General features: G+C 42.9%; 1 protein-coding gene across 8 annotated transcripts; it reads right to left on the bottom strand.

Annotated features, from left to right (window-relative positions):
- Positions 1-32,968: 32,968 nt before the first annotated feature.
- On the bottom strand, positions 32,969-109,900 carry IKZF2 (IKAROS family zinc finger 2). 8 transcript variants are annotated; one of them, XM_044303287.1, is made up of 8 exons: positions 109,522-109,900; positions 102,737-102,785; positions 96,712-96,816; positions 58,321-58,587; positions 48,293-48,460; positions 42,643-42,780; positions 41,092-41,235; positions 32,969-37,752 (listed from the first exon to the last, which is right to left on the bottom strand). In XM_044303287.1, exons 2-8 carry the CDS (start codon positions 102,768-102,770, stop codon positions 37,028-37,030), a joined length of 1,581 nt encoding a protein of 526 aa, XP_044159222.1. In that variant the 5' UTR covers positions 102,771-102,785; positions 109,522-109,900; the 3' UTR covers positions 32,969-37,027. The 8 variants fall into 8 exon arrangements, with proteins under 8 accessions (XP_044159222.1, XP_044159224.1, XP_044159221.1 ...); XM_044303289.1 differs by lacking the exon at positions 109,522-109,900 and adding an exon at positions 106,395-106,563; XM_044303286.1 differs by lacking the exon at positions 109,522-109,900 and adding an exon at positions 105,315-105,412.
- Between the last annotated feature and the right edge of the window lie 34,279 nt (positions 109,901-144,179).

Below are 144,179 nucleotides of genomic sequence, written 5' to 3'. Positions count from 1 at the left end.
GCTTCTAGCCACAGGACACGGATCCCTCCTGGTTTCAGCTGCAGGATCCTGCACAATCCTCCACAGGCCTCAGCACACAGCCCAGCTCACCTCCACTTCTCACTCTCACAGCCAGAGAACACAGAAGCTTCACATTGCACACCACACCCTTGTTGCTGGTCAGGTTTTAACCCTTCCCTGCAAAACCTGGCCTGGACCGTGGGGAGACAGGCACCCGCCCGCATATCTGCCTGCTCCCAATAAGAGCCGGCCCGGATCCGCTGTGTTAACAGCATAACCTCTGCAATATGCACTTTTCTGGCTCTTACTCCACCGGTGCCAGGACCCCCGGTGGCACGTACCTGCCGTCTATTACCACCCCAGGTACTCTCCTACAACGGTCAATGGATATCAATTTTACTGAAGGCCAGTTCAAATACAGGTCAAATACATATGTTTAACCCCTTAAGAACTCAGCCCTATTTCACCTTAAAGACCCGGCTCTTTTTTGCAAATCTGACCAGTGTCACTTTAAGTGGTGATAACTTTAAAATGCTTTGATTTATCCAGGCCATTCTGAGATAGTTTTTTCGTCACATATTGTACTTCATGACACTGGTAAAATGAAGTAAAAATAATAATTTTTATTTATAAAAAAAATACCAAATTTACCAAAAATTTGTAAAAAATTACAAATTTCCAAGTTTCAATTTCTCTACTTCTATAATACATAGTAATACCTCAAAAAATTGTTATTACTTTACATTCCTTATATGTTTACTTCATGTTTGGATCATTTTGGGAATGATATTTTATTTTTTGGGGATGTTACAAGGCTTAGAAGTTTAGAAGCAAATCTTTAAATTTTTCAGAAAATTTTCAAAAACCCAATTTTTAGGGACCAGTTCAGGTCTGAAGTCTCTTTGCGAGGCTTACATAATAGAAACCACCCAAAAATGACCCCATTATATAAACTACACCCCTCAAGGTATTCAAAACTGATTTTACAAACTTTTTTAACAATTTTTTAACCAAATTTCACATTTTTGGCAGATTTTCCATTTTAATAATTTTTTCCAGTTACAAAGAAAGGGTTAACAGCCAAACCAAACTCAATATTTATGGCCTAGATTCTGTAGTTTACAGAAACACCCCATATGTGGTCGTAAACTGCTGTACGGGCACACCGCAGGGCACAGAAGGAAAGGAATGCCATACGGTTTTTGGAAGGCAGGTTTTGCTGGACAGTTTTTTTGTCCCATTTGAAGCCCCCCTCATGCACCCCTAGAGTAGAAACTCCATAAAAGTGACCCCATCTAAGAAACTACACCCCTCAAGGTATTAAAAACAGATTTTACAAACTTTGTTAACCCTTTAGGTGTACCACAAGAATTAATGGAAAATAGAGATACAATTAGAAAATTTCACTTTTTTGGCAGATTTTCCGTTTTACTAATTTTTTTCCAGTTACAAAGCAGGGGTTAACAGCCAAACCAAACTCAATATTTATGGCCCAGATTCTGTAGTTTACAGAAACACCCCATATGTTGTCGTAAACCGCTGTACGGGCACGCGGCAGAGCACATAAGGAAAGGAATGCCATACGGTTTTTGGAAAGCAGATTTTGCTTGACTGTTTTTTTTTACACCATGTTACATTTGAAGCCCCCCTGATGAACTCCTAGAGTACAAACTCCAAAAAAGTGGCCCCATTTTAGAAACTACGGGATAGGGTGGCAGTATTGTTGGTACTAGTTTAGGGTGCATATGATTTTTGGTTGCTCTATATTACACTTTTTTTGAGGCAAGATAACAAGTAATAGCTGTTTTGGCACCGTTTTTATTTTTTGTTATTTACAACATTCACCTGACAGGTTAGATCATGTGATATTTTTATAGACCAGGTTGTCATTTATGTAAAAAATGGTTTATTTAGCACAGTTTTTATTTTAATTTTTTTACGGTGTTCACCAGGGGTTAGGTCATGTGATATTTTTATAGAGCCGGTGAATACGAACGCGGCAATACCAAATATGTATACTTTTTAAATGTAAGTTTTACACAATAACAGCTTTTTTAAAACAAAAACAATGATGTTTTAGTGTCTCCATATTCTGAGCCATAGTTTTTTAATTTTTTTGGCGATTGTCTCAAGTGGGGGCTCAATTTTTGTTGTATGAGGTGACGGTTAGATTGGTACTATTTTGGTGGGCAAACACCTTTTTGATCGCTTTCTGTTGTACTTTTTGTGATGTAAGGTGACAAAAAAATTGTTTATTTAGCAGTTTTATTTTTTTATTTTTTATGGTGTTCATCTGAGGGGTTAGGTCATGTGATATGTTTATAGAGCCGGTTGATACGGACGTGGCGATACCTAATATGTATACTTTTTTTTCCCCTATTCTTTACCAATTTTTTTTTAACTTTATTTGGGGAAAATTACATTTTTGTTTATTTTTACTTGAAACTTTTTATTTTTGGGGGGAAAACTTTATTTTTCAACTTTTTTCACTTTATTTTTTTGTCCCATTTTGGGACTTGAACTTTTGGGGGTCTAATCCTTTACAATGCATTGTAATCCTTCTGTATTGGAATGCATTGGCTGTATGAGTAATACAGTGTGTATTACTCACACAGCTTCCAGCCTGTGAGATCCAGGGGGCTGTATCTCACAGGCTCGTCACCAGAAGGCACCGCAATGCCTTCCTTAGGCATCGCACTGCCTTCCATGCCATCGGGTTCCCCCTACAGCCGCTGGGGACCCGATGGCACGCCCGATCACCGTCACAAGCACAGGTAAAAGCCGCAAACCGCAGGTCTGAATTGACCTGCGGTTTGCGGCGATCACCGACACAGGGGGGTCAAGGGACCCCCCGTGCATTTAGCCAAGGTGCCTGCTCAATGATTTGAGCAGGCACCGGGTTCCAATCACAGCCCGCCGGGCGGCAGTGATCGGAACAACACATGACGTACCAGAACGTCATGGGTCCTTAAGGACTCGGGAAACATGGCGTACCAGTACGTCCTAAGTCCTTAAGGGATTAAAAGAACTAAAAATATAAAATTTGATTAAAAACATGGCTAATGAAACCCCCCTTTTGAAAAAAACTCTAATGATAATAGTTAAAACAAGTGGTCTTCACAGGTGTTGAAATCCTCCAAAGCCCAAAACATTAGGCATTCAACGGACAGAAAAGGCCTTTTTTGCCTTATTATTTACATAAGACAGGGACCATTCTTTGTTCTTGGTGTTGTAGGATATGTGTGGGCTGGCATGAGTAAATCACAGATGTTGAATTCCTCTGAGATCCATGCCTCATTCATTTTTAGAAATGTGAGGTAGTCCACACTGTCATTAGCTAAGCGATTGTGCTGATCGGTCACGATGCCCCCTGCTGCGCTGAACGTCCTTTCAGAGAGGACACTGGACGAGGGGTAAGCCAATAGTTCCATGCAAATTGTACCAGCTCTGGCCACAGGTCAAGCCTGCACACCTAGTAGTCCAGGGGTTCCTCGCTTCTCAGAGCGTCCACATCGTCCGTTAACTCGATGTAGTCAGACACCTGTCGGTCTAGGCGTTCCCTGAGGGTGGCTGTTGATGGGCTGGCTGCAAGAATGATCTCATATCCAAAGTGACCAACACATCTTCAAACCACCCTCTTCTTGCATGAGCTGTTGGATTGGTACCCGCATCTGTTTCTCTGTGAGTGGGAATTCCTCTGCCATCACCCGAAAAATCTGAATGCAGCATTTCTCGAAGCAAGGCCTTCAAGTGCTGCATACTGACAGCCCTCTGTGATGCTAGTAACATGTCTGCCATTTTGTGTTTGTACCGGGGGTCTAAGTACGTTGCCACCCAGAACTCGTCCTTGCCCTCTATGCTTTTTATACGGGGGTCCCTCTTCAAACACTGGAGCATGAAGGCCCCCATTTTCACTAAACTGGAAGCAGTGGAGTGGCCTGGCTCCTGCTCATCGTCCAGGATAATGTTGTCCTCGGTCTCCTCCCCCCAGCCACGGACAACACCAGTGAACCCAGAAAAGTTTAAAGCATGCTCTTCTTGCTCCTCCTCCTACTCCGCCCCGGCACCATCCTCCTCTGACTCCTCTTCAGACTCCTGTTGAATTTTCTCAGATGCAGTAGTCCCCTGGTAATTCATCCAGCTTTGCAACTTCCTCCTCTTCCTGCTCCTGCTCCCCGACAGCTCGATCAATGACGTGACGCAATGCACGCTCCAGAAAGAAGGCATAAAGTACGATGTCACTGATGGCGCCTTGGCTGCGACTGACGAGTTTAGTGATCTCATCAAATGGCTGCAGAAGTCTGCATGCGTTGTGCATGAGCAGCCAATAGCGTGGTGAAAAAAAAAAAAAAGCTCCCAGAACCTGTCCTGCCGCAGCAGAAACGTGCAGTTATCAAGCATATACAAGGTGGAGTTCCAGCGCGTCGGGCAGTCACAAATCAGACGTCTGAAGGCCAGGTGGTGAGGCCGCTGAACGTCAGCAAGGCGAGCCATGGCCGTGTAAGATCTTCTAAATTGGCCAGAGATTTTCCTGGACTGCCACAAGTCGTCCTGTAGACCAGGAGTTGCCTTCTCATCGGGAGTATGATTGCCCCGTCAACCTTATTCCCGGAGCTAGAATGCCAAAGTCTCAAATGTATAATCTTTCTGAACACGAAAGAGTAGCCATGCGAGTATATATCACCGAGAGTTTGGCTAAAGGTCATATTAGACCAGTGTTTCCCAACCAGTGTGCCTCCAGCTGTTGCAAAACTACAACTCCCAGCATTCCTGGACAGCGTTTGGCTGTGCGGGCATGCTGGGAGTTGTAGTTTTGCAACAGCTGGAGGCACACTGGTTGGGAAACACAGTATTAGACCATCCAAATCACCAGCGGCTGCAGGGTTCTTCTTTGTTAAAAAAAAAGGATGGGACTCTTAGGCAATGTTTGGACTTACGTGAGCTTAATCGCATCACTATCTGTGATCCCTATCCCCTTCCTTTTATCCCAGATTTATTCAATCAGATTGTCGGCGCCAAGGTGTTCTCTAATTTGGATTTGAAGGGGGCATAAAATATCATTTTGAGAATCTAATCATGCCTTTTGGTCTGACCAATGCTCCTGCTGTTTTTCAACACTTCATCAATGGCATCTTTCATCATCTGGTGGGCAGGTTTGTGGTGGTTTATCTGGATGATATTTTAATTTATTCCCCTGATATGGAGACGCATGAGGATCACGTGAGACAGGTCTTACAGCTCTTAAGAGAGAATAAATTGTATGCTAAAATGGAGAAGTGTGTATTTGCGGTCCCAGAACTGCAATTCCTGAAGTACCTACTCTCATCTTCGGGTTTTCGCATGGATCCGGAAAAAGTCTGTGCTGTGCTGGACTGGGATCGACCCGAAGATCTGAAGCCACTCATGCGATTTTTGGGGTTCGCCAACTACTACCGTAAATTTTTCTTGAATTACTCAACTGTTGTTAAACCTTTAACTGATATGACTAAGAAAGGCGCGGATTTGGTTTGAAGAAGCATTACATGCTTTTTCAGCGATAAAGGAATGTTTTGCTTCTGCTCCTATTCTGGTGCATCCTGATGTGTCACAACCATTTATTGTGGAAGTTGACACATCAGAGGTTGGAGCAGTCTTGTTGCAGGGTACTTCTCCTAGCAAATGGCGCCATTGTGCTTTTTTCTCTTCTGCTGATTATGATGTAGGTAATAGAGAGTTGCTGGCCATTAAATTGGCTTTTGAGGAATGGCGTCATTGGTTGGAAGGAGCGATTCATACCATTACGGTAATTACTGATCACAGAAATCTGGCTTACCTGGAGTCAGCTAAACATCTGAACCCAAGGCAGGCCAGATGGTCGTTGTTTTTTACTAGATTTAATTTCAGTCACTTAATCCACTCGGATTAAAAACGTCAAAGCGGATGCCTTGTCATGTACCTTTCCCAAGCAAGGTGATTCGGAGGATCCTGCTCCGCTATTGGCTAATAGGGTGGTTGTATCCGCCCTTTATCCTGAACTTGAGGCAGAGGTGTTGGAGGCCCAGGGAGAGGCATCTGATTCCTGTCCTCCAGGGAAGTTGTTTGTCCCTTCGGAACTACGACACAAGGTGTTTAAGGAACATCACAATACTGTTCTTACGAGACACCCTGGGAGCAGATCCACTGTGGATCTCAGTTTCCAGAGATCAGGGTTACGTAAATGTGTTGAGGGCTATGTAGCAGCTTGTGAGACTTGTGCGCATGTTAAGGTGACTCAAACTCGGCCTTCAGGATCTCTACTTCCCTCGTCTATCCCATTCCGAACCTGGACTCATTTGTCCATGGACTTTATCTCAGAATTGCCTAATTCCTCTGGGAAAAACTGTGATTCTGGTGGTTGTTGACCGCTTCAGCAAGATGGTGCACTTTATACCATTATCAGGGTTACCTAATGTCAAAACTCTCGCTCAAGTGTTTGTCGATAACATCGTGAAACTACACTGCATTCCCTCTGATGTGGTGTCTGATAGAGGGACTCAATTTGTTTCCAGATTCTGGACGGCATTCTGTACTCGTCTGGGGGTCCAATTGTCCTTCTTTTCTGCCTTTCATCCTCAGTCGAACGGACAGACTGAGCGCACTAACCAGAATCTGGAGACTTATTTCAGATGTTTTTTCTCTGAGAATCAAGAAGAGTGGTCTTCATTTTTGCCTAGTTTGCCGTAAATTACTGTAGACAGGAGTCCACTGACAAGTCGCCATTTTTTGGTGCATATGGCTTCCATAAGCAGTTTGGCACATTTTCTGGTACTGAGACTTCTGGTATACCAAAGAGGAAAGATTTTCCTCTCCGTTGTCATGTATTTGGCGGAAGATGCAAAACAATCTAAATAAAATGGACAAAAAGTATAAACTTATGGCTGACAAGAGACGTATGAGTGGTCCGGACCTGAGAGTGGGCGATTCTGTGTGGATGTCCACAAAAAACATTAAGTTGAAGGTACCCTCTTGGAAGTTGGGGTCAAGGTTTATTGGGCTATACAAGATCTCTGCAATTATTATTCCGGTGGCTTTTTGTCTTGAACTTCCGCAGGCTTTCAAAATTCATAATGTGTTTCACAAGTCATTGCTTAAAAGATATGTCGAACCTGCTTAACCGTCCTCCCTGCCACCCCCTCCCATAATGGTGGATAGTAATCTTGAGTTTTAGATTGCCAGAATAGTGAACTCACATATTCTTCGTGGATCTCTTCAATATCTCGTACACTGGAAGTGTTACGGTCCAGAGGAAAGAATGTGGGTTCTGGTGACCAACGTGAATGCCAGTCGCCTTGTGAAGGCCTTTCACAGGGTGCATCCTGATAAGATCGGTCCTGGGTGTCCGGAGGTCACCCGTAGAAGGGTGGGTACTGTCACAGTCCCTCCCGTGACAGAGGTGAGAAGATCGGATAGACTTGGTGCATGTGAGGCTATCTGACAGGTCTCTCTGTTTTCCTCTTCGTATGTTGTTGTTTGGCAGGATCTCACCTCTCCTCAGGTTCTGCTTGTTATCAGTGATGAGGCTCTATTTAGGTCCGCCTCATACTGCTGACCATGCGGTTGATATTTCCTCTTGGAGTTGCTAGAGCTTGTTTGTCTTGGTTATCCTGCTTCTCCATTCATCTCAAAGCTAAGTACAAGTCGTCTGTTCTGTTTCTTGTTCTCTGGTGGGTTTTGGTTCTAGGCCTCAGAGAGACGCGGATTTCTTCATCTGGGAAGGAACCAGCTGTCTCGTCTCCTACCTAGCCTAGGGCTCGTCAGTTTTAGCAGGGCATAGGTAATCGGTGTATGAGCATTTCCACCATCAGGATCTGCTGGTACTGGCAGGAGTTAGCAAAATGCCTAGGGATTACTAGGAGGTCACCATCCCTCTTGCTTAGCTTTTGAGGCCTAGACTGTTGTCTATTTATTTTGTGTGCATTTGGTGTTTTCCCCTTCCCCATTACCCGTGACAGCTGGTGTATCGCAAGCCTCAATCAATATTTGGTGGAAGCTGGTATATCAATACTCTCTATCAGTATTTTGTGGAAACAGTTATATAGAACCCTATAATCAGTATTTGCTGTAAGCTGGTAAATCAAACCCCTTAATCAATATTTGGTGCAGGTTGGTGTATCGCAGGCTTCAATCAATATTTGGTGGAAGCCGGTGTATCAATACCCTGTATCAGTATTTTCTGGAAACAGGTATATAGAACCCAATAATAAGTATTTGCTGGAAGCTGGTAAATCAATCCCCTTAATCAATATTTGTGGGAAGCTGGTATATCGCAGGCCTCAATCAATTTTTGGTGGAAGCCGGTATACCAATCCCCTCTATCAGTATTTTGTGGAAACAAGTATATAGAACCCTACAATGAATATTTGCTGGAAGCCAGTAAATCAAACTCCTTAATCAATATTTGGCGGAAGCCCGTATATCAATACTCTCTCAGTATTTTGTGAAACAGGTATATAGAACCCAATACTGAGTATTTGTTCAAACCTGGTAAATCAATCCGCTTAATCAATATTTGGTGGAAGCCAGTATATCAATACCCTATATCAGTATTTTGTGGAAACAGGTATATAGAACCCAATAATAAGTACAAACCGGATTCTAAAAAAGTTGGGACATTTAATCCGAGTAAATGTATCATTTTAAAGGAAAAATACGTTGATTCAAATTTTCACGGGGTCAACAAATCCCCCAAAAATTGGGACAAGTAGCAATAAGAGGCTGGAAAAGTAAATTTGAGCATAACGAAGAGCTGGAAGACCAATTAACACTAATTAGGTCAATTGGCAACACGATTGGGTATAAAAAGAGCTTCTCAGAGTGGCAGTGTCTCTCAGAAGCCAAGATGGGTAGAGGATCACCAATTCCCACAATGTTGCGCAGAAAGATAGTGGAGCAATATCAGAAAGGTGTTACCCAGCGAAAAATTGCAAAGACTTTGCATCTATCATCATCAACTGTGCATAACATCATCCGAAGATTCAGAACAATCTCTGTGCGTAAGGGTCAAGGCCGTAAAACCATACTGGATGCCCGTGATCTCCGGGCCCTTAAACGACACTGCACCACAAGCAGGAATGCTACTGTAAAGGAAATCACAGAATGGGCTCAGGAATACTTCCAGAAACCATTGTCAGTGAACACAATCCACCGTGCCATCCGCCATTGCCAGAAACTCTACAGTGCAAAGAAGAAGCCATTTCTAAGCAAGATCCACAAGCTCAGGCGTTTTCACTGGGCCAGGGATCATTTAAAATGGAGTGTGGCAAAATGGAAGACTGTTCTGTGGTCACACGAGTCACGATTCGAAGTTCTTTTTGGAAATCTGGGACGCCATGTCATCCGGACCAAAGAGGACAAGGACAACCCAAGTTGTTATCAACGCTCAGTTCAGAATCCTGCATCTCTGATGGTATGGGGTTGCATGAGTGCGTGTGGCATGGGCAGCTTGCATGTCTGGAAAGGCACCATCAATGCAGAAAAAGGTTCTAGAACAACATATGCTCCCATCCAGACGTCATCTCTTTCAGGGAAGACCCTGCATTTTTCAACAAGATAATGCCAGACCACATTCTGCATCAATCACAACATCATGGCTGCGTAGGAGAAGGATCCGGGTACTGAAGTGGCCAGTCTGCAGTCCAGATCTTTCACCTATAGAGAACATTTGGCGCATCATAAAGAGGAAGGTGCAACAAAGAAGGCCCAAGACGATTGAACAGTTAGAGGCCTGTATTAGACAAGAATGGGAGAGCATTCCTATTTCTAAACTTGAGAAACTGGTCTCCTCGGTCCCCAGACGTCTGTTGAGTGTTGTAAGAAGAAGGGGAGATGCCACACAGTGGTGAAAATGGCCTTGTCCCAACTTTTTGGGGATTTGTTGACACCATGAAATTCTGATTCAACATATTTTTCCCTTAAAATGGTACATTTTCTCAGTTTAAACTTTTGTTCTGTGATTTATGTTCTATTCTGAATAAAATATTAGAAGTTGGCACCTCCACATCATTGCATTCAGTTTTTATTCACGATTTGTATGGTGTATCGCAGGCCTCAATCTATATTTGTTGGAAGTCGGTGTATCACCCCTCAATAAGTTTTTTTTTTTGGGGGGGGGGGGCAACAGGTATATCACCCCTGTTGCAATTAGTTATTCCAATAGTGTTTGTCCCTCTGTATAGCTGCGGTATCGCAGCAGAACCGCACACAACTGCTGCACAATACAAATGCACTATAATATACTTTCTATGTTATAAAGTATATTATAAGTATATTACACCCCTCTGTATGTCACACCTATCGATAGCACACATATAAAAGTCCTTAAAAGGATTTTTGTGGCCTTATTAGGCTACTTTCAAACTTGCGCTTGATCGGATCCGTTCTGAACGGATCCGATCATATTAATGCAGACGGAGGCTCCGTTCAGTACGGATCCGTCTGCATTAATAACTTAGAAAAAATTCTAAGTGTGAAAGCAGCCTGAGCGGATCCGTTCAGACTTTCAATGTAAAGTCAATGGGGGACGGATCCGCTTGAAGATTGAGCCATATGGTGTCATCTTCAAGCGGATCCGTTCCCATTGACTTACATTGTGAGTCTGAACGGATCCGCTCGCCTCCGCACGGCCAGACGGACAGCTGAACGCTGCAAGCAGCGTTCAGCTGTCCGCCTGTCCGTGCGGAGGCGAGCGGAGCGGAGGCTGAACGCCGCCAGACTGATGCAGTCTGAGCGGATCCGCTCCATTCAGACTGCATCAGGGCTGGACGGAGGCGTTTGGGTCCGCTCGTGAGCTCCTTCAAACGGAGCTCACGAACGGACCCATGAACGCTAGTGTGAAAGTAGCCTTAGCTAGCGTTTGGTGTCCCTAACAGCCTGTCCCTGCTCCACACAGCAACCTCTCCCTACATTGGCAAAAACAGAATGTAAAATGGCTGCCAGATCAGGTTTATTTATAGGGCAGGGGGTATGTCCATGTGCTGAAACGTCTCAATTGGCTGTCTTGTCCCACCTGATAGATGTCATGGGTCAAAGTTCTGCACAGTGCAAAGAATATGGCGCCGGCGGACCGCAAGGCCTTCTCTACTGGGAAAAATAAAATGTTTATTTTTTCCCTAGTTTTCTTTGTAGACTGAGCACCATATATTACACATTATGGTATGCACATATTTCATTTAAATCCTTGAAACACTGTACTGGACACTTAGCTGTGGTTTGTTCCACTGTAAGAAGTTATCCCAAACCCTTATGATAGGGGATAAGTATAGTATCTGATCGATAGGACTCTGACTGACAGACCCCCAACAAACACAAGAATGAGGTGCCTCAGTCCCTGGAGTGAACACAGGGACAGTGGAGTCCCGTATGCGCACTGCTGCTCCATTCAACTCTAGGGGAACAAAGTCCTTGGTTTCTCTTCGGGCAGTCACATATAGTTGAATATAGAGGCAGCATTCATGCATGACCACTGCTTCTTTAACTCCAGGAATTCTGGCACCTCATTATTCTTATTGGTGGGGGTCCCTGCAGTTGATGCCCCAGCAATAACATATTTATCCTTTATCGCATTGATACAGAACAACTTCGTCAGACGGGACAAATCAAATCTTCACATTTGGACAACAATATTTGAAAGACACATTTGTTAGAACTAAAACACAGGTTCTTTTCACAGTTGATTTATCCATTTGCTAGGTGGAAGTAGGTTTTAAAATAAAGTAGAAGTAAAGCAGCTTATGCTATCGCAGGTCAATAATAAGTATATCCTCAGCTTCTTGGCTGATACTTCCAAGCATAGGTGATAAGAAACTGCAGCGTCTTTCCTTAGATAAGTGCTTGCCCTATTTCTGCCTATAATGTCAACTGAGAAAAGAACTGAAACCACAACTGTTCCATCAGTCAACTGAAAGAGGAACAGACTCCTGATCTTATCTCTGAGTGAGGTTACAATATCAGTCCTTGCCCTACTCACCTCGTAGGCTACTGTCCCAATCGCTTCACATCTGAACCTCCTCTTACATGCACAAAACCTGATTTAGGGTAAGAAAACAAAATTAAGAAAGCTCTGAGTTCCCAGCTTATCGGGAACGTATATCAGTTCAGTTCTGAGGAGACAATATCTGGAGCATCAGATGCAGAAGAATGTGTGTCATGAGTAAGCACATCTTGTGGAGATATCATGGAGACTCAAAAGTCTGCTAAGACAACAGAAAGAGTTGTTCATGTTTAATATTGGCGCTGCAAAGATACAGGACATCTGACATAATGTTTTAACAGAATTTGAGAACAGTTACAAATTTTTTTTTTAGAGTAGAGGAATGTTCTGGTGACAATAGATATCCAGGACAGTCAGAATACATTAGAGATTAGCAAAGAATAAGTCTCCCTGCACTCTCTCTCTCCAGTATTTTTCTATTCATCGTTTTCAGCAACACTGTCCCTAGCCATGAGCGCTTGCCACTTGAGTCTCTCCCTATGCCCAGCTCACAGGACAATGGTGAAGACTGCTCGGAATGAGGGTTTTACAGGACTGTGACATCACATAGGATGGCTCTCTGTGGATTGTCTGGCTGCACAGCCTTGTGGGTGATCACGTGTTCCCAGGCTTATTACTTTCACTTTCTAACACGTGCAGCCGCCATTTTAGGAAAAACTGATTTGTTACCATGAAGTTTTCCTAAACTTCGGACCGAATTCCACTTCGAATGCTTCACTGAACACTACATTTCATCTTAGGAGGATAGAATTGGCACAGATTGAAAAACACTTATTTAATGTGTATATAATCAATTTGACAGACCCAGCACAGAGGGATTGTTATGTCTTATGAGCTGCTGGTTTTTAGTGGTCACATTGGAGGTTTATTAGCCAAGGGTGTGGTGTGCACAAGGGGATGGTTTGTTCGCACTATCATTAATAGTCATGGACGAGCAGAACGCTTTTCCATATTTATTTTGCTTTGAAGACCTCTCTACAAACCATTCAGTGTAAAAACATGTTTAGGGCTACCAGCAGCATGGAATAATTGCATTTATAGCTGTGGCAACGACATCAATCTTTGGATGTACTTAGGCTAATTCCACACAAGTGAGTTTCCCATCCAGATGTGATGTGTGTTTTAAACGGACATCATCGGGACTAAATCCTGACCCATTCATTTCAATGGGTTTTTGCACATGAGCACATTTTGTCTCAGACAAAACTGATTCAACTTGCATGTCAAACAATCAGTTTTTTCATGAAGATTTATCTTGAAAGGAATTTTTCAAGTCTGTTTGCAGTAGTCTGCAAATTGCAGAAATATTGCATGATTATCGACACAGTTGGACAATCTTTACGACTACCACTTCTGTTGCTCTGTCTTCATACATGTTCACACAGGAATGGATTATGCTGAATGTCAGACCACTCTGTCTTCCAAATAAGAGGACTGTTCTTTGCAGTCTAACTTGTTTATTGGCAAAACAGGAGTTTTTGATCTATTGATCGATTGATTGGTAAAACTATAAGAATACAAATAACATGAATAAGTGTATAGCATAGCATGTACTGTAACATTTGCATAACACTAAAGCACATGGTAAAATGGCTGCCTAACACAGGACTATATGTTTAACACCTAACAGTTATAACAACTTCCCTGAGTAACATTGATAACTAGCTTAACAGCTATGCATAACATAATGTCCCTGAAACAAAGATAGATCTCTCACCAGATATGCTTATACAAGGATGATGGGGTTTAAGAAGGAGATATGCAGAAGGATGGCTCTGCTGATGTGCCCTGTGACTGCTGGCTTCTCTTTCCTAGGGTGCTTTTCACTCCCACAATGTTTTGCACCACCCACAATGCAGCAGTCTTTGTAACAAGAAAAACAAAGTGCAATACAATTTAACACCTCTAGATGGTGCTATAATCACATTAATCACAACAGAAATAACAAAACCCTGGCAGGGTGAAATGGAATCATATTCTAACCCTGCTGGGAAGAACATCTGTCCTGAGCTGTTATTCCACTTTCCACACCACACCCTTACTAGTGTAAAGCCTCATTCACACGTCACTGTTTTGCTCAGTAAGTTCAATCAGTGATTGTGAACCAAAACGAGGATTGGAGCCGCCACAGATATAAGGTATAAGAGAAAGATCTGCATTTGTTCTATGTTTAGAGCAACACCTGGTTTTGGCTTAAAATCACCGATGGACCCCCGATCCAAACACTGACATGTGAATTAGGCACAAGATTGTGACAATTCTTGCAACTTTTAAACTTGCAGTTGATGAATGTCTAAAAGAGAACCAGTCACCTCTCAAGACAACCGTTGGTTTATCCGTTCAGCTCATGGATTTTTAAAGAATGTAATAAAAGGAACTGGATTTTATCCATAGCCCGTTTGCTGGCATTTCCTTACTTCTACTCTAGAACTGTTATTACATGGGGAATGCAAGTAGTTACTAAGACAGACATGTTTGGATTGCTCCCTGGCCCGGGGTTTACATGAACGGCTGTGGAATATAGTTGGTGAGCTGAAACCAATTGACATTTTTTATAACAATTCTAGAGCATCTATTCCTTTGAATCTGTTTTGTGCCATTTCTCTGTTATTTCTACTAGGAGGTTATAAATAAATTGTTAGCAGCTTGCAGTAAAGGTACAGAGGGGTGTTACCAGTTGGCAGCATGGCCCTGATACCAGCAGCACTTACTGGACAGAGTCAGACAAGGCCGCTAACGGTAACACCCAGCAGTACCTTTTCTGCAGACAGCTGCCGATTTATTTTTAAAGGGCTTCTGTCACCCCACTAAACTGTTTTTTTTTTTTGTGTACTTATAATTAGAGTTGAGCGAACACCTGGATGTTCGGGTTCGAGAAGTTCGGCCGAACTTCCCGAAAATGTTCGGGTTCGGGATCCGAACCCGATCCGAACTTCGTCCCGAACCCGAACCCCATTGAAGTCAATGGGGACCCGAACTTTTCGGCACTAAAAAGGCTGTAAAACAGCCCAGGAAAGGGCTAGAGGGCTGCAAAAGGCAGCAACATGTAGGTAAATCCCCTGCAAACAAATGTGGATAGGGAAATGAATTAAAATAAAAATTAAATAAATAAAAATTAACCAAAATCAATTGGAGAGAGGTCCCATAGCAGAGAATCTGGCTTCCCGTCACCCACCACTGGAACAGTCCATTCTCAGATATTTAGGCCCCGGAACCCAGGCAAAGGAGAGAGGTCCCGTAACAGAGAATCTGGCTTCATGTCAGCAGAGAATTAGTCTGCATGTCATAGCAGAGAATGAGGCTTCACGTCAGCCACCACTGCAACAGTCCATTGGCATATATTTAGGCCCAGCACCCAGGCAGAGGAGAGAGGTCCCGTAACAGACAATGTGGCTTCATGTCAGCAGAGAATCAGTCTTCATGTCATAGCAGAGAATCAGGCTTCACGTCACCCACCACTGTAAGAGTCCATTTTCATAAATTTAGGCCCAGCACCCAGGCAGAGGAGAGAGGTCCCGTAACAGAGGATCTGGCTTCATGTCAGCAGAGAATTAGTCTGCATGTCATAGCAGAGAATGAGGCTTCACGTCAGCCACCACTGCAACAGTCCATTGGCATATATTTAGGCCCCGGCACCCAGACAGAGGAGAGGTTCATTCAACTTTGGGTAGCCTCGCAATATAATGGTAAAATGAAAATAAAAATAGGATTGAATGAGGAAGTGCCCTGGAGTCCAATAATATATGGTTAAGGGGAGGTAGTTAATGTCTAATCTGGACAAGGGACGGACAGATCCTGTGGGATCCATGCCTGGTTCATTTTTATGAATGTCAGCTTGTCCACATTGGGTGTAGACAGGCGGCTGTGTTTGTCTGTAATGACGCCCCCTGCCGTGCTGAATACACGTTCAGACAAAACGCTGGCCGCCGGGCAGGCCAGCACCTCCAAGGCATAAAAGGCTAGCTCTGGCCACGTGGACAATTTAGAGACCCAGAAGTTGAATGGGGCCGAACCATCAGTCAGTACGTGGAGGGGTGTGCACATGTACTGTTCCACCATGTTAGTGAAATGTTGCCTCCTGCTAACACGTTGCGTATCAGGTGGTGGTGCAGTTAGCTGTGGCGTGTTGACAAAAGTTTTCCACATCTCTGCCATGCTAACCCTGCCCTCAGAGGAGCTGGCATTGACACAGCTGCCTTGGCGACCTCTTGCTCCTCCTCTGCCTTGGCCTTGGGCTTCCACTTGTTCCCCTGTGACATTTGGGAATGCTCTCAGTAGCGCGTCTACCAACGTGCACTTGTACTCGCGCATCTTCCTATCACGCTCCAGTGCAGGAAGTAAGGTGGGCACATTGTCTTTGTAGCGTGGATCCAGCAGGGTGGCAACCCAGTAGTCCGCACAGGTTAAAATGTGGGCAACTCTGCTGTCGTTGCGCAGGCACTGCAGCATGTAGTCGCTCATGTGTGCCAGGCTGCCCAGGGGTAAGGACAAGCTGTCCTCTGTGGGAGGCGTATCATCATCGTCCTGCCTTTCCCCCCAGCCACGCACCAGTGATGGACCCGAGCTGCGTTGGGTGCCACCCCGCTGTGACCATGCTTCGTTCTCATCCTCCTCCACCTCCTCCTCATCCTCATCCTCCTCGTCCTCCAGTAGTGGGCCCTGGCTGGCCACATTTGTACCTGGCCTCTGCTGTTGCCAAAAACCTCCCTCTGAGTCACTTCGAAGAGACTGGCCTGAAAGTGCTAAAAATGACCCCTCTTCCTCCTCCTCCTCCTCCTCCTGGGCCACCTCCTCTTCCATCATCGCCCTAAGTGTTTTCTCAAGGAGACATAGAAGTGGTATTGTAACGCTGATAACGGCGTCATCGCCACTGGCCATGTTGGTGGAGTACTCGAAACAGCGCAACAGGGCACACAGGTCTCGCATGGAGGCCCAGTCATTGGTGGTGAAGTGGTGCTGTTCTGTAGTGCGACTGACCCGTGCGTGCTGCAGCTGAAACTCCACTATGGCCTGCTGCTGCTCACACAGTCTGTCCAGCATGTGCAAGGTGGAGTTCCACCTGGTGGGCACGTCGCATATGAGGCGGTGAGCGGGAAGGCCGAAGTTACGCTGTAGCGCAGACAGGCGAGCAGCAGCAGGATGTGAACGCCGGAAGCGCGAACAGACGGCCCGCACTTTATGCAGCAGCTCTGACATGTCGGGGTAGTTGTGTATGAACTTCTGCACCAACAAATTCAGCACATGCGCCAAGCAAGGGATGTGCGTCAAATTGGCTAGTCCCAGAGCTGCAACGAGATTTCGCCCATTATCACACACCACCAGGCCGGGCTTGAGGCTCACCGGCAGCAACCACTCGTCGGTCTGTTGTTCTATACCCCGCCACAACTCCTGTGCGGTTTGGGGCCTGTCCCCCAAACATATGAGTTTCAGAATGGCCTGCTGACGTTTACCCCGGGCTGTGCTGAAGTTGGTGGTGAAGGTGTGTGGCTGACTGGATGAGCAGGTGGAAGAAGAGGAGGAGGAAGCCGAGAAGGAGGAGGTGGCAACAGGAGGCAAAGAATGTTGCCCTGCGATCCTTGGCGGCGGAAGGACGTGCGCCAAACAGCTCTCCAACTGGGGCCCAGCTGCCACTACATTTACCCAGTGTGCAGTTAGGGAGATATAGCGTCCCTGGCCGTGCTTACTGGTCCACGTATCTGTGGTTAGGTGGACCTTGCTACAGATGGCGTTGCGCAGTGCACACTTGATTTTATCGGATACTTGGTTGTGCAGGGAAGGCACGGCTCTCTTGGAGAAGTAGTGGCGGCTGGGAACAACATACTGTGGGATAGCAAGCGACATGAGCTGTTTGAAGCTGTCTGTGTCCACCAGCCTAAATGACAGCATTTCATAGGCCAGTAGTTTAGAAATGCTGGCATTCAGGGCCAGGGATCGAGGGTGGCTAGGTGGGAATTTACGCTTTCTCTCAAATGTTTGTGAGATGGAGAGCTGAACGCTGCCGTGTGACATGGTTGAGACGCTTGGTGACGGAGGTGGTGGTGGTGGTGTTGGTGGTACATCCCCTGTTTGCTGGGCGGCAGGTGCCAACGTTCCTCCAGAGGCGGAGGAAGAGGCCGAGGCGGCAGCAGCAGAAGAGGCCGATGCGGCAGCAGCAGAAGAGGTAGCAGGGGGAGCCTGAGTGACTTCCTTGGTTTTAAGGTGTTTACTCCACTGCAGTTCATGCTTTGCATGCAGGTGCCTGGTCATGCAGGTTGTGCTCAGGTTCAGAACGTTAATGCCTCGCTTCAGGCTCTGATGGCACAGCGTGCAAACCACTCGGGTCTTGTCGTCAGCACATTGTTTGAAGAAGTGCCATGCCAGGGAACTCCTTGAAGCTGCCTTTGGGGTGCTCGGTCCCAGATGGCGGCGGTCAGTAGCAGGCGGAGTCTCTTGGCGGCGGGTGTTCTGCTTTTGCCCACTGCTCCCTCTTTTGCTACGCTGTTGGCTCGGTCTCACCACTGCCTCTTCCTCCGAACTGTGAAAGTCAGTGGCACGACCTTCATTCCATGTGGGGTCTAGGACCTCATCGTCCCCTGCATCGTCTTCCACCCAGTCTTGATCCCTGACCTCCTGTTCAGTCTGCACACTGCAGAAAGACGCAGCAGTTGGCACCTGTGTTTCGTCATCATCAGAGACATGCTGAGGTGGTATTCCCATGTCCTCATCATCAGGAAACATAAGTGGTTGTGCGTGAGTGCATTCTATGTCTTTCACCGCTGGGGAAGGGCTAGGTGGATGCCCTTGGGAAACCCTGCCAGCGGAGTCTTCAAACAGCATAAGAGACTGCTGCATAACTTGAGGCTGAGACAGTTTCCCTGGTATGCATGGGGGTGATGTGACAGACTGATGGGGTTGGTTTTCAGGCGCCATCTGTGCGCTTTCTGCAGAAGACTGGGTGGGAGATAATGTGAACGTGCTGGATCCACTGTCGGCCACCCAATTGACTAATGCCTGTACCTGCTCAGGCCTTACCATCCTTAGAACGGCATTGGGCCCCACCATATATCGCTGTAAATTCTGGCGGCTACTGGGACCTGAGGTAGTTGGTACACTAGGACGTGTGGATGTGGCAGAACGGCCACGTCCTCTCCCAGCACCAGAGGGTCCACTAACACCACCACGACCATGTCCACGTCCGCGTCCCTTACTAGATGTTTTCCTCATTGTTATGGTTCACCACAACAACAAAAATATTATTTGGCCCAATGTATTGTATTCAAATTCAGCGGGATATAAATTTGAGGCCTAGTATTTAGGCGCTGGGTGACAGGTATAGGTTTACTAACAGAATTGGACTTGGAAATGCACAGTAGCGTGTGTGTGAAGTTATTCTGAATGACCCTATGTGCACCTTGAATATTATATACCCTTTTAGGGATAGATTTCAAATAGCTCTGATATAGCAGAAACCACTAAATTATGAAATTGCTAAATTGGGAATTGTATTTCAACCCAGAACAAAAAATGTGCTTTGACGGACACTAAATAACTTGCCCAGCCACAACAGGACAGCGGTAACGAGAGATTTAGCGGGATATAAATTTGAGGCCTAGTATTTAGGCGCTGGGTGACCGGTATGGATTTAGTGACAGAATTAGACTGGGATATGGCCAAAAAATAACCACACTATTGCTGGTTAAATGCACTTGGTGACGGGCGCAGCTTGCCCCTGATGTAGTATATGGCCAAAAAATGAACAGACTATTGCTGGTTAAATGCACTTGGTGTCACAGCTTGACGAACCACACTACTGAGGGTTAAATGCACTTGGTGACGGGCACAGCTTGCCCCTGATGTAGTATATGGCCAAAAAATGAACGGACTATTGCTGGTTAAATGCACTTGGTGTCACAGCTTGACCAACCACACTACTGAGGGTTAAATGCACTTGGTGACGGGCGCAGCTTGCCCCTGATGTAGTATATGGCCAAAAAATGAACAGACTATTGCTGGTTAAATGCACTTGGTGTCACAGCTTGACCAACCACACTACTGAGGGTAAAATGCACTTGGTGACGGGCGCAGCTTGCCCCTGATGTAGTATATGGCCAAAAAATGAACAGACTATTGCTGGTTAAATGCACTTGGTGACGGGCGCAGCTTTCCCCTGATTTAGTATATGGCCAAAAAATGAACAGACTATTGCTGGTTAAATGCACTTGGTGTGATAGCTTGTCCAACCACACTACTGAGGGTTAAATGCACTTGGTGACGGGCGCAGCTTGCCCCTGATGTAGTATATGGCCAAAAAATGAACAGACTATTGCTGGTTAAATGCACTTGGTGTGACAGCTTCACCCTGATGTAGGCTTTAGCCAAAAAACAACCACACCATTGAGGGTTAAATGCACTTGGTGACAGGCGCAGCTTGCCCCTGATGTAGTATATGGCCAAAAAATAAACAGACTATTGCTGGTAAAATGCACTTGGTGTGACAGCTTCACCCTGATGTAGGCTTTAGCCAAAAAACAACCACACCATTGAGGGTTAAATGCACTTGGTCGCAGCTTGTGCTGGCGCACCACAAGACACGAAATGGCCGCCGATCACCCCAGAAAAATGTGACTGACAAACGGTCTGGGCAGCCTAAAAACAGTGAGCAATTGAGTATCAGCAGCTCAATGACCCACAGCTGCAGATCGATCAATAATCAAGTCCTTTGGAGGAGTTAATCAGCCTAATCTCGCCCTACTGTCGCAGCCGCAACCTCTCCCTACGCTAATCAGAGCAGAGTGACGGGCGGCGCTATGTGACTCCAGCTTAAATAGAGGCTGGGTCACATGGTGCTCTGGCCAATCACAGCCATGCCAATAGTAGGCATGGCTGTGACGGCCTCTTGGGGCAAGTAGTATGACGCTTGTTGATTGGCTGCTTTGCAGCCTTTCAAAAAGCGCCAAGAAAGCGTCACAAAAGCGCCAAGAAAGCGACGAACACCGAACCCGGACTTTTACGAAAATGTCCGGGTTCGGGTCCGTGTCACGGACACCCCAAAATTCGGTACGAACCCGAACTATACAGTTCGAGTTCGCTCATCCCTACTTATAATCCCTATCCTGCGATATTGCTATACCTTATGTTATTAATATTTTTCGTTCAGTAGATTTTGCAAAAAACATACTTTTATGATATGCTAATTACCTTTCTACCAGCAAGTAGGGCGTCTACTTGCTGGTAGCAGCCGCAGAAAACCGCCCCCTCCTCTTGTTGATTGACAGGGCCAGCCGCGATCCCCTCCTCCGACGTCTTCTCTTTCGGTGACGTCATTGGCGCAGGCGCACTGAGGGAGTGCTGAGGAGGCGAGCCTCCTTATCTCAGAGCGCCTGCGCCAAATCAACACAGGCACGCGATTTTTGAAATGCTGAGAGGGCCAGCCGGAGGAGGAGATCGCGGCTGGCCCTGTCAATCAACAAGAGGAGGGGGCGGTTTTCTGCGAAATTATTAATAATTTTCGTTCAGTAGATTTTGCAAAAAACGTACTTTTATGATATGCTGATTACCTTTCTACCAGCAAGTAGGGCGTCTACTTGCTGGTAGAAAGGTAATTAGCATATCATAAAAGTACGTTTTTTGCAAAATCTACTGAACGAAAATTATTAGTAACATAATGTATGGCAATATCGCAGGATAGGGATTATAAGTACACAAAAAAAAAAAATCTGTTTAGTGGGGTGACAGAAGCCCTTTAAACTTCAAGCAGGAATAATACAGGAATGGCACAGCACAGAGTCATAAGAATAGATGCTTCAGAATTGTTACTACATGGGGAATGCAAGTAGTTACTAAATCAGACATATCAGGAGAGGTGACAGGTCCTCTTTAAATCAGCTGAATAGGCAAACCATATTCACTTTGCCATCCACTTTTCAAAACTGAAGTAAATGATGTTAAAATACAAAATGTCCCAAAATATTTGTGCAAATAAGCCTAAAAATTTATAAAGCCCCTTTTTTGCGACTTTTTGTAGCTGCAGTTCCGGAGTGCAGGGCTAAATTTCCCCCTTGGTCTTCTCTGATTTCAAGACAGAATTGAAGAATTGATTCTCTATAGTGTCTAAGTAAAGTATTTCCATCAGTACTTCTAGCAACAGCCATGTTGAATTTCTGGTTACTGATTAGATAAAACTCTAAAGTAATAAAATATAAAACATAACTAACATAACAAAACATTTACTTAAAGGGGTTGTCCAAGTTATATTTATTAATGACCTATCCTCAGGATAAATCTGCAAAAAAAGGGGGTTAGTCAGCACCTCCCAGTGCGCAGGTGCACGCTGCCGTGGCAAAGACCTAGAGGAAAAAAGACAATGCAGCAGCACCCTGCAAATCAGATAAAGTACAACAATGCCATAGTCACAAAAATTATAGTGCTAATGCTACGCTTATTTATAAAGTGAGATGCTTGGCAATGCATTTTGTACAAAACCATCTGAGCCCGTCTGCCGTATGTCAAGGCGATCTCTGTTAGATGGGTCCTAGCACTAAATACTACCTGTTATGCGCCAAAATGACCGCCATAAAATTCAGGGAGTGTTAAATCCATATGCATGCTGGATCCACTCTGTCTTTTTACCGTTGGTAAAGGGTAAAAGGCAGAGTGGATCCAGCATGCATGTGGAGCCAACACTCCCTGAATTTTATGGCGGCCATTTTGGCGCATAACAGGTAGTATTTAGTGTTAGGACCCGTCTAACAGAGATCGCCTTGACATACGGCAGACTGGCTCAGATGGTTTTGTACAAAATGCATTGCCAAGCATCTCACTTTATAAATAAGCGTAGCATTAGCACTATAATTTTTGTGACTATGGCATTGTTGTACTTTATCTGATTTGCAGGGTGCTGCTGCATTGTCTTTTTTCCTCTATCCTCAGGATAGGTCATCAATATCAGATCGGCCCCCGACCCCCGGCACCCTCACCGATCAGCTATTTGAAGAGAAGGCTCGCGCCGTGCCAGCGCCGCCTCCTCTTCACTGTTTACCTTCTCGCCGTTGCATCTGCAGCGGTGAGCAGGTGTAATTACACTCAAGCCGTCCCATTAATTTCAATGGGACGGGTCACTCCTATACAAGTGTATGGGAACGATCCATCCCATTGAAATGAATGGTACGGCTTGGGTGCGCCTTCTCTTTAAACAGCTGGTCGGCGGGTGTGACGGGTGTCGGACCCCAGCTGATCTGATATTGATGACCTATCCTGAGGATAGGTCATCAATAAATATAACTTGGAGAACCCCTTTAACATTCCAAAAAGTGCAATCATAGGTACGTTTCATATGGATTGCAGTATATTTTTCCCTTGGTATTGAAGCTTTATGAGTCCACAATGCTCAGGTCCTTGTGTTCTTGCTATAGTATTTACAGACACAGCCCATTTTATTCTTTGTACAGTTGCCAAGTAAGAATGTTATCTATATTGTAAATCACAGGACCCCGAATCTCACCGGTGTACGTGAGTATACATTTACTTTACCATTTTGTGGTTCCGGTACATGTACTGTAGTTATTTTAGATTGTTCATAGAAGGACAGAATTTACCATAAAAGCTTTTTCACTGTGTCTCATGATTTCTTGCCATCAATTCTTCTTAGTACTTAATGATGGCTAATTAGGCAAATAGCTGAAAACTCTAATTTCTAATAATCTGTTGAGTGTTGGATGTAGATTATAAATTAGTCAGTTACGTTGCTCACTAGAAGCATAATCATTTGCTTCTCAAGGTGCTCAAAAGTAAAAGATAAAAAAAAAGTAATAATTCACTCTACATTTCTAACTAGAATTTCATAAATGGTTGGCCTGGGATGGACTTTACTTGTGTTATGGCTTATCTTAACGATTTATTGAATATGGATAAGGACTACCTGGTGTATGCGCGAAACCTTATGCAACCCTTCTCTGGTGACACCAAGAAGGAGCTCTGGCCATCAAGTTATAAAGCAAATATAATGACTTGTCTTAAGGCAACCAGTCGTATTTTTGAAAACCTGTGGAGCTTTTTTATATTTATGATGATGTATTAAAGGATTGTAATGATTAACAACATTATGTATATGTTAGCATCTGTGGCCTGTGTATCCCATTTCCTACATGTCAACCAACATACAAAGCTGAATTTACATACATACCAATTGACCTCTACAGCACTCCTCACTCTTAATAGTGACTTCCACAGTGCCTCACTCTGTTAACTGTGGCCTTCACAGGACCCTGCCCCCTTAACATTTACTTCCACATCAGCCCACCCCTTTAACAGTGACTCCCCGCACACACAGTGGCCCGCTCCATTAACAGTGACCTCCACAGCATTCCTTCCCCTTAACAGTGTCTATCATTATAGCAATACATAGAGATTAGGTTGACACTGGGTATGAAAATTTAGGAAGCTGTAATGTTATGGGACTCAAATAGACAGTGTTAGCATTATCACTAGAGATGAGCGAATCAAAGTTGACGAAGTGGAATTCAATCCAAATTTCAGGAAAAATGGGATTTGCACCGAAGCCAAATTTCCTCACTCTTCGTGGTAACTAATCAAATTTTTTCCTAAAATGGCTGCTGCATGTGTGAGGACATGAAGAAAGGAACTCTGGGAAGGCGGGATCACCCATAATGCCATGCATGCAGCCAGCCAACCCTGTGATGTCCCTATAAATAGCCTCACCCATCTTGGATTCAGCCATTTTCCAGTGTACTTAGTGCAGGGAGAGACGTTAGCAGGCGCTAGGGACAGTGCTAGGAAAACTTAATTGTGCTAAAAAAACGATTTAGGCTACTTTCACACTAGCGTTCAGAGCGGATCCGTTCTGAACGGATCCGCTAATATAATGCAGACGGTGGCTCCGTTCAGAACGGATCCGTCTGCATTATATTGTCAAAAAATGTCTAAGTGTGAAAGTAGCCTGAGCGGATCCGTCCAGACTTTTACATTGAAAGTCAATGGGCGACGGATCCGTTTGAAGATTGAGCCATAGTGTGTCATCTTCAAACGGATCCGTCCCCATTGACTTACATTGTAAATCTGGACGGATCCGCTTGCCTCCGCACGGCCAGGCGGACACCCGAACGCTGCAAGCAGCGTTCAGGTGTCCGCCTGCTGAGCGGAGCGGAGGCTGAACGCCGCCAGACTGATGCATTCTGAGCGGATCCGCGTCCACTCAGAATGCATTAGGGCTGGACGGAAGCGTTCGGGGCCGCTTGTGAGAGCCTTCAAACGAAGCTCACAAGCGGACAGCCGAACGCTAGTGTGAAAGTAGCCTTACTAGTACAGGGAAATATTATTCAAGGTGTAGAGAAGGGATAGGGAGGAAATTCCACAGCATTTATGTAGAACAGGGTTCAGTAGGGGAGGTTACAGCCTGGGTAATAGGAAAAATCTGATTACACCTTGCTGCACTGACTGGGGATCCAAATTGCCATTATACCGCTCTGTAATTATAGCAAACTGTTCTTGTTATTGGGGTGCAAGTGCTGTTTGATACAGGCATTAACAGGGTTTATTTCAAGGAAATATTTGTATGTCTTATTTGCCCTTGTGCAGTGCAGTTATATGTTCTAAAGCATTTTTAGCTTGTATTAGTGGGAAAAAAGGGCTTATTAGTCGTTGTGCGGTGAAGTGCGAAAATTAAAGCCCTTTTTGTCGTGTATTAGTGGCAAAAGTAAAATATATTTGCTGTTCAGCGGTGCAGTTATATGTTCTAAAGCCCTTTGTGGCATGTATTAGTGACATCAACACAGACTTACTGCTGACACCCTCTCAACTCTATCCGGTGGGCTCTACTTTTATATATACATATCCGTATGCGATCCCTTTTTTGAAGATCAGAAGCGGAAACAGTAACTTCTTAAATCACCAAACACATGAGCAATATAGGCTGGGCATAGCATTTCTACAGTATGGATCCGCAAAATACGGATGAAATACAGATGACATACGCATGTGTTCCGTCTGCGTTCCGTATTTTTTGCGGACCCTTTGACTTGAATAGGACCTCGGACCGTGATTTGCGGACAATAATAGGACATGCACTACTTTTTTGCGGAACGGAAATAAGGAAATAGAATGCACACGGAGTACCTTCCGTTGTTTTTGCGGACCCATTGAAGTGAAAAAAAAAAAACCTGAACTGAAGCGGAAAGAAAATACGTTCGTGTGCATGAGCCCTGAGGCTGAGTTCATACTTGAGTTATTTGGACAATTTTGGCCCCGTGACTTCCCATATAAGTGAAGTGTACAGTGATTCTAAGAGTGACGCCTGTCATCTGCATGTCATACGGACTCACAGTATTATTTCACTACCACACTCTCTGCAGGAAATAGCAGCTTTTTAACGAAATTGGCTGCGAATAAATTTCGTATTGAACCAAATTTTTTCCAAAAATTCAGCAAACTGGCCGAATCGAATTTTTTTTAAATTTGCTCATCTCTAATTATCCCAATGATTTATAAATCGATATGATCAGTACATTTATTTTTCACTTTCTTATAGTATGTCTTATTTCCAGAGAGAAATTAGCATATTGGTCACATGAAGGTGCACAGTAAAAATGAGAAGTGTGCAAACCCTGGGAGACGAGTGTAACATCTCAGATAAGCAACCAGACAGTTAGAAAATGTATTATCTCAAAAGAGAAATTCCGTTTTTGTTTCCATCTTGATAAAATCAGAATGGACAGTGCATGATGAAAAGGCATTACACTGGACAATGTGGTGTGTTCTAGGGTTCTCAAACTGCACAACATATTGGAAAATGGATGCGTTTAGAACAGGCATGCTCAACCTGCGGCCCTCCAGCTGTTGCAAAACTATAACTCCCAGCATGCCGGAACAGCCTACAGCTAACAGCCTACAACAGGGCATTGTGGGAGTTGGAGTTTTACAACAGCTGGAGGGCCGCAGGTTGAGCACGCCTGGTTTAGAAGTATGACAGGTTGCCTGTTGCGTTCCTCATAAATGCACAGTCTCATCCATAATATTGTCTCGCTTTCATTGGTGAAGTAACCTAATGCTGCCCTTCTCTCTACAAACATCACTGTAAATGCATCCATCACTTTTGAGTTTAACTCCAAGCAATATTCTTGTTATCAATGTACTTTAATGCTCTGCAAAACTGCAGGGGCAACGTGGAATAGGTTATCACTCACATTTGTTTGCTGCTGCAGTCTGCTATGAAAAGTTTATGTAATAGTTGTTCTACAGCTCAAGGCTTAGCACAAAGACAAACTGCTTGAACTTTTAAATTACCAGTTTGAGAGAGTGCATTTCTTTGAACAATGAGGGGTTTATCGCCAGTATCATTGTGAAACCTATGGTAGATACTGCAACAGTTTAAGTATTCAATGGCATGTACACCTCTGCATAATCTGACATGATAAAGAAAAGTCTACAATAATAGCATAAGAAACAGTATTAAATGTGTTGTCTTATCTAAACAATCCGTTTTTAAATGTTGGTAGGGCATATGGACTTCAAAGAAGAAGTCCCCTTCTTAGACCTCCCCCTCTAAAAAGCACTGACTCTAGTTTTAGTTTATACGCTCTGTCTCATGCGCGCATGTATTTTATGGACAACTACATAGTTCTACACTTCTCTATAGTGGTTGCTACTGGTAAAACTAGCAGCTGACCACAACTTTTTGGGAGCCAGACAAGTGGCAATCATCTCAGACAACCCCTTTACTACCCTCTGTCATTGCTTAAATGACTGGTCCTGTATAGTTTCAAAAATTTCATGTAAAAAAGAGGAGGGGGCTGCAGAAAAAAACAAGATCTCGATCTTTCCTGTATTTCCCCTAGCACAGGTCCATACAAATGAACCAATAGTAAAAAGTTATATAAAAAAAAAAATACTGTATAAAATACAAGTTATCTTTGCAATTTGAAGCCCAAATGTACAATTTAGAAGCTCAAATGTACAATAAGTGGTACAGGTCACATAGAAGAATGGATAAATGTTAAAATGTAGTCATCTTTAAGAACGTTGTCAGTGATCATGCCTCCAAAATGGTCATCTTTACAGATGTCAAAATTGGGAAAATTAGCCCAAGCCACTCTGTGCACCCAAGCCTCTGCCTTTCTATCTTAACAGGGCCAGGTGAGATGACTCAGCAAGAACCAGGTCTGGTCAATCAAGAAGATAAAGGAGGGGCATGTAAAGAAAAAGCCTGGCCTGGGCCCGTCCTCTATGCCCTTAACGGGTCATGTATATGCATCAAAATTACTTCCTGTTTCTCTTGAATGAAGCAACAGATCCCTAAGTGAAAGCTATAATTATATTCATCAGAGCTAACCCAACTGACACTGTGCCTGTTAGAGAATTTCCTGGTGACAGACTCCCTTTAAAAGGCTCAATGGTAGTAATAGGTTTGCTTAGCACATTTTATCTAAGGTGGTACATAAGCTGTCAATTCAGTAGGATCAATACCGAAATGAGGTGGCAAGAGTTGTCTAATAGTTTGTAAGCAGATAGGGCAGATAAAGTGATATGGTCAAAATCAAAAAGCAAGTGCTAATTTGCCTTTAAACCCCACAACTGGGAAAATGAAGTATTGAATAGTGCCTCCTGAAATGAATGGTGGGTCTACCTAATGCATGGACAAACCTGGGTCCTCCAGAGCAAGAGGTGCTTTCTTTAAACTAAGGCTAATACAAGAGGTTCATATACACAAGTCTCCCTTTATCAATTCCTTAATGGGTATATATATTTTGTAAAATCAGATGAACTATAAAAAAGGAGTTGTCAGCTTATTAGGCTAGCGTTATATATACAGTATCAGTTTTGTCTGGCCAGCTACTTCAGACTGGGAACCGGACACAACTGATATAGGTGTAGTGCACTTCAGCGCACAGATCCAGTGATAGTGCCGGACAGAAAAACTGAACATGCAGCGTTTTTCTGTCCAGTGCTATTTGACATCCGCCATCACAACTGATGCACCAGATGTATTAGAATGATCCCACAGAAAACTATGGGATCAATTCTGGCTTTAGTTCGCCTCTGGTGTTTTTATCTTCACGCCAGAGGGGAACGGAACCGGATTGCTGGATATATGTGAAGGGCTTAATATGCTACCCTATGTAAGGGCCGCAAACTGCAGCTACAGGTACTCCTAGTAGCCAAATGGCCCCTGACATTCATGAGAAAAGTGCTTCGCCTCTCCTCAGGGCACCATATTTAGTTGGCATATGCTTTAAAAATATAATAATGAACAGACAAGACAATAACATTTGTTCCTGAGATTCCCTAGAAAAGTTTATTCCAGTAGTTGTGCAATCAAATTATTACAACTCTCAATTTGTTACAAAGATTCCATAACTTCAAATATTAAAACCAAGGACTCATAATCACCCCTCCCCCCATGCATACACAAGCACATTCACTCAGAAGGGCAGCAACATTTCCAAAATAACTGGGCATAATAAAAATATGAACATAGTCACCTGAGGATGGGCACCAGCCCTTCCTAAAGTGGTTAACATGCACATAGAAAATCACATTACAGTATCAGTACTTCCAGTTCAGTACTTCAAAAGTGCATGGACTAAGGGCAAGTGGGTCTGGGAACCTCAATATTTGCCTGGCAAGCTGGGAACAAAAAATAAAACCTGCGAAAAGTGATTATCTTGAGAACGTGAGGCGCACATTTTGAGAGTAGAACATCTGACATGCAAGGTTAGTAATTTACTTTGTAGCCCCAAAAATAAGGGTACTTTTTATGATATACAATAAATTGTTCTAGAAAAAAGTCAATCGGACAAGCCAAAGTCACATCTGTTGAGGCACCATTTCAGTTCATAGCAATGGAAATTAATCAGATAAGTGTGATTAGCTCCCCACTCAAAGATGGGGGAAGAAGTGGCTCATTTTCAGGTGTTCAACCTCACAAATATAACTGTTAAGACATGTTTGAGTTAGAAGTTTTGTTGGGACAACCTTTCTACCCCTCTTTAAAATCTCAGCTGGCTTTGCTAGTGCAGAAACAGCTATTCATTTCCATGAAGAGGATATGTATCGTTTGCACAGTGATTAAGAGCTATAATAAAGTTACGGTAAGCGCTGTCAATAAATTAAAAGGTGGTGAATCTTCAAAGTAGTAAAAAGAATCTATTCTAAAATCAGAAAATCAATTAACTTCATAATGATTTTATTTGTTGTTCCCGCGTTCAAAGGCAAATATTTGATTAAAAAACAGTAAACTAAAAACATATATTGAGAGCTTTCCCCATCAACTGCTGGAATGTGACCATTTATATTTGTATTTATTTAAAGCATATTTCCCAAGAAAAAATACCATATAACAACTTTAGCAACTTTACAATTGTCCCTAAACATAAGAACTGAAAACTTCCAGGTTTCATACAAAGATAAACATTTTAGAACAAAAACGGAAAAAAAAAATTAAAAAAATTTACAACTGGAATTCAAAACCAAAAAGAACAGAAAGGCAATTATCGAGTTATACAATAAGATCATTAACAGATACTCTAATTAATGCATTACAAAGATTGTATCATAAGTTTACTTCTCAGAACATCTACACAACTTTTTTTTTCCTTTTCCAGTCCTTTTCTTTGTTTTAAATACAAAAGTACATTTCATTACAAAAATATGTAAACGACTGTACAAGCAATGACCCATAGAGAAAATGACCTATACACACATTGCCTTCCACTCATCAGCTCTCAGAGAGCTGACTTTTTGGATTTAAGGAGTATATGTTGAGTATGTCCAAAAATGTCTAGCAAGCAAGCTCTCTCTATCCTTGTGGCCAGTTTTGATTTTTGCGCTTTGTTTTTTCTAAAGGTAGATAAAATGTAGCTGAAACTTGCCGACTGCAATAAATGTGTTGATACAGTTTTTTTTTACTGCAAAACATTTGATACATTTTTAAAAGGATGTTCAGAATACACGTGAATTCACCTCCTAATTTACGTTAACACAGAGATGGTGCCATTAGAAGCATTAAAAAAAAGTTTATAAATAAATCAAAAACAGCCCAGCTGAAAACTATTCACAAATTGTGGAGGCAAACAAAACCACGACCATATGCAGATCTGCGTCATTTTATATATATTTTTTTACTTACAGAGGAGTCCTTCCTTACCTCTCCTCTTGGCTAGGCATGTCCTGATATGTGTCACAAGATGACCAGTTATTCAAAACAACATGCTTTTGTGATACTCTGTCACAAGATGTCTATGCCATAGGTGTCTATGGGAGGCCACCACTGCTTGTGTGGTGAACTGCAGCCTTGTCAAGGGTTTTGCTACAATGTTGCCATATTGTATTGAATTGTTTTTTATGAGAAATTAGTTCTAGCTTGGTTAAAAACTCTAAAGTAAGGGTGGACACAACTGTAATTGTAGCCAAAAACAATTTGTTTGTTAAATCTGTACAGCCATTAATTAAAAAAAATATATATTAGCTGCAAGAAATAAAAAAAGAGCTTTCAGCCCCATAGCAGCTGCAACAAGTCAGCCCTACAATACAAAAGCTAAAATATTGATCAATGCACTCGAGGGAGGCCAGGTGAAGGATATGAGGTCATATGACAAGGATAAACCATATCAGCAGCTCAGAAAATACAAGCAATAAAAAAAAAAGCTGTCATGTTCTGGTACACACCTAATAATACACAGATCTGGAAATCTTTTGTGCATGAACCTGCAGCTCACAAATGTTGTCGTAGTCCCAGCAGTGATGACCCGGAATTCTATTGTAGATCACAGTATAGGACAAGATACACAAAGTCCATGCTTCGTTGAATTGTGCAGGGTATGATGCCAGTGCTACTGGACACCAGTTAAGTGCATAGCAAAAGGGACAAAGTGAAGCATCCTCTTCAGACACACTGGAGTGTCACTTTGAGGTATATATGGGTTTTAAAGACCCAAGTCCAGACGAAGTGCATTGCTATAATCCAAAAGGTTTGTCCCCACAGCTAATCACAGCTCATGTAATGCAAGGGATGACAAATGGGTGGCTTACAAGTGGCAGAGCGTTTTCACCTAAATAAACGTGGGAACCCTGTATCAGAGGTGTGACGCACCAATGAAATACATAATTCCATGTGTCCATCAAGTCAACCACAGCATAAAAGGTAAAGGGTCCATTTCAATTCAACATATGAAAGCGTCTGGTATAAAATATATATAAAGTACCGCAAGAGGTTTGTAAAGGAGAAAACTTAAATTTCAGTTTCCTTATGACTTCTCACAGTGTCTGCAGTAGAAATGCACAGAGTACCCAGCAGCATCACACTTTTCAAAAAAACAAAAAACAAAAGGCTTATTACTTACAAAGAGGGGCTTGTTGTAAAACTTCACTACTAACAAGGACTGACTTTGGTGGACAGGGAAAGCTTTATCCACCTGTAAAAAATTTGTCTTAAGTAAACCACACAAGGGGACACCAGAAGGGGAATGATCACCAAAATTGCAAAGATACTGGACAACATCTATGTGCAATATCAAGTGTTTTTGATCATGATAAGTACTTAAAAGTTGAGGATAGAAAGTCCAATTTGTCTCAATCTGTTGCCAAATGGATATGGCACGGGTCATAAAAAAAAACAACAACTTATGACTCCAGTGTTAATATGGCCTTACATGGTTAATCCCTTTCTCTGAAGGACCCGCCTTGCTGGAAAGTTATAGAAACAGTGGCATAACTAGAATCTTACTTTTATGTTGAAAACCAAAGCAACGGGACTTAAAGAGGACCTTTCATGCGTCCAAACATTATCAAATAAACAAGCAGGTTATTTAGGGCACTGTGCGTGGATGTAATATTGCTTACTAGTTTGTCTGTCTGGTGCTCCGTTCACCCGCTGTGCCCCCCTGCAGTTTTCCCGTCTGGTATGCTAATGAATAGGCAGGGAGGAAGAGACTGCCTTGTTTCTCAATGGGCGTCTCCTTCTCCCTGGCTGTATCGCGGTCCAATCGCAGCAGAGAGCGTCACAGCAATATTACATCCCTGCACTATGCCCTACATATCCTGCTAGTTATTTCATAATGTCTGGACCCATGAAAGGTCCTCTTTAATTACAGCTTGGTATCTAAGCAAGATCGCGAGTGCCATTTGGTGCTTCATTAAAACAAATTCTCAACAACGCAGCAAATGTGGGGAGATTGTAAAGGACTAACAGATATCAATACTATATCTTAGTCCATGATGTTTTAAATTAAATAGGACTAGTAGCTACGATTTGTCAAAATTTGTTTCTAATAGGCTACCTATTTAAAGTGCATCCACTGCCGACCACTCGTGTTTTTAATGTTCCCTAGAGGCTCAAGGATAAATCCACCATAGTGATCTTGAGAATGGCTACAATACCTGGTGGCATAGTGAGATTACTCTAAGAGAAGATGCAACGCTAGTAACATTCCTCCTCATATATGCAAACAATTATTACTCCACTCAGATTCCACATAGCTCTGCTGATTTAGTCTGGCTGTAACACATCGCATAACATTACAGATAGTTTCTATTTCAAAAACTTTACACCTAGAAATGTCAAAAAGATTAAAAAATAAATAAAAAATGCTGTGCAATTGGGTAAATGGGAACGTTAAACCACATTCCACAAAACTGCACATAAAATGCTAAACCACAAGGGAACCCGACCTTTCTAAGAATGTTAATGTGTCCCCTTAATGTCTGATAAATCTCAGAAATAAAAAAAAAATGTCAACAAGGCCAAGTACACTACAGATAAATACCTGATAGGACCAGCAGTGATACAGGACCTGAGACATTTTTAAAGTGCAACTGTGCTCCTTTATTTCTGATTGTCTCTCAGAGGGCAGAACGAGCATTCTTTATACTTTCTTGGCATTCCCACACAACTTGCTCCACTCTCGTGGGAGAGCCAATAAGAAACAAAGAGCCTCAGCTGAGCTCCTTCATTTCAGTGATCAGTTTTGATCAGACCTCTACCAATTAAACCTTTTGACATTTTCCATGACATATCAGAGGTTTGATGAAACATTAGGTACCTTTTAAGGGTACGTATATCCGGTACAGTATTGTTTTTCAATTTGTCGACAGGCTTCTGGCCTAAAGGGGAAAGGAAATGGATTTCGGACAGACACTTTAAATGGCTTTCAAAGATTATGGCCCTTTTTAACTAGCCCATAGTGTGTGGTACCTAGTGGGAAAAAAATTAAACCTGCTGCCCGACTCGCGGCACCCTAGTTCAGCCTGGGGATCTTCTGGTCTCCTGTTTCTTTAATTCCGGTTGAGGTACGAACAGGATCACATTGCTGCCGGCCTCAGCAGTGACAAGTCCCCAGGAGGCACATCAATGATGGGGAGTGAAAAGGCCGTGGAAGGAAAAACTGCTGAAAGAGGCCAAGGTTCGAGAATGCAAGCGAGTAGAATTATTATTATTATTTTTATAAGCACCACACACTCTTCAGGCTAGTTAAAAAGGGCTATAATCGTTATTAGACTCATCAACAAATATTTTCGATAGTAAAGTTAATAAGAGTCCAGTGAAGGTTTTATTTTGAATTCTTTTAACCCTAAATGTAAAGTGACCAAGATAAACTTCAGACATGATCACCAACACTCCTGGGATTTAAAGGGACTTTACATCTTTCACTTATATTGTCATTAAAGGGGTTCTCCAGGAAGGAATTAAAAGGGCCACTAGCAACCAGTCCTGGAATGTGATCAGGACTGGTTGCCTCCACTTGCAAAGCTGCCTAGAGGGGTAAGGGGAGGGGGCCTTACTACATACTATACTCTTGCACTCACATGTACTAGATATTGGTAAGTTTTGCTGTCAGGGTTTTGACCCATGATGGTATATCCTAGGAAAGATTGCATAATTAACATCTATTGTAAACCAGTGTGGTGTGTATTAAGGCTCTTTCCCCCCCTCCCCCCCCCCAGGCAGCTCTGCAAGTGGTGGCAATCAGTCCTGCTCACATTCTAGGACAGATTGCTTGCGCCATTTTAAATAATTCCCGGAGAACCCCTTTAAGGCCACAGAGTATTTATTCTTAGCAATTTACACTGTCAGCAGTCCAACACCTGAAGGCTTAAATGCAACACACTAGTACATTTATACTTTGAAGTAAAAACGGCTGTAAAATTTGCAAAACTGAGTCTTATACTTTAATATTAAAGTCAACCAGATCAATTTATTACCAAATGTGAATTCATACCAAAATTTAAAGAGGTATTCCAATAGGTGAGCAAGCATGCTAGACTGGTTCTAAATTTCACATACAGTAGGGGTAAATGGAGGCAGCTGTTCAACCTCCAATCCTCTGGAGGCTCCCTTTCTCCCCACAGAACTATGACCCGCTTCTATTAAACATTTATTGTATATCCTGCGGATATGCCATAACATGTCTAAGCTGGGAATACTCCTTTAAAAAAGAACTAAGAATTTACATCATGAAGTGGCCAGATGAAGTGGAAGGTAGCACGAAACGGCCATTGCTCTAATCTTTTCCACATCTTGTTGTATCTGATGCCGCAATAAAGTGAAGATTTTATCGTGCTGTAAGTGTCATGATTCATATTATTTTGGAAGATACATGTTTACACTTGCACATAACATTAAGTCCCATGAAGTATTACTGTACCTTGTAGCCACGGAAATTGTGGACTATCATAGTAGTGCCAGCTCCTACCTTTGGACAATTTAATATACAGTATAGATGTTGGCTTTCAGTAATAGTTGTAGACCAATATGACCATAAGACCAAGCTTACAAGTGGAAATCTCAGAGAGTAAATGGTACTGTAGATGTTTTATATTGTTTTATAGGTGAGCTAAAATAGCTTAAACCAAGATGACAGTCTAATATAGAGGAAAAACATCTGTGCATATTATTTGTAGGCCTTCAGATGCCTATTCATTAATGCATTCAATCTCATTAAAAAACTTAACGGGGAACTAACTTCTCAAAAATATTTTGATATGTCATAGAGACATATCAAAAGGTTAGATTAGTGGGGGGCTGAGCACCGAGACCCCCACTGATCCGTAGAACGAAGGGACAGAAACAAGTGCTTACTGTGCGCTCTCTGCTGTTGAGGGTGGAATCAAGACATGCCCACAGACTTCTATGGAGCCCATCTCGTGCAGCGAGTAGAGAGAGCATGTTATGTCTATAATTCTCTACCCTCGTTCTAGGGATTATTGGAGTCCTCAGCGCTCAGAACCTCACCAATCAAAAGTTTGTGACTGTCTATTGTTGTGACTTAGATGAAGATCAGATCACATTCATTTTATGACCAATTTGTGCAGAAATCCATATAATTTAAAAAGGGTTAACATACTTTTTCTTGCAACTGTGTATATATATATATATATATATATATACACACACATTATGTATTGCAGGTTAGAAATGTGTACAAAGGCATTAACGTATAGGACTATAATGTAGACATTTAAATTTAAAGTTTACAGACATATCTGTAGACCATGATCTGCTGCCATCATCACACAATACTAAAAAAAGTAAATGTTAAAAACTGGTCCAAAGGTGACCTAACCGCTTAACTCAGATTAAGCTAAATGTCAAAAACACCACTTGTTGGTTATCAGTATAGAATTAACTTAGGAAACAAAAAAGGCTTTCTAACTTTTGAACCACCCTCCCTCAATGTAAGCAAATGGTAGCTTTTTAAGCTACATCTTCTCTATGGATATGTTTTATGATGTTTGACCTCAACCAGGAGATCAGTTTTGAGCATTCAGTAGTACATGTCTATTTCATGGCTCATTTACAACAACAAACCTCAGTAACGCAGAAGTCCCATAGGTAATACCAGAATTTGGTAGTTACTCCTTAAATGGTTTCACAAGAATTGTGGACTGTGACGTCTCACGGAAAAAGGATATTACATATGCTTAAAAATACATCTAACTTAAAATTGTCTAAAGTCTGGAGGAAAGAGGATGAGCTTAAGTGCAGTATTCTTCATGTGCAGTTCTACTTCATAGAAGCACCTCTCCAGTTCTGAGCTATTGGAACGGGTGCTCTCCACGTACTATGTGTGAGGAGAATTCATAGCGGTCCTGACTCCTGTGACCACAAATGTTACATTCAAGTGGGTCCCGATAACCATGACAGCCCATGTGGATTGTATACATGACGTGATCAAGAAAAAGCACACGGCAGTGCTCACATTTGAAGGCTTTAATTTGCTCTCCTTCACCATTATATACTTTATAGACATCTTTGGAAGTGCCCAATCCAGCCTTGGTGGCATCTAGAGCTTTGCCATCTTCCTTGGAATATACCGGACTCTGCTTTCTCTTAGGGTTTAAGGCGTGATTTCCTTGGTAGGACTGTCGATCATCATGGCTGCTTTCAGAATCAGTGGTGTCCAGGCAACTGTTGTTGGGGGATACCTCCCTCTCTTGAAGGTGACTCTTTGGTCTAATAAGGGAGATCGGGCCGTCCATATTGTTATCAGTGCTGTCTGTTCTTTCCCTGCTGGTAGGCCTCTCCATCCTGCTTGGATGGTAGACCTGAGAGTAAACTGAACTGATAACAGGAGCTACTTCAGACATGGTGCCAGTGGAGTGATGAATCAGGGGCCGCAGTGCATCTGCGCCCAAGTAAGTAATGGCATTGTTAATGGCCTGGTCCATCATCTGGGACTGCATTAATTCTGCTTCCTTCTCATAGGCCAAATTCATGTCAAACGGCAAGTCTGGATAACCAAACCTCATAAGCTTTTCACCTGCAAACAAAAAAGAAAAAAAAGAAAAAAAGTACAGTTAGTATCAAATTTGATATAGGATGTCAGGCCTACATGAAGGATGCTAATACTACTATTGTGTTAAGCTGTCCAATTAATTGCAAGGGTCAAAAAATACACTGCCCATATCCATTCATGCTAAACCCAATGTGGCGAAGACGACTGTTGATATTAAGGTTTTATTGTCCAAAAGCATGAAAAGATCATTGAGGTCTGAAATATGTTGGTCAAGACGAACATATAAACTCCCACACGCAGATTTCTAGTATCCTGTCCTGATCTAAAATGGACAATCTTCAGTATTGTGTAGTTAAAGATGGAATAATAAGAAATGTTAAACCAGCCATACACATGAGATAGGTATTGGCTTGTTTGGGCAAGAGCCATTTCTCCTGACACCACATATACATGATGGAGAGGGGAAAATCTCCCTCAGAAACAAAAAAGGGTATCCTGGGAACTTAAACTGGCCCTAGAAAAAACTAAAAAACTAAAAGTGGCCCCATGTTGTAGGCATCTCCACACTGACAGAAGGTAGGGCCAACAGAAGTAGTCAGGTCCAGCAGTACCAAAGTGCAGCACAAAATACCACAGCGCAGAACAAAATACTGCCGGCTCCACCACAGTATTCAAATGTATCACATTCCTGAGGATGGTGATACATTTGAATGCAGGAGAACACCTGAAGCCACCAGCCAGGTGCATGAGTACCTAATGCTCTTAGCTTTAATTAATGCTGAGAGCATCAGATCATTAAGTAGCCGACAGGTGGCTGTGAGGAGGGATTGGTCGACCATTGTCTTCAACAGATACCTGAATATTCCAAAAACCTACACTAGAAAATTGGTCCAGAGTGAGATACGTGTCTATGAGCTGAGCCCATTAGGTATTAGAGAAACCCTTTTAAAATAGTCCACAAGTTGTGTGTGGTATTACAACAGTCACTCGGGGCTGAGCTGCATTACTACACAACCCAGGGCCAGATGCGCCATTCTTTTTAGAAAAAAAGCAGCCATGTTTTTCTAATCCTGGAAAACCCCTTTAAGGGTCCATTAACACGTCTGTAGAATGTGTCCGCACCCGTTCCGCAATTATCCGGAACGGGTGCGAACCCATTCATTCTCTATGGGGCAGGAATGGATGCGGACAGCACACAGTGTGCTGTCCGCATCCGCATTTCCAGAGCGCAGCCCGGAACTTCCGGTCCGCGGCCCTGGAAAAAAATAGAACATGTCCTATTCTTGTCCGCAATTGCAGGCGAGAATAGGCAGTTCTATGGGGGTGCCGGCCGGGTGTATTACGGACCCGCAATACACTACGGACGTGTGAATGGACCCTAACTTAGATACATTTTACTGTAATATGTGATTATTGATAGAAGATTTTGATAATACAATTACTAAATATAACAGAAGTGCAATGCTGGCTTGTTGAACATTATATCTACCCTGTTATTTCTGCACACAGGGACTTTCCCATCACGTGCAGTGAAACGTTCTAGTCTTCATGTTTTGGACGTGTTTAAAATGGATGTCATTTCCTTTCATAGGAAACAGTGGTTTACTAACCCCAAATATTCTCATTCTAGAATTTGTAGGGGGGAGCAATACTGACACTAATTCTCTAAGTGAAGAACCGTCTCATGCACTAAAATAATTATGGCTAAATGTTGATGTAAACTGGACTTTTCTGTTTTGAAAAAAAAAAAATGAAAGTTTAAAAAATAAATAGTAACTAGCCTAGAAGATAGAACATATCCTATTCTTGATGGTTTTCTGGATAAGAATGGGCTTTTTAGCATGTGGGGGGGGGGGGGGACATTCGGAAATGGGAAAAAGAGGGACGTACAAGTTTGGGATTTGTGTTTTGTGCGTCTGCAATTTGCGGACTGCAAAACAGATGCGGTCGTGGACATGAGGCATTACTGGAATACACCTGCAAGTCCACCTGTCTTATGTTCCTAAAATATTGACACTGCATAAATATAAACTCTACACAAAGGGGCAGATTTACTAATAGGGTCTAAGACTTAGACAGTGTAAATGTAGACTAGACAGTCTAAAGATGCGTCGGATTTATCCCAGTGGCTAATCCTGGATGATAAATCTGATGCATCTTAATACTTAGTCTATAAGTTTATACCACCTATTAGTTGACTTCCTTTGCGCCAAAGTTCTGGGGTATAGTGTACAATGTAAGCCATTCCCCTTTTCTCAAACCACACCCCTTTCTCAGTAAGCCACACCTACTTGCAGAGTGAGGCACAAAAAGTGTAGAAGACACTAACAGTAGTCAATGTGGTGAATAGCATGAACGCCAAAACTCTGACCCATTTTCATTAGTAAATCTGCCCCATTGGAATATCTAGCAGGGAACTTCAGATTCCCTTCACTTTGTATGCTGGTACAGGCAGCCATTTAAAGCAGTCTGCCTTCATTACATTCCATGCAGATATAGGAGAACAGGATTGGTCGGAAATGCGTTAAAGAGAATTTAAACTGGTCATATATTAGTAAATCAGAATTTAGACCCGACATATTGGTTGGAGCTTTTGAAGGAACTTGAAAAAACAAAACGGACCACCAACCTTCATTTTTTCAGTACATTCAACAAATAGCTAAGTGACAATTTTATGATTAATAGCTTAAAAAAGGGACAACCAACATGGCACTGCTTGTTGTCAATCTTGCAAATATAGCTGCGGCATTTAAAAGAAAAAATGCCATAATTTGTGTAGGTAAAAAAAAACAACATAATTATCTAATACAGAAACTTCTGATGTACAAATATATGAAATGTTTGGCCTTTGGGTGGAAATAAAGGGGTTGCCTAGGAACACATATAAAGGGGTGATAGTGATGACCTATTCTTAGGATAGGTTATCAGTATCTAATCAGTGGGGTCCAATTCTCATCAACCCCGTCAATCAGCTGTTGGAAGGAGCCACATGCACTTGGGCGCACGCTATGGCCTCTTCCTCTGCCTGTAAGGTCATGTCAATTGGTCCTATGGCCTTTCTGCAGCTCAGACCCAAACCAAGCACAGCAGCTATGGGGAGGTTGGGAGTCAGACGACCCCTAATGATCTGTTACTGATGACCTGGCATAAGGATTGTACATCATTATGGACAGCTCTTCTAAGATGATGTCACTATGTGATGTCATAAGCAGCAACTGTGATCTGAAAGCTGCATACAGTAGGAAATAACTAAAAAGAAATGCTGTCAACTATACTGGTCACGTATTGCCTGGGACATTACAGCTGCATATAGAATGCCATCAAATGTACATTACAGACTAAGTAAAGAAAGCAGATGCTTACCCACAAACTTCTGTGGGGTGGAGCTCTTACGCTTCCCCATGGTGCTGGCAAGTCTCTCTATAACAGCTGGTCTTTCAAAGGGCATCAGAGACATGCTGTTTTCCATCAGGATCTCTGGATTCTTACACTCCTCCAAAGGAGATGCTACATGGAACCAAAATGTCACATCAGAATCACTAGCCAGCACGCCACATCCAAGCAAGACACCACTATCGATCAATGAAGCTACTATCTGTTAAAAGAGACCTTTGACAACCATTAGTAAGATGGACAACAGTGTCCAAACCTTCTGGCTACTAGAACTCTGCGTGTAGGAGATTATGGGGTGTGCAGGTCAGGACCCTCAAGACCCTTTTAGACGAGCTTTCACATTTTTACCACCTAAATTGAAACTACACAAAAGAAAAGTAAGCAGATAAACATTTCTATTTGAGGTCCTTCGTAGAAGAATACTTGGCATTGTTTTGCCTGTCTTGCAATCCAAGACTGACTACTATTATGGGACTGACTACCTCATTTACCACCCGGAGCATTTAGAAGGTAAACGAGGGAATATTTTCCGGTGGTTTCCATGCAGCCCATGCTGTAGTACGTGACCCATAGTCAACAGGCAAAAAGAGCAAATGCAGGGAATTCGATATCCGAGGCATTCCTTATGTAGGTTATGCCCCAGTCACTACACAACCTCAAATCGAAATTTATAGTTCAAGGTGTTAAGATTGTGGTTGACCTATGAGCTGCAATGATTTTTTTAATTATTGTGTTGCATCTTTTAAAGGTGTCCTCATTGGAAACAAAATTAATAATCAAGTGTATAGCTTGCCAACTTTCACTGAAAGGTGTCACGTGCCCTTCTAATGTAACCCGGTCACTACAAGAAGAACAGGATTATGGGGTGGCCATCTTGCCTGAGCTGCTGTTAACAGCACTTAGAGAATTGCTATACAGCAGCCACCATGGGCCATAAACACAATGGACAGGAGCAGACCTCACTGACTTCTATGAGAGAGTTTTCTAGGCATGCTCTGCGACCTGTGCAGAGGTGAGGAGGGAGTAGACAAGCTGTGATATCGCCTATTGTGAAAGGTGGATCCTGTGCAATCTATATGTGTGATATCTGCCATTCTATTCCTGCCTGTAATGATAAGGAGATGACTACTGAAAAATCATCTATACAGACAATGAAGTGGCGCCTATTATCAGGCTTAGTGTCCAGTGTGAAAACTGCAGGATTTTATTTTTTTTATTTTATTTTATATACGGTATATAGTGACATGGAAAATTAAAAATAACCAACAAAAATGTTTAACATAAAAACTTGATTTAAACAATAGGTCATTGTCTGATGACACATTCCCTTTAAAGGGCCCGTGCTGCAATAATACTAGCCTATGGACATGCATGGCGTCATTTCCAGAAAAATGTGCAGATCTTTTTCCCAATCTCAGCAAAACTCCTTTAAACCCCATTGTGTGTCCTGTAGTTTAAGGTTGCTGTTATTAGAGCAGATACCCGGCACAAATAACTAGATATGGATATTTGCCTACTTACCACCATGAGACCCCGTTCCCTGGCCTCTCTCCATCCCCACATTTTGCAGGTAATTATGACAGCGTTCTTTATGTTCTTCCAGGGAGCTGCGCTGCTTGTAGCTCCGGCCACAGTAGTTGCATTTGTGAGGTTTGCCTACTGCAAAGTGATGGGACATCAGGTTAATACATTTCTGGTTTGGGGACAGGCGGCACAGTATTTTGCAGAACACTTCAGCAGCACAAGTAATAGCCCAGTATCAATCACTTCTCATGATATGATTTTTCTGTGCATTTTCAGATACTGTCATTTTATATGTAATACCATATATACAGTATTTGCAGCCTTTTTGACAGCTGAGGTTTTTATTTCACGATTCAGGTTGTAATGAATGTCTCACATTTTCATCCACATCGTTCTGCGGAGAGTGAAATGCTGTTCATATGTTAATCTAGTCTCCGCAGTCTTTGAAGAACATTAAGAACATTTTTGCGGCCATTCACACAGTGGGTTTTTAACGCTGAATTTTTACTGTACCAAAATTTTGCCAAGAACCCACCTGCAGCCGAGTCCTTTCTGCCTCAGTGGGAGGCAGCGCTGAGGATTGCGGACGCGCCAAAATTTTGCTGTAAAACCCACTATGTGAATGGCCCCTTAAAGTTGGTTTTTCACACTTTAAAAAAATTATTGCGGCAATCACGAGACAATCAGTGGCTGCAGCGGTCACACGTCATTACTGCAGCATTGTAAAGAAAGATGGTGGTGGTGGGGGGCTATAAAATAGTAGGTGTAAGAGCAGTGGGGGATTTTAAAGATAAGCAAATTTTTATTTCTTATTTAAACAATATTCGGGTTATTACAGCCTGGAAAACTCCTTTATGAGATATCGGTATGTGTAGGTTCCAGAACGAGGGAAATGTTTAAAAAATATATATATATATTCTGTAAAGAGGTTCATAAAAGATCAATAAAAAATACCAAAGCCCGCAGACAGTTAAAAAAAAAAAAATCACTTTCTGACTGCCCAGCCATTCCATGGCCGCTGCTACCGCCTCTACAGCTTCTGATTGGAAGTAATGATGTTAAGTACACACACTCATGACTGCTGCCAGCGGTGATGTATACACCAATGGCACATCACAGTTGAGACTCCATAGTCACGTGCAGTTCGTGTATACATGTCACTGCTGAGGCCACTGACTGACCAGCAGTGGTTATAGAAATGTATGCAGAACATCATCACTTCCAGGCCTGCAGGGTCAGGAGGCATGGTGCTAGAACAGCAGGACTGTTAAAGGGAGTCGTTTTTGTTTTCTTGTGGTTTTAAAAACTGTCCGGGCACTCTATAATCCTATCAGAATGACTCCAGCTATGGGACTGATCTAATCTCGTAAGGAACCTGGGAGATTAAAATTCTCTTCTGTCATACAATTACAGGCAATTTTATGATATTCTATATAGTCTGTGTACTAGGACAAAATAAAGTCCCTAAGGTTGTATTCCCTTGCTGCAGCTCTCTGGAAGTTTGATGTAAACTACCCAGGAGCCAAATGTTACACTGTGTAGGAAACTGGATTTTGAAAAAAAGGCCCTTGTAAAAACTCCTTATACCTACAATTATATTTTATTTTAAAGGGGTATTGTCATCTCAGACAATGGGGGCATATTGCTTGCACGGCCACTGCTTCTATTCACTTCAATGGGGCCAACGGAAATAGCAGAGCCAGCTCGCCTATTTTCGGTGGCCTCACAGAAATGAACAGAGGTGGCCGTGCATGTGCGCTGCGCCCTCCTTCACTTTGTCGGCTCAGTTTACGAGTTGGGTCCGTGTCTCAGAGGTGGACCCGCACCTATTGACAATGGGGGCATATACTGGCGATATTCCCCCATTGTCGGAGATGGGTATACCCCTTTATTTACACTTTAATGGACTATAAAGAAAGGCAAGGGCTCCATTTCAAAAGTTTTGATAAAGAATAGGATTTAGGCTAAGCTTGTTTCATAGACCAGCTTTCCACAAGTTGATGAACTACAACTCCCAGCTGTCAGGTGGAGCCTATAGCAGCTCAAGTCATGTTTTGCCCAACTGTTTAAGCCTTTCTGCCTTAATTGTAGTGAGGCATCATATATTTATACTTGGTCTGAGACAATGGATACCCTTGAGTGTCAGGTTTTTGGGGTGCTCCGGGTCCCTTGCTGTTTTCTTTACAGATCTGAATCAGGAGGGCAGGTTACAAGAGAACCGTGGTGAAACCTGTAGTCAGATTGCAGGGTGTGGAATCCCCAGCTCACTCCAGGAATGCTGCTGGACAAACACTCCCTCTCAGACAGGATTTTTTTTCCTCTCTGTTGGGTTTTAATCCCTCAGGGATGTTGCTCAAATACAGCTTTTTCTGCCTTTGCACTGGGTGAAAGGGCTGCTAGGTATGACATCAGTATGAAATGTGCACATTTTATAAGGTTTCTCTCCTAAAAGGTTCATTTATTTTTTAATACAAGACGGTCGCTGGGTCATTTCTAGGTATAAGAATAAATCAGCAGCAGAACCTCCTCCCTGATCAAGCAGGACCAGCTGGATCCACAGAAGACCGAGCAACAATGTCCCTGCCATGTGGATTTACATGACTTTTGAAAATCACAGCAAACCTGCAGCAGGTGGATACTGCCTTAAGGGGGCATTCTACGATTACGGCCCTTTTTAACTAGCCCCTGGAGCGCGTTTGACTTTATGAAAAAATATCATACTTATCTGCTCCCCACTGCTCTCTTCTAGAGCCCTGGTTCCTGACTTAGCAGTCTTCCGGTGAGGGTACAGACAGGTTCACGTGACCCCTGCTGGAAGTAAACAGGCCAGGAACCAAATGATCACCAAATAGATCCAGGGTGCCTGAACTCAGCGTTAGGGATCAGGAGAGTATGATTTTGTTTTCATTAGGTACCACATGCTTGGGCTAAAAATCCTCAGGATAGGTCATTATCACATTGGCGGGGGTCCAAGTCCCAGTAACTCTGATGATCAGCTGTTCCAGGGAGTCCCTGCGCTCACTGGAACTCTGGTGAGGGCGGAGGGCTCCAAGCAGATCACCCAGCACAGCAGCTGTGTTTGGTATTGCAGCTCAGCCCCATTCACTGCAATGGGGCTGAGCTGCAAATAGGCCAAGTGACCAATGTGCAGTGACATCACACGGCCTAGGAAGAGGCCATGACACTCATGGAGCGCCCAAACTCTCCTAACAGCTGATCAGCAGAGATCCCAGGTGTCAGACCCCCACCCATCTGATATCGATGACCTATTCTGAGGCCTCTCAATTAGTACTGGATCTCTTGTTCCAGTTGGGCCTCTCTCTGAGCTGGGTCTACAACATAAGAAGACCCAGGTTAGTATGATTAGTAGATCACCTAGAGACTAACAAATACAATACCCATAACTGCTTCATGTATAATCTGTGAACATTACTAAACAATCCCTATGATATCATAGGACTAATGTCTATAATCATTTTTTATATATTTTTCCACACTTTGGGAGCATGTTGATGTGGTAATCACTGTATTTGTTAGAGCAAGCAATTTAATCTAGTAATCATACTTCACTGGGTCTTGTGTTACGAACTGACTGTTAAGAAAGGTCCAATGGGACCAGAACACTAGTATTGACTAACTGGCTGTACTAACATTATGCATTTTTGTATCTGCTGCCTGGATCTATGCTGTATCAAGAAAACATGGATGAATGTTGCAATTCTTTTTGAGTGCCATGGAATTTTCTTTGGAGTTTATCAGTGTAGGACACGTTTGTATAAGGAGCAGAGACTTCACTGGTTGCTAGAATGAAGAGCTGTGGCACTACATTCCAGTGATCATATCATCCAACACGTCTTCACGTCAGAAGATGGATAAAACAATAATCTAACATTATCTAATAATCTTTGTTATGTGCACAACGATCACTGCACTGAAACATCTCTAAGTATTATCAGCCATATAGTGCTGAATACTAAACAAATTAAAGGGATTGTCTCATCCGAGGCATTGGTGGTGCATCGCTAGGATTTGCAATCAAGGTCAGATAGATGTCCCAGAGGTGAAACCCAAACCTATTTCCAGAACTGGACCCCAGAAGTGAGCAGAGAGCTGCTGATCTTGTACGGCCACTGTCCATTTATTTCTATGGGATTTCCGAAAAAAGCTATTTTCGAAAATCCCAGAGGAATGAATGGAGAGCACACAGCACATGCACAGTGCACTCTTCATTACTTTCAGGGGTCTGTCCTGGGGATAGGTGCGGGTCCCCGCACCTATCTGACATTGGTGCCATATCCTTGCAAACCCATTTCTATACATGGCCAAACTCACAAATTTCCCAGGGATCAGCAAACAATTCAATGTGGTGACTTTGGTGACCTTAGCAATCAGACCACCCTGCCTCCCCGGCTGGGATGTCTACTGATCACCATAACAGGGATTCTGAGTCCCCCCTTCCTCCTCATTGCACAGCCGCAGTGAGATGAAGTATGAATGGAGTAGTGGTCACAAATATGTACTACCTTTCCATTCAATGTCTTGTTCTAGCAATTGGTGGTGTCTCCACGGTGGGACCCCCGTGATCATATATTTACCACCTATTCTGTGAATCGGTAAAAAGTGTTTTTTTTTTGTGGGAAAACCCCCTTAAAGATGTGCCTCTGATATCACGATACACCGCCTGTAATAGTTGTGGCTATATTACTTCCACCTCCAAATTTACATGACTAATACTCAAGGTTACCCCGCAAGCCTTACACAATATTTGACTTTGACACAAAACCCTGGGTATAGTCTGAGGAACACTGAGGAGTTTTTGCTCTGGAGCTTCCTTGATGAGTAATGGGCATGGAAGGCAGTTAAACCGCAATGCACTGGAAAATCCAGTCAAAATAATTTGCTTGCAGTCAGCACCACACCCCCACCTTCCAGCAAAGTCTAAACTTACAGAAAAATAAATGGGGGCGGCAACTGTGCAGCTCGTGACAAAGCGAAAGGTTCATGAAGTGGAAGAGGTATCAGCTCTGAGCGCTACTAAGGGTAGAACAGTTAAAACAAGCAATGGGTTTTAACTGAACTATGGGTAAAGGTCTCACCTTTGGTGGTTGTGAACAGTTACAACCACTATGAAAGCATAAAGGGATTACTCGGATAGACTGAAGGCTGCACGTGTGAGGTTCTCATCAGATTCCTTCTGGATGCCAGGCAAATCTAAATAATGCTGGAGTATATAAAAACCCCAAAATGGACTTCTACACGGGTGCCAGGCATCGATGATCCTTAAAATACTTGAAAGCTTTATTCCATTAGATAACGCGTTTCGGGGAAAAAAAACCTTCTATAGACAATGTCCACTGTTAGTCTGAAAAAGGGGTTTATCCCCGAAGCACGTTACCTAATGGAACAAAGCTTTGAAATATTTTAAGGATCATCGATGTCTGGCGCTTGTGTATAATTACTTTTTTTTTTTTTTTTAATACTTCGGCATTATTTACAAGCAAAAGATTTGTAAACCATTTAGAGTTTTACCATTTTAAACATATTCATATACCAAAAGATATCAAAAATGTAATATTTTTATATATTCCAATGGAAGAAAAATAGCTTGTACGCTAATATCTCAAATAGGTGACTTGCACAGACTTACCCGAGTGTGTTCTAAGGTGGCCTGTGAGTGCATCTCTCCGCCGGCAGGCATAGCTACAAAATGGACACTTAAAAGGTTTTTCCCCGGAGTGCAGCTTAATGTGGCGCAGTAGGTTGCCCTTTTGAGTAAACGATGCTCCACATTGGTTGCAATGAAACGGACGTTCCCCTAGACAGAGACAAAATCAATGCCATTGTAATACACCCATGAGGTCCAGGATGGATGGTCGTATACAGATACTGACAGTCTGGTGATATTTCTACTCTTAAATAACGTAATTGGCCAATATTATGTTCTGCAAGGGAGGACAATGATGTCATGTAACTGCCCACTCCATCCAGCTCTTCATTATGGGCATCACCAACTGTAGGAGCAAATTGGTGCCACCTTTCTGATAGCCAAGGTCTTTTACATACTCCAACCACAGACTGGGACAGGTGAATGCATTCAAACACATACATATTCCAGGTACTGTAACATCATGAAGAGCACAAAAATAAAAAAAAAGTGTTGACATTGAAGAGATTGGCATTGGAGACCCCATGTACAAGACCCATTCCTCCGCAAAGTGACTAACATCAGCTAAAATTTTTAAAGATGCAGTTCTGGGATAGTATGGTGCTACCATGTTCATAAAAAAACACAAAGCTGCAAACTGGAAGTCCAATCGAGAAGCTGCTGAAACCATAGTAAAAAAAATACAAAAGTACCGCATAAGATATGTTTGCTGACCATCCATTGCAAGCTATGGGACTTGTGTAATACTTCTTTTCGCCTCTGGTGCAGTGTAGGGAAACTCAACACTTGCTCTTATGTTCCCCCAGTTTACAGCTGATCATTGGGTTCTCAGCAATGTATTACTCTCATCAGCTTATAGTCATAGCAGAGTTTTAAAGGGATTAGGCTACTTTCACATTATCGTTTTTTGTGGATCCGTCACGGATCTGCAAAAACGCTTCCATTACAATAATACAACCGTATGCATCTTTCATGAGCGGATCCGGTTGTATTAGGTCTTCTATAGCAATGACGGATCTGTTTTGAATCAATGGGGGAAGGATCCGTTTTCTATTTTGCCAGATTGTGTCAGAGAAAACGGATCCGTCCCCATTGACTTACATTATGTGTCAGGACGGATCTGTCTTGCTCAGCACCACATCGCGGACAGAAAAACGCTGCTTGGGGAGGCAACCAAAAGGAACAGAATACATTTTGGTGCACTCCGTTTCGCTCAGTTCTGTCCCCATTAACAATGAGTGGGGACAAAACTGAAGCGTTTTCTTCCACTATTGAGATCCTATGACGGATCTCAATAGCGGAATTTAAACGCTAATGTGAAAGTAGCCTTAACAAATCTGTACTATGCGTAATAAAACCGTAATAAGAGATCTAAGCCAAGCAATTACACTACTTGTACTAGGGGCCTCTAGTAATCGGGCATCTGCATCATTTACCCTAAATATTCACTTACAAGTAATGGGTTACAAAATGTGATGGTACATGTTAAAGGGGTTCTCCGGGAATGATTTAAAATGGCCGCAAGCGACCTGTCCTATAATGTGAGTAGGACTGGTTGCAGAGCTGCTTAGGGGGTGAGAGCGCAGGACCCCACTACACATTGCGCTCTGGCCATTGCATACACTACACAACGGTGTGCGTTCGTGTCAGGCTGCTCAGCCAGGATGGCATATCATCTATTGTAGAGCAGTCTAGGGAGGACCAGCCCCCTCACACCCCAAGTGGTAGCAACCAGTCCTGCTAGGACAGGTTGCTTGTGGTCATTTTAAATCATCACTGGAGAACCCCTTTAATAAGCCGAACGTGATGAAAAAGATATAAATTGCAACTGTATTTACCGTTTTGTGCCACCGTGCATGGTTGTATGGACTGTCCTTTTCTAGGAGTATAAAGTGTTAAAACAACCAGTGACGGTTGTGTTATTTTCTTTGTCCACCCTTTCAGAAATTAGTTGCAGGAAAGGGTCTTATATTCTTATGAACAACATTATAAATCTACAAAACCAAAAACTACACTGTGTGACGTCTAGCGCAAAGCCAGATTTCGGCGGTGCATCATGCAGGGACCTCTTAATCCCTATGTTATGCCATTTTAGCCCTTGAACTATCTGTACGGAGTGTTCCCATAGGTGACACTACAGCTCCTGATATACACTAAATGGGAATTATGCTATAAGCGATTATCTACCGCTGGGAGCAATTCAGATTAATTTACTTAGCAGGCACCATCCTCAGAAAGTTTATTTTCTCAGAGGTTTCAGCACTAATGACTTTTATGGCTTTTCTCCCCTTCTGTGTAGGAATCTGGAAACAGGCACCTACATTCCCTGGACTAGTGGGGGTTCCAGAAGTAGTACTTTTAAGGAATATCCACTGAATATGTGAAAAAAGTCATTAGTCTGAAAAACCTTTCTGACAACCTGTCACACGGTGAGCTGTTCATTTATAGAATACAGGCCGCCATGAACAGCTGTATTCTGATGCTATGCTTGCTGGATAAAGAGGGAATTAAAGGGGTTGGTCAGTTTCCTATATTGATGACTTATCCTCGGGATAGGTCATCAATATCAGATTGTCGGGGTCCATCTCCTGGTACAACTGACAATCAGCTGTTTAAAGGGCTTACAGAAGCACTGCGTTCTCTTCATTGTCTACCTGCTCACCATCAACATCACCGCAACGAGCAGGTGTAATTACAGCTCCTCCATCCCATTCACTTCAGTGGGAAGGAGCAGTTTCAGTTACACTCCGTCCTATTCCAGTGAATGAGATGGAGGAACTGTAATTACACCAGTTCGCCGCTGTGATGTCGATGGTGAGCAGGCAAACCGTGAAGTGTTCTCTTCAACGAGCTGATCGTCGGGGGTGCCGGGAGTCGGATCCCCAACAATCTGATATTGATGACCTATCCTAAGGATAGGTCATCAATATAGGAAACCAGACAACCCCGTTAATGGATTTGCTTCTGCTTTAGAATGATTAGAACATTATACTGTATTTGGGAAATGCTCATCATAATACAATTCCTTAAAGAGGACCTGCCGCCTCTCCTGAAAGGTCTGTTGCATTTACCAAGAAATAACAATTTTGGAGAACAATGCGGGTGGCATAGGTCTTGGGGTACCATTTAACACGCAGTATACAAAGTGAATGTAGGTTTTAAAGGGGTTTCCCAGGGGTGTATATTTAGAAAAATAAGTGGTGGTATGGATAAAGAATAAAAAAATAATCACTATTAACCTCGCAGATTAACTGTTACTGCGGTTCCAGCTCTTTTGCGGTCCAGGCAGCTCTCCACTTCCTGGTCCTGGGCTTGACGTACAGGAAACGGCCTGGACTGCCCAGTCAGCCAATTACTGGTTGAGGTTGGTCACTGCTAACGGGCAATCCAAGCCATTGTTTCGAGACAGGAAACAGGAAGTGGGAAGCAATAGGAACTGAAGTAGTGCTGGAACGGCAAAGGCAGGAGAACAATGAGCTAAGGATTGATTTTTTATTTTATTTTTTATCCATTCCGACCCTATGGAAAAAATTCCCTGAAAAAACCCTGAAATGTAACATAATAGTTCCAGACTGCAGTGTCACTTTAACTTGCAGTGAAAGAGGCACTCTACTTTCCATACAGACTGAGGTCCATTGTGCCAGGAACACCAAAGCTGTTATACTGAGGTTCGTGCTTGACAATGCATCATCATCATTTACCACAAACTTTTTTTTACCCTTAAAGTATCTGTAAGAAAATAAAAAGTTGTTGATTTAGCTGGTGTTAGTTACTCTGATGGAGGTTTTTTAAATTTATTTTTTAATAAGAATGGCTTTTGGGTTGGCTGCTCCAATGAAGAATGCCTGAAGGATCAGATTGTAATATTACCTGAGCTATTGCAAGCACACATACAAGATTTGCATAACAATTTGAACCAGATTTGATGCTCAATGACAGGTAATACCAAACTCTCACTGCCGCTCTCTCAACTACGTCTTCCATGATGCTCAGCCGGTTGCAGCGATGTGCCTATTCCGTTCTTGGTTCATATCAGTGTATAAAACTGATTGTCAGAGCATCTCTCAAGGGCTCTGTCATTGTAAAGTAATTTCTCTCACCTGACAAGTAAGCTGATTAGCTAATAAATAACCACAATGTTACCTGCCATTACCGACATGTCATACGGCAGCCCTGACGGAGCCAAATTGCTTTTAGTAATGAGAATGGTGAATGTAATGAGTTTCACCCCAACTTTCTAAGCAGAGGAGGACATTAGGCAACAAGTCTAGCATTAATTCTGAATTTGCTAACTTTGCTCTCACTACTGACTTCCTCAATTAACTACCTCTTCTGTCTCATGTTCAGAGGCTCAGTTCTTTGAAAACAAAGTGGACATCTTCCCATTACCAAGTGGACACTGAAAACGGACAATGTCATGCCAACCAGTATTAAAGCCACTGGCTGAGGTCACTTACACGCACTTAGGCCTAATGCACACGACCGGTGTGTTTTGCGGCCTGCAAACCGCGGATCTGCAAAACACGGATGGCGTCCGTGTGCGTTCCGCAGTTTGCAGAACGGCACGGATAGCCTTTAATATAACTGCCTATTCTTGTCCGCAAAGCGCGGACAAGAATAGGACATGTTATATTTTTTTTGCGGAGCACGGATCGGAGCAATGGATGCGGACAGCACACGGAGTGCTGTCCGCATCTTTTGCGGCCCCACTGAAGTAAATGGGTCCGCACCCAAGCTGCCAAAACCGGACCAAAACAACGGCCGTGTGCATGGTACCTTACTATGTGACTGAAAGAGACAATTAGCTTCCAAATATTTGCAATTTAAAAGGCAGACTTACATCCATATCTATACATAGTGCATTAATGTACAGCTCCGAGCAAGAATACAGAGTTGCCAAAATAAGGGCCGATGCTACTACAACCTCATCTGGAATCTTGTGATGCTAAAATCCCAGGAGTTTTCCCTCCTGCTTCCTACGGTCCTCAACAAATGGCATAGTCTCTTGATCTACATGGTCACCTTGTATAGGAATGCACATTGTGTTGTATCCAATGATTACAGATGACTAAGTGCATCACATGAACACCACCTCCAAAAGTAGAGGACCCCAAGAATCTCGACATCTCTGTAACTGAATGTTTAGTTTTGTCTGGTTACACTTTGACCGCACCGTGTGAAAAAAATCTTAGAACATGTTCACATGGTGGAAAAAACTGTTTAAAACAAAAATAAAAATCTGGCGTGTATCTTTGAATTGGAACTTGCGAAAGAAATGCATCGCTGACCCGTAGATTTCTGAAGCAGTTTGCACTGGTACACAATCCGCATACAGCTACCATTCTTTTTCCATTCTTTTTCCAAGTGTCAAATCCGCTTGCGGAAAAGTACACATCAGATGAACGGCGGTGTGGATTTTACATAAAAAACAATGGCAGGCTCATCTTAAGCAGTTTTTATGGAAATGTGCTGAAACATGTGGGGAAATAGTGTGGTCCTTCAAGAGAATCTGTGCTACCGTTCATACATCAATCCTATCTTGGAGCAGTTTCAGTGTGGAAACTGTGGCGGATATCCTCACCCGGATTAGGTACATTACCAATCCACAGCCGGACACGGGCATTCAAACTACAAAACCATGGCATATATCTGAAGGTTGGATTTTTCCACTTTTTATGATCCACACCCGATTTAGGTTTCAAAAATGGCATCCATATGAACGTCAACAATGCACCACGTGAATGAGCTCCTACATACACACTGGCCACTCTGTTAGGTAGACCTGCTTAATACTAACGCATCAAATTAGCCAATCATCTGGCAGCAATTCAATGCACAAAAACAAGCAGACATGGTCAAGAGGTTCAGTCATTGTTCAGACCAACAGTCTGCACAAGTGACACAGAAAGGCGTGCAAAACAAAGCAACCGGTGAGCAGCAGTTTAGTGAGCAAAGACGCCCTGATAATGGGAGATCAGAAGAAAATGGCCAGATTAGTAGAACATGACAGGTGACAGCAGCTGAAATATCGATGTGTTACAACAGTGGTATGCAGGAGCGCATCTCAGAGAGCACAGTTTAGACCAGAGATCTAAATTCAAAAAGGGGCACCTTTGGTATATGGTGGAAAAGAAGAGATGCAGCTCAAAATGCCAAAACGGGATGTTTCTAAGAGCATTTTGGATTAACACCTCAAAATAATTCAGGCATCGCTCAGAAAAAAAAAAAAAAAAGGAGTACCGTAAATAGAGTTCCTGCCCACTAAAAGAAAGGTGGACCTAATTAAGTGGCCACTGAGTTTATATTCGGTGTATACCAGGTGTGACGACTGTGGTCCAAATCGGGCATTGGAGGACGGCAGTATCTCCTCCAAAACATTCAACTACTGTCAAGGCACATTTCACATTAGCCATTGTCAAACACTAAGTTAACAGGACCCAAGAACAGTAAATATATATATTTTTTTTGTTTGTTCCAGGGTCCGAATTAATTTTAGGTGTCTGGTCTGGGGTCCGGCTAATTTTCAGGGGATGGTATGGGATCTGAATTAATTTAAGCAATCTGGGGTCTGATTAATTTTAAGGGTTTAAGTTTAGGGGCTAGTCTAAAGAGTTTCCCCGGCTCCTGATATTGATGACCTATCCTCAGAATAGGTCATCAATAGCTGATTAGTGAGGGTCTGACACCCTGCACCCAGCTATTCCCTGTAGCCTCCAGAACTGGAACCAGCACTATGAATGGAACAGGAAGCTCTGCTTTCTTCAAGTGTAGTGGCCGTTGCGGGTTACTGCAGGTCCCCTCCCATTCACTTAATGGGAAATGAGTTGTAGTAACTCAGCACGGCCACTACACTATGAACGGAGCTGTGCTTCCTGTTCCATTTATGAGCTAGTCCCGATGGAAGCTGCAGGGAGCAGCTGATGTCTGGGGGTGCAGGTTGTCAGACCCCCACTCATCAGATATTGATGACCTATACAGAGGATAGATCATCAATATCAGGAGCCTAGAAAACCCCTGTAAGCATGCTTTCAGTGAGGGTATTTTTCCCTTCTGTACTGTGCATGCCTGTTATATATTGTGATACTGCTTGCCACCTTCACAGTATTATAAGTGATGCAAAAATTCATGATATTCTATTGAAAAGGGGGTTTGTGTTCTCGCACACTGTTTTTACATGGTTTTCAATTGAAAGATTATATTTTGACTAGCAGACGGACGCGGCTTCGCACGGGTATATTTCATCTATTTCATTTAATGTTTCTGTGTGTCGTTAAAAGATATCGACAATATCTCCTATAACAGTGACCTCTGCAGCACCCCGCCGCACTGTCTGCTGAGCTGTGTATCTAATCCTATCCTGTGTGATACTATCCGCTGAGCTGTGTATCTAATCCTATCCTGTGTGATACTATCCGCTGAGCTGTGTATCTAATGATATCCTGTGTGATACTGTCTGCTTGGCTGTGTATCTAATCCTATCATGTGTGATACTGTCTGCTGTGCTGTGTATCTAATCCTATCCTGTGTGATGCGGTCTGCTTAGCTGTGTATCTAATCCGATCATGTGTAATACTGTCTGCTGTGTATCTAAGTCTATTGTGTGATACTGTCTGTTGAGCTGTGTATCTAATCCGATCATGTGTAATACTGTCTGCTGAGTATCTAAGTCTATTGTGTGATACTGTCTGCTGAGCTGTGTATCTAATCCTATCATGTGTGATACTGTCTGCTGAGCTGTGTATCTAATTCTATCATGTGTGATACTGTCTGCTGTGCTGTGTATCTAATCCTATCCTGTGTGATGCGGTCTGCTTAGCTGTGTATCTAATCCGATCATGTGTAATACTGTCTGCTGTGTATCTAAGTCTATTGTGTGATACTGTCTGTTGAGCTGTGTATCTAATCCGATCATGTGTAATACTGTCTGCTGAGTATCTAAGTCTATTGTGTGATACTGTCTGCTGAGCTGTGTATCTAATCCTATTATGTGTGAACTGTCTGCTGAGCTGTGTATCTAATCCGATCATATGCGATACTGTCTGCTGTGTATCTAAGTCTATTGTGTGATACTGTCTGCTGAGCTGTGTATCTAATCCTATCCTGTGTGATACTGTCTGCTTAGCTGTGTATCTAATCCGATCATGTGTGATACTGTCTGCTGTGTATCTAAGTCTATTGTGTGATACTGTCTGTTGAGCTGTGTATCTAATCCGATCATGTGTAATACTGTCTGCTGAGTATCTAAGTCTATTGTGTGATACTGTCTGCTGAGCTGTGTATCTAATCCTATTATGTGTGAACTGTCTGCTGAGCTGTGTATCTAATCCGATCATATGCGATACTGTCTGCTGTGTATCTAAGTCTATTGTGTGATACTGTCTGCTGAGCTGTGTATCTAATCCTATCCTGTGTGATACTGTCTGCTGAGCTGTGTATCTAATCCGATCATGTGTGATACTGTCTGCTGTGCTGTGTATCTAATCCTATCCTGTGTGATACTGTCTGCTGAGCTGTGTATCTAATCCGATCATGTGTGATACTGTCTGCTGTGTATCTAAGTCTATTGTGTGATACTGTCTGCTGAGCTATGCATGTCGTCGTGTAGCCCTAGCCTAAAGCTGACTTACAGCAGTGAAGAAAAATGGCTGGGTTGTTATGGAAACCTGGAGTAAAACTGTGTGTATGTGGAGACTAAGAGCCTGTGAGCTTATGTACCTGTGTGCCAAATTTGGTGAAGATATATATATATATGAGATATCATCATGGGCATTTCGTCCTTCTTGTGGGGTCTGCTGCTGGTTTTGTATAACTAGTGAACAGCTCTACCTCTGTGAGGATTATATGGGTCAAATACTAATTGTTTGGTCTGGTTTTCCCACTAACAAATGATAATTAATCAGTTCTATAAAGACTGTTAAATGTTAACGAAACAACAACACTACTTTTGGTTTTTAGATCTTTACCTGACCAAAGACCCAGAAATATAAAGTACATGGCTCACAACCAAGTATTGAAAGGATCCCAGCTAACTTCTCTAGCATAGCAAGATGGAACTGGCTGCCAAGCATAGATCTAGGGGAAGGAACCCTATAACATAAACCCATATAAAAGGGGAAAGTGCTATAGATTTGCTGTAAAATGTGAATTCAACAATTGTTGAACATGGTAGTTTGTGGGATATCACTCCATAGGTTCAAGGGTCATTTATGTCACTAGATCCCAATATTGCAAACCTCAAATAAAATTATAAAGAGCCCAGTCCACATATTAAATGCTGACAGTAGTGCCCATTCTATCTCAATACTGAAAATATAATATAATGGATATACTTAAAACCTTCAAAAAGAAGCTACTGAACCTGTCCCACATTCTTAATCCGGGCTGTACGTGAACACCATATTCATATAATTCATATTAGTCTTTAGACACGCAATTATAATAAAAAGACCCTGGCTGAGCTTGCAGCTGAATAGTGTTATATGGTGGGAAGGGCAAATTCACGTGTAGCGCAAATGTGGATTTTCTGGGCGGATTTGTGCAGGTGAACAATCTGCGTTGGATGACAGTCCAAACCATGTGGATGAGAACTGAACGTCGGATTGGATTATCATAGAAATTTCTTATATTTCATAGCATAAAAGGAAAGAAAAAAAAATTTTGCAAAACCAGTGACAACACTTGTGGGAGTTCAAAGGCACGTAGGTTGTCACCCAGCTTTCTTAGAAACCAATATTCTGTTCAGTTATTTCTTAGTTATATCTAATCTTTTTTTAAGGTCATCTCTCTATTTTAGGAAACAATGTGACTAATTGGGAGAACTATGTCCTCGTGTAAGCAAGCAGAAAATTTGGAAAAACTAGTATTTTCCCCAATCACCGGCACTTGGTAACATTACAGAGTCTTGCATAGGATACAACAGGTCTTTCATGTATGGGTAAGCAATGACAGGCAATAGTATCAGGTAATATTAACATCAGATTCTACAGGCAGTTTGGCTTCTGGCTGCTTACCCGTATGACTCCTCTTATGGACCATTAGCACATTGGGGCCAATGCAAATCATGCCACAGACGTCACATTTCAGTTTACCATTCGGAAGCCGGATTCCGCCGTCCTGAGACATATCATGGTTCATGCGGCTGTCAGAGATGCCATTGGTCTCAGCCCCTGACTCTTCAAGTCCACTCTCATCATCCGGTGACTGCAGTGGGGCGTCTCGACGAAGCGTCTTTCGGTCTACTTCTTCATCGCTTTGCATTTCCAACTTCACAGAGTTTGCTAAAAAATGGAAGGCAACATTTATACTTACAATGCAATCACTGTACAGTTTTATAAAACGACAACTTCCATTATGCCCGGACAGTCTATGGCTATCAGGGCATGCCGGCAGCTAGTTCTGCAACAGCTGGAGGGCCACGAGTTTGACATCCTTGATATACAGTGTGCCCTGTAACCATATAACTGCCTATAAGTCATGAGGACAGCAGGGCAAGACCTCATGAGGAAGCTATAAGACCAGTCATATTCCTCACCCAGCTTTCTTAAAGAACGACTGAATGATCCAAAGAAGTAAAATCAAGGGCTTGATATATTTTAAGTGATTTTTAGGAGAGTTTAATCAAAATTTATTAAGACATATGTCTGAATATCACATTGGTGAGGTTCTATGACCCGTGAAGTTACTAGCACACTGAGGTTCTGGCATCGATTAAAGATTTCTATATTTCATGTCAGAGCACCAGAAGCACAACAATATTTAAACTGTATAAAAAGGTATAGACAAAAGTGTTTTACAATGTAAATAAATAAATAAATAGCAAGAGATCAGTGAGGGTCCGCTTAGGCTGAGTTCACGTTAGTGTTCAGCCTTTCCGCTCCGTTATAGGAGCAGAAGAACAGAAAAGGACAGATTCGGCACATAGCTGAGCCGAAAGGAACCTACAGACCTCAGACTATAATGGGGTCCATTAGGTTTGCGCTCAGAGGAAGATTTTTGAAAAGGAGACAAATGTCTGTAGGCTCCATTTGTCTCAGCCATGTGCCGAATCCGTCCTTTCCGTTCTTCTGCTCCTATAATGGTGGTGTGAACTCAGCCTTAGCTGAGCGCTGTGCCCCGCCAGTAAATAAAGCGGAATCAAGGGCATAACTTATAGCGGGTGCACCAGGAGCCTGAAGCCTGTAGTAATCCCATAGGTCTCACTGCACTAATGGAGGGCAACAGTACCATTCATGAAAAGTGATAGACATCGGGCATGGTTACAGGTTTTGCATTGTGGATGAGGAGCATCAAGTTAAGCTTTTGAGCAAAACTCTAATCATATAGGTGTAGAAACAGCATATGGAGGATGTGAACTATTGCCTTTAGTTGGAAATGAGAGTTGTCGCCCCTGCTTCACTCTGTTTTTCACGCTCAGGCAGAGGACAACTGGACAAGAAAAACTCCTATCAAGAGGATCATAACCTCTACAGGGAGTAGATTTCGGCATTGATGCCTGACTACCATGGTTTGTTACTTCTCGTGGTGGTAGCACAGTAGGCTGTGTTATGCACGTCCTGCATACCGTGACATATCTGCTCCCCGTGATGGACAGTGATCTACTTAAAAGGGGCACTTCTTACCAATGGTTTCCTCTTCATGCCCAGAAATTTGAATAGAGCAGAGGTGGCAACCCTAACATCAGATTTAGGCCTCATGCACACGACCGTTGTGTGCATCCGTGGCCGTTGTGCCGTTTTCCGTTTTTTTTCGCGGACCCATTGACTTTCCATGGGTCCGTGGAAAAATCGGAAAATGCACCGTTTTGCAGCCGAGGCCGTGATCCGTGTATCCTGTCCGTCAAAAAAATATGACCTGTCCTATTTTTTTGACGGACAACGGTTCACGGACCCATTCAAGTCAATGGGTCCGTGAAAGAACACGGATGCACACAAGATTGGCATCCGTGTCCGTGATCCGTGGCCGTAGGTTGCTTTCATACAGACGGATCCGAAGATCCGTCTGCATAAAAGCTTTTTCTGATCTAAGTTTTCACTTCGTGAAAACTCATTTCCGACAGTATATTCTAACACAGAAGCGTTCCCATGGTGATGGGGACGCTTCTAGTTAGAATACACTGCAAACTTTGTACAAGACTGCCCCCTGCTGCCTGGCAGCACCCGATCTCTTACAGGGGGATATGATAGCACAATTAACCCCTTCAGGTGCTGGCACCTAAAGGGGTTAATTGTACTATCATATTCCCCTGTAAGAGATCAGGGCTGCCAGGCAGCAGGGGGCAGACCCCCCCCCCCCTCCCCAGTTTGAATATCGTTGGTGGCACAGTGTGCCAACCACCATCGGCCCCCCTCCCTCCCTCTATTGTATTAAATCGTTGGTGGCACAGTGTGCCAACCATCGGCCCCCCTCCCTCACTCTATTGTATTAAATCGTTGGTGGCACAGTGTGCCAACCACCATCGCCCCCCCTCCCTCTATAGCAGTAACATTGGTGGCAGTGTGCGGTCTCAACAGTAGAAGATTCATACTTACCTGCTTGCTGCTGCGATGTCTGTGAACGGCCGGGAGCTCCTCCTACTGGTAAGTGACAGTTCTTTAGCAATGCGCCGCACAGACCTTTCACTTACCAGTAGGAGGAGCTCCCGGCCGGACACAGACATCGCAGCAGCCAGCAGGTAACTATGAATCTTCTACTGTTGAGACCGCACACTGCCACCAATGTTACTGCTATAGAGGGAGGGGGGGGGGGGCGATGGTGGTTGGCACACTGTGCCACCAACGATTTAATACAATAGAGGGAGGGAGGGGGGGCGATGGTGGGGGCACACTGTGCCACCAACGATATTCAAACTAGGGAGGGGGGGGGTCTGCCCCCTGCTGCCTGGCAGCCCTGATCTCTTACAGGGGAATATGATAGTACAATTAACCCCTTTAGGTGCCGCACCTAAAGGGGTTAATTGTGCTATCATATCCCCCAGTAAGAGATCGGGTGCTGCCAGGCAGCAGGGGGCAGTCTTGTACAAAGTTTGTAGTGTATTCTAACCTGAAGCGTCCCCATCACCATGGGAACGCCTCTGTGTTAGAATATACTGTCGGATCTGAGGTTCACGAAGTAGCTCATATCCGACAGTATATTCTAACATAGAGGCGTTCCCATGGTGATGGGGACGCTTCAAGTTAAAATATACCATCGGATTGGAGAAAACTCCAATCCGATGGTATAAAAGAACTCCAGACTTTACATTGAAAGTCAATGGGGACGGATCCGTTTGAAATGGCACCATATTGTGTCAACATCAAACGGATCCGTCCCCATTGACTTGCATTGTAATTCAGGACGGATCCGTTTGGCTCCGCACGGCCAGGCGGACACCAAAACGACTTTTTTTTCATGTCCGTGGATCCTCCAAAAATCAAGGAAGACCCACGGACGAAAAAAAACGGTCACGGATCACGGACCCACGGACCCCGTTTTTGCGGACCGTGAAAAAAAACTGTCGTGTGCATGAGGCCTTAAAGACAGTTCACAGCAGCAGGAACATGAACATCTTAATACAAGTTTAATACGTAAGAAGCAAATGAAAACATTAAAAATTCAGTGCAACAAACTAAGATGATATTTTTCAGAACAGTTAACCACTACATGTATAAAATGCAATGATCTTGCAACATGAAACCAGAAAAAAAAGCAAAAAAAAAAAAGCCTTGAGATTACTGTAGCAGAGTTTACCGTTTCTACCTCCCAACTTCTCACCATACGCTCGCATGTTGCTGCTTTTTGGCTTTTCTCCAGTAGGGCAGAACATCTGCCAGGTGTCTGCTGCAAGCTGTTGGCCCCTCTCCTTGTGGTGTGCCTGAATGAGCCCACATGTAAGGGTATGGGGGCCCTGGCAGAGCAGTGAGGAACGGAGCCTGACCTCACGCAGCCCCGATCTCCTGCTTAGCACATCTCCATCCTTCCACTTATAGATCCTGCCGTCAGTGCTTGTTATGTGCCTGTATCCTCTCCCACTGGGATGGAGCGGCGAACAGCAGGTCTCCATAGAGGATAAATGTTGCAAGAGGGATCTCCTCACTGCTATACTGAATCCACAGTACCTGCATAATATGCAATTCTCTGCCTTTCCTTAAAAGAAGACCACGGTGGATCCACAGCTTCCACAAAAAGGCTAAATGCACATCACTCAATCCCATATTTCTACATTGTGATGCAGCTACTGCTACTCCTATTACCCTTGAATACACAGCTCTGTCAGTGTCACTGCTCACTGTCATACTGGCATTCTATTCACGGAGACATGATGAAGCATTTGAGGTGGTGCTGCAGTGCAAACAGAATTTAAACAAATGAGAGTAATACATTATCAAAAAGTAAATGTGAGAAGATCACACTTAAACCAGTACTGCATCAAATGCCTCTTGGTACGGGCTCTTTAACAGTGAGCTCCGAGGCCGTGTAGCCTAGCAAACGTTGTAAGACGTACGTAGTAAGAAAACTGTGATGTAATAGAACGTAGAAAGTGAAAAAGAAGACGCATCGCATGGCAGATAAATCCGTAGCGTAAAAGCAATTTCCGGACAAGCTGATAATAAATAGTACTACAGTAGATGAGCGGCGGCAGGCCGTGTCAGACACCAGAAGATTACAGTACCTGATGTTGATCCCTGCTTACAGATTACACTGATATCTTACAAGTACAGGAAATATTTATTCGTAACTTTCAAGCCTTCCAGTCGGTTCTGTCCCTAGGTACATTACTATGAGCCATACAAAGTGCATTAAAGGGAACATATCACTACAAAATGCAACGCAATCTGAAAGCACCATGTTATAGAGCCGGAGGAGCTGAGCAGATTTATGTATAGTTTTGTAGGAAAAGATTTGCTAAAAGCGGTAATTTATACATTTATATTGTTGCTTTTTTAACCTCCTGTGAACAGCTATTGGTACAGAAAAGAGGCGTCATCAGTGACTGATAGCATGGTGTGTATATTGTGTGCATAAGTAAGCATATAGAAATAGACATCAGTCACTGATAACACCCCCTCCCTGTACCACAAGTTGGGCATCCCTGATGTAGACAGAGTTAATACAAGGCACATACTAATGTATTGTGAGTTTCCATATTGTCTCCTTTGCTGGCTTGATTCAGTTTTCCATTGCTTTATATGCTGCTCGTTTCCATGGATTACAGCACAGATATGAGGTGGCGGGATGGGAGCTGCTGTGCATGTGTGCCTATGCACGCTCCCACAGTCCTGGCCGGAACTTTTTCCTTCAGTGTGCAAGCACGACCACTGCTGCTGGATTGTAGGGTGGTCATAACCCCTGGGAAACGAGCAGTGTATAATGTGATTAAATCAAGCCAGCAAAGGAGGCAATACGGACAATCACAATACATTAGTAAGTGCCTTGTATTAACTTTCTCTACATGATAAATGCCATTTGATGAAGTGAGACAACCCCATTCAAGCTGACATTAGGTTCTGATTGGTGTACAGAATAGCACATGTAGGTAACCTCTAAAATCTATAATTTATTATCTTTATCAAGAGAAACCTTACCTCTTCCTGCCTTTATGCCTATGTAAGAGTGAGCCTTTACTGCTTGCATTTTATTCATACACCCCGCTAGCACTGGATTTGGGTAGTACTGCACATTGTATTAAGTGCTTACAGACCTGCACCTACGCTGACTCTTATCGCCGGAACCTGCAGACATCTTTAAGTCAGTACCATTTCTAGTTTCACAACCTGTTGTTCTGAGCCTCTGATAAGGGAATGTGACAACCATCTCATCATTATGAAAGCCTCCACTATCTTTCTTTCCTTGTGCTGTTTGAGCAACATTCTCAGCAACTGCCTCTTCCTGCATTCACATGACATTTTAAAAAGTTGCCTCATGTAGCGGATGATCTCCAATTATCAAAAGAAAACATCTTAGAAATAATAAGATGTAGAAAAAAAATTGCAAGTTCTTGTTTTGCTTCAGCAATGTTTTTCATGCTAAGACGATGATATGATGTGGTCCCGGGGAAGGGGACCATGTATCACCTATTAAGGTATCACCAGGAATATTCTTGCCCATTTTTTTTCTTTTAATCAAACGTTTAATAAACAGTAAAAAAAAAAAAAAAAAAAAAAAAAGAAGAAGACACAAAAATTGCGAACTGTAGAAACACTATGAAAACCACTACAAAGGCAAAATGGGACAAGCCACACAAAGCTTACTGGAGAGAACCTACCGTTTGGGTGGCATTACACGTACGCGCATTGGGGATCACATGCAGTTTTTCCCTCGCAGAATTTTGTACAGAAAGACCACAGTGTAATACAGTACCAGCAGAGTGAATGAGAATTTAGACAAATCTCACATGCACTTAGCTTTTTTTCTTAGGTTTAGAAATTGATCTGATTGATTTTGAAATCAGCAGCATGTCAATTTTTTATCCTTTTAGATGAAAGGGCGAGATCTGTGGAAAATCCGCAACAAAACTGCTAAGAATAGTGTGGATTTATGTGCTTTTTTTGTGCAATTTCGGTGCGGATTTCATGCCAATTTTCTGTACATAAATCTGCACCTTGTGCAGCCACCCTTTATTGCCATTGACTAAGAGCAGATCATGGTCTGTAGTTATATTCCAGTGGAGGAGGATGCCCTGCATACAGATGTGTCAAAGTTTCACTTGACACATGGGGCAAAATTTTCGGGGCCTTCATACAAAGCAGATTTTGTTGCAGAAAATTTCTGTAAAAATAAATAAATAATAAAAATCAGTTCCATTTGCCTGAATGAGGTTGTTTTGGTAGCAAGCACATGGATTTCTGCAAGCAACAGATTTCCATTAGCAGAAAATCGGGCACATGTGAAGGCACCCTTTTTATGAGAGGTGTTTTAAAAGCTTGTCTTAATCTATCCCTCCCCCACTGGCACCAGATGCCCTACAATTATTAAAAGGCGCACATCTTTAGCCCATGGGCCTCCATTTCAGGTATAATAGGTGTGCTGGGCCGGCTATGCTCAGCCCATTCTTTTTGGAGAAGTGGTGAGCAGAGCGCAAAATGCCCAGTTTCTGGTTATTAAATCTCCCCTTTAACATGTTAAATACATTGTTGCAGCAAACATTAGGTTGACACGTGCTGTCTGAAAAAATGCTGCTATACAAACCAATGTTGCCGATCTGTTCCTTCACCCTGTTTACTTCTATACAGTATACAGTGTATACCACACAACACCACTACAGTCTATTACTGGCTTCAGCGGTATACAGCATGTGTTTTCAGGAATGAAGTGGCAGTGATGGAAACAGTAGTGGATTAAATGAGGAGTATAGGATCCCTTTTTATTTTAGCACATTTATCCCTTTAACAAAAGCCTTTGAAAAGGTCAAGTTAAAGTTTACTGCGACTGTGTACTAGTGCGTTACGTGCCAAATTAAACTTTGCTACATCCGTGCACATTTGCTATGGATACACGTTGCATCATATAATACAGTGGCACCTATAGATGTACTCAAAAAAAGGAAGCTCGGAGATCAAAATGCTACAAATCAAGATACAGTAAGAATTGAATCCGTATAAGGCTACATATTCTAGACAGGACATGAACCTTCTTTGACCAATGCAAGGACTCCATGCAAAAAAAAATTAAATAAAAAAAATAGGTCATTAAATCCAGCCTTCCACACCGTAGGGTGGCAACCATCTTGCTTTCTTTGTGGCACGGAAATAGGAGTGCATATAATACCTATAACAATTATGAATGACTTCCTAATAAATACAATAGAATAAATAACTTTCTACCAGAGCCTACCATTTGAAAAAATAAAAAATAAAATATGCCACGCCATAGTCCACCTAACTTTATAATATAAACGTAATACAAACAAATATCACATACCTATAAAAGGAGGGACAATGAGCACCAAAATGTGCAAAAATACTAAGGGGGTCATTTATTCTATTGAAATACGCCTAAATTAGATGTATTTCAGGCAGAGATGATGGAGCAACGGTTAGTTGCACCACTATCTGCGACTTCGCCCTGCGCACATTAGGTCTAAAGTTGTGAGCAGGGACGGCCCAGCAGGCCCGTCTCCTTTACCATTTTCTACACCTGTTTTAGGAGTAGAAAAAAGGTTTAAATGTAAGACAGCTAAGAAGCAGTCTTACATTTGAAACTAGCGCTAGAGGCGCCGAAGTTATGGTATATTTGTTTTACATTTTTAATGCATAAAATCCACATAACCGATAACCATATCACAAAACCATGACGAATCAAGGTAAAAAATACGACATTGCGGTTATCAACAACTGTGTGAAGATATGTTTAAAGAGTTTGGCAAATTGGCAATATAATTGATCAAAATGCCATATACAGTCACATACTCCAGTGGGGGTGGGGGGCTTAAAAATAAGTAAAATCTGTAGAAAAAAAATTGGTTTAAAGATGAGCCAGACTGATCAAACGTGACTCAAGTAAAACTGGGGCAAACATTTTCCACAAAGAGCATTTTGAAACTTAAAAATGTTGGAAAACACCTTTGCATCTCCTATCCACACAATATGAGATCAATGTAGGACCACTGGGACCACCACTCATCACTAGAACTGCCCTGATGTATATGGAGGCAATAGAAACAAAGATGACTCAGTCAGCCCCTTAGGCACTGTATGGAGCAGAAGGGCTCATACATGACCACTGCTCCATGCAATCTCCTCCCCATTGTGACTTAGTGATCTGTGGGAATCCCAGCCTTGGAGCTCCCAGCAAGCATATTTTATCACTATCCTTTAGATCGATTATACAAGTTTTTTTCCCATAAGATAACCTCTTCCAATATAGTAGAATAAAAGTTCTGGAAAACTATTTGAATCATGACTAACAAACAGAAAAACCCCCCACAAAATTGTTATACAATATATATATAAAGAACAGGAAGAAGTCTCACAAGATAAATACATACCATTTGGCCGGCATTTAGGGAACGAGCAGGTCATACCATCGCGGTTTGTTAATACCAGTTGCTATATTACAAAAGGACTAGAACATACAGAAGCCATGAACGTTCCCAGTATCAGCGGCCTGTTGTTTTGCAAATTGCAAGTTTTGTTGAAGTCTGCACTAAAGACTAGAACACAGTCGCCCAACTCATCCCAACAGTCACATCAGGAAAGTCCCTAAGGTCTCATTACTCATTTGATACACAGAAGACAAGAAATCCCGGCCCTACAGAGTTTCACAGCAAGAACTCCACAGCAGTACAAGAGCCAAGAGGATCTTGCAGAATACAAGCAGCACACAAGATAAAGAACTGGAGGCACGCTACCATGTCATTAAAGGGGTTCTGCACTTTCATTTAATTGATGATCTATCCTCTGGATAGATCATCAGCTTCTGATTGGCCGGGGTCCGACACCCAGGACCCCCGCCGATCAGCTGTTTGAGAAGGCAGCGGCGCTCCAGCAGCGCTGCGGCCTTCTCACTGTTTACCGCCGGCCCACTGACGTCACGACTAGTATCAACTAGCGTGGGCGCGGCTAAGCTCCATTAAAGTGAACAGAGCTTAGCCGCGCCCACGCTAGTTGATAATAGTCGTGACGTCAGTGGGCCGGCGGTAAACAGTGAGAAGGCCGCAGCGCTGCTGGAGCGCCGCTGCCTTCTCAAACAGCTGATCGGCAGGGGTCCCGGGTGTCGGACCCCCGCCGATCAAGAACCCCTTTAACTAAACAAAAGCAAGTCTGTGGTGGCGGTGTGAGTCGAATACACACAGGTCAGAGTGTTTCCTATGGTAAGAAGGTCAGAAAAGAGATTCCTAAAAACACCCAACAATTTTAGAATGTATATTGAAAGTACAGGGGCATAACCCACAGTAAACTTTACAAATGAAGGATGCTTTGACTGCCAAAGGCCTTTTTCAACTGGTGTCTAAAGTGGCTAGGTTAAACCACTTTTTGCCCAGTTAAAGGGATTCTCTGGGATTACTATGGTTCTTAACAGAAATGCTCATGTAGTTGCTTACCTCATGTACATCTTCCTCATGCTTTTTCTTTTTCAATGTGGACTCACATGACCAGTTTTCACCATAGAACGCACTCTGGTTGGCTTACGTCCTGCATGTAGCACTTCCTGTAGCTATATCCAACCAAACCCAGGATGCTCTTCTCCCTTCTCTGCTCAGCTCCAACACCTCCCCCTAATAATGTCCAGCTAGTTTATAACTCCTCCTACCCAACTAGGCATTCCGTTATGCATTTCGTCATAGAATTCCGTTATGGCCCGTGGTAATGGAATTGTAATAAAATCCGAACTTGTAAAACAGGGTTTGCTCATCCCTAGCCGTAAGGTTATGCAAATCATGGAAGTAGCAGATGTCTCTAAGATCTGCAGATGATCAAATTTTCAAGCACCTAGCTCCAATCTGTGGCATGTGGGAGGAGCATAAAAGCAAGATTGACAGCAAAGTTTTTTAGCCACATGACACCTCAAATATTAGATCAAGTCATGTAGGATGATTGTGCGATGCCTCCTGTTCAAATCAACACTTGTTGCAAACTGAGAGGGACAGAATCTTTGAACTGAGAGACCTGTTTTTGACTCCAGCAAATCACTACACACCTAAGCAGTGATGTAAGCAGTGTTCTATGTTTTGCGTTTTGGTGGTTGGGAGAACAACAACGAACTGGAATAACAGCAAGAGTTCCACAGAAGCAAATGTCTGCACAGACGGATCATCTGATTGGAGGAGTGGCGAGTAGTGATATTCTGTATTGCAAGTTAAATTGAACGTCACATTCCAACCCTAGGGGAGCAAACATTGTCTACACAAACAATCAGAAGGCTTTTGCACAACATTGGGCTATGAGCCAGACGTTCAGCTACGGCTGTTCCATTGACTTCACACCACTGCTCTCAAAGTCTATCATGGTGCACAGCAAGACAGCAATGGAGGCTGGAATGGAGGTCTATCCTCTTCAGCGATAAGTCTCACTTTTGTCTTGGATGCAATAATAGTCGGAGACTGGTCTGGAGACCACACAGGCAATGCCATGAAGTGGCCTTCACAAGGATACATCACACTGGTCCTACTCTTGGAATTATAGTGTCTTTAAAGTGGTATAATGTACGGTAGGGTAGCCAGACCCCTCTCTAGTCTTCATATTAGGTACACTGACAGCTCAGAGTTACATTGGAGAAATGGCCTACCACTGGTTCCAGGACCAAATCAAGAGCCCAAGAGCCTTTTTTTGACAGGACAACAATGCCAGTCCGTATGTTGCTTGTGCTACTGCGAGCAGCCTGTGTGGTCATAACATGCTACCATGGCCTGCAGCGTCTCTGGATTTGTCTCCCATTGAGTACATTGGCCGGCAACTGTAAAATGATATGACTTTCCAGTGTTCATTATCCCTGGATTGTAACATCACAGTGTTCAGTGTAGAATCAACCTTGATCAAAGAGCAGGAAAAACAAAAGTGCACTGCACTAGGGAACTATGTCCAAAATAATTATTGAATAAGACAATAAATAATAAAACAAGGAGGGCAAAGCTACGCATGACGGTGACGGACTGTCACCTTCATCAGACCTGATTCTCCATCGTTATTCTGGCGTCCTGAGAGGCCTGTCCAGCACACGAGAGCAGCAGCCTGGAATCCCTTCCCGTATGGGAGTAATTTTGTCAACATCTAGTGGTAAACCTAGGACAACACTATCCGGTAAAGTGTTATTACCCTTATCCTCAATTTTGCATATTAAGATATTACACCACGATCCCTGTGTTCACGATCCCTGGACTGTGACATCACTGCGTTAATTATCAGTGCATTGTGATATCACATGACATCCATCTTTGTTTAGTAGTGTGGCTAGCCAGGAATTTCAGATGAATGAGTGGCCATGTAGTACAAGGAACGCTTAACTCCTCAGAACTGGAGCCACTCTCATAGAAAGGCTCTCCTCTCTGACTCACAGAGTGGGGCAAGGGATCCCAACTATTATGTCCAGTTGCCACAATAGGGCGTATGGACAGGATACCCTCCAGTCTGGACCTACCAAGAGACATACCTTCTGGATTGTCCATAAAATATTAAAATTAAATAATGTATTTAAATGTAACAGTTGAGATGGACTGGAATATGTACTTATATTGGCCAGATGTAAATTGACCTACCTAAGCTGTTCCAAAGCTACTTTACAGAGGAAAAAAAAAAAAAAACTTGGTCAATAGGGAAACTCATTTTCCACAGCACAAGTGGCCACTGGACCCATATCTAATGAGCAAGTGAGTAAACTTCTATGAAACAAACCCATCTCTTTCTGAGTAACTGCATACCGTATATGTTCAATGATGTGATACACATGAATATTCAGCACACTGCTGCTTTGCTTTACATTCACAAAAATGTAGTTGCCAACTGTTGGCAGCTGAACCTTATTGAAAATAGGGTTGTGTGGACAGACTGGGACACTGTCCAGAACCTTGTGCAGGGACACCACAGGAAGCCTGCCGTCAGCTAACATAAAGCTACTTAATATTCAAGAGCCAAAATTGGAGAAGTTTGGGGAATTAGAATCAGATAGTTGCCACTGTGTCCTGTAAGTAGACAGATCTTGAAATTTGCGCTATAAAAATACGCATGCTACCCTTGCAGTGACTTTTTTTAGACTACTTTTCTAGCAAATCAGCAATTTCTAAAGTCGCTTATAAGATTACATAGACATATAATACAATAAAATGCCGTAATTCATTTGGATCTGGCATTGCCTCGCAGTGGAGCAAGGATTGTGGGGGAAGCAGTTAAAGTGGTTGTGCAGTGTCATGACTGATGGCCTATCCTTAGGATATATCATTAATATCAGATCTGAGGGGGTCTGACACCTGGTACCCGGCCGATCGGCACTTGGGAGATCGCCGTGTCCTCTTCAATGTTTAACTGCACCGCTGTTCACCCCATTCACTTGAATGGAAGAAGAAGCTGCATTTACACTGCTCCCAGATACAACAGAGACGACGTGCAGGTAAACACTGAAGAGGACGGAAGAGCATCACGGTCTCTCCAGACGTCTGGTCGAATGGAGTGCTGGGTGTCTGTCCCCCGCGTATCTAAAACTGATGATCTATACTGAGGTTAGTTCACCAGTATCATGACACTACACAATCCCTTTAAGAAGGAAGCCCTGGCCAAAGACCTTAAAAGGGAAATTTCCCGGTGGGCCGAAGCCCAGGGGGCTGCTTGAACCCTCCTCTCAGCGGTAATTAACGCAGTGAGAATTAAGTGCTCATGTACCCAGCCAGAGACTGCCCATGTCCTCCTGAATTCAACTGTGGCCCACAACTGGAGGAGGAGGACAGAAAATGGAAGCTATTGATGGCCACCACAGAGGGGCAGCTTTTGAGGCAGTATATCGTGGTGCTCTGTGGTACATGCTTCTGCTGGGACGGTAATTTGTGCTATGGTATTGCTGACTCAGCCTATTGTGTTGCCCCGCCGTTAGTCAATTTAGACGCGCCTACAACATGGGGCCACTTTTATTTTATTTTTCTTCCAAAGAGTTATCTAATAAAGTCCTGCATCATAGATTTATTCTTTTTTTTTATCGCAGCATGCTCTGGTTGTGCTAGAGCCATTCTGATAATTTTTTGTGCTTGAATGGGTCACAGTATTTCTTATTCCTCCGCAACTTTGTTTTTGATTAGCCATTTCCAACTATATGCATAGGCCACACACCATTTTTAATGTGAGCCTTCTAACGATTCATGTATATACAGAGATCCGTACATTATTCCAAGCAGCACAAATCATTACCCTGATCACAGGAGGGGGGAATTCCTAAATGTTACATGATGATGTTTCTAAGGACAGTGCCTTTCTAGGAAATGGTTATATCATATGAAGTTTTGTAAATTGTAGGACAAGAAATATAGGATCCCTAAATAGACACACCCGATTTTACACTTGCTCTGCCAGCACCAATACTAGCTTACAGCCATGAAACCGGTTCCTTAACACTTTCCTTCGAAAGTAGCTGCAATTCGTGACCCATCTGAGACTTGCTCAACAGTGGTGTGTCCTGCAATACAGGACTTGTTTTACGGTAATTCCTGGCTTCTCTCAAGGGATGTCACATGGATCCTCTTAGATGAAAGGGTAGGAAGGAGGGCTAAAGGGGTTTTCCAAGATTTGTTTATTCAAAATAGATCATCAATATCTGATTGATGGGGGGTCTGACACCCAGGATCCCAGGCAACCAGCTGTTTGAGAAGGCAACGTCCTTCTCTCTGCTTTTCCTAGGCCAATGATGACACGTTCACCTATTACATGGCCTGAGAGAAGCTCAGTCCCAGGACCCTCACCAATCAGATACTGATGACCTATTCTGAGGGAAAAAAATAATATCCCCCCAAAAACTTTTATGGAGCAAAATATTTTCTTCAGGGAAGCTTTTCGTGGACACAGTCTGTCTTGGGTTGTGTTACTATGTTTACACAAATGGTAACTAGTTTGTAAGAACTTAAAGTGGTTTTCTGGCCATCAATATTGATGTCCAAACGTCATCAATATGTGATCAGTGGGGTTCTGAGTTCTAGTACCCCCACATTTAGCTGTTGGAAGAGACTGTGGCACTCCGGTGAGCGCTGCAGCCTCTTCATGGGCTAGTGACGTCACATTCATTGGTCACATGGCCTAGGCAAGCTCAGTCAGTCAGATACAAGTGAATGGCCTGGGATACAATACCAAACCAGTGGCGTATCTATCACTAAGCAAACAAGGCATTTGCCTAAAGCGGCACTTGCCAATTGGGCGGCAAAATGCCTTGTTTGCCCCTTGTCCCCTCCGTCTTATATGCCGGTATACTCAGAAGATCCGATGGACTGGTATATTCTAACCCCCAGGCGTTCCCATGGTGACAGGGACACTTGCCTGGGGGTTAGAATATACAGGGCCACGCCGCTCACAGGAATACATTTATAAACTAATCAGTAACTTTAACTTTAATCATTGCTGATCTCTTTACTGGATATTTTTTGCAAATCTGACCAGTGTCACTTTATGTGATGATAACTTTAAAATGCTTTGACTTATCCAGGCCATTCTGAGATTGTTTTTTTTGTCACATATTGTACTTCATGAGACTGGTAAAATGAAATCAAAAACAGTCTTTATTTATAAAAAAAAAAATATTATTTTAAAAATTAAAAATTTTATTTTTGGGGGGCGTTACAAGGCTTAGAAGTTTAGAAGCAAATTTTCAAAAACCCACTTTTTAAAAGGACCAGTTAAGGACTGAAGTCACTTTGTGAGGCTTACATAATATAAATCACCCAAAAATGACCCCATTCTAGAAACTACACCCCTCAAGGTATTCAAAACTGATTTTACAAATGCCTTTAACCCTTTAGGTGCTCCACAAGAATTAATGGAAAATAGAGATACAATTTTAAAATTTCACTTTTTTGGCAGATTTTAAATTTGAATAATTTTTTTCCAGTTACAAAGCAAGGGTTAACAGCCAAACAAAACTCAATATTTATGGACCTGATTCTGTAGTTTACAGAAACACCCCATATGTGGTCGTAAACTGTTGTACGGGCACACGGCAGGGAACAGAAGGAAAGAATGCCAATACGGTTTTTGGAAGGCAGATTTTGCTGGACTGGTTTTTTGACACTATGTCCCATTTGAAGCCCCCCCTGATGCACCCCTAGAGTAGTTGACATTATCCATTGCTTCCAAAACTCCTCAGAAGTGAAAAGAGTCCCATTTCTAAGAGTGTAGTGGATTTTCATAGTGGTACTCTGTCAGATGAAATGGGATTATAAAGGGTGGATTCACACCAATTAATTTGGTTTTGAGAGAAAACCATAAAGATTCCATAAAGAGATTTTGGGTAAGTAAATGATGACCTACCCTCAGGATATGTCTTTGATATCTGACTGGTGGGGGTACGACATCCGACACCCCCACCAATCAGCTGTTGTGCATTATACAGAGGCTGTGTTTTGTAATTCTGTTCAATCCCATTCACTTGAATGGAACTGAGATACACAAAGACCATATGAACTATGGATGCGACATCAATGGTCTAAGAAGAGGCTGCAGCACTCACAGGAGCGCTACACCATATTCAAGTAGCTGATCTGCAGGGGCCCTGGGAGTCAGACCCCCAATAGTCAGATACTGATGACCCATCATGAGGATTGGTTATCTATATTCAAATCCCAGAAACCCCTTTAATCTGATCTAATCTAATAGACCATATATAGACCCGGATTACTTGCGCAGCAGTCTTAGACAACTATGCTTTATTTTTCATTCTTGACTATCAGATTATTTTTTTATTTTTATTGACACATTAAACACAGGCACATAAAGCCAAATATCAAAATCAGGTTTAAACATATATTGTACCAATTTATCATACATTACAGTCTTCAATTTAAAGGCTTTCTAATCTTTAATAACATTATAGGCACAGTTACATTATAATAATATAAAATTCATATCTATTCACATATGCTACTGAAAATAACTATATAAAATCCATTGACCTTGGTAATGTAGTAAAAAAGAATGTGTCATACAATGAGGAAAGCCTCTGGTCATAAAACAGTTAATCAGTAGGGAAAAGCCAGGGCAACGTAGGGAGAAAACATGGAAAATTTCAAAAAAGGAACTTTGTACATTTTATCAAATTATGGTGGGGGGGGAGACCTTCTGTGGGAAACCCAAATCCAATAATTACTAGATAACATTGCATGGTTTATTGTATGTCTAGACTCCTACTTGCTTAGATATTTACTATGCAGAACTGAACTACAATCTTTCTATGGATGAAGAATCAGTCCTTCAGGGGCCCAATTTAGTTACTACGGGGGTCAATCAAACTGGTGTAAAGTAGTACTGGCTTAGTTGCCCATAGCAACCAATCAAATTCCACCTATTATTTTCCAATGGAGCTGTGGAATGTGATTGGTTGCTATGGGCAACTACGCCAGTTCTACTTTACACTAGTTCAATATTTCCTGTCAAACCACAAATGGTCCATAAACATGCCACTAACTACCATAAGGTACAAGGTGGCCCTGAATGTAATAGTTTAAGACAAATGTCTGCATACAAAACCATATACAGTTACACAGGGAGCTAATCTAAACAAAAAGTTACATAAACCAGTATCGCTATACAGGTCCTTCTCAAAAAATTTGCATATTGTGATAAAGTTCATTATTTTCTGTAATGTACTGATAAACATTAGACTTTCATATATTTTAGATTCATTACACACCAACTGAAGTAGTTCAAGCCTTTTATTGTTTTAATATTGATGATTTTGGCATACAGCTCATGAAAACCCAAATTTCCTATCTCAAAAAATTAGCATATTTCATCCGACCAATAAAAGAAAAGTGTTTTTAATACAAAAAAGTCAACCTTCAAATAATTATGTTCAGTTATGCACTCGATACTTGGTCGGGAATCCTTTTGCAGAAATGACTGCTTCAATGCGGCGTGGCATGGAGGCAATCAGCCTGTGGCACTGCTGAGGTGTTATGGAGGCCCAGGATGCTTCGATAGCGGCCTTAAGCTCATCCAGAGTGTTGGGTCTTGCGTCTCTCAACTTTCTCTTCCCAATATCCCACAGATTCTCTATGGGGTTCAGGTCAGGAGAGTTGGCAGGCCAATTGAGCACAGTAATACCATGGTCAGTAAACCATTTACCAGTGGTTTTGGCACTGTGAGCAGATGCCAGGTCGTGCTGAAAAATGAAATCTTCATCTCCATAAAGCTTTTCAGCAGATGGAAGCATGAAGTGCTCCAAAATCTCCTGATAGCTAGCTGCATTGACCCTGCCCTTGATAAAACACAGTGGACCAACACCAGCAGCTGACATGGCACCCCAGACCATCACTGACTGTGGGTACTTGACACTGGACTTCAGGCATTTTGGCATTTCCCTCTCCCCAGTCTTCCTCCAGACTCCGGCACCTTGATTTCCGAATGACATGCAAAATTTGCTTTCATCCGAAAAAAGTACTTTGGACCACTGAGCAACAGTCCAGAGCTGCTTCTCTGTAGCCCAGGTCGGGGCGCTTCTGCCGCTGTTTCTGGTTCAAAAGTGGCTTGACCTGGGGAATGCGGCACCTGTAGCCCATTTCCTGCACACGCCTGTACACGGTGGCTCTGGATGTTTCTACTCCAGACTCAGTCCACTTCCGCAGGTCCCCCAAGGTCTGGAATCGGTCCTTCTCCACAATCTTCCTCAGGGTCCGGTCACCTCTTCTCGTTGTGCAGCGTTTTCTGCCACACTTTTTTCCTTCCCACAGACTTCCCACTGAGGTGCCTTGATACAGCACTCTGGGAACAGCCTATTAGTTCAGAAATTTCTTTCTGTGTCTTACCCTCTTGCTTGAGGGTGTCAATGATGGCCTTCTGGACAGCAGTCAGGTCGGCAGTCTTACCCATGATTGCGGTTTGGAGTAATGAACCAGGCTGGGAGTTTTTAAAAGCCTCAGGAATCTTTTGCAGGTGTTTAGAGTTAATTAGTTGATTCAGATGATTAGGTTAATAGCTCGTTTAGAGAACCTTTTCATGATATGCTAATTTTTTGAGATAGGAATTTTGGGTTTTCATGAGCTGTATGCCAAAATCATCAATATTAAAACAATAAAAGGCTTGAACTACTTCAGTTGGTGTGTAATGAATCTAAAATATATGAAAGTCTAATGTTTATCAGTACATTACAGAAAATAATGAACTTTATCACAATATGCAAATTTTTTGAGAAGGACCTGTATTATATTAATTGTGGCACTGGTTTGTACTAAAGGTTCAGAGCTGCATTCACAATTGTTCCGGTTGTTATTGGCAGTAGTCAACCATCATGTTCTACCAACATCAAATCGCTGTACACATTTGGGGTAAAGAGGACAACTTCCAGAATGCAAATCACTAGTGGAAGCTCCATAGAAACTTTATTGGCAGAGAGAGAACTTTCAGCCTGGAGTAATGTGAATGCAGCTCTGGACTACTGTACAGGCTGTTACTCAGGATCAATAAGGATAAGTAAAGCAATATATTACAGACATTCTAAATAGGATTATTAGTTCTTGTAAACTCTAAAATGAAGAAGCCACTTTAACCCCTTTCTGACATCTGTTGTACATGTTGTACAGGGCATGTCAAGTGTTTAAATATGTGCCTGAGACAGAGCCATAGCTAGCAGATGCCTTCTGTCTTACCCAGCAGACATGCAGTGTCCATCATCAGAAACCACTTACATTACAGACATTTAACCTCTCAGATGCCATGTTCAATCACCTCTATGGCATCTAAAAAGGTCCTTTAGAGGAAGGTGGCAGCCTCTGACCTCTAAGTGGCTTCCAGGGGTGCCATTGTAAAGATTCTATTAAGACCTGCAAGAGGCAGGGCTTAAAGGGAACCTGTCACCTGGATTTGGGGTATAGAGCTGAGGATATGGGTTGCTAGATAGCCGCTAGCACATCCGCAATATCCAGTCCCTATAACTCTGTGTGCTTTTATTGTGTAAAATAAAGATTTGATACATATGCAAATTAACCTGAAATGAGTCCTGTCTCTGAATCTCACCATACAGGACTCATCTCAGGTTAATTTGCATATGTATCAAATCAGTTTTATTACACAATAAAAGCACACAGAGCTATGGGGACTGGATATTGCGGATGTGCTAGCTGCCATCTAGAAACCCATGTCCTCAGCTCTATACCCAAAATCCAGATGACAGGTTCCCTTTAACAGGGACACAACATTATTGCCAAAGACTGCAATAGAATTTTATTGCAGTCTATGGCGTTCAGTGAACATTAAAAATAAAGTTGCTTTAAAATAAAAAATAAAAATAAAACTTCCCCCCATTCCTCATTTTACAAATAATAAAATAAACATCACTGGTCACTGCATTCAGATAAAAAATAAATAAATAAAAATCGCCACTTTGTTACTTTGCTTCCTTGCTTCTCAAAAATTGAACAAGTGAAAAAGTTATACAGGTATACATATTCAAAAAGTTATACATATTGCATCATGGTATTAATCAAAACTTCAGGTTGCCCTTAAAAAAAAAAGAAGTACAGCGCTGTACACAAAAAATATACAAGAAAAAAAAACAACTATAGAAGTCAGAATATTGGGATGCAAAGTCATATATTTTTTAAAATAGTACAAAGTAATAAAAACTATATACGGTACATTTATTATCACTGTACTGACCTGTAGAATAAAAGAAAATATCTTTACCACAAAATGAACCTTGTAAAATCATGGTGCAGTTGTGTTTTTTTCAGCACCGTCATATTATGTGAACGGAAATGAAAAAGCTATGGGTTTTTGGAAGGCAGAGCGAAAATGCAGAAACAGAAAATGGCAGCAGGAAGGGGTTAAAATGCTGGAAACTTAGAGGGACATTATCATTCGCTGTATGCCATTTTTCTGGTGTACAAAAGTCAAACATTTTAGCACAACCCACAATTTTTGCACAAATGTACATCCTTTTATTATTTTCTGTGGCTTTCGGCACTTTTCTAAAAAGCGGGTCTGGCTCGGCAAAAGGGGGTGGGGCCTCCCTGGCCCAACAGTTTTATCATTTAGGACAGAAAATCAATGCACAGCTGAAATCTATGTGCTGGAAGAGATTTCAGTTTGTGGGGCACAGACAAACAAAAGATGGAATAAAGTTACTAAGAGGTTACACGCCAGTCCTATAAAATCTGCCCCTCAGAGCTTCTTTTGCTTTCCTGAGTATTAGTATATAATAATAATAATAATAATAACAATAATAATAATAAACAGAAGGTAGTTTTCTTACCATCAATAACAATATTTACTTCTTTTTTGACAAAAAAAACAACTAAGACATCTAAAATCAGTGTGTTATGAGAACCTAAATTCCCCCCAAAAACGTATTATATAGAGGATATTACAGACTACAAATGAAAGGTTGATCAGATGGCTAGGGATCATCTAAGAGAAGCTCAGCTGCAGATCAGTAAACAATTGCACACATGTCACCCTTCTGCTCTGGTCCTCTGGGCACAGTAACCCTTGGGAGACATGAAACTCCAAGGAAGATCTTTGAGTAAAGGAGAAGGTGGAGAAGGGAAAGCAAAAATATCTTTGCAAAGAAAAACTATCCACCAAGCTGTAGTTGCTTTTCTATCTGGAACAGTGAAACGCTTAGATTATCAAAGTCTTTTTTAAGCTAAAGAAAGAACACGCGATAAAGACCTGCTATCATCTGTGGAAACAAGCACTGATGACCTTCTGTTTTTACGGTAATAACATTTTATAGTTTTTTTGTTTGTTTTTGCCATTAAATTGAGATCTGTGGTTACCCTAGTGTTTATGATTATGAGTTAACATCCTACTACTGAGCATCATTATCAAAGACCAGGGAGCTGACCATACGTCTAGTTACATTGGCCTCCACTACACAAACTTTTTTACGGCTTGTAAAAAATGTCATCAATTTTAAAGCGGTCTTCCAGGATTACTAAGTTTTTGACAGATATGCTCATGTAGTTGCTTACCTCATGCGTTTTCAATTCGGACTCTCCGGACTCGTTTTCACTTTGTATATAGCTCACTCTGTTTGCTTTCCACCCTGTATGTGGCACTTCCTGTTGCTGTATCCAACCAAACCCATAATGCACTTCTTTCTCTGCCACAGCTCCAGCCCCGCCCCTAACAATGCCCAGCTAGTTTAGAGCTCCTCCCACCCAGCTAGTTGTATAGACACTCCCCTATCACTGCTTTGACACGCCCATGGACATAACATCACAGGAAATAAAAAAGCTCTGCATGGACATGGTCATGTGACCACTGCCCAGAATGGAAGACAGGAGCCAAAAAGATAAAAGAAATACATTACACAAGTACAGCTACCTTCGAAAATGATTATTTTAAAGATGCAAGCCAGGAAACATGTTTAAGTCTTTTACAGAGTGTTTTGATAAGTATATTATAAGCATTTTTTCAATTAGCTAAATTCTTAACCCACATTTTTCTTCTGTAGAGATGCCGTGGGGAAAATATCAGAAAAATTACAGAGAAAAAACACACACACAATACTGACACCTCATCCATACTCTGCAAAAAATAATCTGTATTATATACCAACCTGCGATGGGCATTTTAAATCTGCAACATGTCCATTTAAGCTGTGGATACCCACTGCAAATTTCACCCTCGGCAATGCATTTGGTGAAATCCACAACATATCAGAGCAAATTCCACTGCAAAAATTCCGCCCCGTGTATCCCCTAAATGGATTTTCGAGAATTCATGGCAGAAAATACTGCAACAAATCCTATGTCCACATGTGAATATGCCCCAATTGGCCACCACCAGTCCATGACCTGAAGGGCATGTTATGTTTGACCAATGTCTCTAAAGGTCAGCTTACACAATTAATGTGCAATATCTTTCAATAACGAGACCTCATATTACTGTCCACACATTTTAGATGCTCGTTCAGCCATCAGGTATAGATCTCCTGCCTCCCTAATACACATGAACTCTAGGTTACGGTAATCGTGCATGTGTTTTCAGTGGGGAGAAGGTAATGAGCCGCTGTCAGGCATCTCAAGCAGAAGGTTATTGTTCCTGTGGGAGAAAGGTCGGACAAGTTGAAATCAAACAGGTCCAAACCTTCTTAAAGGGGTTGTCTCACCTCATACATTGGTGGCATATTGCTAGGGTATGCCACCAATGTCTGATAGCCGCTGTTCCCAGAAGTGGGACCAGCACCTATCTCTAGAGCTGAGCTTGCAAAGTGAAGGAGAGCAGACCATGCATGCGCAGCCACTCTCCATTTATTTCTATGGGACCGCTGAAAATAGTCAAGTGCACTGCTAAGCTACTTTTGGCACTCCCATAGAAATGAATGGAGGGTGGTGGCGCGCGCGCGGTCCGCTCTCCTTCACTTTGCAGGCTCCGTTTTGGAGATAGCTGCAGGTCCTAGAAGTGAGACCAGCAGCAATCAGACATTGGTGGCATATTCTAGTGATATGCTACCAATGTATGAGGTGAGACAACACCTTTAACCCAGAGGAGAGAAAAGTGTGGTGACCTTGTGCACATTAGATGGTTGTCTCATACTGACAACATTGGCAGCTTCATCGGACACTTGCCTAATGTGTATGGCACCTTTAATAGAGATACCTGTACTAGAATCCCCAGCGCTATTTACCTGCCCTAGACTGCTGGTGAGGAGAACAAGCCCCTTGTTTAAATTAAGAAGCCGAGAGTGTAAATCCACCCGGATATAACCTTGGAATTGCTTAAGAGAAAATGTGGAAAGACCAGAAACCCGTTCTGTTAGAAGAAAATACAGGTGGGAGGGAATTTCTGTCTAAAGAGAAAAAAAATAATAAACTTTTATTTGACAGGTTTTGGCCAGAGGCCAGAATATCCAGGAGTATCTAAGAAGGTGCGGAGGGGACTGGCGAAAGGTTTGTTAAGGAATGGGGTGGATGGGATGGGTCATGCAATTTCAACTGTAAGACAAGGACTTTTATTAACCCTTGCTTTACTTGAACCAGTGATAACTGCATATTCATATACAACTATACACCCAGTCTCACGCCCTGTAAAAACTAGACGGGTCTGCCATTCAGGTTTGCGTAAAAACACCCTAGGAAGGTTAAATGACAACCACTGTGGAGGCCACTCAGCTTGGATATAACTAGATGTGTATGTGCAGTTATTTTATTTTAATTCATTTTTTATTTTTTTTAATGGTTTAAAAAAAACAAAAAAAAAACAGCTACAACTAAAAATAGAAGGACCAATTACCCCGTTTAGTGGGGTGATGGGCTATAACACTGAAGCTTAGATCAGCCTGGGGCATGTGCACACGGGACATATTTGGAAAAAAAATCTGCTGCAAAATTGGTGAAGAAATTTGCAGCAAAATCCACGCAGATTTGCGTGCAATTTCTCCATATCTAAACAAATTTTTGTCAGACACTGAGCAACCACAAGGAGCAAGCCTGAAAAACTCTATACACAGTTCTAAACCACTTCAACGTTTAAAATCCGTTGGTGAAAACCCACACCGGTCAATTTCTATGTGGTTTTTGCTTGGACTTTTTTCATACACATTGATATGTTCCACTAGCACTTCACAGGTGGATAACAGAGGAACATGGCTGCAGGAAGGATTACGAGGGGGGTTATGAGGAGTAAGCAGCTTATTGTATACACTCATGAACTAGGCAGAAATGTCCTACTACATATATAAAAAAGTGGATCATTATATTTATCACAGAATTAAGACTCAGTAATAAGGCTATTGTTGCCCGAATGTGCCATTTTCAGCTGGACCTAATGTGTATCAGGGGGGCCTCTGGAGTTTAAAGAGCTATTCTGGTTATCCCCTTTTCTCCCTATCTATGGGAGTTCTGGAAATAGCAGATTGGTGAACTCTGCTCTCACCAGAACGCACATAGAGACGAATGGATCAGCAGAAGCAGCAGTGCTCATGCCCAACCTGCCGCTATGTTCATTTCAAGGGCCCGGGGGGTAATGAGACCCCGTTTTAGGAACCGGACAGGGGATAATTCTTCGTTACTGAAATACCCTTTTAAGGCTAATCCTTTTGATATTCAAGAAGATAAGCCATCATCAGAGGTGTGCGGCATCCGCTATCATTTTTCTTCCCGTTAAAAACATACATGTCAGCTGAGTCGAACCTGCATTTATATGGGGGAGCTGGGAGAGATAGCCGTCAGCCAAACAAGCATTTGGCCGACAGCCCCTGAAGGTGTACTGGCACCATTAGTGTATGGAGTAGCTAGATTACTGGGATTTAATGGAACTTCATATAAGATCCAGTTGACATGACAGCTTATTGACTGAAACACAACAGGATTACTTGTCGCTGGACCTGTTCGTGTCAGACATAGTTCCTCTCAAAACCATACCACTTTGTGCAATGATTCCCCACCTTCTAGACTCTTCAGTTTCCACTGCTTTATCTATAGTAATGGAAGCATTAGCTTAGTGTTCCATGAGAAGTAAAAGTTGCTAGTTTTGAGTTTTGATAAAATATCCCTACAAATTCCTCTGCCTTGCTTCACCTTTTGATAAGTTGAAAGTCTTTCTCAGTCAGATCTCACCTGAGCTGTCCATCAAAATGTAGAACGCTTAGAAGGAAGTTGGAGAAATTATATTTCCCAGACTCCTAGCGAGGGTGTCAGTTTTCTTCTCCTGAAAGGCTCAGTTTCTCCCTTTGGCCACCCTGCAACACTCCCCCCTCCTGCCCCACCCAATTAGAGAGATAGAGACCAACATTAGGAAGAGAAGTGTAAAAGTCAGAAATCTGATAGGGTTGTCACTTCAGTTACCTCAGGGTATAGGGCAATACGGGCATGGAATCCATCACTTGTTCTCATGTACCATCCTGAAGGGCAGGAAAGGAGAACATATCATGCATATCCAAAATATCTTGAAGCTTTAAATCCACCTTTCCACCAAAGCAGTGGTCAGCAAGCTGCCCTCACCCAGCTGTTGAGAAATTACATATGATCTAATACAGAGCCCTAAAGGGGTTTTTCGGTCCAGATAAGATCATAAATGTCAAATCACCTGCAATGATTCTGCATCAATGCTGTTTCAGTACTGCTCCGGTCCCCACTTATCCACTTCCTGTCTCGGCTGAGGAGGGTCACAACTAAAAGGTGTGGGTTTGGCTCTGTAGGCCCACTAGCATTTTGAGCCAGGACAAGAAGAGGAGAGCAGAGAGGACTGGAGCAATGTCAGAACAGCAATGGCGGGAGAAATAAGTGGAGGTGAGAGTAATGCTTCTTTGTTATTCTTAACCCTTTCTGTCTTTTTTTTACTATTTGCCTGGAAAAACCCTTTAACAGAGATTGTTAGGAAATAAGCGTCTATTTGACGGGTCCAACAGCAGAAACGACCACTGATCATAAGAACAGGGGGTCCAGTGTTGACTACAACACTGGAGTGGCAGTCAGACATACTGTTGCTCCATCGATCTATAGGAGACTGCCAAATACAAGAAGTGGAATACAGCGCTCAGCAATCTACAGCAGTCCAACAGAGATAAATTGAGTGGCAGCAAGCATGCTCAACAATTATTCCATTCTAACAGAGAGACACATGACCCCTGTTCTCATTACTGGTGAGGGCTCCAGCAGTCAGATACCATCAGGATTTAAACTACAGCAAATCCCCTTCCTAAATTTGGCTATGAAGCTGTGGTGCCAATGGTAAATCCCCTTGCTACTTTGATGACTGCCATTAATAAGATAAGATCTCTGGTTAAAAATATTGGTGATGCACTGCCAACAGTTCCATACCCTCTACTTCTAAGGAAAGATGACCACTAGTCCCAGCATCGGAGTCAGGAAGAAATGGCAAGAATACGCTTACATTACTTGATGAAATTAGTTCCAACGAGAGGATAAATTACAAATGTAGAATGGGGAAACCTTGGATATAATTTTAACTTTTCATAAGCAGATTCTTGCTCACAATGCTTTGGTGAAGACGCCTACTGGGTATATATGCTTTTCAACATTCTTTTGCTTATGACGCTCTACATCAAAGACTCTCATAAGTGCATTTTTTCTAGCCAATTACACAGAAAGACAGATGGACAAGGCCAGACAGACAGATTGTTTTCAGGGAGTACTTATAATTGCAAAATAGGACTCTGAACTTCACCCATAATGACTGCATTGCTGGAGGGAGAGTGAAAAATACCTGTAAGAAGGTGGAATCTGACAAGGGTTCTTTAGACAATAAATCAAAAACGGGATCTTCTTGCTCTGTTTCTGAAGGCCAGAACTTTTCCCAACCTAACAGTTTTATTTTGCCAGCTAGCCTTTTTTTCTGAAACAAGCATGATGAAAACATTTCTTGCACTTTGAGTACGTCATACTGTGAAAAATTCCAAGATTATAATTAACAGATCTTAGAAGAAGACCGGATAATGGTGCAGGACCTCCTTTGAGAATTCTAGAAGCCCAGCAGGAAACCTACTGTACATATACTGTGGTTTTCAGGCTATGGATACAGAGAGTCCACAATGTGATTTTGGAGTTCCGGTGGGTGAACAGCCTGTCGGATCCGTCCTGCCGCTAGTTCAAGAGTGCCCCTGGATTGCCGCTCAGTCCCCATTGAATATAATGGGGGCGGGGGCGGAGTTCCGACGGCAGCACGGCTGCGCACGGCGAGAGGTAGCTGGACTAAAAGTAAGATATGCAGTACTTTTAGTCCAGCTGCCTCTCGCCATGCTGCCGCCGGAGCTCCGCCCCCATTATAGTCAATAGGGACGGAGCAGCAGGCCAGGGGCACAAGTGAACTAGCAGCAGGACGGATCTGACAGGCTGTTCACCGGCTGGAAAAGCCTGCCGGACTCCCCTGCCGCTAATGTGAAAGTACTCTAAAAGGGGCCTAAAAGTCCTGAATAGTGATCGTCTGCCCAGGACGAAGGAGTTTCTATGGGGACAAGCGTTTGCTCTAGTGATAGATTGTCCTCATACAACAGAGGAGACTGCTACATGTAAAATGCAGCCCTCATCACCGCTGACAATCAGGCAATTATCAAGAACATCTGGTTCATTCATGATCATTGCCTGACACATCAGTCTGTATAAAAAGACCCGCCATGAAATGTAGCCATCACCTACTTAAGACCGCTAGCTCTAGGCACATTATCATCTTAATCTACTTTTTTTGCAAGACATTTTTAGAACGATCTCAAGGGTGGGGCCGCCCAGCCATGTTTGCTCCCAGACCCATTATGATTTATTGTCTGACCACAACAATGGAGTCTTTAACAGGACAGGATTCCGTATTCAATGAGACTGGCAGGTGCAGGCAGAAGGACACCATTTCGAGCAGAAGGGGGCATGACCAGGGAGTAGGGACTTGGAGTAATCTCCTCTTAGTGGAGTAAAGGGCATTATAGGTGCCTGGCACATTAGTATGCACACATCTCTGGCAATGATGTATAAGCACTATTGTATTAGCAACTACCCTTGGTTTCTTGAACAGTTTTTTTTTATGGGAATTAAGGAAATCATTATGTGGCTGGCACAACGTTTTTTTAGTTTGAGAGGCACAATGGCAAGGACTACTCTATGCTGATACTGCTACTGTGCCTATTGGGCTTTATTTTCACATTTAGGCCTCTTGCACACAAACGTTTTTTTCAGCTTACGTTCCGTTTTTTGCGTTCCGTATACGGAACGATTCATTTAAATGGGTCTGCAAAAAAAAAACTGAATGTACTCCGTATGCATTCTGTTTCCGTATTTCCGTTCCGTTCAAAGATAGAACATACCCTATTATTGTCCGCATAACGGACAAGGATAGTACTGTTCTATCAGGGGCCAGCTGTTCCATTCCGCAAAAAATGGAATGCACACGGACGTCATCTGTATTTTTTGCGGATCCATTTTTTGCAGACCGCAAAATACTGAAAAAGCCAAACGGTTGTGTACAATAGGCCTTACGGTTACATATAAGCTATACGAGAAACCTAAGAGAATTGGTGTTTGTGAAATTTGAATTTGAAAAAAATGACAATAGTGGGGCAAATTACTAATCCTGCTTAAAATATATACAGAATAAACTAAAAGGTCCACCAAATGTATCACAGTTTCTCACTTTGTATAATGAATCTGGTACATGGCTAGCGATTTTAACTTTACACCAACTACTTGTTGGTTTACGGCTATTTTCAAACTAGCGTTTTTTGCAAATCCGTCATGGATCTGCAAAAACGCTTCCGTTACAATAATACAACCGCATGCATCCGTCATGAACAGATCCGATTGTATTATGTCTTCTAAAGTCATGACGGATCCGTCTTAAACACCATTAAAAGTCAATAGTGGACGGATCTGTTTTCTATTGTGCCAGATTTTGTCAGAGAAAACTGATCCGTCCCCATTGACTTACATTGTGTGCCAAGACGGATCTGTTTGGCTCCGCTTCGTCAGGCAGGCAGCGTTTTGGTGTCCGCCTCCAGAGTGGAATGGTGACTGAACGGAGGCAAACTCATGCATTCTCAGCGGATCCTTTTCCATTCAGAATGCATTAGGGCAAAAATAATCCGCTTTGGACCGCTTGTGAGAGCCCTGAGCGGATCTCACAAATGGAAAGCCAAAACGCTAGTGTGAAAGTAACCTACTTTGTACCAAACTTTAGTGCCGAAATTCTGCCACACATTGCTGCATCTTAAACTGCACCAACCTTGTCAAGCCGGATACCAGAAACAGATGAGATTTTTGGCACATTTCTAAGCTTATTCGATACACAGGAGATTCAAGACCAAGGTTTAAAAAAAATAAAAAAAATTCTACAGCTGATTCATGGCTGGTCTGAAGGTTGTGACCTAGGCAGTTTTTTTTTATTTATTGATGGGGTACACACTTACATTGCTGATTAGAGCAACAAGACTTTTTTACAGATGTCTGCCTTCACTGGGCAGAAGAATTGTTTAAATCAGCCATTTCAGCCATCTAAAACGGACATGTGAATGGACCCTAAGAATGGGTTTTAAAAAAATTTCATCAAAATCTGGTGGTGATTTAATATTTTTTTAAATAAGTAATTTTACATTTAAAGGCTATGGACACATTTGGAGACTTTTTATTTATCATTGTATTTTACCAATTTTAGCCTAAAATGATTTCAGTTGGTCTTTAAAGGGAACCTGTCACCGGGATTTGGGGTATAGAATTGAGGACATGGGTTGCTAGATGGCCACTAGCACATCCGCAATATCCAGTCCCCATAGCTCTGTGTGCTTTTATTGTGTAAGAAAAAACAATGTAATACATATGCAAATTAACATAAAAGAGTCATATCTTACTTGTATGACCAGAGAAGAGTCATATTTTTAAGCTCTGACTCATCTCAGGTTAATTTGCCTATGTATCAAATCGGTTTTTATACACAATAAAAGCACACAGAGCTATGGGGACTGGGTATTGAGCAACCCATGTCCTCAGCTCTATACACAAAATCCTGGTGACAGGTTCCCTTTAAAGGGATTCTGTCACCTCATTTTAGGTTATAGAGCTGCAGACATGCACGGCTAGTTCGTCGCTAGCATGTCTGCAATATATCTGTCCTATAGGGCTGTGTGCTTAAAAAATTATATATATATATATATATATATATATATATATATATGTAAGTTACCCTGGTAAGGTGCCCAAGGGGCTGTACTAACCTTCTTCGTGCCCAGCCATGCCCCCCTGTAAAGGAGCCCAGCACCGCCTGCGTCCTCCGAATCTCCTCCTAGCTCACGGTTAGATTGCCGTAATCTCGCGATGCGAGAGTTTGCGCATGCGCAGTGCCGGTATTGTATTCCTTCCCTGTGCTGGCATCAGCCTCAGGGAAGGAACTGCGCATGCGTGAGCTCGCGCATCGCGAGATTACGGCGATCTAACTGTGAGCAAGGAGGAGATTCAGAGGACGCAGGCGGTGATGGGCTCCTTCACAGGGGGGCGTGGCTGGGCACGAAGAAGGTTAGTGCAGCCCCTTGGGCTCCTTACCAGGGTCATTTACATATCTATAAAATCATTTTTTAAGCACAATAAAAGCACACAGCCCTATAGGACAGGTATATTGCAGACATGCTAGCGGCGATCTAGCCGTGCATGTCCGCATCTCTATAACCTAAAACGAGGTGACAGAATCCCTTTAACAAACATTTTTAATGTTTTTTGTTTAACAGCTTTCTTTCAATGTACAGTGTATGTAGACCATTTCTTTCTGCTTTAGGGTAAGTTCACAAGGAGTTTTTTGGAGGAGGTTTTCAGGCAGATTTTCCTGCAGGTTTTTAGAAAAAGCAAGAAGTGGATCCAGCAAGGAGAAGTCCTTCCTTTATATTTCCAATTCCTTTCAAATCTACTTCTAGCTTTGGCTGAAAAACCTGCAGGAAAATCTGTCGCAAAACTTCAAAAAAAAAACAACAAAACTCTATGTGAACCTACACTTGCAGTGAATCCATAAGGGTAATTTGTAAAAAAAAATAAAAAATTTGCATTAAAATATTTATATGTTTGTCCTGTTATTTTTTTTTTCCTTTCTTAAATAATTCCTTGCAGATCCTGATATAAAAAAAAAATTCAAGAAAACACTTTATGAAAGATCAGTCTACCTCTGAAGTGATTGAGTTCAGCTCCTGCAATTCCCTGCCATAGGAAAATATACAGAACAAACCTTTGCCTTAGTTTGTGTTGGGAGCAACTCCTTTTATGCAGTATTTGCCTTTGTCTTACATAAAAATATGCTACGCTATATCATTTTCTCTGCTGTCCCATTTAACAACTTGTTTTTCAACTTTGTCACCCGTTGACATTGAGAAAAATCCAGCTAGGTGGGGTTATTTCTATAGAACAGGCTGGATCCCTTCTACTTGGCTATTGTGTATGGATTTGTCAGAGAATGATGTCTACAGGAAAGAGAAAAGGGCCTGGATACCACAAACAGACACCGATGGCGTGGAGCTGAACGGCAGACTTCCTCCACAATAACCGGCAAGACTCTAACAGGCGGCTTGTCGTAGAAGGAGCAAGGTGACCTCTGGTCAGAATGTTTTATGAACTGCTATCTCAGGTAACGCTACACTGTAGCAGCACCATCTAAGATGTATCCCAAGAGTAAGAGCGGTCACACACAGAGGGGTCTGATCTCCTATTTCCAAAGTGGATATATCAAAAATTAAGAAGATTGCTGAGAAAGTGGTAATCCAGCCAAATTTAAGAAAGGAAAAAAGTGTTCTGACTGCATGAACATATTATAAAAGAATCATATGGGGCCCAAAAATGAGGGGGTTGACTATTCAACTGGACCACTCGCATCTTCTGCAGCATGTCCATTTTTTGTGCAATTCCGCACCTTGGATATATTGGTTTTCCCCACAGACTTCATTGGGGCTGTTAACATCAGCAGAAAATGCACACCAAAATCTGCATTAAAACACACAAAAATGCACAAAATTCGCAAAAAAATTAAATAAAAAAATAGTACAGGTTTATGTGCGTTTTTTTTTTTGTGACTTCAGTTCTCTCTCTGGTAAAAAATTTGGTGAGGAAAATTGAGATCCAGTGAGGATAGAAGTCTCAATGAATCTGTGACTTAGGGTCCATTCACACGTCCGTAGTGTATTGCGAATCCACAATACCCCGGGCCGGCACCCCCATAGAACTGCCTATTCTTGTCTGCGATTGCGGACAAGAATAGGACATGTTCTATTTTCTTGGAGCTGGAGCTGCGGACCGAAAGATCGGGGGCGCACTCCGGAAATGCGGAGAGCACACTGTGTGCTGTCCGCATCCATTCTGTCCCCATAGAGAATGAATGGGTCCGCACCCATTCCGCCAAATTGCGAACGGATGCCGACCTATTTGCAGACGTGTGAATGGAGCCTGAGGCCTCTTTCACATGATCGTTTTTTTTCCCCCATTTACGGGTTGTTTTTTGCGTTCCGTATACGATACCATTCATTTCCATGGTTCCGCAAAAAAAAAAAAAAAAACGGAATGTACCTCGTATGCATTCCGTTTCCGTTCCGTTGAAAGTCGTGTGAGAGAGACCCAACAGCCATGTTCCCTATAAATCATTGTGATTAAAGGCATTCTATAACAATTTTAAAGGGCTACTCCAGGCAGTTTAGAAGCGATGACAGAAGATGCAGGTAGTCCAGTTCCATAGTCAACATCCTCATTTTAGGGCCAAATATGATTCTTTTATAATATGTTCATGCAGTCAGAATACTTTTGCTTTCTTATATTGGGCTGGATTACCACCTTCTCAGTAATATTCTTAATTTTCAATATACCTACTTTGGAAATAGGAGATCAGACCCCTCTGTGTGTGTGACCGCTCTTATTCTTGGGATACATTTTAGAAGTAGTGTTGATCACAAATATTCGAATTGCGAATTTTAATCGCGACTATCAGCACTTCGAGAATTCGCAAATATTTAGAATATCGCAAAATATATTCGTAATTGCGAATATTCGATTTTTGGGAAAATACCAGTTCATGTGAATTTTTATGCGAAAATTTAAATGTGAATTTTATGCGAATTTTCGCAATCAAGAAAATAATGCCTGGAGATCATGAATTCGCGAATTCTCGAATATTCGCCCAAATATTCGCAGAATATCGCAAATTCGAATATTGCCCCTGCCGCTCATCACTATTTAGAAGGTGCTGCTACAGTGTAATCTCTCGCCGAGTATAATCACATCACTCATCTCTACTATGCGGCCTCTTAATTACTTGCCATGTTCATATCCCAGGGAACAAGGTAGGCAAATTAGAACGCTTTCCAAAAAAAAAAAAGAGCAGAGAAGACTGGCTTATTTTGGTAAAAGGTCTTCATCATAATTCAGGGGGTACTATTTCTACTTAAGGCTACTTTCACACTGGCGTTTTGGCTTTCCGTTTGAGAGATCCAATCAGGGCTCTCACAAGCGGTCCAAAACGGATCAGTTTTGCCCTAATGCATTCTGAATGGAAAAAGATCCGCTCAGAATGCATCAGTTTGGCTCTGTTCCGTCTCTATTCTGCTTATTGCAGGAGCGCACAGTGTCATAGCAACCAATGACGCCGTGCGCTCCTGCAATGCCAGTTCGGTATCTCACGGACCGTGTTCCACGGACGTCTGCATGAGGCTTTAAGGAGAGTGCCTAGAAGGCAGAAGGAGTCTTATAGGCCAAGCAATGATCCTCTGGGAAATAGGTAGGCAAATTAGCTCTCTTTCCACAAAAAAAGGGGAAAAAAAAGAAACCCAATCCAATGCAACTCTCTGCAAATGAGATACTGGCCTAACTAGTATGCGAGTTATGCCTCAAGGCCTGTTTAAATAGTTGAGCATTGACTTAGGATACCTATCTTATATCTGGTGGGATCAGATGTTCAGCTCTCTTTTCTTTTCATAAAGAGCTAATTTGCAGGAATCTATGGCAGTATTTTAGGCTTAAACTCCCTCCTCTGCCAACTGTTTTTAACTTTGGATAGGAGTGTACACCTTAATAAAGCCTGGATCACATTAAGAATGTTGTTTGCATGTTATTCAATTGGGATGATGAAATAAGTGCAGGTGTTATAGGATCTAATTGGCACCCCTAGTCAGCATATTTGGGGATTTCTTACCTGGTCTGTAGGTGTTATTTTCACACTGCATTTTGCACTGTCCTTTAGAGGTATCTATCTGGAGTATTTCCTGACTTGTACCTGCAATGGATGCTACTTTATCGGCATACAGTATCATCTGAAGCCGACAAGATTCCATGTAAAAAAAACACTATACAGAGTGGTATGTGTCTTTTCTTAGATACTTTGAGAACAGTGCACTGCGTTATGACATACCGTAGGGAAAGTCATACTGACGATATCGAGCATCAGGCGCCATAAGGGACACTCCTCTGACCTTCGTCAAGTGAATGAGGGCCTATTGATAACTCGATGAATGTGGTGGGAAACTTCCAGCGCACAGGGAAAACAAATGCTGCAAACGCACTATAAACATAGCCTTAAAAGACATCAGTTTTACCTAAATTTCAATCATGTTTCCCGTTGAATTTGGGTAGGAAGCTACTGTAAATTGGAACTGCAAGACTGTAAAATTTTGGGATGTACTGCTGAACTTTATTTTGTAGTGATGCATAAGTCCATGATGACCACTTCATTTCTATTCCTACTTGCACCGTCTTTCGTCTAGGGACACGTGGACTTTAGGAGCATGACCCACCTAATTAAAGGAGTTGTCCAGGATTTTCATATTGATGACCTATTGTCAGGATGAATCATCAATATATGACCAGTGGGGACCTGACTCCCAGCAGACCATCAATCAGATACTGATGATCCTATCCTGAGGGTAGGTCATCAATATCAAAATCCTGGACAATCCCCTAAAACAATTACTTTCATTTGACTATATGGGGGGGTACTATCTTCCCTCGAGGAGAGAGCGCCTTAATCTGACTTTCATCTGACTACTGTCACATATATCTTGCTTCATCCTATATCATCCCCCTCCCAAAAAGTAATGTTTTGTTGGGCAGCACTTACACGAAAATTGTATGTACATAACTTTAACGATACTGTATGGATAAAAATAATCCCGCAACTTTTTACACAAAAGGCCTAGTATCTCATCACATGTGTATTCCTATGGACTGCGACTGTCTCGTGACAGTTGCTAATACAGCCGCCTTGCCTCATAAGTCTGTGTGTAACCCTAGACTTAAGCTGATGAAATTAGTCACTAATTTTATGAACGTTCATTAGTTTACTGTAATCCCCTGGAAAAGTGAGTGGCATAGGATCCCTTACTACAGGGAAAAGTTTACAACAGCGCTCGTAAATTGCAAGCCCTCATTAGGAGGATAAGGCATGAACATGACGGATCTACAGCTACCGGCTCACTTGCAACCTCGAGCAGCACCTGTGAAGGAATCACCTGGTTGTGTTATCTAATGCTGGGATCCCAGGAGAAACTAACACCACTCTTCCAGGAGATGAGGTGTTCAGTTCTCTAGAGACGGCCATATAATTGGTCACGTTTGCTAAAGCAGAAGCATTACCGGCTGTATTTAAATGATGCTTCTGTGGAACGGCCTTCCAAAACATACAAAGACCTTGACATACTGGCCAGAGAGGAAGGAAAATGCGCTTTGCCGTAGCAAAGGACAGCACTCGTTATCTGACCACACTTAGACGGTTAACTCAAGATTGTGGTGGGTTTTACCGGACAGGCCTGGCACACTCGTCTTACAGTAGACGCTCTGGAGGCCTCATTAGAATTTCAGAAATTGAAAGTGTAAAACAGTAAAACTAAATGCTTCCAGCAAAGAAGAGCTATCAATAGAACAGTTTTTGCCGCAGTAAAAATAATTATGCAGCACGCTTTCAATTTAAGTATTTAAGGCACATGGAAATAATTACTTGACCAAAACCTAATGGAGCGATGAATATTTAAATTATATTTAACACTAAATCTGAATTCATTATTATTTAATGTAAATCCAAGACATATGCTCCAGACACTAGAAGAAACACTGTAAAGATAAAAAACTGCACTAAACGCTTAAGACCAAAAATATGATGTGTCTAAGAATATCACAATGCGGATGCTACATTACTCTGCCGTCACGGCACCATTTACATTTTAATTTGTCAGGGAACATGGTCTTCATTTGATTAGGGTTGGATAAGTCCCAGAGGCATGGGACCAGTGATGAGCATAGATATTGACATATAATAGACCCCTAAAGGAAACTGGAGTACCTGGAGGAAACCCAAGCATGCACGGGGAGAACATAAAAACTCCATGCAGATGTTGTCCTTGGTCGGATTCGAACCCGGGACCCCAGCACTGCAAGGTGAGCCACCATGCCGCCCATATCTCTAAGTTGATAGGTAAGTTAGGTCCCGAGATCAGTCCGGCTCTTATCATAACAATTAACAATAATTATCCAATATCATAGTTATCTGCCCAGGTAGATCAGAGGGCAATTACCAGATTTTTCGCTTTTCAAGACACACCTAGGTTTTAGAGGAGGAAAATCAGAATATATATATATTTTTTTATCAGACTTCAGATCAGACCCACAAATTGCGTCTTATAAAGCGAAAGATACAGTTATCAGAGTTACTGAAGCTTAAGATGGGGAGTTATTCCTCCTGACCTCAGCCAAGTCTGCATGAATTCTCAATAAAGTAAGCTGCTGCTCACAGGGAGAAGGGAGTAAGGCTACTTTCACACTGGCGTTTCTGGGTCCGCTTGTGAGATCCGTTTCAGGGCTCTAACAAGCGGCCCAAAACGGATCAGTTCAGCCCCAATGCATTCTGAATGGATAAGGATCCGTTCAGAATGCATCAGATTGCCTCCGTTCCGCTCTGGAGGTGGACACCAAAACGCTGCTTGCAGCGTTTTGATGTCCGTCTGACGAAACTGAACCAAACAGATCCGTACTGACTAAGTCAATGGGGGACGGATCCGTTTTCACTGACACAATATGGTGCAATTGAAAACGGATCCGACTCCCATTGACTTTCAGTGTAAGTCAAAACGGATCAGTTTTCATTATCGTGAACAAAAAAAATATATTTTTTTTTGTTCATGGTAATGCAACGGATCCGTTCTGAACGGATCCCATTGTTTGCATTATAGGTGCGGATCAGTCTATGCAGATACCAGAGGGATCCGCACCTAACGCAGGTGTGAAAGTAGCCTAAGAAGATGCTTAAAATGCAACCCCCTCCCAGGACACCTGCCATTGGGGGGGATTTGTTATTACAACCTCCATATACTATAGACGGTTGACTGATTCACCAAAATAGCAGGTTCAGCCCACGTTAATCTAGTATGAAAGGCTTATCACAAGAAAGTCAAATATTAAATTACTTCAATTCTTCTAAAATACTATCAGCACAGCAAAAGTTGCATTAAAGTTTTGCACAGTTTTGATTTTTGACCAATAACAAAGTCTATGGTGCACATTTTTATTAACATATCACTATTTTATACATACCGTATACGGCTCTCTCTAAAATCTCTCTCTAGTTTATACATATACAGACAGTGGCGTCTGGGCCCCACAGCTAATTTTTGAATGTCCCTTCCTTTTCTTTGTAACCCCCAACTCACGTCTAACCCCTACTCCTGTGGCTCGTCAAGACTGAGCTCTTCTCTGTCAGACTCCCATTTTTCACAGAAGGGTACATAAGAGTGAGAGCAGCACAGAAGATTTGCATGCAGGGCTAATTTTGTGCAGAAACGTCTGCGATTGTTGCACATCTGAATGGGATTTGTAAGAAATAAATAAAAAATATCAATGCACATGCTGCAGAAACAACCCCAATCAGATGTGTAAGAAAGGATTTTCAGTATGTGAGGACATACGCATTGCAAGAATACAGATGTCAGCTACATACCGTAATATATATATATATATATATATATATATATATATATATACACACACACACATATACACACACACACACACACATTTGATGCCCATAGATAATCTTAGAAGGAACTGTATCAAGAACAAGTTACCAGATAACTTTTATAACTCATAACATAAAAGTCTCTAAAAAAAGAAAACCTATTTAATTACACCTTCTAAAAACGTCGGTTAAATTAGAAAATTGCTCTGCCCAGGATCAAAGGGAAATCTTAATACATTGCTAAATACAGTATTAGTTTAACAGAATAATATAAAACACATTATTTAATTAAGGGAAGATAAGTTTGGAAAGAGACAATTAGACACTCGCTCCAACAAAAAAGTTGAGGAAATCTGATGTTTTAGCACGAGATTTTGTTTCCCAGACATACAGATACAGTTGACTTACTGCTTGCCAAGTGATTAGGGGAGGAATGTTGCCCATTGGGTGTGCAGGAGGTCAAATCTATAGCCATATTGGAGTGGTCCCTCTCGGGCACAAGCTCATTATCACCTGGGTTGTGGAAAAGAAAAAAAGAAAAAAAGAAAGAAAGACCTGTTAGAAATCTGCCTGTGGGGAAGGAGCCTGACGAACGCCAGGAATGTAACAACCAAGAGACCAGAATTTTTGCACATAGCTTTCTACGCTCCTCAGTTACTGGGATCATCCTAAATAGGCTTTAGAACGTTTAACACTAAAGATGTAGCAGAGCCGCTTTTAGCCAAGCCACGTGGCACAACACAGTTAGGGCTCATGCACACAAACGTATCTTCCTTCCTCATCTGCTCCCGTTTTTTTTGTGGACCGTATGCGGAACCATTCATTTCAATGGGTCCACAAAAAAATGGATGTTGCTGTGTGCATTCCGTTTCCGTATGTTCGGATTTCTGTTCCGCCAAAAAATAGAACATGTCCTATTATTGTCCGTATTACAGAGACGGATAGGACTGTTTCATTAGGGGCCAGCTGTTCCGTTCCGCAAAATGCGGAAAGCACACAGATGTCATCTGTGTTTTTTGCCTATCCGTTTTTTGCGGACCGCAAAATACATAAGGTCGTGCACATGAGCCCTTGATAATGGTCCATCAGGTTCAACCTTTCTCAATCAGTTACACAAACATTAATTGTTAGAGTACCCCTCATTGCCATTTGCCATTGGACAAGCATCTAGCCCTTTGCTGCCCCATCTTGGGGTAGAGCATTCCTTATGATTACTCTAAGTGTAAAAAGCCCTTTCCTGATGTTTATCTTCCTTAATGACCGCCAATACCCCTTTTTTTATACGGGACCTTAGGCTACGCCACCATCTTCTTACAGCGACCTAATCTTAGCACTGCACTGGTCTTACAGGAGAGCAGGGCTACTGCTCTAACTCCCTGGATCGGCAGAAGCAGTCATCCATGCGTTTAACCTGTTAAAAGCCACAATCAATGGTGACCATGGCATCTAACTGATGAGATCGCGGGATGCTGATGTCTTAGCATGGTAGCCAAGGGCCTAACGAAGGCTCCAGGTCTGCCTGCAGTGTATGCTGACAGTATAATACACTGTACTGCATACATAGTACAGTGTATTATAGAAACAAATTAGAAGATCGCCTGTCAAATAATAAAAAAATATATCAATGGAAAAAATTGCAAAAATAAAATCTCCTCCACGTATTCGGCATCACTGCCTCCGTAACAACCTGCACTACTCAGTTATCATGTAATTTATCCCACATTTGCCACCCAAAAAATTAAATAAAAAGGCAATCAAAAAGTGTTTTGTGCCCCAAAATGGTAACAATGAAAACTACAAGTCATCCCGCAAAAATCACAGCTCAGTAGAAAGAAAATTATGCAGTGATGCAAAAGCATTTTTTAAAAGGGTTTTTATTATGCAAATGTAGTAAACTTTAAAAAAATTATATATATTTGGTATCGTTGTGCTCATATTGACCCAGAGAGTAAATTTTTTTGCAAAAAATTATAATGTAAAAATGCATTAGTAGTATTGTTGTTTTTCCCCATCCCCCCCAGAAAAAGTTAATAAAAGTTAATCAGCAAATTAAGTGTACCCCGAAATGGTGCCATTAACAACTAGACCTTGACGTGCAAAAAAACAAGCCCCCATACATGGATGGGAAAATAAAAAAAGTTATAGCTCTTGAAATGTGATGATCAAAAAAATAAATAAATACATTGCTTGATCAGTAAAGCCCAAAACAGGCAGTCACTAAGTGGTTAAATCACCTTTCCTCCATACCTAATAAATGCCCCCTGGTCCTTTGTAAAGTCCTTGGAAAGAATAATTTATGTGCCAGTTCTACAATACCTGAAAAAGTGGTAATTTTACATAGGACTGCAGGACTGGGATAACTATTTAAGGTTATGCAGCCTAAGAGGATTACATGACAACTTCAGCTCTACTATCTATAGAGATGTGAAGAAAATATCTTTGGGCAGTCAGCCTATTGATGGACCACATGGGGGTAACCATAATGTACAACATCAAAGTGATCAGGCCGAGAGGCGTCTGTGAAGTCCGATTTAACCTGCGAGAAGCCCTATTCAAAAACGTCCAGACTGCAATAAGTTACAAAGCCGTCTATAAAGCTGCTGCCGGCTACATCACTGGCAGAGATGGCTATTCCGTTTTTCTGATACCAACTACCAATTTCTGCAAAAGATTTTAATATTACAAAATTCGAATCCCAAGAGCTGCATTCGGAGCACAGACATCAGTGCCCATCCAAAAAACAAACTCCTGGGGGATCACATCTGCAACAGGATCCTTTTCTTCACAGAATGTTTTCTTCCAGAGTCTTAACATGTTCTTTCCTGTGGATGCAATTCCCAGCTAGAAGGGCATTCCATTGCTTAAGGATTTTATGACTTCTTACAAGTAAAGAATTATTACCAGTAAGAACCTTTCAAGCATCCAAAAGTAAAAAAAAAAAATTATATATATATAAATAAAATATATACCACTGAACAGTGTCATATTAAGGCTGATTCACCCAAAATCAATGCAAAAAAAAATGAAAAATAAAATTTCTTCAAAACTAATAGGCATAAAATATTGTAGACAGAGGCCAATCCTATAACTAAATGCATCCATTATGATCAGTCCTCAAAATGCGGACCCACAAAATACAGATTACACCTTTGTGATGTACGCATTTTTTGAAGACCTATTGACTTCAATAGGTCTGTATCTGCGGCCAAGAATAGGGCATGTTCTATCTTTTGCGGAATTGACATGAAGACGCAGAAAGCACACAGAAGACATCTACAGTATGAACTTTCTGCATCCAGATGCCCATTCCTCAAAAGACAGAAAATGTCCTATTCTTGGCCACAGATGCAGACCCACTGGTCAATGGGACGACAAAACATGCAGATGTCATGCTGGTGGTATCTGTATTTTGCAGACCGCATAAAACATACAGTCATGTGAATGTACCCTTAGTGACCCGTCTGTGACAAACTTCCATAAACAGTAAGAGAATACAAATCAGGTCAGGGGTAAGGGACAAAGTTTTAGGTTCTTTGGCAATCTGGTTTGTGAGATTTACCATACGGTAATAATTACAGATGGCCAATTTATAACCAAAGATCTAGAGGTAACTGGTATGTCCATTCCTAGGTCCATAGACAATGTTCTATCGACAGAACGCCCCTGTAGATACAGTCCCCAATACAGTGGTGGGGATCTCAACAGTGAGAATATACATAAGTTACAGCACATCTACCATTTTGGGCATTTAAAGGCGTATTCAGGTCGACAGACATTTAGGACATATCCATGTCCGATATGTGATGGCCCTTTTTATGAGACTCCCCATATAGGGTGTACCCCCCATTAATCCGTAGGAGCTAGCTAGACATGTCCCACGTGTCAGTAGTTGGACTACTCCTTTAAGCACTACTAATGTAGAAGCAAGAAGACTTCAAGGATCAAAAATAGATTGTAAATGATCTATCCGAATATGCAACATTTCAGACTGAATCACCTCAACTCAATACAGCTCCCCAGTAGTAATAGGGATGACACAAGGTCTCCTACTGCTGAGTATCTAAGGTGGGGACCACCAGGCAGCAGCTTCACAGGACAGGATCATACGGTCATATGAATCTGTCTCTGGAAATTATGTGGCTTTGTACACAACTTGTACAGTATCGGTCTTAGGATATTCACGTCTATAAAGGAAGGTGTGGCTATGATCAGTCATCTGACTAGTTCTTGCACCATTTTATGGTGAAAATCTTTTTTTTTTAATTTGCTACACTGTTTACAGAGACTGCAATGAAATAGTCTCACGATCGCAATCTGTCCTCCTTAGGAAAGTCTGAAAACTACAACAAACGGTGCGGGGAGTGTAGGCCATTTTACTAGTAGTGTGAACTGGGCCTAACCGCCTATTGTTAGCACTGCTGGAGGCAACTAATATCTGTGAAGCTCTAAGGACAGACTGACACATTCATGGAAGACTCTGTGTCCCTCTAGATCAGGGGTACACAACTTGTGGCCCGAGGGCCACATGCTGCCCTCAATACCATTCTGTGTGGCCCCCAACCATCTAGTAACAGACATATATGTCTATGTCTTGTATGTTTCATGTATTCTTCCATTAGATGGGAGTCCTAGAAGTGTAACAAGACATTCATGATATATACTGTGTGTTCAATATGCCATAAATACAGTATTTTAGTTGGTAATACCCCTTTAAGTTTTATTTTAGGCCCTTGGAATTGGTTCAGGCTGACAATGTTGCCCCCAACCAGAAAAGGTTGTGCACCCCTGGTCTAGATGATCACCTTTAGCTCACAAGGATCTGGGACACACAAAGCATCTGAAGTCCTCCCCCGTGACCTTTCATGTTTTTTTTATTAATTGAGATAAATACCTTTACTTGCGGGTAACCCCCCGCTGATGCTGCCACCCTGCCTGATTTTTTTTATATATTGCTCCTACGCCCCGCTCTGCCCCCCTGTAGTTTACCCTTTCAGTATGGTAATACTGAGCATCGGTACAGGGAGGAGGAGACACGAGGGTTTCTCAATGGGCGTCTCCTTCTCCCTGGCTGCGACGTTCTCCTCCACCCTGAGCGGGAAAACTACAGGGGGGCACAGCAGGGCATAAGAGCAATATGTCAAAAAATTAGGCAGGGTGGCAGTATGGGCGGGGGGGGGGGAAGGTATTTATCTCAATTAATAAAATAACATGATACTACCTACTACATTATAAAGAGACCCCAAATTTTTAGCAACCCCATCTTTAAAAACAGAGATCAAAATATAGGAGCATAGGTCATGAGAAAAGAGCTAAAACTTAGTATCTACAGTAGGACTACTACTCACAAGGTCCAACTAGTTGCTCTGGGTCATCTGGAAAATTTGTGTTCTAAAAAAGTGTAGGCAAAATTTGAAAAAAAAAAAAAAAAAAAAAAAAAAAAATCAAACCTGACTCTAAGCTAAGGGCATAGTGCCAGGTGAGTAAAACTATCCTTGTTCCAAACGTATGGCAATCAATGTAACCATAATCTATGTACATGAGGGTAACCCAAAATTGCATTGTATGGTATGGTACCACTGCTCCAAGGACCCCCATCTGTAAACAAATGCCGTATTACAACACAGCAATGGGTAGCAAAAAGAGATAAAATGCCTTCTGTAAATGTCAGGATTTTACTTGTCCTACGAAATAAGATGTCATTATTGCAATCATATTTAATATTTACAGCCTGCAGCTCCCACATTCTTCCTGCCGTGGTGAATTACAACAGCCCTATGTACATCACCAAGCAATAAATAATCAAAGGAGCTCACCACAAAATGAAGTTCTGGACAGAATTCTAAAACCTAGCTATCTGTTATTTAATGTCATCCATAAGACAGAACCAGAGTTCTGGAGGCAGGAGACCTACCCTATCCAGCTATGATCAGGACTATAGACGACCCTTCAAGATCTTGTCGCCTCAAGTTTAAGGTCTAGTAACAGGTGTCCACAGATATGGGATACAGACAAATGGAAAGTTGAACCCACACTACTTTTAACCCTAAAAATGATGTTGCGGGCAGAATTCTAAAATCTAGCTACGTGTTATTTAATGTCATCCATAAGACAGAACCAGAGTTCTGGAGGCAGGAGACCTAACCCTATCCAGCTATGATCAGGACTATACATGACCCCTCAAGATCTTGTCGCCTCAAGTTCAAGGTCTAGTAACAGGTGTCCACAGATATGGGATACAGACAAATGGACAGATGAACCCAAACTGCTTTTAATCATAAAACCACCAAAACAGGAGAACCATAGAGACCTTTCAAGACTCCAAACCATACAAAGAGGGCATGTCCCTTTAAGAAGTCCTTCTAAATGATATATAAACATCAGAAAAAGCAAAGAAAACGATTTACCCAGGCACATATATAAAATTGTCACTTACTAGTTACGTATCCATCGGGTCTCTCTGTTTCCATAGTCAAAGAGCAGTGCTGAAACATAAAAGAAGAAAAAAAACTTACAAAACTGACTTTTCCATGGATAATAAATGTGTGGCATGTAACAAACTAATTACATGTGTCTGCCGGTCTGTATGTAGACCCGGGCCACCAGCAGAGATCCAGTACTTCATCTTTTTGTAGTGTGCACCTCCAGAGTGGTCTACCTGCATCAAGCCTTTTGGAGACTGACCCCCTGTCATGAAAGTCCTGCTCGTGTCCTCCATGACCTGCCCGGCTATGTATTCAGACAGGCAGGTAGTAAATGGAGCACTTTTTTAACTAGAATATTTCACTTCAATCTAATTTTCCATTACTATTCATATTATATCCCATCCACTTCTGAGATACCACGGCTAATCATGGTTTTAAGTTTTTCATCCTAGAGGTAACCAGCAGATGCCTAACGCCGATTGCCATCGGACTATGCCAAAAGCAGTGCAAACACAATATAAAGAGAAACACTAATGCGAGAGCAGCACAAATGTACCTATGTCCCCCCTGTCAGCCGAGTGCTGTCACACGTCAGTATCTTCCTGTGTTATGTGACTTAACCCCTTAGAAGCCAACCAGAAAGCTGTCACTCCACACAGCATGCCATAGGTTACTATGATATCAAAGGACGAGTGACATCATGTAATTACAGTCCTGTTTGCCAATTAATATACGTTGAGGTTCACATCGACTTCAAGGAAAACACCAGTCTTACGGAAAAAAAAAAAAAAGTTCTCCATTTCAGCAAGTTGTGCTTGCCAAGTCCTTGTCAGTTTACTGGAATCACTGTCAGTAGTTCTTCAGCATAGGCTCCAATATCCAAACAAGCCAATAATTTGTAAAATATACAGTAAAGCCATTTACACCTCTCTAATGCAGATAACAAAAAAAAAATATATATATATAACTTCTTTCATTTGTGGGGTCTACGTACATCGTCAGGCCGCAAACTTGATCTTACCTGCCAGTGCTCACACAGAAGTACATGTGCATATCGGCCGGCCGCCTCCAACACCGCAGTCTATAGAATATGTGATGGACATGGAAGCGGTGGAGGATTAAATAATACATGGGCTACTGGACACAGCAGAATGGCTATGTGGTCAGTGTGATTGCTTGCTGACCTGGTTCTGATCTCTCAGACATTACATAAAGTCTGCAGGATGGCACTCACCTCCTTAAAGGGGTTGTTTCACTTCAGTAAGCGGCACTTATCATGTAGAGAAAGTGAATACAAGCCACTTACTAATGTATTGTGATCATCCATATTGCTTTCTTTGCTGGCTGGATTCATTTTTCCATCACATTATACACTACTCGTTTCCATGGTTACAGACCACCCTGCAATCCATCAGTGGTGGTCATGCTTGCCCAATATAGGGGAAAAGCATCAGCCTCTCTGGTGGCTGGGACCATGGGAGCGCACATAGGCTAGTGCTTTTTCCTATATTGTGCAAGCACGACCACCGCTGATGGATTGCAGGGTGGTCTGTAACCATGGAAACAAGAAGTGTGTAACAGGATAGAAAAATTAATCCAGCCAGCAAAGGAAGCAATGTGGACGATCACAATACATTAGTAAGGGCCTTGTATTAACTTTCTCTACATGATAAATGCCACTTGCTGAAGTGGAGACAACCCCTTTAACTCTTTAAAAACAACATTTAAGTTCAGCGACTAGAATAGGTTTCTAGAAAGCAACGCCTGAACATATATTTCATGCAAAACTGCGCGACCGTCATGGAAGAGCTTTCCAGCAAGGTTTATCGCTCGACTAACAATTCCGCTTGCACCCTACAACGGAGGGTAACGGCGCCAGCCATACCGAATTGGTACTCAAGACCTTCTCTACTATGTTCTAAAAGCAGCACAGCATGGAAGATCACCGCAGCTGAAATCATACACCAAAGTGACAACTTCCATCGCATAGAAGGCATGCACATGGACTAAGTTGTCAGTCCACTTCTACAAGCGAAGGTCAGAGGGAGACACCTGCGTGTCAACTCAAAGTGAGGAAAGATAACAAAGAAAGACATCAAAAGTAAATATTTAATAAATAATATTTAAACAATTGCAAAACAGAAAAACAGAAATAAACAAAATAAATAAATAAATAACCAAAGAAAGAAAGAAGCTAGCCGCCAGTCAGACCCTGGACCTTGTATCATGGGGAACGAGGAGGAATTTTCTGGTCACCTCTTCCCCCTTTGCTCTTAGCTTCCAAATCGTTCCAGCACTGCCAGTTAAATTATTCACAACCAGCCATTTCAGTATTGATCCACCAAGTATATTTAGCTCCTGCTCCTGGAATTTCTGCATTACTTACTGGAAAGTAGGCAGCTTCGAGTCTTGTCTCCAAATCACTTCCCAAAAAAGTAAAAAAAATAAAAAGTCTGTAACTCTAACTGCTGCATGTATATACAGGAGCAACTTCCCCCCCCCCCCCCCCCCAACCTTCCTCACCAGACAGATCAAATTGCCCTCCCAAGCTGCAGATAACCCGTCTGCTTCAACAGGCTACAGACCCACCATGACAAAGGAGTGCAAAGTCTGGAGAACTTCTCAAGATATGAAGATCAACAGGTTGGGGACCTTCAGTCGCTCAGGACCTGTCTGTTACATAGACGCCCAAGCAGTGATAAAAATCAGGAACTAACTCTGAATTGGGACAAGTTAGATAAGATGTAGAAAGGGCACGAGACAGTGAACAAGGAGCCCGACTGTCCCCCAAGTGGAGATGACAAGCAGATAACAGGTTCCAAGGCAAGTGGGCAGTTAAGGGGCTGCCACACGTTCAGGTTTTTTTATGCCGTTTTTAAAGCCTAAACCAGAAGTGGACTGAAAAAAAAAAAGTCAAGAAGTCCTATCTGTCATTAATACTTTCTCCCCTGTTATGATCCACACCTGATTTTGGCTTCAAAAATGGCATCAAAAAGCCCGAAGGTGTGGCAGCCCCCTTAAAGTTGTAACATTACGCAGGTGCCATGATATAGGTGTAATTGTTACCGTCCATCAATTTCTTTGGCCTGGCCTCATGAGATATAGGCATGAAAGGTCTCACCATGTAGAAGATGTCTCACATGAGGCCAGCTACTGGTGACATTCACGTCTGACACCACGTACCTAAAAGTGCAGCTTCTCACAAGGGCTGACATGTCTTAAAGTGTCTGTCGGAAATGACAGCACAACCTAAAGAAGGTCTCCATGCAAGTTTACCACCATCTACATACACATTTCCTCCATGAGCCCCTCAAGGTCCGTGACAAGTCCATAAAAGCAACACACAGAGGTAGCAGGCAGCACTGATTGCCATACCTGTGGTCAACCGGCAGACCGACTACTGTAAATCTTAGATGCCAGTACTGTACCACCACTACAAGGTATCAGACACTTGGGACCTTGCACAACATAGGAAAACCATAGAACCATCAACAAAGTCAGCACTGCTACATCTGTATTACAGTACCCGTACTAATTATATACATACACACTGACTTATATTGGGAGGATACTCGACAAATAAGACGTACAGCACCATACAAGAAATACTAATTCCCCGATGTAAAACAGTGTGTGAGTAATTATAGTACACATTAAAGATGTCACTACCTCACGTGTGGGGCTGGCCCATTGATTTCTGATAGCAGGTGAAGAGTAAAAGGGCCGTCCTGGGTGAAAGTCTGGAGATGACAGTGGTAGTGACGAGTCCAGGGATGAGCAGAGCTCCGCGCGGAGCAGTGAAGAGGAGTGTGCTACTTTGTAGAGTGGTTGGGGTAGACTAGTGAAGAAAGTTAGGAATGTCACGTACTTTCAGGAAAGCAAGAGGGAGAGGGAGGTCATCGCTCCAGCAATGAGATTAACGAGAAACAAAACTGGATCCACCGGTTATTTCTGAAGCAGCTGAGAAAGAAACTAGGAGAAGAAAAGGGGAGGAAAGGGGAGGAGGTAGAGGGGTGAGAAAAAAAAGTGCAGGGAGGGAAACCGGGAAAGAACAGCTCCTAAGTAAGGACAAGGTGGGTGGGATGAGACCAATGCCATCACAGTCTGAGGACCTCAGAAGGTCCTTGCCAGGTGACACCCATGGCTGCTCATGTCAAACTGTACATATCTACAACCTGTGGCTCTCTGGCTGTTGTGATACTACCACTTTCAGCTTGTAGCTACTACAGGATGCTGGAAGTTGTAGTCGTCCATCACCAGGAGAGCCAACGCACAGGCTACTTCAGTTATCAACCACATGTAGAGCCTCTCCCTGGACCACTCCATTGTCACTAGAGCTCCACTAAGTCATGCCCATCATGTCAACCTTAAAAAGAGTACCCCCATAAAAATTCCCAATTTTTTTTCTTATTACAAACAGTAGAAAACTCTATTCCCCCCTTTCTGGGGAAGGTGTTTGACAACGATCCAGGCTCATCTTTCCCCAGAATGGTACATCTACCCAGGTATGGATCAATAGATGTCCAGATGGATGGTTCTCATAAGGCTAGGTTCACACAGAGTTTTTTGGCTGAAGATTTTGGCACGGATTCCACGCCGTAAATCCTCGCCAAGAACGTATGCAGAACTTTCCCATTGCTTTCCATGGTAAATCTGCACATTGAAGAGGTATTCCCATCTCAGACATTGGGAATTGTCTGATGGTTGCAGGTCCCAGAGGTGGAACCTGCACCTATACTTATAAACCATAGGGTGCTGTTTTTTTACGTATGCGGTTTTAGAAACATTCTTAACGTGGAATCCGCATCCAGAATTCCATTGAAAATGGCCAAGAATGAAAATCCTCACCAAAATCACGTTACAAAAACCATCAAGAAAAAAAAAGGCATGTAAAAAACCTAATGCGGATTACAGTTTGTTTGATTTTTCTCACGCAAAAAAAAAAACCTGTGTGAACCTAGCCTAACAGCTTTGACAATAAAACACTGAGTGTTATAATTTACCCCAGCTTGCACTGTCCCATTATTCCTCGTATTCCAGGAAGTGTTGTCATAGTACCACATTGCTAATTGCACATTAGTGTCACCAGGGTCACCGCAACATACTTTGTCACATTATTCACCTCCAGCGTTCTATGACTACCAGTGTCCCACACATTTATGTAGATTGTGTCACATCCAGACAATATACTTTAGTTAAGCAATTCCAAGCCTGAAGTAGGGGGTGTAGTCCTGGTCTAGGAGGTCTTACGCCAACTGTATATGAAGCCTGAAATTGGGGTATAGTCCTGGCCTAGGTCATCCCCCTCTGTACATGAAGCCTGAAGTTGGGGTAAAGTCCAGGCCCAGAAGGTCACCCTCCCCACACTGTACATGAAGCCTGAAGTTGGGGTGCTGTCCTGGCCTAGGAGGTCACCCTTTGTACATGAAGCCTGAAGTCGGGGTGTAGTCCTAACCTAAGAGGACATCCCCTCTGTACATGAAGCACAAGTTTGGGTGTACCCCTGGTCTAGGAGGAAATCCCCCACACTGTACATCTAGCCTGAAGGTGTGGTGGTCTTGGACTAGGAGGTCATCCCCCCTCTGTACATGATGTCATCTGCCACATCCCACAGCAAATCACCTGCATTAAAAGTATCAAGCGGGCCAACAGATGAGACGTCACCATCCTGCATTAGATGATACCAAGATCCCCGTCATATATTTCCACTCCGTAGCTGCCTCCAAAAATATATTCACACCCTGACCACATTTCCACATTAATACAGGAGGCGCAGGTCTGCAGTACTATGCGGACTGGTAATCAGACCCACATACATGCACTATGGCAGCACTATGTGTACACCATGCTAGTGCACCTCAGACTTCCACAAAGGCTTAAAAAAACTGACAGGCAGGGGGAAGCAAAGATGGAAGCAGTAGAACAAGGAGGACAAGCAGGTGGACAGCAGGATGGCAGGCAGGTGAACAGGCAGACATAGCAGACTGGGCAGGCGCAGGTGGCAGGGGGCAAGGTGGGCAGGGGTGACAGGGGGCAGGGTGACTGGCAGTCAGGGCTGGCAAGGGTGACTGGCAGTGAGGCAAGCATAAGAAGAGGGGGGCTGGCAAGGCTGACTGGAAGGCAGGACAGGCATGACAGGCAGGGCTGGCAAGGGTGACTAGTATTGAGGCAAGCATCAGAAGAAGGTGACAGGCAGGTGGGCAGCAGAATGACAGGTAGGTGGGCAGGCAGGGTGACAGCAGGGTGACAGGCAGCAGGGTGACAGGCAGGTGGACAGCAGGGTGACAGGCAGGTGGACAGCAGGGTGACAGGCAGCAGGGTGACAGGCAGGTGGGCAGCAGGGTGACAGGCAGGTGGGCAGCAGGGTGACAGGCAGGTGGGCAGCAGGGTGACAGGCAGTGTGGCAGCAGGTGACAGCAGGTGGGCAGGCAGGGAGACAGTCAGTGGGCAGCAGGTGCAGGCAGGATGACAGTCAGGTGGGCAGCAGGGTGACAGGCAGGATGACAGGCAGGTGGGCAGCAGGGTGACAGGCAGGTGGGCACCAGGGTGACAGGCAGGTGGGCACCAGGGTGACAGGCAGGTGGGCACCAGGGTGACAGTCAGGTGGGCAGCAGGAGAGGCGACAGGCGGTTTTGCTGAGGTGACAGACAGCGGACATGACAGCCAGTGACAGCTCCCTCCCCTCCTCCTGCTATCAACAAGTCGGCGGCGCAGTGACACGGTGACAGACAATAACAAGTTTGTGCCCCCCTCCCTCCTCCGCCACCTGCAGCACAGAGCACACGGCTGCCATTACCTTAGCAGGGCACGCGGGGCCACACTGCCATCCCGGGCTCTGCGGCTGCCCGCTGCCTCCCCGCGCTCCGCTGCTCCGGGCACTAGGGCAGTTGTGCCGCAGCCGAGGGTAATCCAGCTCCTACTTCCTCCATGATCAGCACAGAGCCAGGCAGGGGTTAGCCCGGGACAGCTGGTCAAACCCAGAGAAACGGATCAAGCAGGCAGCAGCCAGCCTCCCCAGACACACGGCCAATAAATACAGGCTGGCAGCTCCAGGCGCTCGGCAATCGATTACAGGACAGTGCACTTGATCCGCGGCTCTGACTGTCTCCAGTGATCTCAGCAGCCAGGGGTGGATCCAGGACACAGTATCCCCGGGATGCGCCCTGCCCGGCGCTGTGCCCTCTCCCGGCTCCTGTCTGCCAGAGGACGCGCAGCCCGGGTTTTCCCACTGAAAAGTACAGCCGGGCATGACACCTGTGAGCGGAGCGTCATGCCACAAGTGCCTAACCCTTTCCTGGGCCAAGCCTCAACCAGGGAAACCGTTAACAAGCCCAAATAAAGTCACCACCAGGTCCTCCTATGGAAAATCACTAGATTCAGTTCAACCTTACTGGGAGAGCTGGGTGACAGTCCTAATGTCCAGTAAATCCAATGTGTATGTCCAGGGGTTGTCCCTAGATATAGGACATCTGGCAGCCGCATAGAGAATGAATGGAGCGGTGGACCATCATGGGATCCCAGTTCTTATGATGGATGGGGACCCCATATAAACGAGCATGTGCGATGGAGGTGACAGATCCGCACGATCATTTGTCCCATTTAAAGGGGGCATCTGGAGGACAAGCCTCCAGATGAACCTGCCCAGGATCCAGCAGGTAAGTACTTACCCGTTCTCTATTGCAGGTTGATCAGAAGGGTTGTCCAGTTTCTTCCTGCCATCACACAACCCCTTTAAGGGTCTACGCTCAGGGCGGTGTAGTTTATGTGGATGTTCGTGTAGTTTTTGCTCCAAAATTCCCAGACCTCACACTTTGCATTGCACTGAAAATCTGCACAAACAATTGACCTGCTGTGGACAGGGGGCCATAGACCTTATAGGGAAATGTCCCGGTGGGCCGATGTCCGAGGGGCTGCCTGAGCCCTCCTCACGGCCGCCAGTGGAAGTTTTTGGGGATGTTTTTTGTGCTGCTGGCTGCACAATTGCGGACAAGAATAGGACATGGTCTATATTTTTTTGAGGGGACGCGGAATGGAACAACGGATGGGGCCGCAAACGTCTGCATCTTTTGCAGCCCCGTTGAAATGGATGGGTCCCCACCCATTCCGCAAAAATGCGGAACAAAACATAAGGCCGTCTTAATGATCCCTAGCACTGTGAATTTTCTGCAAGAAATTTCATGTGTAACATGCACCACGTACATCTACCCTGGGTATATACACACTGCAGTGTCGTTTATGGGGATTTTCCTGCCGTTTTGGTGCATTTTTTCACCAAATTCACACCAAAATCTGTATGTGTTAGGCCTCATGCACACAACCTTAGTTTCAATCCACATCCTATTCACATGTTTTGCGGACCCAATCATTTCAATGGGGGCACAAAAGATGCGGACAGCACACAGTGCTCTGTCGTCATCCGTATGTCTGTTCCGTGGCCCCGCAAAAAGTAGAACATGTCCCTTTCATGTCCATTTTGCAGACAGGAATTGGCATTTGAAACATACTGCGGGACCTGCAGAAGGGAAAATGCAGGTGGATCCGCAGATACTTGTACTGTATTCTTTTTTTTTCTTTGTGGATTTTGGTGCAGTTTTTTTTTTTTGCTGGGGATTATAAAACATAGAAACATAGAATGTGTCGGCAGATAAGAACCATTTGGCCCATCTAGTCTGCCCAATATATCTGAATCCTATGAATAGTCCCTGGCCCTATCTTATATGAAGGATGGCCTTATGCCTATCCCATGCATGCTTAAACTCCTCCACTGTATTTGCAGCTACCACTTCTGCAGGAAGGCTATTCCATGCATCCACTACTCTCTCAGTACAGTAATACTTCCTGATATTACTATTAAACCTTTGCCCCTCTAATTTAAAACTATGTCCTCTTGTAGCAGTTTTTCTTCTTTTAAATATTCTCTCCTCCTTTACCTTGTTGATTCCCTTTATGTATTTAAAAGTTTCTATCATATCCCCTCTGTCTCTTCTTTCTTCCAAGCTGTACATGTTAAGTTCCTTTAATCTTTCCTGGTAAGTTTTATCCTGCAATCCATGTACTAGTTTAGTAGCTCTTCTCTGAACTCTCTCTAGAGTATCTATATCCTTCTGGAGATATGGCCTCCAGTACTGCGCACAATACTCCAAGTGAGGTCTCACCAGTGTTCTGTACAGCGGTATGAGCACTTCACTCTTTCTACTGCTTATACCTCTCCCTATACATCCAAGCATTCTGCTGGCATTTCTGCTCTATTACATTGTCTTCCCACCTGGAATGTAAGTCAATTTCCGCACATAAAAAAATCCTCAAACTTTGTTTTGTGAAATCTCCTTCACTTTGTTGGTACTGGATTAGGGCTCATGCACACGACCGTATGTATTTTGCGGTCTGCAAAAAACTGATCCGCAAAAAAAGTATGACGTCCGTGTGCATTCCGTATTTTGCGGAACGGAACAGCTGGCACCTAGAAGAAGATTCCTATCCTTGTCCGTAATTCAGACAGTAATAGGACATGTTCTATTTTTTTTGCAGGACGGAAATACGGACATACGGAAACGGAATGCACACGGAGTAACCAGTTTTTTTGCGGATCCGTTGAAATGAATGGTTCCGCAGGCAGTCTGTTAAAAAAAAAAAACAGAACATACACGGAAAGAAAATACTTTCGTGTGCATGCGCCCTTACACTGCAGTTTTTCAGCATGAAAATCCCCACGGAAAAAACAGGCATAATTTACATGTGCAGGTAGCCTAAGGGTACCTGCACACATTGCAGATTACGCGCGGTTTTTCGGTGCGGATTTTCACACAGAAAGAAGTCATTGTAATACAGCACCAGCAAAGTAAATGGGATTTGACAAATCTCATGTACACATTGCTTTTTTCTTAGGTGGGGAGGTTGACTTTTTTTGCGGATTTTGAAATCCCCAGCATGTCAATCGTGGCATTTTCAAATCTGCACCAAAAACTCGAGAAATAGTGCAGTTTTATGTGTGCTTATTTGTGCGGCTTTGGTGTGGATTTCGTGCGGGTTTTCTGCCCATACATCTGCACTGTGTGTGAGTATCCTAATGGGTCTAATCAGCAGCTTTTCCATGCAGGATCCCCAAGACAATTGAGCATTCTACCGTAAATCTTGACGATTACTTTTTTCGCCCATGGTGTGAATTCGCTGCACGTTGAGTGTAAGATACCCCATTCGCTTGCGCTGGACGTGGTATGTTAGCAGAATTGGCTCCAAATTCTTAATCAGATTCGACATGTTTGAACATACTATAACCCAGACATAACTGAGAAATAGATAATAAAAGATGGTTCCAGCACTCATAATATAGTCCTGTGGCCCTTTTCTTCATTATGTGGTAACCAAATAACACACAGGGACAAATCCTTTCACACGTTTTGAACAGAAAGTTCTTAATCGTAATCGTTGCGATTAAGAACTTTCTATTCGAAACAGGTCAACTGTTCTGAAATGAAAGCATTTGTCCCTATGTGTTATTTGGTTACCACGAAATGAAGAAAAAAGCAACAGGACTATATTATGAGTGCTGGAACCATCTTTTATTATCTATGACTACAGGTAACCTGCTTTGTTCAGTGCTCTAGGGGTTGGAAATACAAGGTGAGCTGGAAATGTTTTATAATAACTGAGAAATGTCTGAAAAGAATAATCAGAAGTACATGTCGCTCCATTCTGTTCACGCATTACAGCGTGATGTCAGCCCACCAGTTATGGCCACCATTACAGCTCCAGCAGAGCTGTACCAGAGTGCAATCCTCTGTGAGCTCAACCTGCGGCCCAACAGCTGTTGTAAAACTACAACTCCCACAATGCCCTGCTGTAGGCTGATAGCTGTAGGCAGACTGGGCATGCTGGGAGTTGTAGCTTTGCAACAGCTGGAGGGCCACAGGTTGAGCATGCCTGGTGTGGCTGATGTAGAAGCGCTGGCAGCGGCTCACAGTGCACCGTCTGGACTGGATACAATTGTATCCTCTTTAAGTGTGTTGTTCTTCACTGACAGTAAACAGAGATGTTGAAAATGTGGAGGAATTGAAACACAAAGATATTAGAAAGCTGTATACATTTTCATTTTTGCACTTATAAGAGGGTATTCCCATCTTATCAATGCATATCGCTAGGGTCACTTCATGATCAGCGGACGTCTGACCTCTGGGACCCCACTGATCCAGGGAAAGAAGGGCTTGCAGTGGAGCAGGTAGGTGTGAATCCTCTATTTCAGGGGGCATGCCGCAGGCACTTGTTCAAAAATGATTACCAGAAAAACCTCTTAAAAGACCCAACATCTGATGTACAGTCGATGTCGAAAAGGGGTTAAGATGAGGAGAAGTAAAAAGAGAGTGGTCTATTTCTTATGTTTCTGATGTTCTAAGGCCACATTCAAGCGTGGTGGACTCTGCAGATTTTCTGCATGCAGTACTTTCGTCTCCGCTCCAAAATCATCCTCTGAGCGTAAACCTAACGAACCCCATTATAGTCTATGGGGTCCGTAGGCTCCGTTCGCCTCAGTTATGTGCCCAATCTGTCCTTTCCGTTCTCCTGCTCCTATAACGGAGCAGGAGAACAGAAAGGCGCTGATGTGAACTCAGCCTAAAACCTATCTACATGTAGCAAAAAATAAAAATCAACACAGATTTTTGCACCATTATTGGATAAAATTTCCATGTTCTAGTATGACTGTCATATGGTGCCCTGCAAAAGTGTTCACCCCCCCCCCCCCCCCTTGGTGTTTTTCCTATTTTTATTGCAGTACAACTTTTAATTTAAATTTCATGTAATTGGTCTGACAACATAATCTAAATTGTTACAGTGGAATGAAAAAATGTGTTCAAAATAAAGAAAAAAAAAATGGAGACGTTGTGAGTGCATATATATTCAACCCCGCTGCTATGAAACCTCTGAATTAGGTCGGATCCAACCAATTAGATCCATCAGAAGAACAGAAAAAATATATTTTTTTTTAGCAACCGTTTTAGGCATTTGTGTCTGATATCCAAAATTTTTGACGGAGGAAAAGTTCTGTGTGGAGGGCTTTTCCTCCGATCAAAAGAAACGTGTCTCAGACGCAGATGGCTAAAACGTATGCAAAATAACCACAACAGATGCTAAAAAATTTAGTATCCGTTTTAGGGGGTGTTTTTTTCAGTTTTTTAGACTGATCAGAAGAAGAATTATACACCTGTTCTGAATGGCCCCTGAGTCTGCAACACTACTAAGCAAGTGACATGAAGACCAAGGAACCTCCAAACAGGTCAGAGACAAATTCGTGGAGGAGTACAGCTCAAGGCTGGGTTATAAAAAATTATCCCAAGGTTTTAAAGTTCTAGAGAACACCATTCCTTATAATAAAATGGAGAAATATGGCAACTACAAACCCTACAAGAGAAGGCCGTCCGTTAAAACCCACAGACCAGGCAAGGGGGGCATTAATCAGAGATTCAACAAATACACCAACGATAACACTAAGCAGAGATGAAAGTATCTCTCTGTAGGACCACCATAAGCCATACACTCCACAGAGTGACGCTTTATGGATGGATGGCCAAAAAATTAATATAATAATAAACGATGTTTAGAGTTCTGTAACCAGCATGTGGCAGGATCCCCACATGGAAGAAGGTTCAGTGGTGAGATAAGACTAAAATTGAACTTTTTGAAGATCATAGGAAAAGCTATATCTGGTGCAAAACCCAATACCTCCCATCACCCTAAGAACACCATTCCCACAGTGAAGCGTGGTGGTGGCAGCATCATGTTGTGGGGATGTTCTCAATCAGCAGGGAATGGAAAACTGGTCAGGACCGCAGGAGGGATGGATGGCAGTAAATACAGAGCAGTATTTGTGGAACAGATATTTGAGAATGGGATAGAGGTTCACCTTGAAGCAGGACAGTGATCCTAAACATACTGCTAAAGCTACACAGGAGTGGTTTAAAGGGGTTGGTCACCTTTTGACAGAGGGGTGGGGAAGGTTTGGCAACCCCTCTTCTGGGAAGACCTGCAAAAGAGTGTATACTTACCTGCTCCCTGGCTCTGGATCCTGGCTTCTTAGCACCCCGACCTCAGCTGCCTTGCTTAGGTTCCCCACTGTAAACATTCACTTTGACACCGCTGCAGCCAATCACTGGCCTCAGTGGTGACCTGCTCCTCTTGTATCATGTCAATTGGTCATGTGGCACAAGGGGGCAGGTCACCTCTGCAGCCAGGAACTGCAACAGCATCACGGAGAAGGTTGACAGAGCCAAGTGAGACAACCGAGGACAGGGAGCGGAGCAGCCGGCGTCCAGCAGTGGAGAGCACATTATTATATTTCCATTAGCAGGTCTGCCTGGGGGTATATGGGGAGGGGGTTGCCAAAAAAAAAAGTAGCCAGTCGCTTTAAAATGGCCTAGTCAAAGCCCAGACCTTAATCCAAACGAGAATCTGTGACATGACGTGATGACTGCTGTACACCATCTCAAGCCATCTAACTTGAAGGAGTTGGAGCAGTTTTGCAAGGAAGAATGAGGAGTGCCAAGCTAACAGAGACAAACCCAACAGACTGGCATCTGTAATTGCAGCAAAAGGTGCCTCCACAAAGCTTTGACTTTCAGGGGGTAAATACTTATGCACATTAAAGTGAACCCATCACATTGAGCATGGTGTTTGAGCTGCAGGTAGCCTGTAGTAGATCAGCAGAAGCTGAGCAGATTGGTATATAGATTTATGGGAAAAGATTGAGTATAACTTGTATTTCATTCATTTAAATTCCTGCTCATTCTGGGCTTTGAAGTCAAGGAGGCGGTCCTATCAGTGACTGAAATGCAAGTTCTTCCCATAAAACTAAATAGCTTCTGCTGATCTACTACATGCTGCCTGCAGCTTAGGCTTCTTTCACGCTTGCGGCAGAGTGATCCGGCAAGCAGTTCCGCCACGTATGCCAACTGATCCTGATCAGTATTTAAAATGCCTGATCAGTCCGAAAAATGCATTGAAATGCCGGATCTGCATTTATTTTTTTCACCTTTTTTTTTTCGGTCTGCGCATGGACGGGTCCGGCATTCCGGTATTTTGAATGCCAGATCCAGCACTAATACATTAACATTCATATGGAAAAAAATGTTGGATCCGGCATTCAGACAAGTTTTCAGTTTTCTGGGCTGGAGATAAAACCGTAGCACGCTGCGGTTTTATCTTTTGCCTGATCAGTCAAAAAGACTGAACTGAAGACATCCTGATGCAAACTGAACGGATTGCTCACCATTCAGAATGCATGGGGATATGCCTGATCAGTTCTTTTCCGGTATAGAGCACCTGTCACGGAACTCAGTGCCGGAAAAGAAAAACGCTAGTGTGAAAGTACCCTTATCTTGCATTTCCCTTTAAAGTTCTCTGTTATTTGTTTTAATTATTGCTTGTGCCACGGTTAAAAATATTTTACACCTTCAAAGTGGTAGGCATGTTGTGTAAATCTAATTGTACAGACCCCAAATAAATCAATTTTAATTCCAGGTAGTAATGCAACAAAACAGGAAAAACACCAAGGGGGGGGTATGCCTCCACAAGGCAGTGTGAGTGACTACTGACTACCTGGGCAAGAGAATTGCAACACGTGTTGTATTACACATTGCCATACATTTTTAGTCTAGATGTTTACAGTTGGATCTGAATGTTCTTATTTCCTTGCATAGTACCAACATATGCCACATAGCACCGCAGAATGTCCCTTCTGTCAATTAAAGTGTACATGAAGTTAAAGGGAACCTGTCAATTTAAAATGCAGTGCAGTCGGCAGGCAGCATGTTATATAGTAGATTGATATACATAATGCACTCAGGAAGTTTTCAGACCCTTTCACTTTTTCAATTTTTTTTGCGTTTTGTTGGCCTTGTGCTAAAATGAAAAAAAATCTAGTTTTCCTTAATCAATCTGCACCCAATACTTCATAATAAGAAAGTAAAAACTGAATTTTAGAAATGTTTGCAAATTTATTAAGAAGGGAAAACTGAAATGTCACAGGGACATAAGTATCCCTTTGTGATAACATTTGAAATTTAGCTCTGGGAGCCATGCATTTCTCTTGATCAACTTTGAGATGTCTCTACCCCTTGAAGGAGTCCACCTTTGATAAATTAATTTGATTAGACATGATTTGGAAAATCCCACCCCTGTCTATATAAGGCTTACAGCTAACAATATCAGACCAAAAGCCAAGACATGAGGAGGAAAGAACTTCCTGTCGAGCTCATAGACAGAATAGCGTGAAAGCACAGACCTGGAGAAGGATATACAACATGTCTACTGCACTGAAAGTTCCTAAGAGCACATTGGCCTCCATAACTCTGAAATGGAAGATGTTTGGAACAACCAGGAGTCTTCCTAGAGCTGGCCACCCCACCAAACTAAGTAATTGGAGGAAAAGGGACTTGATAAGAGAGGTGACCAAGAACTCAATGCTCACTCTGGCTGAGCTCCAAAGATCCTGTGTGCAGATTGGAGAAAATTCCAGAAGGTCAACTATCACTGCAGCACTCCAACAATCCATGCTTTATGTAGAAGAAAATTAGGCTCAGCAGTGGCACAACCAGGCTTGAAGGTAAGTTTATAGGTTTTATTTATTCATAGTTTCCACAGATTACTCGTTTCTGGGACGGAACGGTCCGTTCTTCAGATGAGGAAACATAATGTTCCGTTCCGGCCCAGAAACACGACATCTGTGGAAACTATGAATAAATAAAAGTCATAAACTTACTTTCAAGCCCGGACCTTCCTAGTTGCGCCGCTGCTGACCCGAATTTTCTTCAACATTTTCTGTCTGGCATGCTGTGCCTTCAGGGAAGAAGCTTGGCTGCACCAGCTACCTCTATCCATCGCACAATTAGGTGCTACGCTCCGAGTGGAACCCATCAAGGTGAGCCTTTTTCACCAGCAGATTAAACTGTCAAGATGGTCCCACCGATGAGCGCTGCTCTCCTTCTTTGTATCTTTCAGTAATCTCGGCTTCATGGCAGAGTGGCCAAAACAAGCCTCTCTTCAGTTAAAGACACATGAAAGTTTGCGAAAAAACACCCTAAAGGACTCTCAAACCATAAGAAACACGATTCTCTAGTCTGATGAAAACAAGATTGAACTTTTTGGCCTCAATTCTAATCGTCATGTTTGGACGAAACCAGGCACTTCTCATCACTTGCCCAATATCATCCAGTATCCTTATAGTAAAGCATAGTGATGGCAGCATCATGCTGTGGGGGTGTTTTTCACTGGCTGGGACAGGGAGACAGGTCAGTGTAGAAGGAAAGCTGAATGGAAAAAAGTACTGATACTCTTATTGAAACCCTGATCCAGAGTGCTCTGGACCTCAGATTGGGCCGAAGGTTCACCTTCCAACAAAACAATGACTATAACCACACAGCCAAGACAACCCAGGAGTGGCTTAGGGACAACTCTGTGAATCTCGTTGTGTGGCCCAGCAAGAGCCTGGATTGAAACCCAATTGAATATCTTTGGAAAGGCCAGAAAATGGCTGTCCACTGATAGTCCCCATCCATCCTGCCATAGCTTGAGAGGATCTACAGACAAAAATGGCAGAACATCCTCAAATCCAGTGTGCAAACTTTGTAGCATCATACTCAAGAAGACTGTAGGCTGCCGTCGCTGCCAAAGGTGCTTCAACTAATGAGTAAAGGGTCTGAATACTTATGTCAATGTAAGATTTTAGTTTTTCCTTCAATAAATTAGCAAAGATTTCAAAAATTCTGTTTTCACTTTGTCATTTTGGGATAATGAGTGCAGAATGATGGAGAAAAAACTTGAATTTAATTTAATTTTAGCACAAGGCCGCAAACATAACAAAATGTGAAAAAAGTGAAAGGGTCTGAAGACTTTTCGAATGCACTGTAGTTTTATGGGAAAAGTATAAATTGCATGTCATTGGTTTGAATTCCTGCTTTGAAGTCAATGAAGTGGACAAGAATAGGACATGTTCTATTTTTTGCGGGGCTGCGGAACAGACATACGGCTGTGGACAGCACACAGTGTGCTGTCCGCATTTTTTGTAGCCCCATTGAAATTAATGGGTCCGCATCCGATATCTGCATGTGGAGCAAAAATATGGTAGTTTGAATGGGACCTTAAAGTGATTTTCCAGGAGCAGAATATTTCTGAACTGTCCTTAGGAAAAGCTAGCGGATGCCCAACACCTGGGATCTGTCAGCTGTTTGGAGAGGTCACGATACTTTAGTCCCCTTACAGCATACAAAGCAGAATACCGTCCACTGTATAGCGGCTATGCTTGGTATTGCAGCCCAGGTCCCATGAAGAGGCCTCAGCAATCACCGGAGTCCCTCAGCCTCCTAAAAAAAGCTGATCAGCAAGGGTGCCAGTGGTCGGACCCCAACCAATCTCATATTGATAACCTATCCTGAGGATAGGTCATCACCAGTATTGAACTTCCGAAAAACTTCTAGACTTCTATATAAAAAGGACTGAGGCCAGTCTTATAAAATTCCCTTACCTGTACATACCCATTCCTGCAAAGCAGTTCTAAAATTTATGTGTCTCACATAACATAAATTATAGTTGGGCTTTTTCCGCCATAGTAACAAAATGGCCATACAAATGCTAAGTTATCAGATATTACATTTGCCAGTCCGAAAATCATCCCACCGTTATTTGTGTTTTTAAAACCACTATTGTAATTTTTCCCATATCTTTGATAATTGGAGTAGCATATTGTGGACCACTTCTGCTGCAGCAGCTGACAGTCCATTCACTACAAGTTCCTTTACCCGGACATGGACCTAAAATCTGCATGATTTTTGCCCATATTGCATGAATGGGACGATTCAAAATGCAGTACAGTGTAATACAACATCTGGCCATGATGGCTATGAAGTGTCATTACAGCTGCCTTTTCCATTCACTTGGCTGTAATTACATATACATGAAGTAAAGTGCAAGCAAACACTGGAGAGGCCGCAACACTTGCATAAGGGCGGCAGCCCCTACAAAAAGCTGATCAGCAGGGGGGCTGGGAGTCATTTCTATATAGCTAGATATTATATGATCATACATTAGAAATATGCAATTATGGGGGTCATTTATGATGCTGAAATACACTTATATTAGTCGTATTTCAGGCGCAGATTGGTTGCAATAGTAAGTTGCACTGCAATCTTTAACTTCTCCCCGCTCATGCCAGGTCTAAATACGCGGGCGGGGAAGGGGATGGGCCGGCAGCCCGTCTCATTCACTATTTTCTCCGCCTGTTTCAGGTGTAGAAAAAGGTCTAAATGGAAGTGGTCTTACATTTAGAACTGGTGGAGGATCCGCCAAAGTTATGAGCTATAAATGTGTGAATAGCCCCTTAGAAATAAACGGGTCCGTTCAGGGCCCCAATCCTCTAAGGTACCTCTGCTTTTTCCCAGCTCTGATGTGTCCATATATGGAGTCAGTGTTATGAACATGAAAGGGATATTCCCAAGCGTGGTCAGTATGCTTGGGGACACCCTGTGTATATAAGTGTAATTTAGACCCTATTTTTGAAATGTACCTGTGGGGATTTGAACTCACAACCATCTACATTAAAGGCAAGAACCTTACCCACTGAGCTATAGAGCTCAATGCTAAGGTACTTTCACACTTGCGTTAAACTTTTCCGGTATTGAGTTCCGTCCTAGGGGCTCTATACCGGAAAAGAACTGATCAGTTTTATCCTAATGCATTCGGAATGGAGAGCAATCCGTTCAGTATGCATCAGGATGTCTTCAGTTCAGTCACTGTCCGGTTTTTAGATGGAGAAAATACTGCTGCATGCTGCTGTATTTTCTCCATCCAAAATTCTGATACACTTGCAGGAATTGCAGGATCCGGCCCCAAGTTTTCCAGAAAAACGGATCCGGTTTTGCGGTCTTTGCATGTGCAGACCTTTAAAAATGTGAAAAAAAAATACCGGATCCTTTTTCTTCCGGATGACAACTGGAGAGACGGATCCGGTACTGCAATGCATTTGTGAGACGGATCCGGATCCATCTACAAATGGTATCCGTTTGCATACAAATTGCCGGACTCAGCAGGCAGTTCCAGCGATGGAACTGCCTACCGGAATCCAAAAACGCAAGTGTGAAAGTACCCCAAGTCATTGCTGAAAAACCTCATAGAAGTTTCTGTTTTATAATACAAGAGAAACTTCTATGAGCTTTTTAACACAAGAGAAACTTCTGAGGTTTTTCAGCAGTGATTTAGTATTGAGTTCTATAGCCCAGTGGTTAAGGTTCTTACCTTTAATGTAGCAGGTTGTGAGTTCAAATCCTCACAAAAACATTTTAAAAATAGAGGCTAAATAAAACTTAAAGCGAACCTGTCACCAAGAAAAAGGATACTAAACTGTTAATAGTACCTTACAGTGCTGCAGAGTAGTTTCCTAATGCACTCTTTGATTGTTTAGCCGCATGTAGCCTCCTTGGAGAAATCGTTGTTTTATTCAGCCGCTGCCCCCTGCTTCAAGTCAGGTTTGAAGTCTAGAGGGCAGTCGCCTAGGTGTCTCCAATCCTGCTCTCCCCGCCTCCCGCTGCCTTTATTGACATGCCGGATTTCAGTGCCGGGACCGCGCTCCCAGCCCACATGCGCAGTAAAGAGCTGCTGTAGCGCGATCCCGGCTCCGGCTCGTACACTCAGCCGGCTTCAGTTTCTACTGCGCATGTGCCCGCCAGCCCCCTTACATACTAGCGCAGTTACAGAAGATGCCGGGTGCATGCGCAGTAGAAACTGAAGCCGGCTGAGTGTACGAGCCGGAGCCGGGATCGCGCTACAGCAGCCCTTTACTGCGCATGCGGGCTGGGAGCGCGGTCCCGGCACTGAAATCCGGCGTGTCAATAAAGGCGGCGGGAGGCGGGGAGAGCAGCATTCGAGATGCCTAGGCGACTGCCCCCTTGACTTCAAACCTGACTTGAAGCAGAGGGTGGCGGCTGAATAAAACAACGATTTCTCCAGGAGGCTCCATGCGGCTTAACAATCAAAGAGTGCATTAGGAAACTACTCTGCAGCACTGTAAGGTACTATTAACAGTTTAGTATCCATTTTTTTGGGTGACAGGTTCGCTTTAAATACACATGGTGTCCCCAACAGTGGAAAGTTTGATTTTATTGAGAAACAAAATGGAGCAAAATGTAAAATATGATCAAATAACACCTGTATTAACCCACACCAACCTTTTTAAAGGGGTTATCCCACCTTCTGCTTTCCATGCTGTTGCTGCTCTGTCCTCTTCAAGAATCTGCTGAGTCAGGGGGCGTTGTCCTTTCCATTGATTGACAGCGGGATCAGCGCTCTGCTGATCTACTGCCTCTGCCTCCTTTCTTTACATGCGCGCTCCCGTGTGAGCCGGAATTCATTCCAGCAGCCGCCTCTGCGCTCCTACTCTCCTATACCTTCCTGTAACTAGATAGCCATCGTAAGTGGACTGACAAGTGCAGGAGAAATAACCAGCGCGCAGGCGCAGAGATTTCTCTGGCAAAAAAAACAAGACGGAGGAAAGTGATTGATCAGCGCATGCGGGAAAATGCACAAGCCCATGAATCAAAAAACAGGAGGATAGCGCGCAAGTGTGGCCACCGCACTAGTATCGCTGGGGTGGCCGTAACTAATAACTACCAGATGTAAATAATGCTGCAAAAGAAGGTCATTTATAGAGGAAAGGAGGAGGAATCGCTAATAAGATGTATTGGGTAAGTTGCTGGTGGTGGCATAAACAACAGATTTAAGCATACTTGAAAACATGGGATAACCCCTTTAACTTGTGTAACCAGTATTTTTTGTTGGGAAAAGTGGCAACCCTTACAGCACCCCCGCTCAGGACGTCTATACAGCAAGCTAAGCCTCATCAGGACTCACTTCGTAAAAAATAATTTTTTTCTTTTCATAGCGATATTCTGACCCTCATAACTTTCATATAGTTATATCTACATTTTGGGGTGTGTATGACTTAATCACTATTTATTTTCAATTTTCTTGAGAGATAAAGTGATGAAAAAACAAAAATCTGCCTTTTTAAATGTTTTTCTTTTATGTCATTCACCATAAGGGCTAACTTTTTAAAATATTTTAATAGTATGTGGGTTTTCGCATGCGGCGATGCCCATAATGCTGTTTATTTTTATTTTGTTTGTTCTATTTATTTTAGGGAATGGGGGTGATTTAAATTTTAAAGTTTTCTTATATTTTCAATTTTTTTTTACTTTTTGTTAAGTCCCCCAAGTGGACCACAACTTACAGTACAATCATCAGATGTAAATTGCTCCATTATTCTGTATAGAAATCACTATATCACGGTTCAGTGCTGCCGTCTAGTGGCCTGAACTGGGATATACTAACAATGAGACTGGATGCCTAGTACAGGCTGTGGCTTATTTATAGAACAGGGTGCTTTCCACGATCTCTGCTAGGGCACTGCCTGTATGCACGCCGTCCATGATCAGCAAGAGGCGGTCCACACCGTAAAAAAAAAATTGCAATGCAGAGGCACGAAATCCCATTGTAGTGCTTCCGTGGGCATCCAATTCCGTGTGGTATCTTGCAGATTATGGACTCTTTCAGGCCGGTGCCTGTATATTTTGCAGACCCATTGTTTCAGGGCCACAATACGGGCACAGGGCACACGTACCTGTGTATGAGCCCCTTATGCCCTTACACGCTTTTTTGGGGCATTTTTTACATGCACTTTTAGGCATGTATTGCATCTATGGGAAGATGCTTGGAACAAAAAAATATTGGGCTTACATACAGTGTATTTTTATTTTAGTGGGGAGCACTGATGATTTTGATGTAGTTTTTTTAAAGCCATTAAGTGGGTTCAGCAGGAAGGAGAAGTTTAGGGCCCCTTTCACACGGGCGAGTATTCCGCGCGGATGCGATGCGTGAGTTGAACGCATTGCACCCGCACTGAATCCCGACCCATTCATTTCTATAGGGCTGTTCACATGAGCGGTGATTTTCACGCATCAATTATGCGTTGCGTGAAAATCGCAGCATGCTCTATTTTGTGCGTTTTTCATGTAAAAATTGTGAAAATCGCAAGCAAGTGCGGATGCGGTGCGATTTTCACGCACGGTTACTAGGAGACAATCGGGATGGAGACCCAATCATTATTATTTTCCCTTATAACATGGTTATAAGGGAAAATAATAGCATTCTGAATACAGAATGCATAGTACAATAGCGCTGGAGTGGTTAAAAAAATAAATACAAATTTTACTCAACTTAATGCACTTGCTCGCGGAGCCCGGCATCTCTTCTGTCTGTCTTCTGTGCTGTGTGCAGGAACAGGACCTGTGGTGACGTCACTCTGGTCATCACATGGTCCATCACATGATCCATCACCATGGTGATGGATCATGTGATGAGCGCAGTGACGTCACCACAGGTCCTGTTCCTGCACACAGCAAAGAAAGAAGACAGAAGAGATGCTGGCTGTGCGATCAAGTAGGATTAAGGTGAGTTAAATTATTATTTATTTATTTTTTAACCCCTCCAGCGCTATTTTACTATGCATTCTGTATTCAATACAGAAAACCGATCCCAAGCCCGTTTGGGTACGAAACATGCCTATTTTTCTCACGCCAGTGCAAAACGCATTACAATGTTTTGCACTTGCGCATGTTCCCGCAACGCCCATCTGAAAGAAGCCTAAAGGTGGATTGACATGGTGCAATTGTCAGGCAGATTATCGGGAACAAATGTTCCTGCAAACACTCGTTCCCGACCATCTACCCATCTAAGGCTACTTTTACACTGGCGTTTTGGTTTCCGTTTGTGAGATCCGTTCAGGGATCTCACAAGTGGTCCAAAACGGATCAGTTTTGCCTTTAATGCATTTTGAATGGATAAGGATCCGCTCAGAATGCATCAGTTTGGCTCCGTTGCGCCTCCATTCCTCCATTCTGACACACAATGTAAGTCAATGGGGATGGTTTTCACTGACACAATATGGCACAATAGAAAACGGATCCGTCCTCTATTGACTTTCAATGGTGTTCAAGACGGATCCGTTTTGGCTATGTTAAAGATAATACAAACAGATCCGTTCTGAATGGATGCATGCGGTTGTATTATCTGAATGGATGCGTTTGTGCAGATCCATGATGGATCCGAACAAAACGCGAGTGTGAAAGTAGCCTATATGTGCCGCCGATCACCCGGTGAATGAGCGGAACGGTCATTCATCAGGTGATCCTGTAGTTTGTGCAGGCACATCAATCATCTTTCTGGGCAGCAGATCGTGCTGCCTAAACAGCGGTCTGCTGCCTAGAAACAATGATTCTGTATGGGGACGAGTGATCACAATAACGATCCCTCATCCTCATACTGTGAAGGAGATTGCTGCATGTAAATGAGCAAGCAGCCGACTGTTGGGAAGGAATCGTCTGTTACATCATGCAGTGTAAAACCTTCCTCCCTCTATAATTCCCAGACTTTCCCATCCACTTCTGGCTTTGGCTTAAAAAAAACTTTGTAAAAACTGTACCAGAAACTGCAGAGATTTTCCGATAGACAGTAGGGGAGATGCATCAATGTTATTGTGCCTGAAAAGTGTGCACTAGGATGTGTGACACATGCTGTGCCAAATATAAGAAGCCTATATTCCACAGTTTTGTTTAATTTGTGACCTACTATTCACAAGTGTTTTGTTTTTTTTGTCAACATTTGCGCCAAATTCTTGTCTAGTTCTTTTCTTTGCGCCTTGTTTTGGCACAGACTTGGCTCATGTTTTAGTTTAAAATGATGCCAGCTGCCAGGTGGTATAAATAGTGGTGTAACATTCTGATAGTAAAAAGCCCTATGGCACATTGTGTTGTAAATAAGGATTTTTTGGTTCATTGTATCGCATTTTCCCTTCACCGCAAACCAACATCACAGATTTAACAATGCAAATCAGAAATTTGGTGGAAACTGAAAATGGCGCAGGCACAATATTCCAGCTGCAAAATTAACCTAATCTTAATATATCTGCCCCAATGTGTGAAGTCTCCTTAAACGGGTTGTCTCATCATAGACAATAGGGGCATATCGCTAGGATATGCCCCATTGTTATATAGGTGCAGGTCCCACCTCTGGGACCTGCACCTATATCGGGAATGGAGACCCGCAAGGTGGTGGCTGGAGGATTCCAGTCCGGCCACCACCAAGCCGGCTCCCCATAGAAGTGAATGGGAGTGCACCGCGCATGACCGGCCACCGCTCCCATTTAGTTCTATGGGCTAGACGAAAATAGCCAAGCCAGCGCTCGGCTATTTTCGTGGCCCCTATAGAAAATGAATGGAGGGTGGCTACGCATGCGCAGTGCACGCTCCTTCACATTCGGGGCTCCGTTCTCTATATAGGTGCGGGTCCCATATCCTAGCGATATGCCCCCATTGTCTATGATTAGACAACTTCCATAGACTGGAATTTTGGCATGGACAACGTGTAGTGTCAGCATCCAATTGTACGCTCGCTGCTTACTTCCATTTAATGGAGCTAAGCAGCAAGCAGGTCAGTGGCGTCTAAAGTTCACAACTGCTGCAGGAACTGTGTTTCTGCCTCAGTTTGTTCTGCGGATTTTGACACCTAAAGCCTCATTCACACATTAGTGTTTCACGGACGTGTGTGGTACATGTTCTCCACGGACATTCACTTTAATGTGTGTAGTTAGACATCAGTGTTTTAGCACGGTCCGTGGGTCAGTGTTTTCAGCGCAGATGCATGCTCTATTTTTTCCATGTTCACAGGACAATCAGGTCCGTTATAGTCTATGGGTCTGTGAAAACCACGGATGCCATCCATGTTGCATCCGTATTTTGTGGATCATTAAGAAGAGATGCTTTGAAGATTATTTTTCAGCTGTTCTGTGTCAGTGAAACACGGATGCAACACGGACAGCAAAAACGGACACACGGACCCAACACGGATCCTTTACGGACAGCTTCACGGATGCATCACTGACCACCTGGTCACAGATTGGAGCACGGACACAGACGTGTGAATGAGGCTTAAGACTTGACAGATTTTAGCTCCATTGACAGATTTTACTTTTTGTCCTATGCATAAAACAAAATTGTATTCGTCAAAACCAGTCATTTCTCAGAATCCAAATATTTCTCCAAATCTGATATTTACTGTCACATTTTTTAGCACACAAAGCACTGAATAATGAGCCTCATGAATACAAATTAATACAGACAATAATGACAGCATTTATTGCCCAGAGCTCTCCTTTTTGTCTCCACTAGATACACGGGACCCAATATCTATATCATATTGATTTAGACAGGACCCATGAGTTTTATTATTATTATTATACCATGGGGGGTAATTTATGAAGACTGCTGTTTGATACAAGCGTCTTGATAAATACAATCTATATCATCTACAGGCTAGGACAGATTTCAGTTATAATTTCTGCTGGTTTCTGGCCTAAATTACATTTTCTTCTTCTCTTGCTCACGCCATGACCACTTTTTGGAAAAGTGGCAGGGGTGTTGTAAAACCCCCAAAAGTTGCAATTTTATTTTTGCCACAAATAAGGGCTCATGCGCGGGCACCAGCTGTGTGCCCACCGTTTACGGATGCAGGCTGCAATCTACAAGATTCAGTCTGCACCACAAAAAAACAGAACATGTTCTCTGTAGTGTTTCAGTGGGCTTATGCTCTGTGCCTCCTCTCTACACCGCTCCGTGTCTTGCAGATTGCGGACCCATTCAAGTTGTTGCGGGCCGCAATATGGGCACAGGCTGCACACATTCATGTGCATGAGTCCTTATGTTTCTAAAAAAAATTGTGACTTTTGACACTACTTTCTGGTTGAAAAATTCTCCCCAATGGATTTAGTCCCACGAAAAATATTCTACAGTTTTCAAACCATCACCTCGATCTGAATACTTTTGTAATTACATGTAATAATGTTTGCATAGCCGTTGAGTTATTCAATACAATGTATCTGTATAGCGCCACCTGCTGTTTGTTTTTTATTTCTTTGACCTGCTCATTAAGAAGGCCGCACATGCTCAGTTTTATCCTTCCCCTGCCTCCTGAGCTGTGATAGGGAGAGCATGCACACGCCCCCTGAACTGTGATATGCAGAGCATGGACACGCCCCCTGAGCTGTGATATGCAGAGCATGGACACGCCCCCTGAGCTGTGATATGCAGAGTATGGACATGCCCCCTGAGCTGCAGCAGAGAAGACACTCCCCCCTGAGCTGCCAGCTTGATATTAATCTAGTAGAGCAATGAATGAGGCGATCTCTGGACCCATGTGAGGTACAGGGCTGGTTCTGGCTTTGTTAGAAAGAGACTGTCGTGTAATATATGATGTCAGATTTTCATTTTTTACATTAGTCATGGGATATCCCCTTTAACCACCTCAGCCCCCCTAGCTTAAACACCCTTAATGACCAGACCGCTTTTTACAATTCTGCACTACACTACTTTCACCGTTTATTGCTCGGTCATGCAACTTACCACCCAAATGAATTTTACCTCCTTTTCTTCTCACTAATAGAGCTTTCATTTGGTGGTATTTCATTGCTGCTGACATTTTTACTTTTTTTGTTATTAATCGAAATTTAACTACATTTTTGCAAAAAAATTACATTTTTCACTTTCAGTTGTAAAATGTTTAAAAAAAACGACATCTATATATAAATTTTTCTCTAAATTTATTGTTATACATGTCTTTGATAAAAAAAAATGTTTGGGTAAAGAAAAATGGTTTGGGTAAAAGTTATAGTGTTTACAAACTATAGTACAAAAATGTGAATTTCCTCTTTTTGAAGCAGCTCTGACTTTCTGAGCACCTGTCATGTTTCCTGAGGTTCTACAATGCCCAGACAGTAGAAAAACCCCACAAATGACCCCATTTCGGAAAGTAGACACCCTAAGGTATTCGCTGATGGGCATAGTGAGTTCATAGAACTTTTTATTTTTTGTCACAAGTTAGCGGAAAATTATGAATTTGTTTATTTTATTTTTTTCCTTACAGTCTCATATTCCACTAATTTGTGACAAAAAATAAAAACTTCCATGAACTCACTATGCCCATCATGAAATACCTTGGGGTGTCTTCTTTCCAAAATGGGGTCACTTGTGGGGTAGTTATACTGCCCTGGCATTTTAGGGGCCCAAATGCGTGCAAAGTAGTTTGAAATCAAAATCTGTAAAAAATGGCCTGTGAAATCCGAAAGGTGCTCTTTGGAATGTGGGCCCCTTTGCCCACCTAGGCTGCAAAAAAGTGTCACACATGTGGTATCACCATACTCAGGAGAAGTTGGGGAATGTGTTTTGGGGTGTCATTTTACATATACCCATGCTGGGTGAGAGAAATATCTCGGCAAAAGACAACTTTTCCCATTTTTTTATACAAAGTTGCCATTTGACCAAGATATTTATCTCACCCAGCATGGGTATATGTAAAATGACACCCCAAAACACATTCCCCAACTTCTCCTGAGTACGGCGATACCACATGTGTGACACTTTTTTGCAGTCTAGATACGCAAAGGGGCCCAAATTCCTTTTAGGAGGGCATTTTTAGACATTTGGATCCCAGACTTCTCACGCTTTAGGGCCCCTAAAATGCCAGGGCAGTATAAATACCCCACATGTGACCCCATTTTGGAAAGAAGACACTCCAAGGTATTCAATGAGGGGCCTGGCGAGTTCATAGAAATTTTTTATTTTTTTTGGCACAAGTTAGCGCAAATTGATTTTATTTATTTTTTTCTCACAAAGTCTCCCTTTCCGCTAACTTGGGACAAAAATTTCAATCTTTAATGGACTCAATATGCCCCTCACGGAATACCTTGGGGTGTCTTCTTTCCGAAATGGGGTTACATGTGGGGTATGTGTTTTGCGGATCCGCGGTGTCCGTGTTTTGCGGATCCACGGATCTGCAAAACACATACGGACATCTGAATGGAGCCTTACAGGGGGGTGATCAATAACAGGGGGGGGTGATCACCCGATATAGACTCACTGATCACCCCCCCTGTCATTGATCACCCCCCTGTAAGGCTCCATTCAGAGGTCCGTATGTGTTTTACGGATCCACGGATCCATAGATCGGATCCGCAAAACACATATGGACGTCCGAATGGAGCCTTACAGGGGGGTGATCAATGACAGGGGGGTGATCATGGAGTGTATATGGGGTGATCACCCCCCTGTCATTGATCACCCCCCTGTAAGGCTCCATTCAGAACTCCGTATGTGTTTTGCGGATCTGATCTATGGATCCGTGGATCCGTAAAACACATACGAACATCTGAATGGAGCCTTACAGGGGGGTGATCAATGACAGGGGGGTGATCAATGACAGGGGGGGTGATCAGGGAGTCTATATGGGGTGATCAGGGGTTCATAAGGGGTTAATAAGTGACAGGGAGGGGTGTAGTGTGGTGCTTGGTGCTACTTATTACAGAGCTGCCTGTGTCCTCTGGTGGTCGATCCAAGCAAAAGGGACCACCAGAGGACCAGGTAGCAGGTATATTAGACGCTGTTATCAAAACATTGTCTAATATACCTGTTAGGGGTTAAAAATATAGCATCTACAGCCTGCCAGCGAACGATCGCCGCTGGCAGGCTGTAAATCCACTCGCTTACCTTCCGATCCTGTGAACGTGCGCGCCTGTGTGCGCGCGTTCACAGGAAATCTCGCGTCTCGCGAGATGACGCATAGATGCCTGACTTTGCCTGGGACAGCCGCCTCCGGAACGTGATCCTTCGTTAGGCGGTCCGGAGGCGGTTTAGTAAGAATTGCATCAGGAGTGATTACAAATAGCAAGGCCATTAGTATCTCTCAGAAGGAGCCTGGCAGTTTACACAGCTTTCTAATATACATTGTGTTTTATTTCCCCACAATTTTCAAGATTTGTGTTTGTTGTCTGCAGACAGAAACATTCTTTCTAAGGGTACTTTTACACTTGCGGCAGAGTGATCCGGCAGGCAGTTGCGTCCAGCAATCTGCATGCAAACGGACAGCATTTGTCATCCAGAGAAATGCATCCGTTATACATTTTTTTCACATTTTTATGCAGACCAGAAGGACAGATCCGGCATTGCGGTATTTTTAATGCACTAATACATTTCAATGTAAATCAATGTCGGATCCGGCATTCCGGCAACTGATCCGGAATTTTTGACGGAGATAATACCGCAGCATGCTGTGGTATTTCCTTGGTCCAAACGCCGTTCAGTGACTGATTTCTATCCATTCAGAATGCATTACGATAAAACTGATCAGTTCTTTTCCGGTGTTGAGCCCCTATGATGGGACTCAGTGTCGGAAAAGAAAAACTCTAGTTTGAAAGTACCCTTAGGCTGGGTTCACACCTGAGCGTTTTACAGCGCGTTCCTACGCGCTGTAAAACGCTCAGCAAGGAGAAACCAATGCTTCCCTATGGGAATGGTTCTCACCTGGGCGTTTTACAGCGCGTACGATCGTGCTGTAAAACGCCCGACGCCCCAAGAAGTACATGAGCTTCTTTGGGGCGTCTTGTCGCGCGTTCCCGTACGTAGACTTTCAGGAACGCGCGACAATGGGCGTTCACTTGTCTCTGTATGCGCGATTGCAAACGCCCGTACAATCGCGCATACAGAGCGCTCCATCGCGAACGCTCAGGTGTGAACCCAGAGTTACACCTAGAGGTTAAAACCAATGCAGACCCAGTCTTTCTCTCTGCTGAGTAATGGATACAAATGTATGGAGTCTAGGCAAACCTCTGAGCTAATACATCAGCAACCCTTCTGATAGCTGCTACAATGTTTCTATGAATGTACCATGCTTGCTAAGTATGTAACAAAAAATTGTATTCCACTTCCCTTCTATAGGGTTTCAGCCTCTGAAAGTGCAGAAGCAAGTTCTCAGCCACTGAAGGCAAACAGAGATCTTGAAATCACAAATGAACCACAAAGTTAGGCCTTAGTCGCACGTCCATGTTCGTCTTTTATCTGTGATGATGTCCACCTTGCGTACGCATTTGTTCCTCCACGCGTCATCAGTGCATGAAAAATTGGAGAGTAACCCATTTGCAATGGTCAGTGAAAAACAGACTCAACGCTGATGGCATTGGTGTGCTGTCCATGGGTTTCACGGACCCTTAGACTTGAATGGACGTGTTTGGGACGGAAAACGGGCCAAAGTATTGCATGCTTCCAGACGTCAAATTATAACCATTTAATTCAATAGGTCCGTGATTCACTGACGTGTGAATAAGGCCGTAGGAGGCTATCTAGCTTTTCATTCATGTGCATATTTGTATAAAACTGTTTTACTTCTTTTACCTCGCACACATTAGCTTTGGTGCTTTTTGTTCATTTTTTTTTAGCAATGTTTTTATCTAAGTGACCGAACAACATTTTACTGCTTTTTCTATAAGCTTCAAGAGGCTGCATTTGTGAAAAAATGCTGCAGACCCTAAAACGCCACTTAATTACCAATATCGTCAGTAGCAAACACCGCTTATGTTTCATGTACTTCCTATTTCCCATAGACTTTCCCATAGACTTGCAGCTAATATCTGGAGCTGGTGTTTTTACTGCAAAAGAATGCACCAAAATCAGTAGGTAATAAAAATGCCACTAAAAACACTAAAGTGCAAGAAACACAATTTTTATGAAAAAAAATAGCATTTTTTGTCCCTTGATATTTTTTTAATCACAGCATGCTCTGGGTGTGGCTTTTTTCATGTGCTCCCTCTAGAATTCTCTATAGGAAAAAAAATGTCTGGAAAAAAATGTCTGGAAAAAAAATGTCTGGAAAAAAAATGCTATTTTTTTCAAGCTAAAAAAAATTGCCATTTACTATCAGATATACGGCAGTTTACTGGCGTATATCTGTTTCAGATTGTGGCGCAAAAGTTATCTACACCGCAATCTGCAACCTTTTTCTACTCACGCCATTCTAAAAAAAGGGGCATGGCATGGGCGGGGCGGAAGTCCCATCTCATCTTATCATTTTCTACGCCTGTTTTACGCGTAGAAAATGTTCTAAATCTACTTCTCTATGTACGCCATTGGGCACATGACCAGACACATCCACCAGCATTGAATAACAGTGCACACACACACTGGGCAAGCACCAATTTCTATTATTTTTATTATTATATAGTGTTATTCAGTGGAAATGTCGTATCCCATACCCCTCCATCAGCGCAAATGTTTTCCCGGACAGGAGCGCCATACAGTCAGTAAAGCGACTGTACTGAAATAAGGAGGCAGCGCTTCACATATGAAGACACCCATGCAGATTTCCTTATAATGTCATATGAGTTTGGTTTACAGTATTTTTGGTAACAATTGTGATAAGGCGGCCAACTCCTTTATTGTCACGCAGCCACAAGTCGCCATGAAGGCCTAGCTTAAAAGGTCACAATTAGGATAACATTGATTAGGATGTAGCCTTTCAGAAATATTATCTAAGTAATCAGATTGTTCTCATGCTACAATATATCAAATAAGAACCATTACAAAAACATGACAGAAAGATGAGAAATTACTGTTGGGTGATAAGTTGGTAATCTGACTATTCTTGTGACATTCTAAATGTAACCACTTCCTGATGAGGGGTGTCGGGGGCTAAGTGAGTATCTTGGTTGAGATCTAGACAAAGAATAAAGTAGGACATTTTCAATAATGGAAAGGAACAGAAAAAGATCTGTTTTGCTGATTTATTTTTTGGATGTTTCCGAACAAGTTTTTCTATTTCGCAAATACATTGCTTGTCTTACACATATTCCAACTGCTGGAAACTGCTAGATACTGTGGGTCATATCAGCGTCTGTTACTTACACAGTAGGGGCATTTGTGGAACACACTCCACTTTTGAAATACTGTTTTCGTACAATAGCATTATAACATCCGTGTACACAATGAAATCTAACTTTGCTTCAAGTTCTGCCCAGTTGCTCAGTGGATATTATATTTCCACCACAAATGGCAGCATAAAAAAAAAAAAAGATACTTAAAAGGGTTCTGCACTTTCATTTAACTGATGATCTATCCTCTGGATAGATCATCAGCTTCTGATCGGCGGGGGTACGACAGCGCCGCGGCCTTCTCACTGTTTACCGCCGGCCCACTGACGTCACAACTAGTATCAACTAGCGTGGGCGGGGCTAAGCTGTGTTCACTTGAATGGAGCTTAGCCCCGCCCACGCTAGTTGATACTAGTCGTGACGTCAGTGGGCCGGCGGTAAACAGTGAGAAGGCCGCGGCGCTGCTGGAGTGCCGCTGCCTTCTCAAATAGCTGATCAGCGGGGGTCCCGGGTGTCGGATCCCCGCCGATTAGAAGCTGATGATCTATCCAGAGGAATGCAGAACCCCTTTAAGAGAAATGAGGGTGAGGATAGAGGAAAGTGTATCGCAGAAGATTATCTCCCTCTTGCTGTTGCATAAACATATTTTTGGGGAGATTGGGGAAGGTAACTCAGTCTGTTTGTGATTTGAATGGGACAAGGCTGGAGTACCCAGAAAAGCAAATACTTAACATACAGCCAAGCCTTGTCTTCAACTTGTGGTTCATAAACTTTCCTGGCTTAGATCTTAGCCTTGTGTTATGCAGTAGGTATGGAACCACTGTGTCAACCAAACAGATTTGATTTGGGGCTAATTCCAAAGGGAGTTATCCTGGCAGTCCCCTGGTTTTCACCATTTAACTTCTATATAGGGATCTGGACTTCACTGCAGGGGAACCACAAGGCCACTGCCTGCTGGAGTAGCCTCTGTCTCTCCTACTGAAAGCTGATCCATGGTGCGAAGCAATGAAGGATCAGACAAAATCGTAGTCAGGGCCAAGCCAAGCTCAGGGGCAGACAGAGTACATGCAATCCAGTAAAACAGTTTGAGATCAGGGTGGACAGCTCAGGGTCAGAATGGAGATCAGGTAGAGGTCAGGTCAGATAGCGAATACTCAGATCTGGGAAACAGGCAGAAGTTGTTACAACTTGGTAGGGTACTAACAGATTAGAACCTATTTCAAGGCCACCGTCCTACAAGGGAAGGTGCCAAGGCAGCCAACCTTCGGCTGGTGAAGATTATGGTGCACATGCTAGCACTTTAAGAGCCAAGAGGAGCATGTGTGCTCCCCTACAGGATGAGTGAGAGAGGCTGAACCAGTAGGCAAGCTGCTGTGTGCATGGAGGGACAGAGCTATCCCAGCATCTGAGCCCACCAGAAAGAAGAAGGGAGCGGGAGGTGAATCCATGCCACCGGGACAGGTAAGCAGAGCAGTGGCCACTGCTGTGATACCTTGTTCATGGATATCGATTCTGCCTTGCTGTTGAGAATTGCTAATATGGTAGCTGTTGTTCTGCTCCTGAATTCAACCCTTGGCTCAGTCTCTGACTATGTTTCTGTCTTGCCTTCTGTTCTGTTGCATCCTGACCAATATCCTGGTATGACTCTTGACCCTGCTCCTGACTACATTATTGCTTCATTAATGCTACTGCCACCAATCAGTGACTATTCTAGGGGCCACAACCTTGGAATCCAACTGGGAAAGTCCATGCCTTCTTGTGAGTTTAAAGAGGTTGTTCTAGCCTTGGAGCCAACAACCCCTGGGGTCCTAAACTGGGCCCTTTAACATGAAAAAACCCCAGTGCCAAGCCAATTGTGGCTTAGAGAATTCCCATCTCTGGCGAGAAACACAACATAAGAATAAACTCCTATTTATTTTGCTTGATTACTGTTTGTAATAAACACACCACAACTCCCTTGAGGAGGCCTGTCCTGTTTTAAAATGACCAAAAGCCAGATTTTACTGCTTGTCCCCTGCATTATACTGTTTACTTCAAAATATTATTCAAAACTTTTTATTTTGTTACTTTAAAATATACTTTGTGTAATAACAAAGATTATAAGTGGGAATCGTATTTGTTTTCTGCACACTCCATGTTTCTGATTTGCACACCTCTGAGATCTTTCACAGTATATTATTAATCAATTGTGACTGTTAGAAACCTGTAAATCCAAGTATATGCAGGCTCATAAATCATTTCCCCAGCCTTAATTTGCATATTCTTGCTGTCGATGTTAGCAAGAATTTAAACTTGTTGAAACCTCTAATTATAGTGGGAAAAAAACAGACATGCAAAAATGGAAAGACATTTTAAAGTTGACTCTGGCTCCAATCCATTGTACAACATACAAATTAGCAGTAACTATGAAGAGCTGGGTTTAAATTAGTACTTAGCTGGTACAGAGTCTCATCTGTGCCTTCATGTGTTGATAGAGGTGTGAACGAGAAGAAAGCGCTCTGTACTCTATAATGTCTGGAACTGTCTTAACATTGAAAGCTCCTTGGAAGTCATTGACAGATAGGATAAGGGTGGTATTACACTGCGCGATCTTCAGGCAGTGCAAGCGTCAATGGAAGATAACATGTTTGCTTGTTTATAAGCTGATCGATCATATTCCTGATAATTTATATTCCCAATAATTAGCCCAAAATAGTGCAGTGTAATAGGGGCTTAAGTGGATGTTAGAGGTAGACTCAGTTTTGTTTCTTCTCCGCGACTTAGAGGTCTTTTGACATCCACACACCCAGCAGGAGTGACAATTCTCCGCCATTCATAGCTTAGCAGAAACAGCCTCACTATCGCCCCAAAATATATTTTTTATCCTCTTCCATCTACTGCAAGAACCCCAAAATGCTTGTCTACTATGGGTTTCTCTTTTGGAGGGGGCTCTAGATAAAACAGTCATGTTTCATGGCTCTAAAAAGTTGAAAATTGACTTACAGGGTGCATACCTTTTGCCAGGCAGCATTGCCTGTAAAACTCTGTATGCCATTTTGCTTTTCCACATAGTACCATCCAACAACACTCTTACCTCCCTTAGATTCTTTTCAACTTCATTTGGAGACTTCCTCCTAAGTCTAGGAAGTCTGACTGTATCCCCACCTACCAGAGTACATGCATTACCTTCCTATTCCATTTCTCCTATGCCTATGTTCTAAAAGGAAACCTTCTAAATGTTCAGAATTTACCCTTTTTAACAATGTTTTTATTTTCAAAAAAACTGCTGCGTAAAAACCCTGAGAAGTGGCTGGGTGTGTATAAGAACATCAGAGACCATCCATTCTTAACACCATCAGCTCGGAGGAACTTGGGTACAGGAGGGCCCAGCCGCCATGTATACCATTGAGAGCAGCTCTGGAGAACAAGCATCTTCAGCGGCCAAACGGATATGACTAATGTTAAGCACGAATATTCAAATAGCAAATTTTAATAGCGAATATCGGCACTTCGAGAATTCTCAAATATTTAGAATATAGCGCTATATATTCATAAAGTCGAATATTTGTGTTTTTTTTTCACCCGTACACATCAGGTGATCATCCCTCCCTTCTTCTAGCTTGTGGGCCAATGAGAATGCTTTGTCACAGCTTAGCAACATTCCTAGCAACCAATAGAAAAGTTTCCTACCCCTTACTATATAAGAACCTCCCCAGCAGCCATTTTCTAAAGTTTATTGCAGTTCCGAGAGAGACAGCAGTGTGATGGCTGTGATCTGTGCTTTGTTGTATTACATTAGATAGTTAGCTTATATATATATCATACAGATAGTTAGTGGGAGATAGTCAGTGTAGGTTAGATAGTGATATAGTACACTGTACAACTTGTACACTGACTATCTCCCACTAACTATCTGTATTATATATATAAGCTATCTAACTATCTAATGTAATGACACAGGAAAGCAGAGAGCACAGCAATAACACTGCTCTCTCTCTCTCTCTCAGATCTGCAAAATACTGCATACAAGGGCTGCTGGGGAGGTTCTTATATACTGTAGTAAGGGGTAGGCAGCTTTCCTATTGGTTGCTAGGGATGTTGCTAAGCTCAGACAAAGACACTGCAACCTTCTCATTGGCCCACAAGAAAGAAGGGAGGTTACTGATGAAAAAAAAATCTAGAATATTCGAAATTACAAATATATATCACTATATTCTAAATATTTGCGATTAATATTCGCTATTCGAATATTCGCGCCCAACACTAAAACACACAACTATAGCCACATAGATACAAGTATAGACACACACATATAATTATAGATACAGACAGATAGGACAAATAGATCATGGCTTTGATCTTTGGACTTGTTCTTATCCCCATATTTGGGATCACGAAGGAATTTTTCCCCCTTGAGGACAATTGGCTTATTCCTTAAGGAGGTGTTGGCCTCCCTCAGGATCATCTCAGTCTTAACCCCTTAGTGACCACCCATACGTGTTTTTACGGCGGTCACTAAGGGGCCTTAGGCTGGGCTGCCGTGTTTTTACGGCGGCCCGGTCTAAGCTCTGCACGGCTCCCCCGTGCAGCGGGGAGCGCGGACCTGGCTCTCACATGAGAGCCAGGACCCTGCTCTAACAGCCCGGACCGGCAGAAGTGCCGATCCGGGCTGTTTAACCCTTTACATGCCGGGCGCAATGGCGCCCGCTGCATGTAAAGTGGTGACAGAGGGAGCGGACTCCCTCTGTCTCCCATCAGCACCCTGAAAATGCGATCGCGGGGTGCTGATGTGTTCGGAAGCTTACCTCACTTCCGATCAGGGCCCCGAGCCTGTCTTCAGTTCTCTCCAGCAGGCTGTGCCTCTCTTGCGCAGCCTGCTGGTCAATGTTTGAAATGCATTGCTATTGAAATGTAATGCTTTATAGAGATAATGCATTACATTTTAAAAGCAATCAAAATACTGTATATTATAGTCCCCTTGTGGGACTTTTAAGTAGTAAAAAAAATAGAAAAAAAATATACATTTATTAAATAAAAAAAATTCCATAAAATAAAAAAATATGCTTTTTTTTCCATTGAAAATACGCTTTTCAATGAAAAATATTGCAAAAAGTAAATATCCCCTATATGTTTGGTATTGCTGCGTCCTTAACGACCCGGACTACATAAATATTACATAAATTATCCCCTATGGTGAACGCCGTAAAAAATAAAAATAAAAAAAAGACAGAATTTATTCTTAGTTTCCACCGAAAAAAACGTAATAACAAGCGATTAAAAAGCGCCATTTACTCCAAAATGATACCAATGAAAAATACAAGTTGTCCCTCAAAAATCAAGCCCTCACACAACTCCATAGAAAAAGAAAAAAAAAGTTATGGGTCTTGTGAAGTGGCAATGCAAAATCATTTTTTTGGTTAATAAAAGGGGTTTTATTGGAAAAAAAAGTAGTAAAACGTAAAAAAAATTATAAGTATTTAGTATCACTGTAATCGTACTGACCCAGAGAATAAAGATATTATGTTATTTGTACCGAAAAATGAACGCCGTAAAATTTATAATGTAAAAACGCAGTGGCAGTATTGCTATTTTCCCCCATCTCCCTCCCAGAAAGAGTTAATAAAAGTTAATCAAAAAGTTATGTGTACCCCAAAATGGTGCCATTAAAAACTACAACTTGTCCCGTAAAAAACAAGCCCTCATAAAGCTATATAGACGAAAAAATAAAAAAGTTATAGCTCTTGGAACGAGACCATGAAAAAAGGAAGGAAAACGCTTGGTCATAAAGGCCCAAACAGGCTTGGTCACTAAGGGGTTAAAGGTTATGTACACCTTTGGGGGCAATTTTTTTTATTATTGCATTGTACTTGTTTTGAGCTAAAAATTATTTTTTTAACTGATCTTTATAAAAATATGGAATCCTTTTTAGTGTACAGGGCTGAGATGCTGTAGTAACAGCCTGTGGGTTTTCTGTCTTTTCCGTCATTTGGGGAGATGACTGGCTCCTTATCTCCTCTCTCTGACATTATAAACTGTCATGGTGCGGTTCACTGTGACAGTTTTGGCCGTATAGGCTGGCTGACTGCATTCTCTCTTGCGTACTGGCTGCAGGCCTGTGTATGCTGGTTGCTTGGGCACTACATAGGACAGGATACAATCAGAAGCCGTTTAGCACTGCTAGGTGAAACAAGGAACAGACAAGGATAACATAAACATCATACAGGACAGGTACAGATCAGACAAGGACATAACTTCAAACACCATCACATCACAAAGCAGCAAAAACATCATAGAACAGGTAACAACATCAGACAATGCAGCAGCAATGCATTACTAGGTGACACCACAAACAAGGGCAGATAGGAAAAAAAACTGGGTCAGCAGCAAGGGGCTACACCTGGTAAGGCACTGGAGAAAAGGTAGACTGACCACAAGCCTCACAGCTCACAGGTAGATACAGCTGCTTAATGAGGGCAGCTGATAAGCCACACCCAGGCACAGATCAGGGGAAGTTAACCCCATCAGAACAGGAGTACCAGAACCACAAAACACACAGGCTGCAGTACAGGACGTTGCCCCTGGCAACCAGCATACATGGAGTCCTCTGCAGCTAGTACGCCAGAGCACAAACAACCCATGTCAGAGTGACAAACAGAAAAGCATCCATTTAGGCCCTGTTCACACACAAGGCCGCAGCCAGCACACGGTCCCAAGGAAACAGCATACACAGGAGTCAGCCTGCAGCCAGTACGCGAGGGAGCCTGCAGCCAGTCTACACGGCACCAGAGACAGGAACTGCACAGAGATACAGACACATAGAGTACACACATTCATAGGCATAATTCACACAAGACACCACAGCCAGCACGCAGCCCCGAGCAGCCAGCATACACAGGTTTTGGCCTGCAGCCAGTACGCAAGAGAGCATGCAGCCAGCCTACACGGCCAAAACTGTCACAGTGAACCGGCACCCTGACATAAACACTCATTATAGCTCAGTTCTTATCTTTCTGATAAGAATGTGGCTTAAATAAGTCTTTATGACCTCTTAGTAGTTAAGGGTTATAGATGACCAGCATAAAGTGAAAGTACCAGAGGGAATGTACTGTATCATAATGGGACTTTTCTGAAGATAGTTTTGCTTTGATTCTGAATTGGCAAAAGGCAAGAAAAAATTATCAAAAGTTATACATTGTTTGATAAATTTGGTGCATTATTAAGGCTACTTTCACACTCGCGTTTGGTGCGGATCCGTTCAGATGATACAACCACATGCATCAGTTCAGAACGGATTCGTTTGTATTATCTGTAACATTGCCAAAACGGATCCACCTTGAAAACCATTAAAAGTCAATGGGGGACGGATCCGTGTTCTATTGTGCCATATTGTGTCAGTGAATACGGATCCGTTCCCATTGACTTACATTGTGTGTCAGGATGGATCCGTTTGCCTCCACATCGTCAGGTGGACACCAGAGCGGAATGGAGGCAAACTGATGCTTTCTGAAAGGATCCTTATCCATTCAGAATGCATTAGGGCAAAACTGATCCGTTTTGGACCGCTTTTGAGAGCCCTGAAACGGATCTCACAAACGGAAACTAAAACGCCAGTGTGAAAGTAGCCTTAAACAGCTTTGTCTAGAAATGCTACACCAGTTTTTATATGCCACCCTCCACCCTCCTGAAATGAGATGAAGAAATTTTTGTGAGTTTTTATAAAATCTGCTGTTTGAGAAGGCAGAGACACTCAAAGTAGTGCCGCAGCTTTCTCCAGCTTTTCCTAGGCCATGTGATGTCACGTTCATCAGTCATATGGCCTAGGCGAAGCTCCGCACCATTGAAGTGAATGGGGGCTGAACTTAGATACCGAGCACAAAAAAAACCACCCCAAAAATAAAATATAAAACAAGACTATGTGATACCACCCTTCAAATACCTAAAATATCTAATTTAGACCTCTTTCACACTGGCGTGTGCGCCCCGTTGCCATATTGCGGACCGCATTTGCGGATCCGCAATAGACGGGTGCCGTTCCGTGAGCATTCCGCAAGTGAATGGGTCCGCAAATCCGGAGATGTGGAATGGTGCGGAACGGAACCCTTCGGAAGCACTATGGAGTGCTTCAGTGGGGTTTCGTTCCATACTTCTGTTCCGCAAAAAAATAGAACATGTCCTATCTTTTTGCAGAACGGCCGGATCGCGGAACCATTTAAGTGAAAGGGTCCGTGATCCGCTGCGGCTGTCCTACGGACTGTGCTCGTGTATTGCGGCCCGTATTTTGCTGGCCACAATACGGCAATGGGCCGCACACGCTATACAGCAGCACATCCAGGGCATTCCAGGTGACTTCTCCTCTGATGTAAAGCTTCTCCATTTGGTCCGTACAACTTCTTTCTGCTGTGCCTTGTCTCTGCAGAGTGTGACACACAGACATCTTAGCTTCCTCACATTTCTATTATCATCCCCCAACCTGGAGTCCACACAGTGTTATCCTGCTGCTCGCTGTGCTCCCCCAATACCCCCAAATACTATCCTGAAGAAAAAGGAGTGGCCCTCGTAGTCCCCAAATACTATCCTGAAGAAAAAAGAGTGGCCCTCATAGTCCCACCAATAGTAATTCCCTTCTATAATGCCCTCATTAGTAATCCGGCCCTTATAGTGCCCCCAATAGTGATAATGCGCCCCCAAGAATGCTCCCATTAGTAAGGGCTGGTGTACATCTTCCCTCCTTTTTCCATGATTCCGAAGGTATTGATGAAAATCCGTCAGGATCAGGCCTCGGTAATAGCCATCATACCATTTTGGCCCAGGAGATCCTGGTTTACCCAGCTCATTCAGATGAGTCGGGGACAATATTGGAGACTCCCCCCGGAGCAGACCCTGGTGTCGTGGGACACTCATCTCTGCCCAGATCTGCACAGATTCAAACTGACAGCCTGGAGGTTGATCAGTCCCTTCCCAGAATGGAGGGGCTCTCTGAGTCAGTCCTGAGAACTTTGTCGCATTCCAGAGCAGAGTCTACCAAGAAGGCCTACTCCCGGATTATGAGGATCTTCACCTCTTGGTGTAGCTCCAATCAGGTGGCGTCTGCAGATCCGCCCCTCTCAACGATCTTACAATTCCTCCAGGATGGGATAGACAGAGGTCTCTCCCCATTTACCCTGAAGGTCCAAGTTTTTGCCATCTCGGCTTGTCTCAACAGGCCATATTCTTGGGACCCGCTCATCAAACGCTTCCTTAAGGGAGCTGAAAGATTGAAGCCTACAATACTGAAACCTGTTCTCCAATGGGACTTGTCAGTAGTTCTCAGGGGGTTAGCATCTCCCCCCTTCGAACCCTTGGAGGAGGCAAGCTTTAAATTTCTAACACTCAAGGTGGTCTTTCTTCTGGCCATAACCTCAGCCAAAAGAATTTTGGAGCTGCAAGCTTTCTCCGCTTTACACCCATACACCATTTTCTTACAGGACAGGGTCCTAAAATTTTTACCTTATTTTAGACCTAAAGTTCCAACCTTTCAAAATATCAATCAGGTAATCTCTCTACCTGTATTATTCTCCGCCTCCTCCTCTGATGTTCCGACATCCACTGGATATATCGAGATGCCTCTAGATCTATGTGGATAGATCCAGAGAATTCAGGATAGATGAGAACCTCTTTATCCTGTTTGCTGGTAAGTCTAAAGGCCGTAAGGCGTC

This window comes from Bufo gargarizans, chromosome 8, assembly GCF_014858855.1.
Source record: "Bufo gargarizans isolate SCDJY-AF-19 chromosome 8, ASM1485885v1, whole genome shotgun sequence".
NCBI lineage: Eukaryota > Metazoa > Chordata > Amphibia > Anura > Bufonidae > Bufo > Bufo gargarizans.
This window is presented reverse-complemented; position numbering and strand designations above follow the sequence as displayed.

Coding starts and splice junctions, on each gene's coding strand:
- IKZF2 (XM_044303283.1), bottom strand. CDS start 103,018: ATGGAGGACACGAGCAGGACTTTCATGACAGGGGGTCAGTCTCCAAAA. Junction 102,786..102,868: donor ATACAGACCGGCAGACACAT/GTAATTAGTTTG, acceptor TTTATGTTTCAG/CACTGCTCTTTGACTATGGA. Junction 37,753..41,091: donor CACCCCACAGAAGTTTGTGG/GTAAGCATCTGC, acceptor TTTTGTTTGCAG/GTGAAAAGCTTATGAGGTTT.